Below are 142239 nucleotides of genomic sequence, written 5' to 3'. Positions count from 1 at the left end.
CCAGCATGCACATACTGGATCCCAGTAGCTACTTGTCCCTGGGTACCAGAGTCTTTAGGGCTCTGCCCTTATTTTCTCTCCAGAAGCGCAATGTACAATGCATCGTTACACTGTAACTCAATGCTTTTAGACCAAATACAGTAACCACTGTGAAAGTCTATGGAGTCTGGTTTCATGGCATTGAGGAGCTGGTGAGGCACACCTAGCTGTTTTCTTCCTACGTAATGTCAGAGCTTGACACATGCTGGGCATTAAGATTGGAGATGGAGGGTAACCATGAGTCATGCAAGTGCAGAAGCAAGCTGAAACCTACATGCACGAGCATCGGGCCTCAAGGGCACACAGAGCCCCAAGTGTAAAAATGTGATGTTGGAGCTGTGAGGTGGTGGCCCATGCCTTTCATCCCAGCACTTGGGAGGCAGAGGCAAGAGGATCTCTGAGTTAGAGGCCTAGTCTGCGGAGTAAGTTCCAAGACAGTCAGGGCTACAAGCAGAACCTCTGTCTCAGGAGTGCAGGGGTGGGTTGGGAGAAGATGTGTGATATTGGCATTCAGCTTCTACTTAGGCCTCCTGGAACAGATACTGATAAGCATCTCTTGGGACATTTGCTGTGGATCTAGAACTAGCAAACTTTTGGGTGTGGTACATCTTACCTGGGAAGTGAGTCTATCCATCTCCCCAATCCCTTCCCTGCCTCCTGCCTGGGGGGTCAAACGGCCCGACTGCAGGCTCTTGCTGTGAACCCCCTCCACCCTAAGAAACTACAGAGAGGGTCCTTCCTTTCAGTGGGTTCTCATTCTCTCCAGAGACTCAGCCATGCTGTCTGTCTCTGGTGCTGGGGCCTGAACTCTCCTTGGGGTCATCCCCGCCACCATGCTGTTACCTCTCTGTCTGTAAATAAGTCTTCTAATAAACTTCTCAGTCCCCAGTAATCTGTCATAGTGTCCTTCCTCTTGAACCACCAGCCCCATCCATTGTGCATTATTTCTGCCTCTGATTCTATTGGTGTCCTGGCAGGCCCTTCTTCAAGGGGCTAAGGATGCTCGCCAGGCCAAGGGTCAGAGATGCTCAAGGACCATTCAGGGAACAGTCTAGCAGCCATAGGCCAGGATGCTGCTTCATACTGACTGTCAGCATGTTAGAGCATGGCTGCTACTTCTTCTTTATCCCCCTCCAACAGGTTGGGATAATAGTTCTTGCTGCCTACCCTGAAAGGAAACCACTGAAGAGAGTGTTCTGCCAGGCGCACTGGCCAGATTGCAGAGCTAACCCTAGGCGCAGAAGAACTGCCCCCACTCCAACCTCTTAGAATTGGATGGAGAGCTCACAATATCTGTAGAACCAGTATCACCCAGTGTTGGGATCTATGAACATGGTATGCCTCTGTGGTTATCTAGAGCCTTTTAACTTTCTCTTAGTAACATTTAAAAACAGGATTTACTTATTTTATTTTATGTATATGGGTATTTGCCTGCATGCACAGATATGGGCACCATGTGCATGCTTGGTGCCCATGGATCCCTTGGAACTGGAGTTATAGATAGCTGTGAGCTGCCGTGTGGGTGCTGGGAATTGAACCTGTGTCCTCTTAGGAGAGCAGTCAATGCTCTTAACCACTGAACCATCCATCTCTCCAGCCCCCAAAATCCTTTCAGCCAGTGTTTACATCTTCTTTTGATTTGGGAGCTGGCTGGCCCAAAGAAATGTTCCCCAGGCTTGGCAGCAGGTGGGGTCCTTTGGTCTGTGGAGCCATTTTGCTGGCTTACCTTTTTTGTTTTGTTTTGTTTTTTGTTTTTTGTTTTTCAAGACAGGGTTTCTCTGTGTAGCTTTGTGCCTTTCCTGGATCTTGCTCTGTAGACCTGGCTGGCCTTGAACTCACAGAGATCCGCCTGCTTCTGCCTCCCAAGTGCTGGGATTAAAGGCGTGCGCCACCACCGCCCGACTCACCTCGAATTCTTGATCCTCTTGCTTCCACCTCCCAAGTTCTGGTACTTAGGCATGTGCCTTTACTCCTGGCAACAGTGAATACTTCTATAATACTCAGCATGTGTAGGCCAAGCATTCTTCATATTTAGCTATAAACTCACAAGTCTGCCAGGCCTCGAAGCCAGTCCTGAAAGAGTTCTACTAATGCTCTCCTGTAGCAGGCTTTCTTTGGGCCAGCCAGCTCCCAAATCGTGACACAGAGACTTATTATTAGTTATGAATGCTCAGCCTTATCTTATGCTTGTCCCACTAGCTCTTATAAATCAAACCTGTTTCTCATCATCTGGCCCCGGGTGTCGCCCTCTCTTTCTCCCTCCTTCTCTCTTCTCTCTCATTCTTCCAGCCTAGATTTCTCCTCCACTTATTCTCTCTGCCCGCCGGCCCCACCTATCCCTCTACTGCCTAGCTATTCAGTTTTTTTATTAGACCAATGAATGTATAGATGCTGGGCAGATTCTTCCATTTGCTCCTGGGCAAGGTGGCACACACCCGAGGCAGGAGGGTCTCAAATCCAAAGTCAGCCTAAGCTACAGGTTCAGCTTTTTATTTGGCCAATTGGGTGCCTTAGTCAGATAAGCAAGATAAAACAAATGCAACCCGTCTTTAGATAACTAAACAAATTCAGCATAAACATCTTTGCCTGGTTGAAGTAATTTCCACAACACTCTTACTTATACAGTAGAACGGAATCGCAGAGCTGTGTGACCCACCAATGTCAGGGCCGACATCTATCACCAACTTACCCCCTAGGTAATGCACGTTTCCACAAGTCCAGAAGTGCCAACAGCCGCTCTCTGAGTATCAGCCTTTTACTCAGACTTGAACTAGTTCTCTGAATAGATTCTATGACACAGCGAGGCAGCCACAGAGGAGGGGGTCCATTTCATCTCTAGCCCACAGTCTCATGAGTTTACAAAGATACGTTAACTACACTCAGTTTACATGGTGCTGGGGATCAAACCCAGGGTCTCTTGAACGCCAGGCAAGTGTTCTACCAGTTCAGCCACATCCCCAGCCACTTGGCAATGGGTTCAGGCTGTGAAATAAAAGACAGGTTAGGTAAGCAGATCTGACTTTTGGAAGTTGCCACTAATACAAAACAAAAACCACCACAGAGTAATGTCCAGTGGGGTGGGTATTGTGGACAGGAGGCAATTCGTGCGTGTATGTACACGAAACAATCCAATGGCTTTTCTTGTAATGTTTTGAGGCAGGGTCTCAACTTGTAGCTCAGGCTGATTTTGATTTTGAGATCCTCCTGCCTCAGCCTCGAACTGGAATTCCAGCTGTGTGCTATCTTGCACAGAAGCATATGGAAATATCTACCCAGCAGCTATACATTGATCTATCATTTATATATCATCTGTCTATACTTATTATCTATCATCTACCAATATATACATCACTAATCTATCATCTAGTTATCGCCTATCTATAATCAACTGTTTATTGATCATTCATCGATCATCTATCATTTTATCTACTTATTATTAATCAATCTACAAGGATTTCAGCTTTCAGAGTCATTCCATTGCTGACCACAACGCTCACAGCCGCTTCTCTTGGCCAATAGTATCCGTCTTGCCATATGGGGGTTCTGGGATGCATTCCCGGGAAACAACCTAGCTCGCTAGTTCATTCTCTGCAAGACGCGTGGGGTGCGTGGGACCTGTTTCTCTCTCCCATATCACAGCTCATCCACTGGAAACACCCTCGAGATTGTAGGTTTGCTTGGTCTAGTCTACACGACCCACAGGCCACCCCCCTGATTTTCCTTTGGTTCCGCTGATGGGTCGGCTCCCGCTCCTAGGATAGCGCAGCTGAGGATGCGGCAGCTCCTTTCTCCCTGCAACTGCGCAGTCTCAGGCAGAGACGCCGGGGCGGGTCCTCCTGCCGCCGCCGCTGCCTCTTCAGCCGCCGCCTGCAGGGGGCGCCCGTGCTCAGGGCGCCGCATTCCCAGCCACCACCTTCAAACGCGCCACAATCCTTGGCCCGGGTGGTGCAGACTTGGCGCGGCGCTGTGCACCGCGGAGCTCTCAGCAGCACCTGAGTCTTCGGCATTTTAAACTACTTAGATCATTTGGCCAGCGATGTCTCTGGTGTTAAAAGACTGCGACTGAATAGTTTTGCAACCTACGAATTTATACCTATACCGAAAATATTCCTAATATCCAGTGCGTGGTTGGTAAGGAGCAAACGCAAGGCTGTCTTGAGAAAGGGGAGCGCCGAGACCCCCGCGCGGGAAGGATTGGAAGGACCTGGGCTTGGGATGCAAGAATGCAGGAGCAGGCTGACAGGGAGGGAGCTTGGCACCCTGTTCTGGACCTGCATCTGCACTCAGCAAAGCTGCTGTCAGTGAGCCAGCAACACCTAGGGATGCTGATTGCTCTGGCTCTTAAATCGGCTACATGGAAGTGACGTCACCTATGCTCACATCGCATTGGCCAAAATGAGTCACATGTCCAAGGCGAACCTCAAAGATGGAAAATCTGACTCCATCCTGTACTTTATTAAAAGAGGGAGAGGAGGGGTTCCTGCGAGCAATTCTGAGCTGGCGCTGCTCCCTGCTACCAGGTGCAGTCAGTTTCTCTGAACCTCTGCGCTGATAAATAAGGCAAGGACAAAGGAGGAAACAGCTGCTGTGCGTCCTTGTCCAGGTTACCCTTACTTACATCCTGACCCTAAAGACACGTCCTGGTAAAAGTTAGCATCAGGGTCCTAGCTCAGGTACAAGACTGCCGTCAGCTACCACCGGTTATCCTAGCCCATGAAAATCTTTAGTTAAGAATGGAGGGGGAAAGGTCCGGCCAGGTGGCACGGGCCTTTAATCTGGGCACTAGGTGGTCTGTGAGTTGAGGACAACACACATAGTGAGTTCCAGGTCAGCCAGGGCTAACAGTGAGACCCTGTCTCACAAAATACCAATAGAAGGAAAGAAACTAGAAAACAGAATTCACAGTCTAGAAATCCAGTAAGATTTTTTTCCCCCAAAGAGTTGGTTGCTTTTACACCTGCCTCTACTTCTCTTCACGCAGGCACTCAAACATGTCACAGCACTTAAATAAAAATAAAAAAATAGAGTCTTACTATGTAGCCCTGCTCGGTCTTGAACTCACAGAGATCTGCCGGGCTTCTGCTCCCTCCCACCCAGTACTGGGATTAAAGTTGTCAGCCACTGTGCAAAATAAAATCTTGAAATCTCCCACTTAGAAAGGAACGAGAAAGATTCTCATTAGGGAGAACTGCTTTCAGGATGCTGCTCCTGTTCTGTTTTTGAGTGTGCTTGCTTGACATTATGTTACATTGTATCTCTGACTTAACAGCAGTGAATCACTGTTACCAGAAGGTTCTTTAAAAGTAATAATGAAACGTTGCAGCCTAAGGGTCAAAGAGAGGGCTCAGCAGATAACAGTGCTTGCCGCCAAGCCCATGGATCCACGCTAAGTCTCCAGTACTCACGTGATTGAAGAAAACTGATTTCCACAAGATCCCTGATCTCTCTGTATGCATATGGGTGCATGCAGACACACACAACAAATAAACATATAACAAAATAAAAACAACTAATGAGAAAATGCAGCATAGCTGGCCCAGGAGGTTCTGCAAGCGTAATGAGCAAACAGTCCTCCTGAGTGAGTATAAAATTGGAAATGCACGTTCGAAGACACGCAGATCCTTAGGTAATGCTTTTGTATATGCAGCCATGAATCAGCATTGTAAGTCCAAAGAGGGCTAGCGGAACATCTCATTTGCTGGACCACTAATCCATTCTCCCCTAGGTGTGAATATGTGACTTGAGGCACAGTCTGAAGCCATGAAAACTTTTTTTTTTTTCTTCGAGACAGGGTTTCTCTGTAGCTTTGGAGCCTGTCCTGGACTAGCTCTGTAGACCAGGCTGGCCTCGAACTCACAGAGATCCACCTGCCTCTGCCTCCCGAATGCTGGGATTACAGGCGTGCACCACCACCACCCAGCCAATGAAAACATTTTTTTTTTTTTTTAAATTTGAGACAAGTTTTCTCTAGAACTTGCTTTGTAGACCAGGCTGGCCTTGAACTCACAGATATCCATCTGCCTCTGCCCCCCAAGTGCTGGGATTAAAGCATGCATCACGAGGCAATGCCTGGCCTGGATAATGCTTTTGAATACAAGACTGGTTAGTCTCTCTGGGGACGTGGCCCAGTTATTAGTGTCTTGCCTAGCGTGCACGAAGCCTGGGCTTGAGTCCTCGCACTGAATTTAAACTGCGGTGGAGAGGGAGGCGCAGCAGCTGCTTGGCTCGGTTAACAGTTCCAGCTGGCAGCGCCAACGCCCACCGGTTTACTGAACTCCTGCCAAAGCTCTGAAACGCCAACTATGTCGAAGCCTGCACTTGATATCATGGGTGGCACCACCCCCATAAAAGAGGATGCTGGCCGGGAGATGAACTCTCTGGTCTGCTCTAACCTGAGGGTGAACAATGGCAAAGCAGTGGCAGTCCTGCACCATCCTGTGGTCTCTCCTCCAATGGGGCCAAAGCCAGCGGGCTTCGCAGTAGCTCCTCTGGGTCACCAACGCCCAATAGGCTCCCCCCCTACTACCAACCCCCACCTTCAATCCCCAACCATTCCTCACCTAGTGCCCTTAATAGCCAGTATCATGGGATGGCCAATGGGAATGGGGGTGGGGATGGGGAGGCAGAACCCCTGCAAAACTGGGGCTTTGGGGCCCAGGGGGAGGGGCAGGATCATGCTCTCCTGCCTTCAGAGAGCTCTGCTCTCATTGGCTCTGAAGAGAAGGTGTTGATGTTTCCTATGGCAGAGTGGGAAGCTGTGGCTGGGGCAGATTGAATCTGAATCCACTGTAGACTCTCCCTCTGGCTGCTGAGGCCAAGGGTTCCCAAAGGAACAAAGACACCAATTTGGTTGTAAATAAATTTACTTGAGGAAAACAAAACAAGTATGGTGATGCACGCCTGTAAGCCTGGCCCTGGGGAGACAGAGGCAGGCGGATCTCTGTGAGTTCGAAGCCAGCCTGGTCTACAGGGTAAGTTCCAGGCCAGCCAGGGCTATGTTTTTGTGTTTTCGTTTTTAAAAAAGCTGGGTATGGTGGTGCACACCTCTAATCCCAGCACTTGGAAGGCCAGAGGCAGGCAGATCTCTGTGAGTTTGGGGCCAGCCTGGACTACAGAGTAAGTTCCAGAATAGCCAGAGTGTTACACAGAGAAATCGTGTCTCAAAGAGAAAAAGGGGAGAAAAAAAGAAAGAAAAGAAAAGTTCAAGGTTATCCTCAAATACATAGCGAGTTCCAATCCAGCCTGGGCTACAAGAGACCTTGTCTCAAAAACACGAGTCAATTTATCTTGTTCCTACAGGTGCAAGGTGACAGGAGAGAGTCCTCCGTCCCTTGATACCAGTGTCCTCTTAGCAAGCACACAGTCATGTCCTCACCAAGATGTTTACCAACCAGCTGCCAAGACTGGCAGGGCTCTGTGATCAGGTGGGGCTGTTGAACGCTGCTCCAAGTCCTGTTGGGAGTGCACAGAATAGGAAACAGTTGCACACACAAGCAAGTGCACGCAGCTTTTGAGCAAACTGACGACGTTGCTCATGCGCAGTGTGCAGAGCAGCCCTTGGCTCACAGAGGCTCCAGCATGAAGAATGCTGCCTGGCTTGCCATCTTGTTTTTCCTGCCAAAGTTATGATAAGAGGTTTTTCACTTATAGGCGATTTACTTTGTGAGTCACAGGCCAGAAATGGTGCTTTGGGATCTGTGCCAGCATGGAAGCTGCCATAAGCAGGAGGAAGAGCCCTGTTCTAGGAACAAAGGCCTATGTTCCTCTCAAGGCCATATTCACAGGAAAGAGTTAATGGTCACCAGTGACATCTCTGGACCTTGATTCTGGTCAAAGGAAACAAGCCATCATTTAAAAATATGGACAGTGTCTAAAGCTTACCGTGTTCTTCAGCATGCTGTGTAGAAAGGCAGGTAGGGGCAGGTCAGTGTGTGTTCAGTCAGGGGTGACAGGAACCCAATTCTGAGGGGATCAAATAATAAATGGAACTAAGGGAGGCCTCTGTGATGTCAGGGCTCTGGCTCCTGCCAGCTGCAGATGCCTTGGCGCCAGCTCTACCCTCTTTGTGTTGGCTTCTTTTCAGACCAGCTTCTTGCAGTAAGAAACCAGTTGCAGCAGCAGCAGCAGCGGCAGCGGCGGCAGTGGCGACAAGTCCTCCAGCACCATCCAGACCAAGGAAGAGAAGCTGCATCCCAGAATTCCCAGGGGGAAAAGACACAAGTTTGAGATTGACTGGACCAGTATAGGTCATGTGCCCACTTGTGACCCAATCACAGTGTAGCTGAGAGTAGAGTTCACTAGTGTCCACTCTTGTCCAAGGAAGGGAGGAAGGCTTTATAGGTACGAAGCAATTTTTTTTTTTTAATTTTTATTTTTTGGTTTTTTGAGACAGGGTTTCTCTGTATAGCTTTGTGCCTTTCCTGGATCTCACTCTGTAGACCAGGCTGGCCTTGAACTCACAAAGATACACCTGGCTCTGCCTCCAGAGTGCTGGGATTAAAGGCGTGCACCACCATCACCCTGCATGAAGCAACTATTCATGTTCAGAATGATGTTTTAGGGGCTGGAAAGACGACTCGGTGGTTAAGAGCACATACTACATTTGCAGAGGCCCTGAGTTCGATTCCTAGCATCCACAACAATCAGCTCACATTGTTAAGCCCACCAGACAGGAGTAAAAGACCACCAATCCAATGACCAATTTTTTTTTATTTATTTATTACATATACAGTGTTCTGTCTACATGTATGCCTGAGTGCCATTATAGATGGTTGTGAGCCACCATGTGGTTGCTGGGAATTGAACTCAGGTCCTCTGGTAGACCAGCCAGTGCTCTTAACCTCTGAGCCATCTCTCCAGCCCCTGGAGCAAACTTTTTTTGTTGTGCACAGCAGAACAAAACTGGTCCGATGGCCATCTCTCCTAGTGTAGGTTTTAGAGAGTGGCCCTGGACATGGAGAAGATAAGGGTTTTCTAGCTCAGGAGTAGGGGGTTTCTGAATGGGGGGTTTGGTAGGCAAATAAGTAGATTAGATCATAAGCTTTATAAGTTAGTCATAAAAACCTCCTAAAACAAAGGCATGGTTGCAAGATGGTCATAACAGCCTCTTGAAAAGGAGGGATGGCTGTCGTTTCCTGGAACAGGCAGTACAGAATCATTTGTAGTTAAGGTTCAAGGTGGGGCATAGTTTAATCCTTGAAAAACAGAAATTTAACCATAAACAGGAACAAAGCTAGTTTAATTTTGCTCTAAGATGGCTTTCAAGCTCAAGATGGTGCCAGGCTGGTTCATCAACAATCACCTGTAACTCCAGTCCCAGGAGATCCGATGCCCTCTTCTGGCCTCTGTTGGCACTGCACTCATGTACATACACACTCCCCACATAGACATTCAATTTTTTTTTAAATGTGATGCTTTACTTTTTCCCTCCTTCCTTCCTTCTCCTTTCTTTTGACAGTCCCTTTGTGTAGTCCAGACTGGACTTGAACTTATGATCCTTCTCCCTCAGCTTCCTGAATGCTGGGATTCCAGGTGTGTGCCACTGTACATAATCTCTTTCATCTTTTGTTTTGAGACACACAGGGTCTCACTTGTATAGCTCTGATGGGCACGTGACTTGCTCTGTAGACCAGGCTAGCCTCAAAGTCACAAAGATCCACCTGCCTTTGCTTTTATTATTATTATGTATACAGAAGAGGGCGCCAGATCTCTTTACAGATGGTTGTGAACCACCATGTGGTTGCTGGGAATTGAACTCAGGACCTCTGGAAGAGCAGTCAGTGCTCTTAACCTCTGAGCCGTCTCTCCAGTCCAGCCTTTGCTTTTCAAACACTGGAAATTACACCACCACAACTGGACCTCATCTTTTCATTAAGAATCATTACTGGATCTGGGCAGTGGTGGCACACGCCATTAATCCCAGCACCCAGGAGACAGAGGCAGGTGGATCTCTATGAGTTCAAGGCCAGCCTGGTCTACAAATCGAGTTCCAGGAAAGGCTCAAAGCTATACAGAGAAACCCTGTCTCAAAAAACCAAAATAAATAAATAAAAAGAATCATTACTGGAATTCTACTTTGGTGGGGGGTGGGAGGCAATGTTTGATGTAGCTCAGGCAAACCTTGAACTCGCTACATAGCCAAGGAGGTCCTTGAAATTTTGATCCTCCTGCCTCCATTTCCCAAGTGCTGGAATCATAGGCATGCACCACCATGTCTAGCATAATTCTACTCTTTTAAGAAAACCACAGGGGCTGGAGTGCTCAGTAGTTAAGAGCACTGGCTGTTTTTTCAGAGGATCTGGGCTCAATTCCCAGCACCCACATGACAACTCAGACCTGCCTGTAATTCCAGCTTCAGGGGATCCAACACCCTCATACATGGAGACATATACGCAGGCAAAATACCAGTGCACATAAAATAAAACAAACAAATCATTAATTAAAAAAAAGAATCTAGGGGAGTTAAAAATTAAAAAAGAAAACTACAAGATGGTTCAGCAGGTAAAGGAGCTTGCTGCTAAATCTGATGAGCTTTGCTTGACCTCGGAGACACACAAATGAAGGAGGCTACTGACTGTCACAAGTGTCCTCTGCCCTCTGATTACACACTCCCCATGTGCATACAAAATAAATAAGTGTGGCTGGATGGGTGGTACCGCACACCTTTAATCCCAGCATCTGGGAGGCAGAGGCAGGTGATCTCTGTGAGTTCAAGGCCAGCCTGGTCTACAGAGTGAGTTCCAGGATAGACAGGGCTACACAGAGAAACCCTGTGTTAATAAAACAAAACAAAACAAACAAATAAGTGTGATTAAAAAAAAAACAAAACAAAACAACTACAAATGGATGACCTGGGTATGAATGAAATGCCCAAGAAACAGTTGGTGACGAAGCAGTTGGGTGGCAGGAGGGGAAGCTTCCACGCCCGCCTACCGAACTGGCACCCTTGGCAGATGCATGTTTCCCCAAGATGCAAGTATTTAAGCGATCCCGCAAATTACTGTCTCCTGACCCATCTCTCCGTCCTGTGTCTTGCACTGCTCAGTGAGCTTCCAGCTGTGAGCGCCGACTCTCCAGGGGTCAGCTGGCGGTCGTTCTGACTGCCCCCTGCACAGTTGGTTGCCCAGCACCCATAGGGGTTTCCTCAGGAGGTTTTCACGGAGGGAGCTTCTCTGTCTATCCACCTCTGCGTCAGCTTCTCTCTCTCTCTTCAATTCTTTCAGCCTCTCTGGCCCTCAGTCAGTTTTCTCTGCTTGCAGAGAGACTCTGTTCCTGCCCCAGATTGTGTCCTCAACCTCAAGGTTCGGTGACCTTCTAGGTGTCCCCCGGTTGAACTAAGAGGACCAGTGCCACCAACCCCCGAGCATCTCCTCAAGAAGGAATCTGGTGCAGCTTGTGTGGGGTGGGTGGCACCATCATCACTCCACTCAGCACAGGAACACGCGGTGCCCACCAGCGTGGAGAGGCATGTGATTAAGCCAAGGGATGATGGCTCAGTAAATGCTTTAATTAGCACACATCCTTTGAAGGCACCCTCTGAGTGTACGCTGGCTGCACCTCTGATCCTAATGGAAGGCTGGGTTGCTGCCAGGCTGATTCATCCATGACCTGAAGGAAGCTGCCTGCCCTTGGCCTACCAGCACTGCACCTGAGCCGTCCCCTGTTCTTGCCAGATCTGTCACGTCTTTATTGGCTTTCCTAACGACTTCTGTTGTTGGAAGTCATTCATTACGTTTGCTGCCTGAAACCTGATCATGAATGAGGCCCTGAGACAAGGAAGAACCCCCAGGCCCTGCTGGGTTCGAGCCCACCCTCTTCCCTTTCTCTGACCTCGACCCTTGAGCTTCTGGCTCCACACCCCAGTTAAAAACAGATCGTGCCGGTGTGATCCTCTTTCTGACATTTTGACTTCCAGACATGGACCAAGACATTTGTCAGGCCCAGGTCCACTTTCCTCTGTCACAGAAAGCAAGTATCCAGTGACATGTAGGGAGGCAATGATGACCTTGTGACCTGGGTTGGAGCAAGACCTGGGTTGGAGCCTCAGACACACCAAACAGCAACAGGTTCTCACTTACTGGTTCATGTCCATAAGCTCCCTTCTTCCTTCCTTCCTTCCTTCCTTCCTTCCTTCCTTCCTTCCTTCCTTCCTTCCTTCTTTGAAACAGGGGCCATGTATCTCAGGCTAGTTTCAAACTTGTGGAACCACAGGTGACCATGAACTCCTGATCTCTTACCTCCATCCCTGAAGCGCTGGGGTAACAGGCATGCACCCCAAGCCTGGCTTGGACCTGATTCTCTTGTCCACAGAGTCTGGAAGGAGGGTATTGGATCCCTGGGAACTAGAATTACAGACAGTTATGAGCCACCATGTGGATGCTGAGAACTGAACCCATGTCCTCTGCAAGAGTAGCCGGTGCTCTTAACCCTCAAGCCATCTCTCCAGACCTCACTGAACCTGATTCTTGATTGAGAAATCTGTGATAAATCTTCCATAAGGATTAAATAAAGCAAATTCTTGAGACATGGAGGACCATGCTGGCCAGCTTTCCCACCTTCTCCACAGGTAGGAGCAAAGCTAAATCTTTTTCTGAGGACTTAGGGTCTTTGCTTTACACATAATATCTTGTCCACACACCTAACATTCATTGACACTCCTATGTATATACTGGCAGCTAACACTCACTGAACCCCATGTGTATACACTGGTAGGGAACTAAAGAAATCTCACAGAGCCCTGACACTCATGTATTAAGGTCCTGGGTCTCAATCTCTCTCCGTGGCTTCTATTAACCTACCCAAAAGGGAAATTGTGTGGTAGAACCAAGAACTTTCCAAAACCTCTGAGGCCTCGGCAACTGTAAAATTTTGTAATTGGAGGCCAAAAGATAAGCCCCTTCTTCTTCTCTCTCTTTTTAAACAAAATATTTATTTACTTATTTAATGTATATGAGGGACCCATCTCCAGGACACCAGAAGAGGGCACCAGATCCCATTACAGATGGTTGTGAGCATGTGGTTGCTGGGAACTGAACTCAGGACTTCTGGGAGAGCAGCCAGTGCTCTTAACCTCTGAGCCATCTCTCCAGCCCCAGCCCCATCTTCTTCTTCCAGGAAAGGCCTGAGCAGTTTTCTCCAGGATACAGCCTGCTTTTCCATTCTCCCTCTACCTCACTCACTGCATATCTGACTTCTCAATTCTGGATGAGTCCCCTGCCCTAGTGGAAGGGGGGATGATGGGCACAGAGACCCCCAGCTCCTCTCCGGACCATGAACAGCACCAGATACTGCCTCTCAGCAGCTGGCCTGTTCTAACAGCCCAGGGGGCTTTCTGCCTCTGTAGCTAAGCCAGTCGTAGGCAGAGGCCCCAGACCTCGACATTGCACTGTTGAAGGCCCCCACCCCTCTGCTCCGGGCTGGAAAAGGGGCTAAGAACCTGAAATATCCAGAAACACACTCCATTCTAACCCCGAGTAGAGACCGGAGTTCTAAGGATATAAAGGGATTGGAGAGATTTCCCTACAAGCAATTTTAGCCAAGTCGCACAGTGTCCCCTCCAACAAATCTCCCCAAACCAGTCAATGACAATCAGACACAAGAGTTCCCAGGAGGAGCCGGGAGGTGGTGGCGCACGCCTTTAATCTCAGCACTCAGGAGGATCTCAGGGCCAGGAGGATCTCTGTGAGTTCGAGGCCAGCCTGGTCTATAGAGCGAGATCCAGAACAGGCAACAAAACTACACACAGAGAAACCCTGTCTCGGAAAACCAAAAAAAAAAAAAAAAAGAGTTTCCAGGAGAAGTGGCATGTGAGAGAAGGCCAAGGCCAAGCAAGAGGACTGACCCTCTTCCACTGACTTATTTGTAGGGCATACTAGTGTTGACACTGCCTCTTTAGACCCCATTTTTAGGTTTATGCGTGGCCATTTCTGCCTTTGTAGTAAAGAAACATACACATGGATGCATTCTCTTCCTCCCCGTCACTTGGGTGTTCTCAGTCTGCTGTGTCTCCAGTCTGCCTTATCGCCTGTCTCAAACCTCAAGACTCACTTCCTACCCCTGGCTCTGAACTCCACTTTTCCATCCTAGATCCCACTCACCCATGGTCTCTAGGAAAAAGCCCTCTAAGCGTGAGGAACCAGAAAGGATGAAGTCAGGAAGACATGTGGGTAATGCTCTGGCTTAGAAACACATAAGGCATGCTTTGTCCTGTCACCAGAACATGAGTCCAGGAATTCAGGGGTGGAGGTGTCGATGGCCCCCACACTGTGCCTTCGGCCTTCCTCATAATGTTTACCACCCAACTCTGAGTTCTGCAGGTTTAGAAGTCCTGGTTTCTGAGGAAGGAGGTTTCTGCAGACGCACAGAGATTCAGCTCACTGACCCAGAGGCTGGGACTACCACCAACCCTTAGGGCTTTTTTTTTGTCTTTTGTATTAGTCATTTTTTACATGTTGGGACTAAAGATATGACAAGAGAAATTTAAGGAAGAAAGGGTTTATTTGGCTCACAGTTTTCAAGTGCAGCCCATCATGGCGGGGAGAACACAGCAGGAGGAGCAGGAGGCAGCTGATCACATCGTGACCACAGTCAGTGTGGTGGTTTGAAAGAAAGTGGCCCCCATAGGGAGTGGCACTATTAGGAGGTGTGGCTTTGTTGAAATAAGTGTGGCCTTGTTGGAGGAAGCGTGTCACTGTGGGGGTGGGCTTTGAGGTCTCTTTTGCTCAAGCTTTGCTCAGTTTAACAGTCTACTTCCTGTTGCCTGCAAGATGTAGGACTCTCAGCTACTTCTCCAGCACTATGTCTGTCTGCACATTGCCATGTGCCACCATGATAATGGACTGAATCTCTGAACTGCAAGTAAGCCACCCCAGTGAAATGTTTTCCTTTATAAGAGTTGCCGTGGTCATGGTGTCTCTTCACCGCAAAAGAAACCTTAAGACAGCCAGGAAGCAAAAAGATGAACGCTGGTGCTCAGCTTGCCTTCTCCTTTCATTCTGTCTGTGTCTGGGACCAGCTCATAAAATGGTGCCACTCACATTTAGGAGGGATCCTTGATTAACTCAATCTAAACTCCCTCACAGACACGCCCAGAGGTTATCTTCTAGATGATTCCAGATCCTGACAATGTTAACCATCGAACGTTCGAGCCAAGAGAAGAAAGGAGTAACTGGTCTCCATTACAGGGAGAAATGGAATCTCTGCTATGGGGTGAAGCAGTTATGTCTGAAACAGTCCCTGGGAAGGTTCCTTGTACTTCCACGTCCCATCATCAGAACCATGGAAAACTTCAACAACCTTTAGAGGTGGGTGTGGGTGTGTGCATATCAGTCCAGGTGTCCATGGGGCAACGGTGTTGGCCTCCCTAAAGCTGGAGTTATAGGTGGTTGTGAACTACCCAACCTGCCTGCTGGCAACCAAATTCAGATCCTCTGTAAAGAGCCATACATACTCAGAATCACTGAGCCATCTCTCCAGCCCATGAACTCATTTCTTTAGTAAGAAGATTTGTTTATTTTTTGTGTTCAGGTATGTGGCTGCAGAAATTTATATGCACCATGTGGTTGACATATTCTTTGGGCCATCAACCAGCTCCCAAATAAAGACATGGAGACTTATTAATTATGAATGCTCAGCTTTAGCTTAGGCTTGTCCTAATATCTCTTTTAACCTGTTTCTCTTCATCTACATTTTGTCTTGGGGCTTTTTACCTTTCTTTCATTCTGTACATCTTTTTTTTTTCCAGCTTTTAAAATTTTACTTATTTTTATTTTATGTGCATTGGTGTTTTGCCATGGGTGTCGGGTCCCCTGGAACTGGAATTACAGACAGTTGTGAGCTGCCATGTGGGTGCTGGGAATTGAACCCAGGTCCTCTGGAAGAGCAGTCAGTGCTCTTAACCACTGAGCCATCTCTCCAGCCCCCCATTCTGTGTACCTTAGTTTCCTGCTTTATCCAATGTCTGTCTGGTTGGCTCCTGGCCTCTATTTTTCTTTCTTCCCCAAGCCTAAATTCCTCCTACTTATGTTCCCTGACTGAAAGTCCCACCTCTGCCTCCTGCCTCTCTATTGGCCATTCAGCTTTTTATTAGACCAGTCGGGTGCCTTAAGCAGACCAGGTGAAACAGCAACACATCTTTACATAGTTAAACAAATGCAACACATCCTTACATAGTTAAACAAATGCAACACATCTTTACATAGTTAAACAAATGCAACACATCTTTACATAGTTAAACAAATGCAACACATCTTTGGATAGTTAAACAAATATTCTGCAACAGCACCATGTGTGTGCAGGTACCCCTTCTACAGGCCAGAGAGACTGGGAACAAGATGCAGAGTCATTAAAAAAAACTCCCAGACTTCTTTTCTGAGGGATAGAAGTTTCTTTATTTTATTATTCTTTCTGTTCTTGTTCCACTCTGTTCCTTTTTGGTCTGTTCTTCTTCCCTGATGTTTTCCTTCCTCTGCTTTCCTGATGACTTCCTTTTACATCTTTCCTTCTAAATATTTCTTGGTGTTTTCCTTCTCTTTTTTTATTTTTTGCCTTATAAAGCTTACATACCCCAGCAGAATTTTTCAAGCAATATAGAAGTTACAAGCTGGTTTACATCTTGTTTTTTAAGTGAATTATTACAGTGAACGCAGGTTAAAAAAAAAACAACAACATGTTTTTCATACCCCTTACATGATTAAACATTTTACATATTACAGGTGAAAAACAATTTATCTCCAAGAACCCACATACAGTTAAACACTTGTCTTTTAGACTTCTCATAGTCAGGAGCATTTCAGTCATAACCATTTATGTTGGCAATAGTTTTTATAATTGCCAGAAAAATAGGTGACTAGTTTCATTTTTCAGAATTTTGAGTCCTGTCCAGTTACCTTAACTAGCCATCCAATTCTTTGTTTTCTCCCTATATGAGGTCAATTGTTTAAAGCTTTGTTTTAGCTATGATGCACACCGAGACCCGTGGACATTCTGGAGCTGAAGCCCTTGGGGCCTTGCCTATCTGAGATTCACCCGTCAGTCAGTCAGCGCCTTGCATTCTGGTGGGCATATCTCCTGAAGTCATTGCTACCTGCTGTTCCTGACATGGCCACCAGCACGGAGGAGAGCATCAGATCCCCTGGAACTAGAGTTAAAGGCAGGCATGAATGCATGCCTTTTAAAAACAGTCAAGTAGCTTTGCTTAGGCCTTGCACCTTGCAGAGAACTCCTAGGCTGGAGGGGCTTTCAATGATGCAGGTGAATCCGAGTCTTCCCTGCTCCTGTTCGTAAGGCCTCACCTGTAAGAACTGCAATCATCTCATTGTTTCACCCAAACAAACACATGGAAACAATGAGTTGGGAGGAGCCACAAGAAGGCAGAAGATTTGAGACTAAATCCAGACCTTTAACGTCAAAGCAGAGGCCGAGCTTGGTGGTGAACAAAGGCAGTCCCTGTGCCCTGGGTTCCAGGGCGGGAGGCGAGGGGTCAGAGTTCAAGGCCACCTTCTGCTACACAGAAAGCCTGACCCCAGCCTGGGCTCTGTGTGACCTGTCTCAAAACAACAACAAGAACAAATGTCAAAGAATAAACTGAGTGGCCGCTGACAGTTTGTACGCAAGGGACAATCTGTAGGTCTGGAATGAATGGGAAAAAATTTTTTGAAAGATTTGCACTGCTGGCCATAGTGTGCACATCTGTAGGTTTAACTTGGGAGGCTGAAGCAAGAGGATCTTTTGAGGCCAGGGGTTCAAGGCTAGCCTGGGCCACATAGAGATAATCCATCCCACTGACAGTCTTAAAAATTCACTAAGGATGTTCTGAGCTAGACAGAAAAGGAGGTTATCACAGACTGCTGGGATCAGGACAGAGAACACAAAGTCAAGCAAAGATGCTCCTTTTGGACTAAGATGCATTAGTTACTAAGTGCCAAGAAAGATAGAGTGCCACTGTTTTGCAAACCCCATGAAACCATAATCTAACTAATAACCATCAGAGGACGGTGAGCCTATGAAGTGTAGGTTTAATAAGAGGAGATTTATGCAGAGTTAAAGAAGAGGAGGTGGGGTCTTGTGTAATATTAGAGGGACCAGCCTTAATATTACACATCCCAGGGGCTCAGGAGAAAGAACTACTAACGGCGAGGACTATTTTTAGGAAATAGAATCTCAGCATACCAAGTTCCATGGTCCACTTGCTTTATTTAATTTCTCTGGCATAACATCCTATTTACACAGCTTCAGTTCTGTTCTGGTGCCTAGCTCCTTTCTTGCCTGATTTCTCTCTTTGTTTATCTACTGCTCCCTCTAAGTTCTATCTTAATTCTCTCGTCTTAATTCTCTCGTCTTAATTCTGCCTCATCTAGATCCTTTTCATCTTGTTCTTACCCTGCTAGTACTTCCCCATCTGACTCTTCCTCATCTTCCATCTTGTCCACATGTACTCTGTGGTCAAAATCCTCCTTATCCTTCTCTGTTCTCCATCTCTAAGTTCTCCACGTCTCTCAGGAGTCCTGTTATAAACCTAAGCAATAGCAATCCCCTGGTTGAGCAAGGTCACCAGGCTTCAATTCCACGGGGTCATAAAGGTAGGTAAGAATTTTCCTCAGGCAGTGACCACCAGGCTTCCAAGGTCAAACAGAGGGGTGATAAGAATCCCATAGAGGGGCAGTAATTGTTAATTATCATTTGCAACCCAAAAGGCAAGTGACCAATGGGGAATGAATTAACTAAAGGCTAAATCCACGTAATATCTAAGAAGAGGGATCCTATGTGTTCTATTACAGTCTTAAACATGATTGGTAGAAAATGTTAAGAATCTATCAGTTGCTAGGTCAACAGGAGAAAATAAAACTGTCTTCTTGTTTCCTGTGGCTCCTATCTGTCCAAGCTATCTGCCGTTTTTTCTGCAGGGTGGGGGAAAGTGTGCTCAGTCGCTAGGCAACCTGTGTACAGCTAGATGCCTCTGGTGATAGTTAGAGGGAGATCTGGAACTAGAGGTAAGATTTGGGAAAGGAGGAAGTTAAGCTTAATTGGCACATCCGCCAGGCCTTCTCAAATGGGTAGTCTGGATGCTTAAGTCTGTTCCTAGAGAGTACAGAGATATCTCTGATAAGGTACTTTCCTCCAGCTGGGGATGGACCTGGCCGGATGCTGCCAATGACGATAATTACAGAGAGGCTTGAACTGGGGTTCTGACTGTGCATAGCTGTCAGCGCAGAAGGTCATCTAAATATTCCTTTACTAGAGGGGAAATGGTGCCCCATAAATGATGGAGAAGCTGCAATAGCACACGAGAAACTCATAGCAGGAAAGGGCTGATAATCAAAAGCCAAATATCATCAAAACTCCTTGAGTGTCAGCTTGACCTCTGGAAGGCCCTTGGCTTCTTCCAGGTATTAGCTTTGTCACAGTCAGCTGAAATCCTACTTTGTATATTTTTGCAGCTTGCAGCCAAGGGGAAGAAGGGAGGGGGAAGGGGTCTTTGGATCTCCATTGTGTCTGAGCTTGGTGACACATACCTGTAATCTCAGTACTTGGAAAGCTGAGGCAGGATGATGGAGTATTCTAGGCCAACCTGGGCTATACGATGAGAATCTGTCTAAAAAAAATAGGGTGGTGGTGGTGGTGGTGGTGGCAGTGGCGGCGGAGGTGGCAGCGTCGGCAGTGCATGCCTTTAATCTCAGCACTTGGGAGGCAGAGCCAGGCAGATCTTTGTGAGTTTGAGGCCAGCCTGGTCTACAGAGTGAGATCCAGGAAAGGCGCAAAGCTACAAAGAGAAACCCTGTCTCAAAAAACCAATAATAATAATAATAATAATAATAATAATAATAATAATAATGTAGAGCCTGAAGAGCTAGCTCAGTGGCTACTTGCTGTTTTTGCAGAAGACCAGAGTTTGGGTCCCAGCACCATATGGCAGCTCACAACTGTCTGTAATTCCAGTTACAGGGAATCTGATGCCCTCTTCTGGCCTCTGCAGACACCAAATATGCATGTGGTGTGAAGACATACATGCAGGTAAAATATTCATACACATAAAATAACTTAAATATCTAAACAATTTAAAGGTTTACTTGTTTGTATATTTTATGTATGAGTGCTCTGTCTGCATGTACACCTGCACACCAGGAAGAGGGCATTGGATCCTATTATAGATGGTTGTGAGTCACCATGTGATTGCTGAGACTAGAACTCAGGACCTCTAGAAGAACAGGCAATTCCCTTAACCACTGGGCTATCTCTCCAGCCCCTATCTAAACAATTTTTTAAAAGGGAAAAAAATACATGAGATGACCACATTGCCTCGTCAAAGCAACCCCCCCCCCCAGCACCTTTGAGAAAAAAGAAAAGGAAAGCCAAGATGTGGCTGTGAGTCCATACTCAAAGAAGACAATCAAAGTAAATAAGAAATGATTAAACTTCCAAATTGATCCTTAAAACGAAAAAGATCTAGCAGAAAAAGCAATTCTTGGACAAAACTGTGTCCAAGATGCCTGTTAGATTTTGACCCAGAATGTCTCCCATAGGCTCAGGGATCTGAAAATGGGGCTCCAGTTGGTGGTACTGTTTGGGGAGGTGTAGGAGGTGTGGCCTTGCTGGAGGACATGTGTCACTGGGGGTGACTCTGAGAGGAAAAAGCCTCATCCTCGGTTCAGTTTACTGTCTCTGCACTGGAAGATGTGAGTTCTCGGCTTCCTGCCCTTGTCACCATGTCTGCTGCCTGCCACCAGGCTTCCCCACCATGACAGACTCTTTTCCCTCTGAAGCCACAGCTCAAATACATTCTTCCTCTGTAAGTGGCTTTGTCATGGTATTTGATCACAGCAATAGAAAATAATTATGTGCCTGTAACACAAATCTTAAAAAGTCTTATTAATAAGATCAAACCTGAAGCCAGATATTGGGGTGAATGCTGGAAGATCAGAGAAGCAGAATAAGCCACAGCTGCTTCACCTTGCCAGTTCCTCAGCTGATCCTGTTTCCTCAGACTGGAAGCCTCTGTGTCCTCATCTGAATGGATGTCAGCTGAACTGCTGCTCAAAAGCCTAAAAGCTTTAACCAGCTCTAGTTCCTGGTTTTTCACCCTATATACCTTTCTGCTTTCTGCCATCACTTCCTGGGATTAAAGGTGTGAGTCACCATGCCTGGCTGTTTCCAATGTGGCTTTGAACTTACAGAGATCCACATGGATCTCTGCCTTCGGAATGCTAGGATTAAAGGCGTGTGTGTCACCATTGCCTAACCTCTATGTTGAATATTGTGGCTGTTCTGTTTTCTGACCCCCAGACAAGTTTATTGGGGTGCACTATATTGGGGAACACAATATCATCACAATGTGCCTAGATTAAAGATTTATTTTTATTTCATATGTGTGCTTACCTGCGTGTATGTATGTGCGCCATGTATGTGCAGGACTCACAGAGGCCAGAAGGAGGACTCAGATCTCTTGGAAATGGAGTTACAGAAGGTTGTGAGCTGCCATGTGGGTGCTGAGAACCAAATTCTGGTCCTCTGTAAGAAGACTCAGCGCTCTTAACTGCTGGGCCATCTCTCCAGCCTTGTAAATGCCTGTATTTAAAGAGAAAGACCTCAATCCGGTGTGGATGGGTGCATGCCTGTAATCCCAGCACTCAGGAGGCAGAGGCAGGTGGATCTCTGAGTTGGAGGCCAGCCTGGTCCACAGAGCAAGTTCCAGGAAACTCTGACTTGAAAAACCAACCAACCAACCAAACAAACAAACAAAAAAGAAAGAAAGGAAGGAAGGAAGGGAGGGAGGGAGGAAGGAAGGAAGGAAGAAAGAAAGAAAGAAAGAAAGAAAGAAAGAAAGAAAGAAAGAAAGAAAGAAAAAGAGAAAGAAAGATGTCAAGTTGCTAAGCTGACTTCGTCTCCGGAGGAATTACAAGAAGAGCAAGCTGCGTCTATGGCCGGCAGCTGGAAGACAAAGTGTAAATGTGCAGTGATTACAGGGTAGAAACTCACAGAGGGCATCTATCTACAAAGTTAGTTCTTTGAAAACAATCAATAAATCTGGCAAACCTTCCTCTAGGCTGATGAAGGAAAGGGAAAGGCAAATAAGTAAATCAGTAATGAAGTGAGCACCGCCGTCCATCCTGACAGCAGAAAGGGTGAGGTAATGGGGATCATTGCACAACAGACCAGACAAGTAGATGTTAGAGGGGAACCAGACTGAGGTCTAGAAACACTGATTGCTAAAATTGGTTTAAGAAGAAACAGGAGGAACTGAGGATGAATGTAGCTCACTGGTAGTGTTTGTCCAGCAGGTCTGAGCCCTGGGTTCAACACCCTGATACCATTCTGTGAGTTCGAGGCCAGCTTAGTCTACAAAGTGAGTTCCAGGAAAGGCGCAAAGCTACACAGAGAAACCCTGTCTCGGAATACCAAAAAAAAAAAAAAAAAAAAAAAAGCAAAGGCAAATATGAAAGAGAGCTGGGTGGTGGTGCACACCCTTAATCCTAGCACTCAGGAGGCAGAGGCAGGTGGATCTCTGTGAGTTCGAGGCCAGCCTGGTCTATAGAGTGAGTTCCAGGACAGGCTCCAAAACTACACAGAGAAAACCTATCTCGAAAAAACAAAAACAAACAAAAAAAGTGATATACAAAAATTAGCTATGTTTTTACTTATCAGCAAGGAACAATCTGAAAACAAAAATAAGGAATAATCCCGGGGACTGGAGAGATAGCTCAGTGGTTACAAGCACTAACTGCTGTAGCAGAGGGCTTGTGGTGGTTAATCTGTCCACTCGGCTCCAGGTGACCCGATGGCTCTTCTCACCTCCACAGGCTCCTGCACACCCATAATCCACATACACGTGGGCATACACACTAAATCACATAAATAAATATTCAAAAGGAAGCCTAGCATGGTGGTGCATGCCTTTAATCCCAACACTCCGGAGGCCAGCCTGTCTACAGAGCCAATTTCAGGACATCCAGGGCTACACAGCGAGTCCCTGCCTTGGAAAAAAGAAAAAGAAAGAAAAACAACTCCATCTACAATAGCATATGTTTTAAAAACCTGGAATACATTTGAGGAAGGAGATGAAATATTTGCACACTGGAAATTACGAGGCATTACTGGAAAAACCTGTGCTATGGGTTGGAATATTTAATATTGTTGACATGGCAACATACCTCGGAGCAAGCTACAAATTCAATGTAGTCTCTATCAGAGCCAACGTCATGAAAATGAACGGGCCGTAGAAAAGCCTGTCACCACATCTTTGTGAAACGCCAGGTTGCTTCAACTAGCTGAAACACACTGAAGGGCTGGGAATGTGCCTCAGTAGGCAGAGCGTCTGTCTAGTACACACCAGACCCCAGGTTCTATCTCTAGCATCACACAAACTGGGTACAATGGTGCACACTTGTCATCCCAACACTTAGAAGTTGAGGCAAAAGAATCAGGAATTTAAGGTCATGTTGCACTCCATATAAAGGTTGAGGCTAGCCTGGGCTACATACACAAGACCCAAAGAACAAAGGATGCACAGTTTCCAGTCTCAAAATGTATGACAAAGCTGCCATGAACACACCGGCTAAACAGTGTGGTGTTGGCATAAGAGCAGGTGGAATACAATTAATTCATCATATGAGCAGACAGAGGAAACCATAGGCCATTGCATTCCGTGTGGAAAATGTCTGACAAAATTCCGTATTTGAACAATGCCTAGCCAGGCCCTGTGGCACAGGTCTGGAGCCTCAGCTATTTAGGAAGCTGAGGTGGGAGTTTGAGGTCAGCATGAGGTGAGATAGCAAGGCCCTGTCCCAGTAATTAAATCAATAAGGCCGGTGATGCAGGTCAGTTGGTAGAGTGCTTGCCTAGCATGCAGAAGGCCCTGGGTTCTAACCCCAGCAGCAAAAATCCAGGTGTGATGGCATATCACCTATGATCCCAGGAGGAGGATCAGAAACTGAAGGCCATTCTTGGCTACCTAGTGAGTTCCAGGCTAGCTTGGACTACATGAGAACTTGATTTCCATCCCATGTGAAAAAGTTGATGTGGTTTGTGTGCATCTGGAATCCCAGCACTCCTGTGATGAGATGGGACAGGAGACTCACCTGGAGCAGGGGTACAACATGCAAACATGAGAGACTGTGTCAGTGAGGTGGAAGGTGAGAACAGACAGAGAGTGCTGGGGTCACACACACACACACACACACACACACACACACACACACACACACACACACACACACACACACGGACACACACACAGACACACACAGACACAGAGACACACAGACACAGACACAGACACACACACACAGGCACACACACACACACAGACACACACACACACACACCACACACACACACAGACACACACACACAGATACACACACACACACCACACACACACACACACACACACACACACACACACTATAAAGATAAAATATTAAAGTGAGCTGGGGGACCGGGTGCTGGAGAGATGACTCAGCAGTTAAGGGGACTGGTTGCTCTTTCAGAGGACCCTGGCTTGGTTCTCAGCACCTACATAGCGGCTCACAGCCTTCGGCAACTCCAGCTCCACGGGACCGGATGTCCTCCTCTTCTAGCCTTTGTGGACAGCAGGCATGTATGAGATATACAGACCTATGTGCTGGCAAACACTCATATGTGTAAAATAAAAATAAACGAATCTTTAAAAAGGCAAGTTACAGTGTCTTTTCAAAGAGTTTCACTAGGAAGATATAAAAATTCTAAGCTAGAACACCAGGCTCCTGTTAAACGTATCTCATAAAACCAGACGGGACCAATGTCAAACTTGGCTGAAGCTGGAAAAAAATAAGTTTTGATTCTAATGTTTTTTGGTATGAAGATTTTATTTGTTTGTTTGTTTTTTGGTTTTTCAAGATGGGGTTTTTCTGTGTAGTTTTGGTGCCTGTCTTGGATCTCCCTCTGTAGATCAGGCTGGCCTCAAACTCAGAGATCCACCTGCCTCTGCCTCCCGGGTGCTGGGACTAAAGGCATGCACCACCACACCTTTATATTTGTTTTCTTTTAGATTTTTCCTGCAGAGCCCAATTTCCTTATGTGTAGATGTGTGCATTTGACTTAACCATTCACATCATTGGCCTAAGGCTGCTCACATTCTCCTATTTTGGGGTTCTTTTCATTCCTTCCCCTGACGACATGTCACATTTAATTTCCAGGAAGTGGCCTTGTTCACTAACTGGCCCTGCCGGTTCTGGTTTGTGTTTTAAAAACATGGGCGTTTGGCTTAGTTTAGTCGTCGGTTCTATGCCGGTCTCCCACTTTTTTCTGCTTTTGTGTTCGTTTCTTCTTTCCTGTGTTCCTAGCGTTTGCCTGGCTGCTCTCTGTCCCACCTCTCTTGTTAAATGTGTGGCTTCCTGGGCAGGGGAGATAGCAAGGTTGGTGAAGGGCTTGCTGTGCATGCAAGAGGACCCGAGTTCATCCTTAGTCGCCATGGGAAGGGATGGGTGTAATGGCCAATGTTTGTAATCCTGGATCTGGGGATGAGACAGATAGATCCTGGCCAGCCAGGATAGCCTGCCTATCATTATTATTATTATTATTATTATTATTATTATTATTATTATTATTATTGAGACAGGGTTTCTCTGTGTAGTCCTGGCTGTCCTGGAACTCACTCTGTAGATCAGGTTGGCTTCACACTCAGAGATCTGCCTGCTTCTGCCTCCCAAGTGTTGGGATTAAGGACATGAGCAATCACCACCCGGCTGTTTGTTTGTTTGTTTGTTTTTCAAGACAGGCTTTCTCTGTGTAGCTTTGTGCCTTTCCTGGAACTCGCTTTGGAGACCAGGCTGGCCTTGAACTCACAAAGATCCTCCTGCCTTTGCCTCCCCCCACCCCCCAGTGCTGGGATTAAAGGCGTGGGACACCAATGCCCGGTGATTCTTTCTTTTTTTAATTCACGAAGTATTTAAAGAGTATATAGTATATGTATATCTATAAAATTATATATATTCTTTTGTTTTTATTTTTGTTTTTTGTTTTTTCGAGATAGGGTTTCTCTGTGTAGCCCTGGCTGTCCTGGAACTCACTTTGTAGACCAGGCTGGCCTTGAACTCACAGAGATCTGCCTGCCTCTACCTTCCAAGTGCTGGGATTAAAGGCATGTACCACCATCACCTGGTTTATATATATTCTTTTTTGTTGTTGTTGTTGTTTTTCCAGACAGGGTTTCTCTGTGTAGTTTTGGTGCCTGTCTTGGATCTCGCTCTGTAGACCAGGCTGGCCTCGAACTCACAGAGATCCACCTGGCCTCTGCCTCCCAAGTGCTGGGATTAAAGGCGTGCGCCACCGTCGCCGGGCTATATTTTTTTTGTTGCTAATTTTTCCTGAAGTTGTAAGAAATGCTGTGGAGTTTTCCTTTGTTCTTGTTTATTGTTGCTCAGTCCAACCTTTTGTTTTATTCTGCTTTGGTTTCTAGAGTCAAGTTCTCACTGTATAACCCATGTTGCCTCAAATTCCAACTTGCAGTAATCCTCCTGTAGATTCAGTCCAACCTTTTGACATGACAGGAGATGACTTTGGTGAGAAAAATGATCAGTTTTTCTAACATTCCTGGTGTAATTGAAAAGAATGTGACGTCTGCAGTTAGTTGGGTGAATGTTCTAGAAGTTGCAGGGAAGGGAGACTCATCCTTCCTTCTTAAGTCTTGTTTTTCTCAAGCCTCACGCCTGGGGGCTGCTTCTCCATTTCTTAGGGAAGACAAAGGAATTGGCTGAACTCAGAGGGCACTGCTGGTTTATATCTGAACTTATGGATTGCTGCTTCATCATCCATGAGCTCATGGTGTGTGTGTGTGTGTGTGTGTGTGTGTGTGTGTGTGTGTGTGTCTGTTGTGTCATATCAGAGGGTGGAACATGCCACAGACCAGTAGCTTTGTCCCTCTGATCCAGTTCTGAAAACAGGGTGTACCCACCAGGGTTCTCTAGAGTAATAGACTTAAAATATGTCTAAAGAGCTTTGAATGTACTTACTATTAACAGCCCACGTGCTGAGGTTGGCTCTGAGAGAGACCCTGTCTCAGAAAACACAATGGAGATACAATGTGCCAGGCTCAGTTCCAAATGTTCTTCATATATTAAGTGCCTCAGTGCTAACAAACCATTGTTTCTCATCAAGAGCCAAGCTATAACTCTACCATCTATCTGTCTATCTATCCGTCTATTCCAAGATGGACTAGGGCAACTTACCTGGCGGGCTATTCTGTGGATGCCAAAGGAATAATGGAGAGCTGTATTTATTGACAGGAGAGAATCGATAGACAGACAGATGGATGGTGGTTGAATGGATGGGAAAATGAATAGTTGGATGAATAGATGGATGATAAAGAAATTGAGAAAAGAAAACATATATGTACACACATATACATACATACATATATATATATACACACATATATGTGTGTGTGTATATATACACACACACACACACACACCACACACACACACATACACACACACACACACACACACACACACACACACACACACACCACACACACACACACACACACACACACACACACACACGCAACATTTATTTGAGACTGGGTCTCTTTACATAGTCCTGGCTGTCCTGGAATTTGTTCTGTAGACCAGGCTCAAACTCACAGAGATCCATCTGCCTCTGCCTCCAGAGAGTGCTAGGATTAAAGGCGTGCGCCCCTATGCCCAGCCTGATATGTTTCTATTTTATGAGGCATTAAAATGCAAACTCCGGTCACTGTTGTGTAAAAGTCACCAGATTTTCATGGGTGGAGGGAAGGATGGATTGAGGAAGCGACGCAGACTCCTGACTGCGACGCTGCAGTCAGAGGCTTCCACATGACAACAGTGTTCGTGTAGGTGTTCATAAGAGGGTCCTTCCATGCCGGCCCTCATGTTCATAAGGAGGTCCTTCCATGCCGGCCCTCATGTGCTGCTCGGCTGCTTCAGGAGGTCTCCACCATTGTGCAAAACGACCAGGCTGTTTAGTGGGTGTGTTCTACACCTCTTCCCCCTCCCAAAGAGTTGAATTAAGTGCAGAAACACAGGAAAGTAAAACACTACAGCATTAACAACTTGTAGTTGTCATCTGATTGTTTTGTGGTTTTTGAGACAAGATTTCTCTGTGTAGCCCTGGCTGGCCTCGAACTCACAGAGATCCGCCTGCCTCTGCCTCCTGAGTGCTGGGATTAAAGGTGTGCGCCACCACCGCCCAGCAATAAGTTTTACTTTTTAAAAGATGTATTTGTTTTTATTTTATGTGTAATTGTGTTTTGCCTGCATGTATGTATGTATATTACATGCGTGGCTGGTGTATGAGGGGCCACAGCAGGGCACTGGATCCCCTGGGACTAGAGTTAAGGACAGTTGTGTGTCCCAGTGTGGATGCTGGGAAGCAAAGGTTGGTCCTCTGCAAAGAGCAGGGAGTTCTCTAACCACTGAACCATTCCTCCAGCCCATAACAACTTTTACTTTAAGGCCTGTTTTCTACTTCATGTCCTTATAAGATTTAAGAGAACTTGATTTATGTTACTGGGGAGATGCTCAGTGGTTATAATGTGCTTGCGGTTGCAAGTCTGAGGACCAAAGTTTGGACTTCGAGCACCCACATAAAAGCCAAGTGGGCATGGCGGCTCTCTGTAATCCCAATGCCCAAGAGTCAGAGATAGCATCCTACAGACAAACTGGCTCCTGTTGTCCAGCTCAAGCTCTGGATTCAGCAAGAGTCCTTGAATCTGAAATAGAGTGAAGAGTGGCCAGGAAAGACACCCAAAGTCAACATGGGGCCTCCACAGGCACACACACACACATGCATCTGCACACAAATGCACAAGAGAACATGCACATTCACACAGACACACACAGACAGATACACACACACACGCACACACACACAAACTGAGCGAGAGAGAACTTGACTTACTGAAATAATATATTATTTCATAGCTCCATTTTTAAAGATATTTACTTATTTTATTTTACATGTATGAATGTTTCACCTGCATGTATGTGTAACATGTGTGTGCCTGGTGTCCATAGAGGTAAGGAGAGGGTAGTGGACCCTCTGGAACAGGAGTTAAAGGATGGTTGTGAGCTACCATGTAGGTACTGAAAATCGAACCTAGGTCCTCTGTAGGAGCAACATGTGATCTAAACCACTGAGCCATCTCTCTAGCCCCTATGGGTCCAATTTTCAACCGTGTAGTTCAGTCACTGACCTGGACTCTCAGGTGCCCAGGTGAACCTCCAATTCTCTGAGCAGCTAAAGATGTTGTTGATGTTAAGTCCCGGGTCTTTTGACCTTTATCTTCCCAGCCCTGGAACTGCAGGCCTGTCCCACCGTGTCCAGTTCACAAAGCACTGGGCCTCAGTCCCGGGACTCATGCATGCAAGTCCTGGAGCAACCACACCACCACCTGAGCCCCTGAGGTTTAGTCCTTCATAAGAAGCCCTGTAAGGGGTTGGGGATTTAGCTCAGTGGTAGAGCACTTGCCTAGCAAGCGCAAGGCCCTGGGTTCGGTCCTTGGGGGAAAGGGAAAGGAAAGGAAGAAGCCTGGTAGTCAGACTTCACATTCACAGTACTTACCAGCTAACTACATTAGATTTATAAGACCTGCTCAACTAGGTGAGGTGACCTGCTAGCACTTAGGGAGCTGAACAAATACAGAATGGACCTACCAGACAGAATGCCTAAAGGAATTAGCATTTATAAACTGGACCAAATTAATCAAAGCCTCCTAAAAGGTAATTACTTGAAAAAATAGTGGTTATTGAAACCCATAATTAAAATAATATGTTTTATATGCTGAATTAAAGACTAAGCTAAATGATAAAGTAGGCTTTTCCTGTGGTGTTTAATTTTAATAAATTGGATATTAATTTTTAAAACCTAAGCAAACCAAGGACTAATCCTTTTCTACACATAAAACCACCTTGGAGGGCATTAGGAAAGCCCACATCAATGGTTGATGTGCCCCTGGGGTTGAGGTTTCTATTTGTGTGGGGCTAAAAAGGCACAAGTCCAGATCCTCTTGAACTCGTGAGGGAAGTGGGCTTCAGCCACAGCTCGTCCTGTTCCACACACAGCTGACAGGCCACAGGTCACACAGGACCCAGGGGACATGTCCCCAACCCATTCAGGGTTTAGGTTGTGACTCACAGTGTCCCATGGGGATGCCCTACTTTGCTGTGGGATACTCTGGGGACTGTGACTGTGGTACACGGGATCACCACAAGGCTCAGCTCACTAACACTGTAGTGCTGTTCCCTTGGGCAAAGGCTAGCAGGCAGTTCAACCAGGCACAGGCCTGCTCTGGGCACATGGGGACTTCTGGAGTAGAGGAAAGACCTCCTTGAGGAATCCCCAATTGGAGGATATACAGGAAGTCAGCAACACATAGCCCCGGAAATACTCTGTGACAGCCCTTGGGGATGGAAATGGGGATGCATAGTGGTGGTAACTGAATGGAGGGGTCAGTGTCCCATAGTAGTGACTACATCACAGCAGTTGTTTCTAAACTGATGTCATGACCAGCTAGGCATGGTCTCTCGTCCTCCGGTTCTGGCCTCCTCAGTTACCTGAGTGCAGCACATGCCTACAGAGTCCTTCCTGGGGACATCCAGGCACGTCCCCAGGCCCATTCCGAGCTTTCCTCCTCTTCTCTTGAGGTTGTGTGTTCAAGAGGCACACTTCACAGTATTCACTATTCTCTTTGGTATAAACTCTAGGGAGTTTCTTTTAAAACTGTCCCTTGGCTAGTGAGATAGCTCAGCAGGTAAAGGTGCTTGCCTCCCAGCCTGACGACCTGAGTTCAATTCCCAGGACCCACACGGTAGAGAAGGAGAATGGATTCCCTCAAGTTGTCCTTTGACCTCCATGCAAATGCACACAAAGAAATAAATGTAATCCAAAACCAAACAAAACGTCCCCAGAGGTAGAGATGTAGCTCAGTGGGTAGAGTGCTTGCTGAGTGTGCATGATGCCCTAGGTTCCATCCTAGCTCTGAAGACACAAGATGTGGTGGCACTCAGCACTCAGAAGGTGGAGGCAGGAGGATCAGAAGTTCCAGGCTATCCTTAGATGAACATAGAGTGAGACCAGCTTGGGCTATCTATCACAAACAAACAAACAAACTACCCCAAAGTTGCTGTCTCCCTAAGAACTGAACCTCCCCATCTGATAAGCCTAGATGTTATCACTCACCCAAAGGGGTCCTAGAGAACCCAGAGAATGAGAAAGGGAAAACAAAGTCCACATGACCCACAGTAGCAGATTATTTATACTCCTGCAGTCAGGTGTCATGGTCCCACCAGGGAGCAGGACCACCAGGATGCTGGCCAGAGCTGGTAGGGAGCACCATGGTGGCAGCAGCAGCCTCTGCAATCCCGTGCCGGGCCCCGAACTAGGGGCTGGGTATGGAATGCTCAGTGGAGTTGTAGATGGAGCCAAGGTGCACCAGTTCCAGCAGCCCCCAACAGCTCCCCCAGCCCCAAGCAACTCCCAACATTCCCCCCAGCAGCTCCCCCAGCACCCAGCAACCCCCAGCAGTCCCCCAGCAGCCCCCAGCAACCTCTGGCTGCCCCCTAGCAGCCCCCAGCAGCCTCCATGGTCCAAGTACTGCCTGGTCTTAATCTGAAATGAAAAGTAATTTGGAGGATCAGCATCCCCCAAACACAGGAAGTGACGGCAGAGGAAGGCTTGCCAGCGAGAGGGAGAGCACAGACAGGACACGTTCACACAGAGTTAGAGGATGAAAGAACAGGCCACAGCAAGCTGCTTCTCACCCGGCCCACATTCTCTGGAGAGACAGGTGGCTGGTGGGGGTAAGGGGCCCACTGGAACCAGAAGCGTCCCTGGATTTTCTCTATAGTGGCCCTGGTGTCGGCTCTTCCGATGGTGGCTTTGAGCTCCTGTCTGCACCCGCCCCCCCGCCTCGGTGGGGGCCTCTGCTTTTCTTGAGCCAGAGTGCATGGAAAAGAGAAAGTATTCTTTAAACCGTGTTGGTGGTGTGGGGTACAGGAGTTCCACCATTGCTTAACTGGCGGAAATTCATTATACACACACACACATGCATGCCCTCTCTCTTCTCTCTCTCTCTCTCTCTCTCTCTCTCTCTCTCTCTCTCACACACACACACACACACACACACACACAGGTTCACATGCACACACACACGTTCACATGCACACACTCACACACACACATCCACACTCACACGCATGCATATGCACACATTTATGAGCACAGCTTGCTGCCCCAGCCTGTGCTTTCTGCGGGAGCTATTTATACTGCCACACTGTCGCCCAGAATACACACCAAGGAGGCCATGTTACAGTAGATGTGATAAGCAACCATGTCTGGCCACTTGGAACCTCACCCGCAGCTCAGGCCTAGCCTGGTACGGAGCTCGCTGGGCCAGCCCCCTCTTGTCCGGGATCTCTCCCAGAGCCTCCTCACTGCAGTCTCACAAGGAACAAGCTCTCCTCCAGGGCCTGAAAGGCTTACTCTCTGACTTCTGCCTCCTGTCCACTCAGCTCCGGCCCCACTGGCTCCCTTGGGCTTGCCTCGGGGCCTTTGCACTCACAATTCTCTGCCTGGCATTCTCTTGCCCAGGTCTCAGCAGCTACATCCTTTCCCTCTCATAGTCTCAGCTCAGATGTGGCTTCTCCAAAGTCCCCTTAACCACCCAGGAAGAAGGTCACAAGCACACACCTTGTCCCACTCACCTCACAAACCCATCACCACACAGCACATGACCGGCCTGTATATCCTGCCCTTGCCTTGTGTGCCCAGTCTCTTTCAGCCACTCCACAAAAATCTAAGCTACTCAAGGGCTGAGATGGTCTGTGTCGACCATGTCCCCAGCGATTGGAATCGCATAAGACACATGTTGCAGCCCAGAAAATATTAGCTGCCTGGGGACCCAGTGTCAATCAAGCATTGTCTGAGGAACTGGGGCTCTGGGGTTTCTGTGTCCAGGGAGCTCATGATTTATAGGAGGTGACGGAACTCCTGGAAGGAACCCTGTAAGTAACTAAAGGGGTGGCGGGGGAGACTGGCCAGCTTCATCTTCAAGGGCCAGATATGGCTTCCTGCCGAGGGTGGCCCCAGAACTGAGTCCTGGGTGGTGTTCCACACTGGTGGTCAGGGTGGCCTTGAGGATCTTATCCAAAGGAGGGAAGGGGGCGGCTGCATAGACCTGACAATATGAGCTTTAGGAGATTGAAGCACAAATGCAGGGGCCACTCGATGCCCTAGGGAATGGGGAGACAGGCTAGGGAAACCTCTGGCTTGTTCTAGAGACACTGACGAGTTACCGGTGGGTTTCCCCGAAGATGATATTTTGGGTTCTTTAACACGAAGACTTTTAAACTGAGAAAGGACACAGAACTACGTACACTTCCAAAAGACCCCTCTGTCTAAATTGGTGTTTCCCATGTCCCTTGTCCAGTTGCGACCATATTCAGGCCTATTGCCAAATAATCCCAGTGCTGGCCTTCTAAAAATAGTCAGCCTTTCTTTAGCAGTACACACTATGGTGGCCAAAATCATTCGGAAGATTCAACGTGTTTCAGACTCTCTGTGACTCACGTCGGTCACCTGGGCTCCCGTTTGTAGTTTCCTTGGTGGAGCTACATCCCCGGGCTGGGCCTGTCAAGGCAGGAGGGGACAGAGGAGTGAGGGTGAGAACAGATGTGGAATGTGAGCGCTGTCCATCCCCAGGTTGGAGCAGAAGCCAGCGCCTTCCGTAGTCACAGGAAGTAGCTCTACTCTTTCCAGGGGTTGTTTTGGGGATTGACTTGGTAAATGCTACATGCAAATCAGGGAGCACTTAGAAGAATCTCTGAAACACTGGGCTGTGAAAGGGTTAACTACAGTATGTTTCATAGGTCTCTAGCGTGGATCCAGTGCACTGACTTTCAGTGTGAGAAAAACGTGCATGTGCAGGGTCAGTTGCTTTTGCAGGCCACGATTCCGGACCTAAACAACTTGCTGTGGGTCACAGCTTCAGATGGTTTTACTCCATCACGATGAGGAAGGCAAAGCCGTAGAGTTTAGATTGTGGTTATGGAAGTGTAAGGTGGAGACTGTATTGGTGAAATTATTAAGGCCACTCCATGTAGTTAAAAGGGAGGTTTATTTTGTGGGGTAACTTACAAATGAAGGGGTAGGTTGCAGGGTCTGGCAAAGGTATAGCACAGTCCGGCAGTGTTCTCTGGAGAACTCTGCTTGGTCTACCTCCAGCGTCCAGCGTCCCCGAACCAAGAGAGAGACCTCCTCTTCATCCTCGGTCTTCCGCTCCCTCCTCTGCCCCGCCTTGTGGGTGTGATCATTACTGAAGGCCAATGCTGGGATGGCTATCCACTACAAGACTGTTCACATCACAGGGAACCAGGAAACAGAGAGCTAAGCCAGAGCCAGACGCCAGCAGGTCACTTTTTATTTATTTATTGGTTTAATTATTTATGTGTGTGTGTGACTTTTTGCCTGTATGTATATCTGTCTACCACATGCATGTCTGGTGTCCACAGAGATCAGGAGAGGATGCTGGATCCCTTGGCACTGGAGTTACAGACAGTTGTAAGCTGCCATGTGGGCGCTAAGAACTGAATTTTGGTCCTCTTGAAGAGCAAGCATAGAGCCAGGTTATAATTTTCAAAGACCTGTCCCTGGTGACTATTTCCAAAAGTGAGGTTCTACATCCTAAGGGTTCCACGGCCTCCCAAAATGGCACCACCAGCTAGGGGGAAAACATGAACATGTGGGGAAATTGATAAATTGAGACCTTGTCAATCAATATAGTGTGTGTGTGTGTGTGTGTGTGTGTGTGTGTGTGTGTTGAAACATGAATGAGCCTAGCACTTAGACACACACTCTTCCAGCATCACAGACCTGCCATGAGCCTGACTGAATTCCAGATGCCTAGAAACCAAATGCTGTATCCTCAACAGTTCTAGGAGACAGGAGAGACTCTCCATGTTACAGAGGAGGGAAACTGAGGCTCTGAGAAGTTGCCAGCTCCAGGCTGCACAGTTGAGTGCACCTTAGTCTCCCACAGCTTTGAGACCTCTTTCCATTTTGTACTTCCAGAGCACAGTGGAGAGAGATAGAGACCGGTGTGTGTGTGTGTGTGTGTGTGTGTGTGTGTGTGTGTGTGTGTGTGTGTTTGCAGCGAGGGCTTGACCAGCTCCTAAAAATCTCCTAGGTGAGATCATCCACACCTCCAACAAATACAAAATGACCACTTGCTGTGTTCAAAGTCCTGGGCTGGCAACAGTGATGGGGGGGGGCAGGCAAAGTCCCTGCCCCCAAGAGCTTGGGGCCTGGTAAAGGAGTTAGATATTAAATGTGGAACGTAGTGTGAAGGGTTAGGAAGAGAGTGTGCTAAGGTAAGGGGACAGAGAATGCCAGGGAGAAGTGAGCTCGCTCCCTTACAGAAGGGGCATTTGGCCTGTGGTTCCTGCACTCCGGCAGCTGAAGCCCGAATTGAAGCAGGAATATTGCTTGGGCCTAGTAGTTTGAGACCAGCCAGAGCAACATAGTAAGACTCCATTAAAGAGAGAAAGAAGAACTTGGAGAATGACTCAGAAGGTGGAGGCTTTGCCATGCAAGCCCCATGACCTGAGTTCACTCCTTGGGACCCACATAAAAAGCTGTTCGGGGGGCATGAATCTGTAACCCCAGTACTTATATAGTGGGATGGGAGGCAGAGACAGGAGCTCTTCTGGAAGCTGGAGAGCCATAGCGACTACACATGGAAACAGAAATAAAAGAGGTCCTGCAAGGTGGGAAGAGAGAGTAGGCTCTCAGAAGTTGACCTCTGACCTCCACAAGGACGCCATGGCATGCACCTGTCCACACAGACACACCCAGAACAGTAATGATAACATTTTAAATAAAGGAAAAAGAAAAAAGAGGTGACACTTGAACAAAGACTAAAAGAATGGAGGAAGCCCGTGAGATTGTACGTCCTAGAACTAGCAGATGCTACACCCATCAAGTCTCACCAACATGGTGGCCCAAAGGTGAGCTGAACAAGGACTACACCAATAAACATGATGATGTGGTGGGGGTGGGGGTGCTCACAAGGCCTCAACCCTAGACAAAGAACTACAGGCCACAAAGAAATGCTGAGTGGGACAGATAGTTTCCCCCAGGGAAGAGCACACCAAATGGTTATCCATTGTCAAATGGTCAGCCCTGAAAACATACATACAAGTAACATTTTCAGACTGAGCAGGGAACACACACACACACACACACACACACACACACACACACAAAATATTAAGAAAAAGAGGTGGGGGGAGGGGGCCTGGAGACATGGCTCAGTGGTTAAGAGCACTGACTGCTCTTCCAGAGGTCCTGAGTTCAATTCCCAGCAACCACATGGTGGCTCACAACCATCTGTAATGAGATCTGGTGCCCTCTTCTGGCCTGCAGTCATACATGCTGTATATATAATAAATAAATAAATCTTAAAAAATAAAATAAAATCGGCTGGGCGGTGGTGGCATATGCCTTTAATCTTAGCCCTTGGGAGGCAGAGCCAGGTGGATCTCTGTGAGTTCAAGGCTAGCCTGGTCTACAGAGCGAAATCCAGGACAGGCACCAAAACTACAGAGAAACTCTTGTCTCAAAAAACAAAAACAAAAACAAAAACAAAAAACCAACAAAAACTAGTTTATTTTATGGGGTTGGGGATTTAGCTCAGTGGTAGAGCGCTTGCCTAGCAAGCACAAAGCCCTGGGTTTGGTCCTCAGCTCTGGAAAAGAAAAAGAAAAAAGAAAAAGAGGAAAGAATTTGAAAAAAAAACAAAAAAAACCAAGGAGAATGTGGGGTGGAGAAAGAGGAAATAATGTAATTATATTATAATCTCAAAGAAAGAATCAAGTCATGCATCCATCTGAAGGAAATGTACATGGTATCTCATCAGCTAATAGAAGGGAATAGCACATGCCAAGGGCCTGGAGTGAGTACCAGTTTGGAATGTGCAGAACCATAAAGATGCACGAGCTGAGATGCTGGAGAGATGACCCAGCGGTTGAGAGCATTGGTTGCTCTTCCAGAGGGCCCAGGTTCAATTCCTAACACCAAATGGCAGCTCACAACCATCTGTAACTCCAATTCCAAAGGATCTAATACCCTCTTCTGGTCTCTGCATACAGCAGGCATACATGTGGTACACAGACATACACGCAGGGAATATATGAAATTATATTTTAAAAGATGCATGGGATGTCTCACTGTTGCACAGGAACATGAATGCTCTGCCCAGATCCCCTGGATCATTTTAACCCCCAACCCCTATGCTGTGTTTCACAGCCCTGTTGCCCTCCTCTCAAGGCCACACCCAAAATAATAAAGCTCACAAAGACAGAAGCAGGAAGTGCCTGGGAGTTAGCATTGCTCTGCTGCACCCCACAGTCTTGAGCCAATGATCAACGTGTGTGAACACTGATGGATAATGCATGTACCAGACCCCTTGGAGGACCAATCAAGGGCTGCTCACTGCTTGGACAGGTACTAGGTGATGCACAGCACTGTGTAGCTAACATGTAAATCAGAAGCATGGCATCTTCCAGCTTTTGGTGAGGGTGATGATGGCTTATGGGCTGAGTTGGCCCACTGGGTCCCATATTGTAGCCCTCTGGACCTGATTTTGAATGTAGGATGAAGACCCACGGCCTGCAGTTCCCAAGCACAAGGCTCTGCTTTCTGTCACGAGGAGGGGACGCCTCATTCAGTGATTAATTTGGAACAAACTTTCCATAGGCCCTGGGGAGCTACAGATCTTCCTTTTTTCTCTTTCTTTCTTTCTTTTTTTTTCTTTTCTTTTCTTCTTTCTTTCTTTCTTTCTTTCTTTCTTTCTTTCTTTCTTTTTTTTTTTGAGACTGGGTTTCTCTGAGTAGCCCTGGCTGTCCTGGAACTCACTCTGTAGATCAACCTGGTCTCAAATTCAGAAATCCACCTGCCTCTACTTCCTGAGTGCTGGGATTTAAAAATATTTATTTACTATATTTTACTTATATTACATGCATGCATGCCAGAAGAGGGCATCAGGTCCTATTATACATGGTTGTGAGCCACTATGTGGTTGCTGGGAATTGAACTCAGGACCTCTGGAAGAGCAGTTGGTGCTCTTAACCACTGAGCCATCTTTTCAGCTACATCTTTTTTTTTTAAATTTTAGTTTTTCTCTTTCTTTCTTTCTTTCTTTCTTTCTCTCTCTCTCTCTCTCTCTCTCTCTCTTTCTTTCTTTTTTTTTTTTTTTGAGACAGGGTTTCTCTGTGTAGCTTTGTGCCTTTCCTGGAACTCACTCGGTAGCCGAGGCTGGCCTGGAACTCACAGTGATCCACCTGGCTTTGCCTCCTTAGTGCTGGGATTAAAGGCGTGTGCCATCACCACCCGGCTCCTCTTTCTGAATTTTTATTTTTTTGTTTTTTGTTTTATTTTATTTTATTTTTATTTATTTATTATGTATACAGAAGAGGGCGCCAGATCTCATTACAGATGGTTGTGAGCCACCATGTGGGTGCTGGGAATTGAACTCAGGACCTCTGGAAGAACAGTCAGTGCTTTTAACCTCTGAGACATCTCTCTAGCCCCTTTCTGAATTTTTAAAACATTTACTTGATTATTTTTCTGTGTGCACGTGGGCCATGCCTCTCATGTGGAGGTCAGAGGACAGTCCATGGAAGTCAGTCCTCTCCTTCCACCATGCAAGTCCTGGGGATCAAATCAGGCTGTTAGGCTTGGCGGTCAGCACTTTAGTGGGATGTTGGCCACAGTTTTACCTGCTGAACCACCCGCAGGCCCCTAGATCGTCTTGCTTTTCTGATTCTGACCTTGCTCAAAGTCAGCGGGTATGAGGGCATCTGCCACTCCTTCCCTGCCCCAGGTGACCCTCCCACCTCCTGCATAGGGATCTGTGCACATCTGTTCCCTCGCTTGTCTACCAGACGTCAAAGCACTCACGTGGGCCAAAGGCTAAGGACACAGCATCTGCAGCTGGAGGTCACAAAGGAAGGGTCCCCCAAATACTGCATTGTAAAAGGAGTCCCCGCCCCCAGAGAGACCTCATCAGTTTTAACATGAGCTATGTCCCAAATTGGGACCTACTTTTGTTATTATTATTATTATTATTATTATTATTATTATTATTATTACTATCTATTTTTGAGACAGAGTTTCTCTGTGTAGCTTTGGAGCCTGTCCTGGAACCCTGTAACCCAGGCTGGCCTTGAACTCACAGATATCCTCCTGCCTCTGTCTCCCGAGTGCTGGGCTTCAAGGCCACCACCAACCGTTACTTTTGTTATTATTATTTATATATTATTTTGTTATTATAATAAGCCCGAGTCCCCATCTTAGCCACTGTTCTATTGCTGTGAGGGAGACTTAGGCCTTGACACCATGACCGAGGGAACTTATCCAAGAAAGCATTTACTAGGGGCTTGCTTGCAGCTTCAGAGGGTGAATCCATGATCCCCACAGCAGGAAGCATGTTGGCAGGCAGGCAGGCAGGCAGGCAGGAATAGTTGAGAGCTCACACCTTATCCACAGAAGGAGGCAGAGAGAGACTAGGTCTGGTGCCAGCTTTTGAAACCTCAGAGCTTCCCCACAATGACACATCTCCTCCAGCAAGGCCACACTTCCTAATCATTCCAACACACGAGTCTATGGAGGGCCGCTCTCATTCAAACTGTATAGGGCCCCTTCACAATGTGACTTTGTGGTTCCTTCCGTCCCGAGGCAGAGTCTATGTTCCCGTCCATGAGTGTGGAAACTTAGTGGTGAAGGCAACCGCAGCTTATTACATCTACACCTACCGGTCGACAAACGAGTCTGTGCTCTGCTCTCCAAGACTGGCGTCAAGGTATCAGCAAGGCTGTGTTCTCATTCAAAAGCTCAGGGGCCTACACCAAGCTCCAGAGATACTGACACATTTCATTGCCTGGGACTATAGGACGGAAGTCCTCCATTTAGGGATTGGAGAGATGTTTCAGTGGTTAAGAGACTGGCTGCTCTTCCAGAGGGCCTAGGTTCAATTCCCAGCACGCACACGACAGTTCACAACTGTCTGTAACTTCAATATCCTCACACAGCAGATATACAGTCAAAACACCAGTGCACATTAAATAAATAAATAAATAAAAAAGAAGTCCTCTGTTTCTAGGAACCATGCCCCATTCCTGGAACCATCTCTCTCTGAAGTGTGGCAGTTTGCTTCTTCCAGGCCAATAGCAATAGCAAAATTGCAGTTATAAAGTAGCAACAAAATAACTTTATGGTTGGAGGTCATCACAACATGAGGATCGGCATTAGGTCGCAGCATTGGAAAGGTTGAGAACCACTGAGGTTAGAGGGGGTGGGGTGGGGGCAGAGACACTGAAGATCTCTGGGGTTTTCAGGCCAGTCAAGCTTCAGATTCAGTTGAGAGACTCTGTCCCAAAATATAAGGTAGAGAATGACCGAGAAAGACTCCTGATGTCAACCTCTGGTTTCCATATGAATGTGTACTCATATGCTTGTATACACACACACACACACACACACACACACACACACACAGAGACATACACGCACCAAGACACAGACACAGACACACACACACATACATTCACATGGAGACACAGACACACACAGACACTTACAGACATACACACACAGACAGACATACACACACCGAGACACAGACACACACACACACAGACAGACATACACACACAGAGACATACACACACCGAGACACAAACATACACACACACACACACACACACACACACACACACACAAATGCAAGGGGAAAAATGTGAAACAGAGAAAACTGAGATGCAGAGAGGGGATGTGGACTGTAGGGGAAGAGATGGTGCTGTGATTGGATTAAGATTGCTTCCCCTGGGAGATTACTTTGGACCAACACAACCACGGAGTCCGTTTTAAGAAGCAGAAGGGTGGTCAGTGGTGGTAACAGGATTAAAGAGTTGAGCAACAAAGCCATGTGCCAAGGAGTGACAGCTGGCTTCTAGAAGCCAGCTGAGGCCAAGCTCCCTCAGCCTTGATGTCAGTGACACTGACTTAGGACTTCCGTCCTCCAGAGTGTGTCGTTTTAGGCGGATACATTTGGGGCTATTTGTTAGAGCATCAACATGAGGCTCATCCACCTCTGTTGTGGAACTATCCGCTTGTGTGGTGGACACCTTCTCACTGGACTGGGCTCTTTTCTGCAGCTTTCACAGGGCAGCGGTGGGGGTGTCACAAAGGCTGCTGAATGATCCAATATGTGGATTGATGGTCACGTTCTCCATCCTGTGGCCTCCTCAGCCTGCACGATTGCACCAACACCCCCACATACAAGCTACCTGTTCATTCACGACACCCTAGGTCAGTTCTCTATTCAGGCAAAGGTCACTTCAGGCTTGCCAGCACGCCAGCACTTTCTCAGTAGCATAAACATCTTGAGGGGGCAGAAGGATTTCAGTCAATCTAATATATATATATATATATATATATATATATATATATATATCTTTAGTGGTGCAGGAATGAAAAAATGAGATTTGGATATGGTGGATTTGCTCCTTCAAGAAATGGTGTTGCAGCAGAGATGTGTACACACCCTTCCTAATAAGCCGATCCCGGAATCAAAAGATAATCCCGACTCTTACAAATACCCATCCCCCACCCAGGCCAGCCTTAAGACATCGAGCGAAGGGGGCAAAATCTGTGTTAGTATCATCAAGGGAGGCAAGCAACTCCAGAACAGTGTAAATAATACAACCCTATGTTGCTTAAACATTTAAATATATAGAATGTATATACCTGTACTCTACGCGTGGGTGATGTGTGCGTGTGTGTGCGCGTGTGTGTGCGTGTGCGTGTGTGTGTGTGTGTGTGTGTGTGTGTGTGTGCATATTCATGCAGGCCTGGGTTTAGGGGAAGAACAGGGCTAGAAGATCCTAATGGTTTTATGCCGGTTATGGACTGTTGACTTCTATATCTGTGTTTAATATTTTTGTTTTGCAAAGAACGAGACCATTGGCCTAATGGAAAATAAGATTAAATAATTTCAAAACAAATGGAATGGAAGGCTTCAAGAGGCGGGTTTCGCAAGGCGGGCTTCTTCCTTGAGGGACAGCTCCAGATCTCGCTTGCGCCTCCCCGGGTTCAATGGCGGGCGTCTGTGGCCTGTAGGTTAGTGGTGTGGCCTGCGGCCTGGAAATCCGAAAACAGATTTGACCACGAGGGCGGGTTCTGCTGAGTGACCCAAAGAAAGCCCTCTTTGGACTCAATCGGGGCTGCAGGGAGGTTCTCTTCCGAGACCTCTTCCTCTTAACACACCGCCCTGGAGGTCAGCTTGCAGGTGCTGCGCAAGACCGCGGTCGCGGCTGACCTGGGTCACCTCCGCCTCCACCACCCCCCCCTTCCCTGCGGTGGCGTTTTTGTTTTAACTCATCTGAACCGGTTACAAAACCACACTCCCACGAATACATAAATAATGGATGGGGTGATGTATTAAAGAAATCCCCACAAGGCCTGGCAAAGCTGCAGCGAATGCATTTCTGCTGTATCATATTTAACTGTTTGCAAACGTCTGCAGGAGGATGCACAGCGCCTGCAGACTCGGGGACTCATCGCACTTCTCTGTCCAGGGCCTGGCAATTCTAGCATGAGGAATTAAAAGGAGGGTAGGAGGTGGCAGGGATCCTGGCCCTTCAGGATGAAGCAGGACAATGTAAAATTGCACTGCACCTCACCCGGCCTGGCACCAGCCAGGCATCCCTCCGTCTCCTGCCAGGACTGCGGCGGAGAGGACAGGCCCCTTTAAGAGCCAGCGCGCGCCCCCGCCCCGCGAGCGCTCTTTTTCCCTAGCAACCGCCCCGGGGGAGGGGGAGGTCCTGGCAACGGAGCTCAGGCCCCGAGCGTCACGTGACGGCCCGCAGCTGGAACGCGAGCACGCGCCCCGCCGAGCGCCCGCCCGCCGGGGGCCTGAGCGCTGGGGCGCGTGCGCGAGCGGTGCAGCACCGGCCGCGGGAGCAGGGAGTATTATGGGCTGTGGGTGCCTCTGAGCAAGATGGAGCTGTCTGCAGTGGGAGAGCGGGTCTTCGCGGCCGAATCCATCATCAAACGCCGGATCCGCAAGGTGAGCTCTCGGCCCGGGCGGCCCTGCGCTCCCCGCGGCCGTGTCGGAGCCCGCGGGCCCTCGGGGCGCAGCGGTCCCGCTAGCCCGGCTCCCTCGGCCACCCCCGCGCCGCCGCCTCCTCGCGTCCCTGCATCCTCCCCACCCCCACCCCCTATTTTTTTTTTTTCCCTTTCTGTTTTCCAGGGACGCATCGAGTACCTGGTGAAATGGAAGGGGTGGGCGATCAAGTGAGTATCGTGGGGTCGGTGGCGTGGGGGGCTCGGGAGGCGGCAAGAAGGCACTTGGGCCTTGGGGGGGGGGGGTTGCGTGCTTGCGTCCTCGAGGTGTGCCTCTGCCCCTTGGGTTTTCATTTTGCTTTTCTGCTCGCGTGACTCGGCAGGTACAGCACTTGGGAGCCGGAGGAGAACATTCTGGATTCGAGGCTCATCGCAGCCTTCGAGCAGAAGTGAGTTGGGGAGGCTGGCCGGCGCGGTGGGGCGCCGTGCAGGGAAGCGGGAAAAGCGGGCTGGGCCGGGGAGTGGGGCCCGGGAAGGGACTCTTAATTTTTGGCGTTTCTTGGCTGCAGGGAAAGGGAACGTGAGCTGTATGGGCCCAAGAAGAGAGGACCCAAACCCAAAACTTTCCTCCTAAAGGTAACCTGGCCCAGCCCCAGCAGCCCCCTCTTGGGCCCCCAGCCAGGGCTCAGCACAGGGCCTGCAAGGGAGGGACAGATCCCGCCGCTGCCTAGGAGGGCAGGCTTTTCCAGAGGGGCCCCAGCTGGGCAGGGGGTGGTTGTGAGTCCCTGACAATTCCCTGGCAGCAGGCCGCAGCCAGCCCAGCCAGAGGGGCCTGGGAGTGGGGTAATCAGGGGTGAAACCCGGGACCGGGGGTGGGGATGGGCTCCAGGAAGCGAGTGGGTGAGGCAGGTCGGGGCATACTCACGGGAGGAGGTGACCAGGAAGCTCTTTCTGCTTTTCATCTCCCCCAGCCTTAAACACACTGGCCTGTACTGTGTGTGTTAGCGCCTTGGAGCTAGTGAGTATAGGCTCAGCTCCTGGCAAGCCACCCACCTTCCTGCCCTGTAGCTGCTCACCTCTCCTAGAGTGTATTCTGTGCCTTTCCCCTAGCACTTGGGGCCCAGTTTGAATTTGACCTTACATAACTTCAATTTGAGTCTGATCATCCAAATCCACCCTGGACTACCAGCTTTCGGGTCCTGAGTCTGTCTACCCCCAATCCTGGTATTTCTGGAGGTCCAGTGAAGATGGGGTGGGGCATGGTGAAACATAGCCTGTTTGCATTGGCGAGGGAGCAAAGAACTTCAGAGGAAGCCATCTTGGAGAGTTAGGGGTGTTTTGTTTTGTTTTTTGATGAGGGAAGAACAGAGCCTGGCACGAGGAAAGCAAGATGACCCCTGTTGTCCACTTAAGGCAAGGAAGGCTGCGGGTGGCCTCGTGAGGCCACCGTAGTTCCCCTAATGGACTAGGGATGCCTCAGATTTTCTTCCCAACAAATTTGGCACCAGAAGAACAGGAAGGGCTCCTTGGAGAAGAGACTGCAAGATGCGAAACCTCGTAATCTCCAGTTTGTCCAAAGCACTCCATGCTCGGTGGGGGCGGGGTGGACCAGTCCCGGTGACTCGGCCCTGCACTCCCAGCCAACGGACTGTGCGTAAGGGTTAGCCTTGGACCAAAAGCAAAAGTGGAAACAAAAATTTTGGTTTCTAAAATTCTATAGTTTTGCACCGCACTCCCCGCCCCCAATGGCGGTGCATCTTCAGGCATTAACGCAGCAACCTTAACCCTGATGCTTGCGGGTGGGGAGGGGTGGGCGGAGCAGCTGGAAGACTGGTGGGCTGTGTTGACAGCTCCTCAGCGCAGCTGGAGCGCCCTCTAGTGGCCAAGGCGGCAATGAGCTTGGGTATCAATTCTCAAAATACCCTTTTCTTAAAAGTTGTAAGTTTCTGGGCTGCCCACGGGCCCAACAGCGCCGAGTCCTCTGCCTGAATCATCTCCTTTAATATCCTCAACATCCCAGTGGAGTTGGGAGTACTGTCCCCATTTCACAGATGGAAATAGTTCTGAGTGAAGTTGAACACACCTACAGGAAAGTGGCTGAGAGGCGCTGGTGCAGGGGGCAGAGGTGCCCACGGTAGCATCTTAATCCAGCATTTAAGAAACAGCAGGACATATTTGTGAAGGGATGTAGAGGTAGCTTGGGCTGGACCTGTTGCTTTGTGATTAGGAGGCAGTTCAACAAAATGCACTTACCATTTTCTGCCAGGAACTATATACTGAGCGACATGGAAGCTGTTTTCAGATTGCCGGTCTATCCCCATTTCACACCCAGGAAAAGAAAACAGGTCAAGAATTTGCCCTCCATCACAGAGAGCTATCGGCAGTGTCCAGATGCTGTCTGTGGTGCATCCCAAACCCTGGGGCCACTTGTCAGGGTGCACTGACTGTGTTCTCTGCAGTGATGTTTGAAATTCACTAGGCAGACCCAGGTCCTGTTGTCAGAACATCTCAGCCTGAGGAAAATACATACCTTTTTCTTTTTTAATATGTGAGGGTTTGCATGTATGTGTGCCGTGTTCATGCCCGGCGCCCATGGAGGCCAGAAGAGGATCCTCAGAATTGGGGTTGCAGGCAGTTGTGAGCTGCCTTGTGGGTTCTGGGAACTGAACCGGGGTCCTCTGGAAGAGCAGCCATTGATCTGAGCCATCTCTCCAGCCCAAGGATTGTATCTTATGCAACACTGTTTAGACTTTGTAAAGTGGGAGCTGTTTCTTATAGACAGTCTGAATGCATACTTTAGGGAAATCTGATTTCTCAGAAGCCTGGCACCTACAGGTAACTGGCTTGTCCCAAGTACTGGCTGCCTCCAGATGTGTGGTCAGCAGGTGCTTTAATGGTCAAGGGGAACATTGTGGCAGGACCCATGTGGAGAGCACAGAAAAAGAGGATGAGGTCAGACCACTGTTTGTACACATCCTCCTACTGTGTGGAGCCTCTGGACTTCTGTAGGACCTAGCAAGTCAGTGTGGGGGCTGGGGAGATGGCTCAGCAGCTCAGTCCATTGCCCTACCAGAGGGGCCGACCCCCAAACACCTGTAATTCCAGCTTCGAGAGATCGGACGACCTTTTCTGGCTAATGTGGGCCTCTGCACATACACATTAAAAACAGAACAGGTCGGGGAGTTGAGGTGAGATGTAGCAAGTGAATGCCGGACCTTCGTTTCTGAAGAGATCCATTAACTCCCCTGGGGATGTGGCTGGGAAGGGGCCTTGTCGAACTCAGCTGGCTGGAGAGGCGCTCCGGGAGCGCTGTTCCTACCTGAGTGCTGCCACCTAGTGTCGGTGAGTGTTGACAGGGAGGCCCCAGCCTGGGTGCAGAGCTGACGGGGACAGTTTAGGCTCGTATACAGGCTATGTCTTTGTGTTGATTGAGCATCCGGTGTGTGGGGACTGGAAATGGGGAGCTCTCCCAAGCACAGATTGCTCCTGGGGGGGCCTGGCAGATCAACCATGAGACTGAATCCCTCCTCTGCCCCAAAAGTCTCCCAACTAGATGAAAGCAGTCACAACCTAACCAGGTGCTTTGCCGGGCTGGAGGCGGAGTATTAAACTCCGAACTCTTCGTCATCCTTCCCTACTCCCATGTTTAGCCACAGCCGTCAGCTCTGCCGCTCTCTGTCCCCAGCCAGTGTCCCACCCTGGCCTCAGGAACTGCTGGGTTTCCGTGTCTGGTGGGGTCTGGTCTCCTGCTGAGCCACCTGTGTCTCTAGAGACAGCAGCAGCTCTGGGAGGGGTGCCATTCAGAGTAGACCTGAGCGGCTGTTCATCCTTCTCAGTGAAGGAAGGGCTGGCCATGGAGAAGTACGTGTCTACTGTCCATTCTAAGTCTTCTGGCAGGGGGTGGGTCAGCGTGGAACCAGAGTTCCAAGAGCCTTTGGAGTGGGGTTCCCATGAGGTAGCTGTTGAACCCTGGGGCTTTTCAGAGCTCACACATAACTCCGCTTGGTTGTCTTGTCTTCACCAAAGGCCTAGGCTGGCTTCTGGGTATAGGATTTAGGATCCCCAGGTATGAGGGCAGGGAGGCAGGCCTAGGGGCTGGGGCAAGGGCCTCTCTAGAGGTGATGGTCATCTGTGGAGTCGGGTGGGGCTGGGAGGTAGGAGGAGAGAGGATTTACTTCTGTCCTCAAGAATTGGCCCTTGGAAGAGTCCCGGGCTTGGCTGGGATCCTTCATGGAGGGTTGGTTCTCTCACAGGGTCCCTGTCATTGTTGCTGAGTTAGCAAAGTGGCCTGGAGCAGCAACCCCCCCCCCCCCATGCACATGTAGTGGTAGTGAAAAAGACCACGCCTTAAGAATTGCCTGGCTCCGGTTGTAGACAAGTTGTGGCTTCCTTTCTTCTTTTTTAAGAGTGCCTTTGGGTTGGGGATTTAGCTCAGTGGTAGAGCACTTGCCTGGAAAGCACAAGGCCCTGGGTTCGGTCCGCATCTAAAAAAAAAAAAAAAGAGTGCCGTGTAACCTAGGCTAGCCTCAAACAGACTGTGTAGCTGAAGATAACCTTGAACTTCTGATCCACCTGCCTCCATTTATGGAGTGCTGCTCCATTATGCCAGGCGACAGGTTTATGTTATGTTGTGCTGGGGAACCGAGGGCCCATGCATGCTAGGCAAGCACTCTTCCATCTGAGCTGCGTCCTCCCTTCCCACCTCCCAGACCTGTGTGTGTGTGTGTGTGTGTGTGTGTGTGTGTGTGTGTGTGTGTGTGTCTGAAGGGTCCTAAGTCACTGATTGTTCTGAGTAGTCTCCTGAATATATGCTGACTGAGCTCAGGGCTATCTGGCTTAGAGGTGTCCAGGGGTTGCTATGAGTCTTGAGGTCCCACCCATGCCCCTCTGCCCGCAGGCCCGGGCCCAGGCGGAGGCCCTCCGCATCAGTGATGTGCATTTCTCTGTCAAGCCAAGCGCCAGCGCCTCCTCGCCCAAGCTGCACTCCAGTGCCGCGGTGCACCGGCTAAAGAAAGACATCCGCCGCTGCCACCGCATGTCCCGCCGTCCCCTGCCACGACCAGACCCACAAGGGGGCAGCCCTGGCCTGCGCCCACCCATCTCGCCCTTTTCTGAGACGGTGCGCATCATCAACCGCAAGGTGAAGCCCCGGGAGCCCAAGCGGAACCGCATCATCCTGAACCTGAAGGTGATTGACAAGGGTCCGGGAGGAGGCAGCCCTGCGCAGGGTGCAGGGGCGCTTGCCCGCCCCAAAGTCCCATCGCGGAACCGGGTCATTGGGAAGAGCAAGAAGTTCAGCGAAAGCATGCTGCGCACCCAGATCCGCCACATGAAGTTTGGCACCTTTGCGCTGTACAAGCCCCCGCCCGCCCCTCTGGCGCCCCCTACCGCGGGCAAGGCTGATGTGGCCTCCTCCGGGCCTGGGCTGCTCATGGCCACCCCAGCAGCTGCCCCTTATGACGCACACAGCTCCAGCTCTTCCGGCTGCCCCTCACCCACACTGCAGTCCTCTGACCCAGACGATGCACCACCCAAGCTACTACCCGAGACCATGAGCCGATCTGCTCCCAACTGGCGAGAGCCGGAGGTGCTCGATCTGTCCATCCCTCCCGAGGCGGCTGCCACTGGCCAGCGGGCGCCTCCCGATGCCACTGCTGCCGCCGGCCAGGCGCTCCACACAGCCCTGGAGCCCACAGGTGCCTGCTCCTCCGAGCCCGAGGCTGGGGACTGGCGCCCCGAGATGTCGCCGTGCTCCAATGTAGTGGTCACAGATGTCACCAGCAACCTCCTGACCGTGACCATCAAGGAATTCTGCAGCCCTGAGGATTTCGAGAAGGTGGCTGCTGGGGTGGCAGGTGCTGCAGCGGGGGGTGGTGGCACCGGGCCAAGCAAGTGAGGGGCTTCCCCAAGGAGGGAGGCTTGGGGGGGTGCCTCCTTCCTGGAGTCATCTTTGTGCTCCCACCCCGTCCCTGCCCTCAGACCCGTTTGCCTGTGCTCTGCTTGCCTCAAATGGCTTGGTGTTGACCTAGGGATGGGGCTGGGTAGTCCTGGACCTGGTTAGGGTTCTGGTAGGGCACAGGAAGGAAGAATTGCTCCCTGGTGTCCCTGGCACTGTCCCTGACTGTGCCGGTAGGGCCCAGTAGGTGGCTTCTGGGGAAGCCCAAGAACTTGGGGTTCAGGTCCCACCCACACCCTACCCTGCCTCTCCTAGCTTGCTTCTTGCTGTGTGTGCAGTGTTCGGCCTTGGTGCTATCTTAGCGGCTTCAGGGCCCCTAGGAGATTCCCACCTAGGGTGGGCACAATCTCTTAGTGCCACCTGGGACTGAGTGAAGGATGAGGCCGGAATGAGGCCCCTCTTCACCACACTATTGAGGGTGGCAGCAGCTGGGCCAGAGGCCCTCTTCCCTGCTTGCCTATATCTGGACCAGGCCCACGCAGATCTTGTGTCCCACACACCCTGTCTCTATCCAAAACCCCCTTTGAAGGTGGAGGGGCTGGCAGACATGGCACCCTGCCGCAGCCTCTGGGCATCTGAAGGCCTCCTCCGTTTTCTACCAAAGGTGCTGGAGGAACCTGCTGTGGAAACTTCTGGCTGTGCATGTGTGTTTACCCTTGGCTTGTTCTCGAGTGGATCCATGTGTGTGCTGGGAGCAGGGTTTCAGGCTTTCCTGCAACACCCCTTACCGGTTCCTCAGAACAGGGTCGCTGAAGGCGTGGCCTCCCTTGCCTTAGCCAGGCCTGGCACAGTCGGGTCTGTGTGGTTTGTCGTGGAAGCCACAGGCCTCTCCTCCAATCCCAGGTTCCTGGGGGACATGGAGCCCTCAGGCCCTTCACACTGTGGCCAGCATGGTGGGACTGTGTTGGGGGAGGGTCCAGATCCAGCCTCCCTCATTGCAGAGGTGTGGAGGAGAGAAGGCCTAGAGACCTTCCAGGGGTCTTTGATTTCTCCCACCCACCTGGCTGGCTTTGAACTGCTGAGCTTCCTGGCCTTCTAGCCTGTTGGAAGACTCTGGGTGCCTTGGGCAGCCTCCGTTGTCCTCTGCTGCTAGGAAACCGAGGCATCCTCGCCAATGGCAGAGACCAAAGCCCCAGTTTCAGGCCAGGTACCAGGAGAGTGGGCGGGCCAGTGGGGAGAGGGAGGACGCCTGTCTCCAGGCGTCACTAGGGACCCCACTGGCCTCCCCTTGGCCTGGGATTCACTTGGATGTTGAGTGGTATGTTCCTGTGTGTAGCCTGAGCTGGCTGGCTCCTGGTGTACATGGCCCTGGTACCTTGCTCAGAGCATGGTGAAAGGCGGAACCAGCTGACCTGAGGACAAGTATTCTGGTCTTAGGAGAAGACGTTCTTCCTTCTCACCCCGCTCCCAGGGTCTGCAGCACAGCCCCAGCCCTCCTTCCCCCAGGGTATGAAACAGGGGTCCTCACAGGGTTTGGGGGCCACAGTCCAGGTCCCGCCTTACCCTGTGTTAACCCCAATACCGTCCAAGTGCCAATTGGCTTTTCCCCCAAATAAGGGCTGGTATTTCACCTCTGTCCCCAGAGGCGATTTCCCCCTCCCCCTTCCCCAGGTGAGCCACCACCTGGGTGCCAGTTACAGGTGTTTGCGGAGACCATAGAAATGTGTTTTCTGAGAGTCTGTGTCATTTGTGACCTTTTTTTGTAAAGAAGTTGTGTTTTCAGAGGTGATTTTATGACAGGAACGTGAAAGAGTTAGTTTTGCAAAAAATGAAAAAAAAAAGAAAAAAATTTTAAAAAGTTAAAAAAAAAAAAAAAGAAAAAAAATATTGTGGGATCCCTAAGAGTGGGGTGGAGGAAGAAAGTTATTTAAAGAGAACATAGGAACACAGCGATTGCACGGGTGAGGTGGCAATGTTAGGGTAAGGTGGAGGCCTGAGCTAGCTGGTGGGTCCCAGGGTGAAGGCACCATAGAGATGGCCATGGCTGCCCTCCATCCTCGGCAGCAGGCATGGTAAGTCTTCTCTGGTGACCTAGGAACAGACTTCCACTCCAGTCCTTGCTTGAGAGGAAGGGGGACAGCCAGTCCCCAGGGAACTAGCAGGAAGCTCAGGGGACAGGCAGGTGTTGGTCGTGGGATGCCTTGGGGACTGGATTCACTGTGCTTTTCCCCAAGGAAGACTCCTCATCCACACGCTTTTACTTTTCACTACCTTGCTGGGTCCTCTGGTTCCCAGTAACTCCACCGTCACCCTAAAGACCCAGAGACACCTTTAAGTTCCCCTGGTTTGAAAAGGGATGCAAGGCTTCAGAAAGCTGCTGATGGGGTTACCCCCTCTGTGGATGCGGGGAAGGCATGGGATTGCCGGTGAGCAGAAACTTTCTTCCCTCTCCTGGTTAGCCTGGAGTGAGAGGCCTCGGCCTCCACACAGACCCCACACAGCCTTGCACCATCAGCCTGCTGCAGGCCCTCCCCACCCTTGCTGCTTTTTGTTTGCCTAATTACCAAGCGGAAGTTGCAGTCCGGTGTGCTTTATTTTTGTATGTGAAATGACCCCCTCTGACGGTCATGCCCTGTAAATGCACCCTTCCCACCCACTTGCCAGGAAATGGGAGTAGGTGAGTAGTCCCCAGGGTCTTGTTGGGTTTTGAGATGGAAGGTTGGGACCCATTCCTGTTGAGTGAGTCCCTCTGGGAGAGGGCTGTACAAAGCAGCAAGACCTCCATACAAAGCACTCTGGGGAGTCCAGCTGCCCACAGCCCCCAAGGGAGCAAAATGAGCCTCCTTCCTCTGGTCAAGTCGCCCTTGCCTCAGTGGGAGGGGGTGGAACGGGAGGCGTGGTCTCTTTCAAAGGAGGCTAAGTCACTTCACTGGGGTGCTGCTGGAGGGCTTAGAGCCCAGACTGCCCTGACCTTGAAAGGGAAAGGTGGGGACTCTGGGGATGGCTATTGCCCAGGCTAGAGACTCAGCCCTGGCAGAAACGAGGTCAGTCTGGGCTTAGGCCAGCCTTTCTGGCCTCTGGGGACCTGAGAGGCCACAGCCCTTCCCCTTACTTTTCTGGTTTGGTTGGTTGGCTTTTTTCCTCCTTTGTTTTGTTTTGCACTTCTATGGATGACGGAACCCAGTCTGGTCAGCTCTGCCCTTGGGTTCCAGTGCACTAGGCCAAGGTGGCCTCTCTGGGGCTTCTGTGGTTCAAGGAATCACTTTGTAAAAGATAAGAGAAAATTTAAGGGTTTTACTTTTGTTCTGTCTGCTTCTCCTCTTGGTTCAGAAAGCCCAGAGAGTGGGGTCTCAACACCCCTTCTGACAGCCACCACCGAGAAGCAAGAGCAGCTGCTTAGGTGGGGGCCAAGGACCCCACTTCCCAGCCTATAGGTCCCTCCGTCCTTAAAGGACTCAGGACTCCACTCCCACTGTATGTAGAGCATCAGTAGGTGATGGAGCCAGAGGGTCTGAAGAGGCCAGGTGGAAGGGGTCCAGTGCTGGGCACCCCTGTGCTGAGGAGCAAAGCAGGCATCTTTTCGTTGGTTTTAACTTAAAGACACAAAGGCCTAAAGAAATATGTATCTTATAAGTTTGTTTTAATTTTTGAGAAGCTCATTTGATGAACCGCACGAATGGATTCTATATATATATATATATAAAATATACATACATAGCTCTATATCTGGGGACGGGCACTGTCTCTCTTCTCTTGAGTTTTAAGAATGACGTGTCTTTCTTTGTCTGTGGTTCAACCATCCAGCGCCCAGCTGGTTAAACTTTGCCTCCAGTGGTTAATGGCGGGAACATGGTAAAGCTAGCGGACCGACGAAGAAGGGGTGGGGGCCCCAGTCTGCCCTACCCCTTGGGAAGGACTTCCGGTGGGGAAGGTGGCTTATTTTGGATGTGGATGTGTTGGGTAGGTTCTGGGCCAGGGGAGGGCGGGCTCGTGCTGATCACTCTGTCTCGTTCGATTTGTTCTGCTGCTCTTCAATATTGTATCGATGCCAGGAAAAGGGGGTGAGACCTCTCTCACCCCCAAATAAATTGTCACATTCCGAAGCTAATCCCAGCCCCCTGGATGGGGTGTGTCTGCCTCATTTCTTCTGGTTCCCATGGCAGTGTTTCTTCTTTTGAAATGGTCTCTAAACCCACACTGGCCTCATACTCGTCTCCTAAACCAGGATTACAGGTGTGAGCCACTGTGCTGGGCCAACAGCAGACCCAGGTCGCCGAGGGGGCACAGCAGGTAAGAGGCGTTTGCTGTGAAACTCTGCAACCCGAGTTCAAGCCCCAGAACCTACATAAAAGGAGAAGGTGAGTAACCAACTCCACAAAGCTCTCTCATCTCCACACTCAGGGCGTGACATGCTTTATTTACCCTTACACGAGCTTCACACGCACACATAAATTAAGGGGCTGGAGATGGCTTAGAGGTTAAGAGCATATAATGCTCTTGCAGAGGACCTAAGTTCGATTCCCAGCACCCATGTAGGGTGGCTCACAGTCATCTGTAATTCCAGCCTCAGGGGTATCAGATGCCTCTGGCCTCCAAGGGCACCCGCACCCACTCATGTACATATACATGCATAGATACTCATACATGTACCTTTTTTTTCTTTTTGTTTTTTTTAAGTAAATCTAAAAACTTACTGAGGGTAGAGAATCATCTATGAGGATAGTGTCAGCACTGGGTCGACCCTCAACCCTTGCAGAGCCCTCCCAACTCCCCAGCCAGCATGAACTGTAGGTCCAAAAGGCACTTGGCCGGGAACACAGGCCTACTGTTCTTGGAAATATGGGTCTTGAGTAGTAGGCACGTGGCGGGAGTGGAGAGCTAGGGGCCAGCACCCAGAAAGGAAGAGGTCCACGACTGTCTTGTCACTCTAGAGCCTTGGGGCACGTAGACCTGAGGGAATCCATGGCTGCCTTGGCTGCTGCTCCCTGCAGTTTGGCACAGTGTGGTCAGAGTGGGGTCTTTTACACTTCTCAATCCCGTGAGCCATCCCTGAGGACATGAACAGACAGCAGCCTCAGACATACTTCAGCACTGCCCTTGGTGAGCTGCAGCACCCCCGCCCCCCAGGCTCCATCCAGCACATTCCATGAACACCTATTGGTTAGGTGTGGCATAGCATCATTCCCCTCACTTCCCACTCCATCCCTATCATATCCATGTCCAGCCTCTTCCATGCCTCCCCGCCTTGCAGCCCCTGTGCTCCTTAGCCTGTAATCCCAGGACGAGGGAGGTAGAGACAGGAGGATCCATAGGGCTGGCTGGGTGGTCTGTCTAGGCTGATTGGTGAGCTCGGGGTTGAATGAGAGACCCTGTCTCAAACATTAAGGTGGACAGTGACAGAGAAACACATCTGGTGTTAACTTACAGCCTCTACAAAGAGGTAAGGAGATATGGCTAGTCTATTCAGTTCGGAACACCTTGAGAGGGAAATTAGGCAGAGAGCCCCAGGGGGATATTTATAAATGGCTTTGAGGCTGAGCCAGTTCCTGCCGACCCAAGCACCACGGGAGAGAGCCTTGAAGTCTGTTCCCAGTGCTCCTCAGTACTGTTATCACCCATCTTGCAGAGACCACCAGGGATTAGATTTTCATTCTAGAGGCTACTACTGGGCAGCTCAAGTGTCAGCCATGGTACCCCTTGTCCCCTTCCCGAGCTCATGCCTTCCATCATTGTGAGCAGCTGAGTAACGTGAGGCACATGAGATGAGGTATTTCGGGGGGTCCCCAAAATTTGTCCAGAGGGTGGATCCCTAGTCTGGGGCACGATGGCTAGAACCTTCTGTAATAATACAAAATATTAGAGACACTAGGTAAAAAGCCACAGGCATCTTTTTAAATACTCAAGTTTCTAAGATATTTTTAAAAGAAAATCCCTGGAGTGTGGTGATGTATTGTGTGTCCTAATAAAATTTGTCTGAAGATCAGAGAACAGAAGAAGCCACTAGATTAAACATAGATGCCAGGCAGTGGTGGCACACATTGTTAATCCTAGCACTCAGGAGGCAGAGATCCGTCTGGATCTCTGTGAGTTCAAAGCCACCCTGGACTACATGAGATTGATTCAGTCTAGGAGAGAAAGAGAGCCAGGCAGTGGTGGCACACACCTTTAACCCCAGCACTAAGAAGGAAGTGATATTGTGGGTGGAGAAAGATATATAAGGCATGAGGAGACAGGAACTAAAGCCTTTTGGCTGAAGCTTTTTCAGGCTGAGGAGTCCTAGAGGTGAGACGTGGCAGTGGCTTGTTCCTTTGTCTCTCTGATCTTTCAGCATTTACCCCAATATATGGCTCCAGGATTTTTATTATAAAACCAATTAGATTACGTACTACATCTGGCGCCTAATGTGGGCCACGAACCCACAACCCTGAGATTAAGAGTCTCATGCTCTAATGACTGAGCTAGCCAGGTTACACTGGAGACCAAAAACAAAGAAAAAACAAAATATCTGAGCAGCAGGTAGATGTGGTCCTGTGGGCAGGCTGTGGGGTGGTGGGGTGGCACTTGTGGGGACAGAACTGAGGCAAGACGTTGGCCTCTGGGGACCTTGGTAGCTAAAGAGCTTGAACTGTGGATTCAACAACCAGGGCCCAAGCCAGGGGTCACCTCTGTGCAGAGGCAGTGCTGGGGGACTCGGCTCATTCCTGACTCTGCCAGAAACACACAAAAAGACTCCTCTCTGGAGAGATAGTAACTCTAAACCTTTGCTGGCATGAAGTTAAAAGTGCGAACTTGTATTTTTCACACAATCCCAGAACTCTCAAATTGAGAAGTTAATATAAAAAACAAACCCGGGGTGGAGGACACCATAGAGCAAGTGGGGATAGCAGAGGAAAGTCTCTTTGGAGCGCTGTGCCCACCGCATAGGCCACATGGGATTCTCTCTGAAGAAAGTGCTGGTACCCATGAGGTCACAAGCCAAATGGCAATACACAGCAAAGGCACAAAGACAGACATAAAGTGGTAAAGGGTTTGGGACCCAGCACTTCTGAGAGTCTGGAAAGTGCCCTATCACTGAGCTATATCCCTGGCCCAGTTTTGACCCAGGGTCTCACTTAGATGCCCAGACCAGCCTTAAACACACTCTGTAATGCTGGTGGGCTTTGAATATGATCTTCCTACCTCCCTACCTGAATTTGAGACTCTAGAACTACTCTGCCAGATCTGCTCCCAACATATTTTTAAGTATTCATTGAGGATTTCAAAAATTAACATGTCTGTACCAAACAGGACATAAAGCAAATCTCAGTAAAATTTTAAGAATTGGCATCACGGATAATATTATTGGATCAAAAGTCAATAGCAGTATCCAGGGCACTGTGGTATAAAGATAGGCTAACGGGACAGGGAGCAGAGGGCCCAGACAGAAATGTTCATTTATAAGGTCAAGTGATTTGTTTACATGTGTGTATTTGTTGTGTGCCACGGGTGCATGTAGAGGTCAGAGGACAACTTTTGGGAGTTGGTTCTTTCCTACCTTGTGGGTCCTGGGGAACAAACAGTTCCTCAGACTTGCATGGCAAGCACCTGTACTTTCTGAGCTGCAGGTTAATCCTAGTCAAATGACTTCTTACAAAGGTACCCAGCCTAGTCAACGGCAGAAGAGCTTTCTTATCTCCTTTTAGACAGGCTGTACTGAATTTGCGGTGTAGCCAACAATGACTTTGAATTCCTGTACCACCACATCTGGTTTATGTGGTGCTGGGCATGGAACCCAAAGCCTTGTGCATGCAAGGCAAGTGCTCTACCTACTGAGCCACATCCCCAGACCATTTGTCTGTTCAATGAATGAAACCATCTATTTGCAAAAGAATGAAATTGGATCTTTAAGAGGTAGACACACAAGGCAGCTGGAAAACTTTGAGGGAGCCCCAGTGGTATAGTCATCTAGTACACAGTATTTAGATGAACTATGTAAAATCCTGGGAGCTAGAGAAATGGATCAACTGTTAAAAGTACTGGCTGCTTTTGCAGAGGACCCAGGTTCGGTTTCTACTACCTACATGGTGGATCACAACCATCCAGAGCCCCAGTTCCAGAGGATCTGGCGCCCTCTTCTGGTCTCTCAGGGCACTGCATACACATGGTGCACAGACATATATGAAAGCTAAACACTTTAACACCCAGGTCTAAAAAAATTTTAAATACCGTTGACAGTAAAATATCAACCCTCAAAGGGGCCAAAAAAGGCAATCAAATATCTGATAAAAAGTCAATACCCAGAACACACAGAAGCTTTTTAAAAATAATTTATTTTTATTTTATGTGTTTTTGTGTTTTGCCTACATACATGTATGTCTGTGTGAGGGTGCCATCTCCTGGAAGTGGAGTGTAACTTACAGTTGTGAGCTGCCATGTGGGTGCTGGGAATTGAACCCAAGTCCTCTGGAAGAGCAGCCAGTGCTCTTAACCTCTGAGCCATCTCTCCAGCCCCCAGAAAATTCTTAAAACTTAATGATAAAATAATAACAAAAATGAATAAATCCTGAATAACAACTGTTCCAGGCATGGCAGAGCACACCTATAATCTCAGTATTCCAGAGGCTGAGGCAGGAGACTGAGACTCCCAGGCCAGCCTGGGCTACTTAGATACATTGTCTCAACAAAATAAAAACAGATGAACAACAAAATGGACAAAGGACTTGGACAGACAGTTCTCCAAAGAGGGAAGAATATGCAGAAGTCCAGGAGGCCCAGCATGGTCTGCATCAGTGACCATTAGGGGGATGCCAGTACAACTGTAGTGAGGGCTGGGCTGTGTCGCTCAGTGGGTAGAGTGCTTTCCCAGAACGAACAGGCCCTGGGGTTGATCCCAGCACTGCATCAACCTGGCGTGGTGGTCATGCCTGGTGTGGTGGTGCATGCCTGTTGCGGTGGTGCATGTCTGGTGTGGTGGTGCATGCCTGGTGTGGTGGTGCATGCCTGGTGTAGTGGTGTATGCCTGGTGTGGTCATGCCTGGTGCAGTGGTGTATGCATGGTGCAGGCCTGCGACCCCAGCACTCAGGAGATGGAAGCAGGAGGATCAGAAGTTTCAGATCATCCTGGGTTACATATCAAGTTCCAGGCCAATCCTGGGCTACACAACACTCTGTCGAAAAGGGGGAGGGGGGACCTCCCAACTACTTTAGAAAACAGCGTGGAAGATGCTTAAAAAGTTAAAACTAGCCTGGTGGCGGTGGCACACACCTTTAATCCCAGCACTTGAGAGGCAGAGACAGACGGATCTCTGTGAGTTCAAGACCAACCTGGTCTACAGAGTGAGTTCCAGGACAGCCCGGGCTACTTAGATACATTGTCTCAACAAAATAAAAACAGATGAACTACATAGTGAAACCCTGTCTTGAAAAACAAAACAAAACAAAAATTAAAGCGAATCACCATAGGATCTGCAGTCTTTCTTCTGATGAACTCTAAAGCAAGATCTTCAAGTGGTAAGTGTTTCCTCAGACCAAGAATGGCACAAATAGCAACACGAAAATGTAGAAGTAACCCAGGGGCCATCAGTGGTGAGTGAGGATGTAGAATGTGATATCTACTACAGTAGGACACTCTTCAGCCTTGATAAGGAAGGTAAGTCTGCTACAAGCTACAACAGGGAAGGCCCTTGAGGACTGGATGGTAGGCAAAGCAAGCCAGCTGCAGCAGGACAAAGTCTGTGTGACTCCGCTTGTACTGAGATACTTTTGTAGAATGGGATGGGGGGGGGGGGGCACTTTGGGCAGGGGAAGAGCTCTAAAGGTGGTGGTAATATGGCATTATAAAAGCAGCTGAGTGTGGTGGCTCATGCCTAGAATCCCAGCACTTGGGAGGTAGAGGCAGGAGTATCAGGATTTCAAGGTCAACCTTGGCTACATAGAGAGTTCAAGGACAGCCTGAGCTACTAAGGCCTTGCCTCAAAAATAAACAAGAGGCCTCAGGAGGTGGCATAGACAGTAATGTAATTGCCATTTGAGCTTGAGAATCTGTTTCCATCCTTAGCAGCCAGGGCAGAGCAGAATGCATTGAGGAGCACTTGTGAGCCCAGCTCTGGGGAGTTGGAGACAGGTGGGTCCCTGGAGCTCACTCGGAGCCAGACTGACTAAATCAAAGAGCTCCAGGTTCAGTGGGAGACCTGTCTCAAAAGATGAGGTAGAGAACACGGCTGGAGAGATGACCCAGTAACATCTCTTCCTGCTCTTCCAGAGGACCTGAGTTTGGTTCCCAGCACCCACATCAAGCGGCTAACAACCACCTGTGACTCCAGCTCCAGAGGATTCAACATCCTCTTCTGGTCTCCACAGGTACCTACACACTTGTGACATACAGACGTACACATAATAAAAGAAATCTTTAAAAAATCATATAAGGCGAAGGGCCAGTGAGCTGGCTCAGAAGGTAAGGCTCTTGCCAGGCAAACCTGACCTCTTCTGAACCATGTAAAGCGGAAGGAGGGGAGCAATTCCATAAAGTTGCTTTCTGATCTCCATTCTCCACCATGGTGTTCATGGCCTATGGACTACATACACACATAATACACACATACACACATCATACGTACATACATCATACACACATACACAACATGAGTGAAATATAGTGCTTTAAAAATAAGGTAGTGGGCCAAGTGGTGGTGGCCTTTAATCCCAGCACTTGGGAGGCAGAGGCAGGTGGATCTCTGTGAGTTTGAGGACAGCCTGGGCTACAGAGTGAGTTCCGGGATAGCCAGGGCTGTTACACATAGAAACCCTATCTCAAAAACAAAACAAAACAAAACAAAACAAAAACAAAAAAAAACCCAAAAAACAGCAACAAAAGGTAGCGAGTCATGGAGGAAGATGCCTGGTGTCAACCTCTGGCCTCCACACATACACGCTCTTCATCATGTGTACACACATATAAGAACACAGAAAGCGGACAAACAGCACAAAAGCATTTAATACGGCTGAATGACATTAACACGGCGGCCACCTTCAATTTCATGCTTTGTGCTTTCCATTGGAAACAAAATCAGTTCCCAAGAAGAGGACTGAGAAGCACAGCTTCATCCATGCACCAAGTGTGTCGCTGCTGTTGTTCACCAGCTCCAGCTGCCTCCCGGATGTCTGTCATCTCTGTGGGACTGAGATCTGAGGGCAGCGTGACAAAGTCTAACAAAAGGCCGTCACTCAAGAGCCCCACATCTGATCTGAGAGTTAAAGCTAGATGGGACCAGGTCCCCTCTTGTCCCTCAGCTGGGATGGAGCCTTCATTAGAGAAACTTGGGACCAAAGTCTTTTCTGCCCCTTCCAAAGGCTTTGTGAGCTCAGAGAATGGCAAAGGCCTGTGATGGTTGGCTGTGGCCTTTATGAGTAAGTGGGCCTGGGGAGTGATCTACAGAGCAGAGAGCTGATGGAAGCAGGACAGGCTGGGTGGCAGGGGTTCTGTGCTCTGGGAAATAATGACACCCCCTGCCACGGCCTCTGCTCATTCTCGCTTTGTGGTCTACGATGGGGTCATGAGCAATAGTGGCTTTGGTGTCCCAGGCATTCTCTGTCACAGCAGAGGCTCCTGGCTGTTTGCAAAGAGCCAAGATGCACTCTGGGAAAGGCAAGCATGCCCCTGTCCCCGATGGGGGGTCACAAGCACAGTTGTCATTTCCCTGGCTCCCTTGGAGACCTCGGCTACCTCCTGGAGCTCATCACCTCCTGCTTCTCAAACTCAGGTGCCGTGAAGGGCCTCGTCCAAAACTCACGTGGCCTAGTGGGAACCTGCTGGTCATCTCTCACCAGACCTCAGTGTTCCTTTACTGTGGAGGAAAACAGGTTGCCTGGCAAGCTGGGTTGTCTGGGAGTGTGGAAGGAGATGGTAACTAAGAAGACAGGTCTTCCAGGTCTGTGGTCAGATAGGACTGCTCCTGGCATCTGGCTCGATGTCCCAGCTGCTTGGGAGCAGCTAACACTGCCCAGTGCCACCACAAACAGCTTGAAGACAGCAAAAAAGACAGACTGGGGTCTCTGCCCTCTGTGACCTCAGCCAGGTCAGTTACCCAGACTGTGCTTCCTTCTTTATCTGGCAAATGGGGACAGGGCTTCCTCTCATTAAAGAGAGAACATGCGCAGCGTGGGATGTGTCAGGGTTGGCTCACTATGAACTACCCGGCACACAGTCCCTTTAATGCCCAGAGAAGTCCCAGGCCCTGTCAGGCAGGTTTCTGAGAGATAGCCCCAAGCTTGGGCCCCTAGCAGTCCTGCTGAACATTCACACCATCCCGATAACAAGATTGCTGGAGCCAGACTGTCTAGCAGTGTAGAACCCATGGCTCATCTCTTGCCTGTTCGGTGCCTTGGATTCCTTATCTATAAAATGCAGAAAGGGTCTGGGGCGATAGTTCAGTCTATAAAGTGCCTGCCTCGAAAGTACGTTTTCAAAAAGTAAAGTGGATCAAGCTCCCCCAGTTTGTCCTTTGACTATGCATACCTGAACATACACAAATAAATAGATGTAATTTGTAAACAAATATAGAAGTGGAGAAAGGTTGAGGAGACACCGGCTGATGATGTTTGGTCTCTGCACAATTACACTTACCTGCACACGTGTACACACCCACACTAACAAGTATACACCTCCATCCCCACAAAAAACAAACAAACAAACAAAAACCCAGGAAAGGACAGTGAGGTCCCATTCTTCATGGGGTTGCTGAGTGCCAGGCTCTGATAATGCGTTTGAGTCTTCCATTAATCCCCATGGTGCAGCCATTGAAGCTGGAGACAGGTTGCCCCGTTGAAGCCAAAAAACGCTTGACCTCGGGGTCCTTGCTCTCAAATATCCTGTGCTACCTCAGTGTGAACCCCTTAGGTCCCACATTCAAAACATAGCTCCCGACCACATGTGGCCTCCTGAGGCTATCTGACTCATCCCCTTTCCCTGGGAAGCCCAAACCATATTCCTCCTGCCTGTGAGTCATTCCTTCCCAGCCAGCCACCAGCATCTGTGACTAAGTGACCCCTGTGTGGAAACGTCACTCTGAGCTATCACTTCCTCTGCAACCTGCTGTCCCCCTCCAGTCCAGACCTCCAGTGGATGCCTTGTGCCCACTTCAAAGTGTGGACTTGCACAGTAGGGCAAAATGTGCTTTCTTCCTATCCCTTGACCTCACGTGGCCACAGAGCTAGGGAGCCATCTATGAGGTGGGAGGTCTAGAGGGCTGGGGTCTTCTTAGGGACAACTAATGCCACTGTTTCCCAAACCCTCTCACTTATCCCTGGAAGTGAGGAAGCTGGGAACAGAACTCAGGATCTGTCCCTTTTCTGAAACGGCCCATGAAGCAGGGATGGGCTTCTTTGGGCTCAACCTAGACTCCCAGTGTTTGGGGGTCAGTAGGGAACATGTTTTTTTCAGGTCCCAGGATGAACTTTGGAGAATGTGGCTGGTTTGAGAGCTATTTTTTTTTTTAAAGAAATATTAGAGGCTGGAGAGATGGCTCAGTGGTTAAGAGGTTTACTGCTCCTGCAGAGGACCTGAGTTCAGTTCCCAGCACCCACACGGTGGCTCACAATGGTCTGTAGCTCCCATTCCAGAGCATCTGATTCCCTCTTCTGGTCTCCAAGGACACTACTGAATGCTTGTAGTTCACATAAATTCATATAGGCACACATGTATATATAAATTAAGAAATTAACAGCTTTTAAATTGGTTTATTATTACTGTGTGTATGTGTCATTGAAGGCTTGTGCATCCATGGACACATGTGGATGGAGGTCCGAGGCCAACTTTGTGGCGTCAATTCTCTCCTTCACTGTGAGTTCTGGGGACCCAGCTCAGGTCCTCAGGCCTGCGTGGCAAAGCACTTTTACCTACTGAGCTACCTCTCCAGCGGTAAGAGCTATTTTGAAGTATGATCTGACCTGGCTGCTCCAGAGGGTTGGGGGCACCAGGAAAGGGGCACATGTTCCTATCCACGGAGCTTAAATTAGACGGATCCACGCACACATGCACCCCTCTGGAGATAAGTTGTGATGGGAACTCACTGTAATCAAGCAGCCAGCCAGAAGAGGCTTTGCCCAGCGGGAATGCTGGCAATTTCCTCTCTGAAGAGTGTACAGAAGCACCACAACGAGCAGCCACCTTCTGGCACCTTCCAGGACTTCTAAACTCTGGAGAACCAAGCCAGGTGGAATTCCCCATCTACCCTCCCCCGAACACCGAATGCCCATGCCTGAGAATGCAGAGGTATCTGGTGAAGGGAAGATCCGGTTGTGCTCTTTGTGTTTGTTTTGCTTTGTTTTTTCAAAACAGGATTTCTCTGAGTAGCCTTGGCTGTCCTGGAACCTTTTCTGTAGACCTGAGCCCACAAAAGACTCTCTCTCTCTCTCTCTCTGGATCTCTAGCCCACGCTGGTCTCAAATTCACTATATAGGCAAGGATGACCTAACCTGATACTCCTGCTTCAACCTCTCAAGTGGCTTACAGCCACGCACCAGCATGCCCGGCTCATTCAGTGCTGGAGACCAAACCCAGGTCCTCATGCATGCTAGGCGAGCGCTCTACCAAATGAGCTACTCAGCCTGTTTCAGCACCTGAAGATTCTGGTAAAGGAGGCTGCAGAGACAACTCAGTTGGTAAAGTGCCTGCCACACAAGCCTGAAGGCCTGAGTTTGGATCCCCAGCATCCATGTAAAAACCTAGGTGTAGTGGCACCTGCCAGTCACTCCATTGTTAGGGGTGGAGGGGGGTTGGGCAGAGACAGGCAGATCTCTGAAGCTCATTGGCTAACAAGCCCAGCCAAATCTACTAGTTTCCCTAGTCAGTGAGAACCCACCTCAAAAGAACATGGAGATCGACAGAGGAAGACACTTTACAATCGACGTCCGGCCTTTCTTGTAGATACATGGATGTACACGTGCACTGCACACATGAGAGAATCTAGTAAAACCCAGAGGCGACTGAACACATTGAGATAGCACCAGAGGTCGGAAAGATGGGCGAATTGACTGGCCTAAAGAGGCAGCCATTGGGCAAGAGGGAGGTCATTGCTGCCAACAGCGTGCCCAACACAGCCCTTCCTGAGTGTCTATGCACACTCTTCTGTTTTGGTTTTTAGAGACAAGGTCTCACTAATGTAGCCCTGGCTCCTGGAACTCACTCTGTAGACCAGGCTGGCCTCAAACTCACAGAGATTTGTCTGCCTCTGCCTCCCACGTGCTGGGATTGAAGGTGTGAGCCACTATGCCAAGCTTCTGTGGATATGCTTAGCAGGCCCTTCAGCCATGTCCTCAGATCCTGCTCCAGGCACTGGACTTTTTGCCGGCGGGATGAGACACAGTGTTTCCCCACAGCCTGAGTCTCAATGTGTGGATTTGAGCGTCGGCTCCTCGAATTAGCCATTGAGTGACCTGAAACCGCTTGCTTACCCGCGCTGTGCTTCAGGATCACCGTCTGCAGCATAGGCATGTTGGCAGCAGCACGGGGTTTCCTTGGGGTTTTGTGAGGCTTTAGTACAGCACTTTGGAGCAGTACCTACAGTGCCTTCTCATGAGATCCCCCCTCCTTGTCACATGCCTCTTCCTGTTAATCCTGCAAAAAGGTATCCCTCCATGCCTCCTGTTTTCAAATTTGAAAAATAGCATGTGGGTACCATCGGCTAGTGGCGCAGTTATGGCGGGAGGTAGGCGGGCTTTAGACAGGAGAGACCCAAGGCTGGAGTCACCTGAGACTAGCCCAGGGACAGAAGCAAGAAGGGCCTGGCTCACAGGGCTTCCCACCTGCCCTGACCTCCTGTGCTGTTCCATTTTCCAGCCAGAGAGCTTCCCTAGCCTGGCCCCCATTTTTAGATTCACCCTGGGTACAGGAAGAACCAGATGGCATTGAGAGTTGCTGCCAGGCACCTATGAAGGGCCACACAGGCAAGGTCCTGGGGCCTTCCCTTGCTGTAGCCAAATCAGGGCTCTTCAGACCCATTTCACAGACAAGAAGGGATGTTTCCCAGGCTCTAAAGGCAGTATCTGCAGAACCCCAGGGCCCCTCCATCAAAGCCCCCTTTGTGTAGAAAGCAGACGCACCTGGCCCTGCTCAAGGACAAAAGACCCATATGTGGGAACCAGCTCCTGGACCTCACAAGTACATGCAGGGCTCAGTGGGTAAAGGTGCCTGCTGTGAAGAGCGATGGTCTGAATTCAATCCCCAAGACCCTCATGGTGGGGAGAGCTGACTCTTGCAATTTATCCTTGACCCCCACATGTGTACACATTTCTATCTCCATCACCCAAAATAAATGTAGAAAAAATGTAACCATCCACACAAACCATAGATTATCGCGAGAGACACTGGCGAGGGGCCACTGGGCAGGAAGGGAGGGGCCGTGTGGCCACCAGGGCTCAGGGGACTGTGCAGGAAGAGGCCATTTGTCAGGACATTCACATAGGACAGGAATGACAGGTGGTAGTGGGAGATAGTGATTGACAGCTGCCCATTAGACCCCAGGACAAACACTGAGCCTGAGTTCAGCTTCCCCAGGTGGGGACTAAACACTGGGAAGCGTGTAGCTGCAGCCTGGCCATGGTCAAACCCCATAAGGCAAGACTCAGGAGGAGGAAGAGCCAGTGTCTAGGGGCTGCAGGGAACCCAGCCTATCCCTCAGAGCAACAGAGGGCAGTCTTGCTGGCCCTGGTCCCACTGGCCTTTCTTCTCTGGGCCTGGCCTGGATTCTGCACAACTCCAATGGCCCTGCCAGCACAATACACTCTTCCTCCCGCGTTGGGGCCCCTCCAGAGCCTGCAGGAACAGATGTCCCCTTTCTGTCCAAGCCTATGGCTGGGTTGGCTTTCTAGCTGCTTCCAGGAAGCGGAGCGTCTGGGTGGAAATCTCTTGGCTTCCTCAGGAGGCATGCTGTCACCCCCTGGCTTCCATTCTCTTCCCTTTTGATCTGGGCTCCTCATCCCAGCATCCACTACAAATGTGCAAACAGTTTTGGGCCCCAGCAGGGCCTTGCTTCCCTCCGAAGAAGCTGAAGTGTATGGAGTCAGACTTATAAATGAGTCCCAGACCTCGAGTCATAAAGGAGGCAAGAGGGTACCAAAAGAGGAAAGTAACACTGGGCACCTAATCCATGCTTAGGAACACACAAGGAAGCAGGTAGCATTTACCAGTCATCTTCTGAATGCCAGGCACTGTCCTGTGCCCTGGAAATACAAAGCAGTGTGGTAAGAAATGGAGCCTGGGGCCCAGAAGATGCCTCAGTGGTTAGACGTGCTTGCCACCAAGCCTGATTTGAGTTCAATACCCAGGACCCATATGGTAGAGGAAAAAGAAAACAAACCCCTGAAAATTGTTCTCTGATCTCCATACATGTATGTGTGCATGCATATATACTTGAGATAGATAGATAGATAGATGATTGATAGATGATAGATAGATGATAGATAGGTAGATAGATAGATGATAGATAGATGATTGGTAGATGATAGATAGATGATTGATAGATAGATGATAGATAGATAGATAGATAGATGATAGATAGATAGATAGATAGATAGATGATAGATAGATGATTGGTAGATAGATAGATGATAGATAGGTAGATAGATAGATGATAGATAGGTAGATAGATAGATAGATGATAGATAGATGATTGATAGATAGATAGATGATAGATAGATAGGTAGATAGATAGATAGATAGATGATAGGTAGGTAGATAGATAGATAGATAGATGATAGATAGATAGATAGATAGGTAGATAGATAGATGATAGATAGGTAGATAGATAGATAGATAGATAGATAGATGATAGATAGGTAGATAGATAGATAGATAGATGATAGATAGGTAGATAGATAGATAGATGATAGATAGGTAGATAGATAGATAGATAGATAGATAGATGATAGATAGGTAGATAGATAGATAGATAGATAGATAGATACGGAATAAAACAGTAAAGGGAAAAGATATGGTCCCTGCATCTGACCCTCTGAAGGAAAGTTCTATGCAACATCTTTCCTTACTCCTCATGACATCCTGTCAGTAGGTACCACTAATTCCACAGCTCTGATGGGGGAGGTGAGACAGCCCCTGCCAGAGACCAGACCTCATGGAGACTATAATGCATGGTCCTTACAAGGGAGAGGTGGCCTTCTTCCCCATGGGAGGAAGGGGTTGCTTTGCTCACAGGCACACCCTCGAGGGGGACATCAGCTCCAGTCACTGGGAGTGTGAGCCTCCCCATGCAGCAGCCCTGGAGACAGGAGATGGAGCTGTGACAGCTGGTCCCAGCCAGCATGCAGACTGAAGGCAAAATTCCCTCAACCTAATGGAATGGAAATGAAGAAGTAAAAAATGAGGCTTTCTGGGGGTGTGTCCCGGTATACAGCTCCTGTCTTAACATGCGCAGGGTTCTGTGACCACAACTAGAAGAAGAGAAAACAAGAGATGCAAGACTTGTGATGGAAATGGGGGAACTATTAGAGTCTTAGGGAAGGTTCCCCTGACCATCCCTGCAGGAATTCTTTGTTAGGAGAATGGCGATGCATTCCCAGAGGAGATGGGTCCAGCCTCAGCACTCTGCCCAGAGTAGTGGCTCTGCCTGTGGGGAAGCTACCTCAGTGAGTATTCTCTAAGAAGCAACTGGGGATTGGGGAAGGGGGGATGTGCTGAGTGCTAGGGCTAGAGAGGAATGCTGTAGGCTGCCATGGACCAGTGCAGAGATGGGAGGTATTGTGGTGCCTGGGACATTAGCAGTTTGAGATTGCTGCAGGCACAAGGATGGAAAGTCGAGTTATGCTCAGATTAGCAACTCTCCATCTGTCTGTCTGACTCTCTCTCAACAGGCTCTCATGAAGTTCATGATGACCTGGAACTCTTGATCCTCCTGTCTCCACCTCCCGATTACAGGCATGTACCACAATTACAGGCATGTACCACACCCTGGCTTTATGTGGTACTTACTGGGGATTCATGCCTGCCCGCCAAGCACTCTCCCAGCTGAATTACCTCACCAGCCCAGACAGAAGCCTTTGTGTACTCTCACTATCCCTCAATTTACAAAGGAGAGACCCAGAGGATGTCAAGATGGCTTGAGATTCACCTCACCTGCAAACTGACAAGTTAGGGCCAGGTTTGATGGTGAACATCTTTAGTCCCCAGCTCTCTGAAGTAGAGGCAGGGGGATCGCTATATGTTTGAGGCCAACCTGATCTACATAGAAAGTTCCAAGCTAGTGAAGGCTACATAGAAAGACCTTGTCTCAAAAACAAACAAACAAAACAAACCAGCAAGCTAGCAGGTGTCATGGATGCTGGGGAAGAGTCTTCACTCACATCACGGAAGTAGCATTTACTGCACATAGGCAATAGCCCCCTCCCTGTACCTTCCCAGAGCAATGCAGGCAGCCTAGATGGGCACACACAGTAGGTCTGCAGTACAGCAATACACTGTGAGCTAAGACAGCCTTAGTCATCTTTTGATGGGCCACAAGCTGACCCACCCCACTGTGCTCCCGGAAATGTGAACTGTACTCTGATCAGCAAGCAAATCTGCTCTCTGAAGGCAACATTCACTGTTTTCCTAGGCCATTTACCATATAGACATCCCTGAAAAAGATAGTCCCCGACAAGAGCTGGGATGCCACTGGCAGGTGTTTAAGCAGAAGGGTGACTCATACCATTGGCTTAATAGTCATGCTAAGCCATTAATAGACCAGTTTAAACAAGATTCAACTCCAGCCCCTGTACTCATCTGTTCTGCTGTCTCCAAACTCTTGGGGTGGCTGATATAATCACATCACAGTTAAGGGTGCTGCTCTTCATAGCGCTTCCTCTTGGCCTCTCCCAGCCTTCCTTGCATCTCAAAGAACATTTTCCCATGGGGATTTTGTCTGCCTGTCTGTCTGCAGGGACACATTAGAATCGGCTGGGGTGCTGGTGTCTTCTTTACCCCCTAAGGCTTTAGGGGCCTCAGTGCTTGACATGACCTCCAAAGATCCGAGGCTAGCTCTCCAGTTGAAGATGCTTCCTCTGAGCCATGCTGCCTGGGCTGGTTTTTACTAGCTCCCATCCACTCATACCGGCTCTGGGTGCTCATGATGAGCAGATCCTACATTGGCTGGATTCCTCTGCTACTTACCACTCAGATCTGGACAACTAACCTTGACTTTGGAGGTGAGTGAGCAGAGGGGACATATCCCCATGAGTGTGGAGGGGAGCAGATTGGAACACACGCCCATGGGACACTATGGGGTGTCAGTGGCCCGGTAGGGTCCCCCAGATTCCTGGGGCCTAATACCCCCTCAGGAATGTCCTTGCCTCCCTTCCAATCATGTCCACACTGGCATCTGTGGAGGTCAGAGAGTTTGAGATGGCCTTTGATTCAGGTCAAGGCTTGGCTCAGAACTTAGTGAACAATTCCCATGAGCCACAGGCTGCAGTAAGAACCGTCATGGCTTCCCAGAGTTCTTTCAGCCCAAGAATCCACCCCAGGCAGAGACAACCCACAGAACGATTGGGGCTGGGGCTGGACTGGACTGGAAAGGGTGGCAAGTTTTTTAAAATATTTAATTGCGAAGTTAATTTTCAATAGACTATATATAGACATTTTAGACACGATAAAGTAACACCCCCCCCCCCCACACACACACAGCCCACTCCTGCCTGGTCCTGGCAGCACCAGCTTGCTTCCCACCTGTCACTCTGATGGGGGCTGCAGTGAGCTAGGGGGTTCTCCTCTGGGAACCTTGATGCTTGCAGGCCCAAGGACTCGGAAGGGGGTGCTTCTGATAGTCCCTGCCATCCTAGGAGTGAACCCTGTTCTGCTAGGAAGTTTGAAGGTGGCAGGTGACACTCAGGTGATCCCAGCAGAAACAGGTTAGGTTAAATCACCTCCTCACCCTCGGGTGCTGTCTCTTCTTTTCTCCCCAACTCCCACCCTACTAGTGCTGTCCAGGCAAATGCTGCTCCAAATGCATACCAGCTGCGTGACCTTGGGTTGCCACTTGGCCTCCTTGGGTATCAGTTTCCTCTTTGTATCAAGAGCATGCTCACGTTGAGGCTTAACTACAACCGAGCCTGCATCATGCGGAGCCCAGAGCCCTCAGTTTCCTCATTTGTATCATGAGCATGCTCACACAGAGTGTTAACTGCAACCGAGTCTGCAGCATGCTGAGCCCAGAGCCCTGCAGGGGCTCAGCTGTCCACATTCCGGGGGGACCCGGAGAGGACCAGAGCCCAGAGAACAGGGTCGCCCTGGAACCCAGCCGCGGCGTAGCCATCCAGTCACCGCCCTCCTTGTGAGATGAAGTCCTGGGCGTGGCGCACGCACCCGGCCTCCCGGCACGGAACGGGTGCGGGGCTGGGCCTCCGCCGGCCCCGGGGGAGCGAGTGGGGCGGGGCCGCCGCGCCCGCCTTCTCCTCCTCCCGCGGCGCGGGCTCAGAGCGGCGGCAGCAGCGGCCGCGGCGACATCTCCGGCTCCCGCTCCGGCTCCCGCGCTCCCGGGCCCCGCGCCCCGACCCCGCCGCCGCTCCTGCCGGGGGCCTCGCGCGCCCCCTCCGCGCTTCACGCTGAAGTTCCTGGCCGTGCTGCTGGCCGCGGGCATGCTGGCGTTTCTCGGTGCCGTCATCTGCATCATCGCCAGCGTGCCCCTGGCGGCCAGCCCCGCGCGCGCGCTGCCCGGCGGCACCGACAACGTCTCGGCCGCCGGCGCCCCGGGCCCGCAGCGCAGCCTGAGCGCCCTGCACGGCGCTGGCGGCTCGGCCGGGCCCTCGGCGTTGCCCGGGGAGCCTGCTGCCAGCGTCTTCCCGCCGCCGACCGGGCCCCTGCTCAGCCGCTTCCTCTGCACGCCGCTGGCCGCCGCCTGCCCGTCGGGGGCCGAGCAGGGGGACGCGGCGGGCGAGCGCGCAGAGCTGCTGCTGCTGCAGAGCACGGCGGAGCAGCTGCGCCAGACGGCGCTGCAGCAGGAGGCGCGCATCCGCGCAGACCGGGACACCATCCGCGAGCTCACGGGCAAGCTGGGCCGCTGCGAGAGCGGCCTGCCGCGCGGCCTCCAGGACGCCGGGCCGCGCCGCGACACCATGGCCGACGGCGCCTGGGACTCACCGGCGCTGCTCCTGGAGCTGGAGGACGCGGTGCGCGCGCTGCGGGACCGCATTGAGCGCATCGAGGTGAGCAGCGCGCCGTCGGGGGACACAAGGTGTGGGAGGGGGCACTGCCCTAACTGCGACGCGCGGGTCTTGGATCTCCCCTGCTGCCGTCCGGTCACCCGGAGCACGTGGCTGGCACCACGGGAGCGTCCTGGTCCGGATCCCGGCTGGGATCCTGGCACGATGACCGAGGCACTCGAGTGGGAGGATGGTGACCACTTGTAGTGGAAATTGATTAAGAGGCAGGTGTGGGGATGTTTGGCACGTACGAGGCTCTCCTTAGATGTCCTTCTACCAGAACCAGAGCAGCACCCGCCCCACACTCACTGCAGTTAGGAAGTACTCCTCTCATGCCCAAGGGTGCCCCATTAACACCAACCTACGCTCCCCGCACCACCTCCCACCCTCCCGCCACGCCCAGCTTTATATACCTGAAGCTCTGGACTCTTGGGGAGTCAGCGGCTGACTCTCCAATAGGGACCCACTTAGCTCTCTCCTCGTCCTTTTCCAGGTCAGATTCAGGAAGCCCGGGCAGTAGGGACCCTACTCTGGGTTGTATGTGATGCTAAGCCCATTGATTGATTATACCTATGGTTCCCTTTCTCCCTGTTACAAATTCCCAGTCCGGGGAGACAAATAGATTGGGCAGGACAAACAGCCAGGAAGCTTCGGCCATTCCCAGGCGTAGACTGATTTCCAGACACAGTTAGATTGGCGGCAGAGAGGAGAGATATGGCGAATGCTTTGGCCCCTGCTCTCTCCCCGAGGCTGAAGCTGGACGGAGGTGAGAAGAGAGCCTGAGAGAACTAAATGGGGAGAGAAAGTATGCATATCGCTTCAAACTCAATCTGGGGGTGCAGGAGGGGATATCCATGACCCTAGCCCAGAAGACCACCAGGAAGTCAGCTGCTCACACCCCTACCTTCAAGGTGTTGGGCCACAGCCTTCCCTCACCATCCCCAAGGCTTCTCTACTCCCTTTATGGAAGTGAGAAAATCCAGCTCCAACCTCCTGAGCTGAGCCCATGGGGGGGCCAGCCAGGCCAGCACCCCTCTCCCCTGCCCAGGGGTAAAGTTCCAAAAAGCAAGAACAGGAAAAAGACCAAATAAAAAGCTCATAGTCTGCAGGGAAGGGCAGCCTCAGTCTCCTCACCTATACAATGGGCATCGTGACACTCTGTCACACCAGACAATCCAATCCCAAAGACACAAACATAATTGTGAGCAAACACTCCCTTTAAGAAGATTGTATTAAAATGCTGGGTGGTGGTGACGCACGCCTTTAATCCCAGCACTTGGGAGGCAGAGGCAGGTGGATCTTTGTGAGTTCGAGGCCAGCCTGGTCTCCAAAGCAAGTTCTAGGAAAGGCGCAAAGCTACACAGAAAAACCCTGTCTCAAAAAACAAAAAAAAAAAAAAAAAATATACTAATGTGAACATCATTGGATCCCCCCCCCCCCAGCTTTCTCTTCTGCCCTGGCCCTGGCACCATAGATGGCACAGGTGGCCCCTCCCACGTCTGTGACTGGTAGAGCTGGGCTGACCCTGGCCCTGCTCCCTGGCACTTGGCTATTGGCAGGGTGGGCCTGCTGAGGTGGAGGGATCCTGGCACCTGGATTTTGGCATCGGGTCAGCTTCCCAGGCTTGGGGAGCCCCGGCTTCCCCACATTCTCCTCCTTGTGTTTGCTGAGTGCAGTGGACATGGAGCTACCAGGTCTGGTTTCTGAGCTTGGCAGCAGCCAGAGTCGATCTCCTGGGGTCACGCTGCCACTCTCAGTGGGGACTCACACACCTCTAGGCCACTGACATATTTCTCCCTTCTCTTCTCATCCATTATGGACAAAAGCCCCAGATTTACAGGGTCTGCTGTCACTGATGCTGTTCCCCTGAATCCACTCTTGCTAGTGTCCCCAGAGGTCATGACCCAAAGGGGTTTCCAATCTCTGCCTTGCTGGCTCCTTTCAGACATCTGACCCCTTTCCCATACCACATATCTCTCCCCTCCTCGGCTTCTAGATGCATCTCCCTGCCCCCTCTCACTGCACCCCAGCATCTCTGTCTGCTTCTAGGTCCTTCTTGGCTCTCCTCTCGGGTCCCCTGGGTGGGCAGAACCACACCTGGAGACTTCCAATGCTCACTCCACATGACCCACAGATCCTGCCCACATCTGTATGTGCACTCCCAGCTGCCTCTTGGCTGGTTCCCTTGCCTCCAGGCACACCTGGGGGTGTTCCTACCCTGGGTTCCTTCGTGGGGGCACACTCCCCAGCCTGAATCCAGCCATCTGCTTGAATCTGATCTGGTTCCTCAGCCTTATCTCTCAGGTCTCTCCCGTCTTCTCTTGGGTCAGTCCAATTCCCCTACACACACACACACACACACACAAAACAAACAAACAAACAAAAACCCCACACCTGCTCTAGACTCCTTCCTCCCAAAGGCTTTCCCTGGCCTGACCACTCCTCACCACCCACCTGTGTACCTCTGGGTCACCCCTGCCGCTTCCAGCCAGACCTGACTCCAATAGGGGGAGACACCAGACTGTCCTCCTCATACCCTCCTCAGGTGGGAGCCACGTTTGAAGACTTCCGAGAAAGCATTGGGGTTTTTGTTTTTAATTTTCATTGTTCACTGAAACTAGTCAACAGGTTTGGGAAGAAATGTCTCAATCCCACTATTCCCTCCCCTTTTGCAGCCCCCCGATACTAGTCCACCAGCAGGCCTGGTAACGGAGCAGGGCAGAGTTAACCATTTTTCCCATTATCACTAGCCTCTGTGGCTGGGGATGAGCGCAAGGTGCCTCTGATTCTTCCCTTCTGCACGCTGCGGCAGAGTTGTTTCCTCTTTAGTCTGTTGAATGGAGCCTTTAGCTGAAGTCCCTGGAGTGCCATTCCCAGGTCAGAGGATGTCGGCTTCTCCTGACTGTGGCCAAGAACCACTTTCCAAAGGAGCTGGTCCACTTCCGTGGCATCCGGCCATGCCGGCGTGTCCCGGAGTTCCATTTTTGTGCTAATGTGTGGATAGGGTGAAGACTCAGGATTGGTTTAGACAGAATTTCTTTGACATCACCCCTGTCCTCCATTGCCCTGGCCCCATTCTGGAGCAGAGCCACGGTGAAGAGCATCCTGATGGGAATCCCCAGCGGGTGCTGGGTTCAGGGAAGCCACGCTTTCTGATATTCTAACAATGATCGTCTGTATTACTAAGCACTTACCGTACATCAGGACCTTCACATCATCTCATTTAATCCTCCCTTCACTCTGTGGAGGAGAAACTGTTCGTCTTGTGCAAGCAAACCAGACTCAGAGAGGTTAAAACACTGGCCCCAGGTTACCCAGCATCAGAGCCTGGGCTTGACCTATCGGTGGCTAGCTCCAGGGTCCTGTCAGGTTCTTCAGGTTGATTCTACACTCAGGAATCAGACATTCCCACCTACAAGACAGTGATCGAATCCAAGTGATTCGCCTTCATCTTTGGGTGCTAAGGGCGAGCATGGGGCTGGCCAGGTCTTGGCGGCTCCCCTGGGGCTGCCAGGAGCAGCTTGCCCTTTTTAGGTATGTATTATACATTGGCTCCTTCAGTCTCTGTCATGTGAAATAGGCCATGCACGCTTCTGTCTTGGGGAAAAGGGACCTGAAGACTCAGAGGGATGAAACACAGGCCGACCTCTGCCCCTTGCCCCTGTCAGGGTTCCCCTTTGTAAAGACTCTTCAGGGAGGGGCTGGCGTGGAGTTCCATTGGTAGAGCGCTCGCCGAGCATGCGCAAGGCCCCGAGTCCAACCCCCAGCACAGAATAAACGGGGCATTATGGTACACACCTGTAATCCTAACTCTACGGAGGTAGAGGGCCAAAGGGTGAGACTAAGAGTTGTTTGTGTGTGTGTGTGTGTTTTCTTGATTTTTCGAGACAGGGTTTCTCTGCGTAGTTCTGGAACTCGCTTTGTAGACCAGGCTGGCCTCAAACTTGGGGATCCACCTGGCTCTGCCTCCCTAGTGCTGGGATTAAAGGCGTGTGCCACCATGCCCGACCTATTAATGGGATTTGCTTGTATTGGAACCTTGAGTGGCTTTTGTGCCTGTGCCACGGAGTCAGGTGTCTGTGGCAGCGGCCACTTGTCACTGTGCAGAGGCACCATTCCCCGCTAGCCTGTTCTGAGGACGGACCTTCAGATTCTGCCTAATTCTGGCTTGAAGCTGCTGTGAACACTGTGTGGTCTCTTCGGGTGGCCATCAGCCCTCCTTTCTGCTGGCCCTGTCCCCACAGTGGGATGCCTGGGTGCCAGCAGGAACATATATTTAGCATCTGTAGGTACTGTGACACATTTTCCCAAAGTGGCTGCAAGTCTCCACGCCCACCCAAGAGCCAGCCTCGCCCACCAGGCCTGGTCATTCGCGAGCTTCCCTGAGCCGGTGGGTGTAAAGCACTCGGGCCTCGCGTGGTTTAAATGTGTATGGTTCTGCTAATTCATGATGGCAGGCGCTGTGCCACTCTAGAAGTCTTTCTCCATGGTGGGATGAGGTCAAAGGTTAAGCTGCTCACAAAGGAATGAACTTGACAGGGTGACTCCAGGAGGGTTTGGGTGTCTTATCCCGGTTGAACTCTGAGGACAACGTTGAGCCTATGTGTCTGCCATAGTTCTTCTACCTATGGGGAACAGGATCAGAGAGGCCAAGGGACTTGTCCAAGGCCCACAGCACGGTGGGGCTGAGCCAAAACTATTGCCTCGATTTCTGAGTCAAATGATCTGGGATGGGGGTTCCTGTCTTTGCTGAGGACACCAGGGGAGGCTCAGTCTCCTCAGGATTGTGCACAGGTGCCTCGGGTGGCTTTCTGATCAAGCCACTCAGCTCCGACATCTCCCTTTTCCCTTAGTAAAGATAATAGTAATGGTAACAACTGCTCGAGGGCCATCTCTGGTCCTGCCTTCCATCTCACCACTTACGAGCCAAATGTAGGAAGTATTAAAAACACGGCCTGACTTTCACAGACCACGGCCGTGAGGGTTAGAGTGGTCAAGCAGCTTCCTCCAGTGAGAAATCCAACAGCAGTGCAGACCGCTCGGCTGAGTTCATGACTGTTGCACACACCGTGGCTGGGTGAACGCGCAGATGAGGGCTCAGAAGCCCTGAAGGAGCTTGGAACCCCGTTCTCTTCTTGGAGCATCTTGGCTGGGGCTTGAGAGAAGCTGCCATCTGGGAGAGCAGGAGCTCTCTCGGCGAGGATGGGGTGGGGCAGAAGAGTATTCCTGGCAGAAGGAACAGCATGTGCTGAAGCCTCAGGGTGAGACGGATTTGGGGTGTCGGGGCACGGGCACCTCATTCTGAATCAACCATCTCACCCCTGCCTTCTGCCTGAGCCCCCCCCCCCTCAGTCACCTGGCATCTGACGGTGCCGACGGCTGACCGTCCTGTGCCTAGCTTTTCTCCTGATGTAATAATTTGACAGATGGTTTCGGGGCTGGATATGGGAAAATGTGTTTCAAGATATTTATTTACTTATTTTTGAGATGGGGTCTCATGTAACCCAGGCTGGCCTTGAACTCCATGTATAGTCAAGGAAACCTTAAGCTTCTGACCCTCCTGACTTCACCTCCGGAGAACCGGGGTCCCAGGGTGTGTACCACCGCAAACGGTATGTGTGGTGCTGGGGCCCTCTGCTAACTGAGCTGAGTCTCCAGCCCCTTTAAGGCATCGTGTTGGTGGCAGTGACAATACCCAGCTCTCCACCCAGCTCCCAGACCTGCTCCCCCGTGGGCTTGGAAATAATATTGCTCTTGTGCTGAGAGAGAAACTGAGGCACAGCATCTTTTAGTAACCAGCCACTCAGCTGGAGTCAGGGTGTGAGCTGGATATATGGGCACAGTTGGGCGGAGAGGCCTGTACTGCTGTCCCCAGAACCTGGGCTGGGCAGGCACCCTGAAGTCAGGCCCTCCCTCTACGCCTGTCCCAGAAGAAGCAGCCGCTTGCATGGAGCCAAGGCAGCTGGCTTGCCTGCTTCTTTCCGCACCTCAGCCGTGCCACACTGGCAGGATTCTCCTATGGGGCCCTCTCTGAGACTGCCCACAGTGTGACACAGCCTGCCTTTCCTGGCTTTCTCATGGCCACTGAGACCATCCCTTTAGGTTTTCCTAGCAGCCGGGGCAATGCTACATACCCACTTTGCAGAAGAACAAACTGAGACTCAGAATGTGAGGGTTGGTACAAGGAGTGGGCACGGGACTGCTGTGTGACATTAGGCAGACAGCCCACCCTCTCTGAGCCTCAACACCCTGGTCTCTAACTTTAGTCCTCAGGAGGTAGGAGCAGCTGAGAAGTGTTTGTCCCATGTCTGGTGTCAGCAATGCTGCTGCTCTTGGCGTTGGGTACTAAGGAGCCTCCCACTCCCACCGCCCCTCCCCATTAGCTCGTGATGGCTGAGCTGGGCCTAGAACCCTGGGATTTGGCTCAAGGCCCAGATATAATAAGCCCTACCACCGACTCTCAACAGCCCACCTGGAGTCCAGCCCTCCCTTCCTGCTCTATCAGGCACTGAGTGGGGGACAGTGTGACATCATCTCCGCTGTCCCCCTACCATCTCAGGCTGGGGCCCACTTGGCACAAGGCCCAGAGCCCACGCCACACAGCCTGCGCCTCTGGCAGATGGAAGGGAGGTGGGGGCGTAATGTTTCTCTGATTCACATGCTGGGGTGGGGGAGATGCTGCAGCCCAGCCTCGGAGCCCCCTCCTCCCTGGCCTCCTGGTTCCACCAAACAGGAGCTTCCACAAAGGACAGCTTTGTCCACTGTCCCTGGCCACCTGTGGGTCTGTCCCCTTGAAAGAAGTGGCCACACCCTGCAGTGTCCTGGTCACTGCTGGAGGGAAGGGGGAGGGAGGGAGGACCCCCAGCTGGAGACAGGACTTGAGCCTCAAGGCACTGGCTCTGCCCCTGAGGACAACTTAGCGACGCTTTCAACCTAGGTGACCTAGCCCTGGCCTTGCTGGTCATTTTGCTTGGTGACACTGGACATGCTTCTTCACCTTTTCTGTGCTAAGGAGACAAGTGTGTCCCTTGTGTTGATGGACTCTGGCACAAGAGCTGCTGTGGTATCCAGTGATGTGGCCTCCAGCTGCGGAGGGGCAGGGCCTCACCCTTAGCGCTGCTACTGTCCCTCATGAGCAGGGTAGTTCTGTCCCCGTAACACCCCATGTGAGAACTGTGGTCAGGACTGTGATGCACAGGGAGAGAGGCCCATAGCCTGGCTGGGGTGTGGGTCAGCCACAGGGTTTTGGGTGCATGGGTTGTGTTGAAAGTCGGCAGCAGGGTGCAAGCCACACCCACCCTCTGGATCTCTCACGGCAGGGAAGCTCAGTGGGAGTCACAGGGAGCCTGCAGTCACTAAGGGCTCAAACAGCTCTCCTTCCAGCTCACCAGCAGCAGCCACATGCTCCTCTCAGCTCCCTGGGGATCCCTGCACCCTCCCTATCCCATCTGTCCCCAGCTCTGCTCATTTGTCTCCCACATGAGATGGGAGGTTTTCTCAAAGGACTGGAGGTCTTGGGCTAGTTGAAACTTAGCCCTCGCCTCTGCTCAGAGAGTCCTCCCAATTCGTTCATTGACCAATCATGAATGAGCACCTGCTATGTGCCACAAGCACCTACTATGTTCAGGAACACCAACTGGGATGTAGTCACCAGAGAACGTCCTGTCCAGAACCTGTGGCCTTGCCTGGCTGCCTGCCTCAATTCTGCCTACTAGGATTTAAGACAGGATGAAGAGGGACTATGGACACTGTCTTCATCCTGGGCTGGATAGCGTCAGAGCCTGCCTTGGGACGCCCTGAATGAGATAGACTTTGGTGCCAGCAGGCTCTGTTTATTGGTATTTGCCACATAACCCTCCCCAGAACAGTTCCAAGATGACAGTACAATTGTCTCATGAGGAAATACGTTCAGAATAGTCTACGGGTTTTCCCAGCATCACACAGGTGGTTGGTTCCCAAGCTGAGTTTAAGTCCTTAGCTGTCACTTGAGTCCGGGATCGTTACCACAATCCCATGATAATGATACCAGAGTCCCATCCAGAAGGCTCTGCAGCAGGCATGTCCTAGGAGGTCACAAATGCATCATAGCAGGCCCTGCCCCCCCTCAACTATGTTCCAGCCCTTAGAGAGGGATTTGTGTCATGGGGCCCAGCCATAGAAGGCTCTAGAAGCCTCCAGTGTGATGCTTTTCCACTCCGAAGCTGTGCTTGCGTGAGTTCTTACTCCCTCTGCCTTCCGGCTCTGCGCCAGCTGCCCGCCTTTGCTCCGCTTATCGCAGCTTCGCCTACCGGAAGCCAGGCTCACAGTGGTGGCCGGCAGAGTGGTGGCATCTCCATGTGACATCACCACCATCCTTCCTTTTCCTCTGGAGCAGCAGGAGCTCCCGGCCCGCGGGAACTTCTCGGCACCAGCCCCAGCTGTGCCCACCGCCCTGCACTCCAAGATGGACGAGCTAGAAGGCCAGCTGCTCGCGAAGGTGCTGGCCCTGGAGAAGGAACGTGCTGCCCTCAGTCATGGCAGCCACCAGCAGCGACAGGAAGTGGAGAAGGAGCTGAGTGCCCTGCAGGGTCGCGTGACAGAGCTGGAGCATGGTAGGTCCCAGGGTGCAGATGGCTGAGCTGCCAGGCCCTGATCTCTGGCTGCAACTTCCAGAGGCTGTTGAACGTGAGAGAAGGAGCCTACTGGGGGATTGCTGTCACTGTCAAAGCTGCTGACAGTTCATTGTCATTTTCTGGTTCTGCTGTGTCCGGAAGCTGGCTGTGCGATGACAGGCTGGCTGATTTAATCTTCACTAACGGCAGGCTTTTTCACAGGTAATGAGAATGAGTTGGAGAGAGGTCAAGTGACTTGTCAAAGGTCACACAACCAGGGAGTAGAGGGTCTAGACTGTAATGGCTATCTGTTGTGTCTATGACCTTGAAGCACAACCCCTAGAGATACTGCAGGTAATTGTCCTACCTACCTATGACCTTGAAGTACCTGACCCTGGGTTGTGGCCCTGGGGCTACCCTCAAGACATGAGATGCACATGCGCAGCGTTTTTCTCTTCCTCGGGATAGGGACGACCCAGGCAGATTTCTCGAATTACTTGACCTATGACCAGATCCTTCAGACTCATGGCCTTGCATTTAGCTATTTTTCTAATTTATTTTTCTATTTAGCACCTTTTTCTAATCTGCCAGCCTGAGGTCATTTAATTAACCCCCCATGCCTGGCACTGCCAGGGGTCAGAGAATCACAATGGACAGTGTGTAGGTACATGTATCAGGACTCCTGGGTTCCAAGTCTGTCACAGACTTGCTCTGTGACCTTGAAATGTCATTTCCTTTCCTCAGGCCACACTGTCTTCACCTGAGAGATGGGGAGCGGGATTAGGGACATATGAGTTCTGATGGGCCCCTGTGAGGGCAAGTTGGGGAGACCAGGGAAGCTAGGTGTGGCTCAGGTGTCTTCCAGAAAGAGGGATCTTAAGCCAGCTCTGGAGAGCAGAAGCAGAAAGTACCTGTGGGAGCTAAGGGGCCATGCTGGGTTTCAGCTGTCGGGGAGCAGTGGACCTGGGGAGCTCCAGGGAGGCACCAAGTTGAGTACTTGAACTGTGGCAGCCAGCGGCCTTCCTCCCCACTCAGTCCAGCTACTCCCCACCACACACATACCAAGAGCCCTGAGGACCAGGAGAAGTACCTCTTAACTGCCTGCAGGACAGAGGAGGGAGGTCGTGGTAGCCCCCCCTCCCCTATCACCTCCCATCCTGGGGCCCCATGCCTGTCTCTATACTGAGTTGAGTCTTTGACTCTGCTCAAATCCCAGCCCTGCCACTTACTTTCTCTGTGACCTTGAGAAAATAACCTCTGTGGGCCCAGGTGTACCTGAAGAATGAGGATACCTTTTGAGCTTGTGAGGAAGTGACATACAGAAGGTCCTTAGAACCAGAGCACCACAGAATGCTTCTTAAGTCGGTGAACAACGTAAATAGTCATGCCTATAACTAGTATTTGATGAGCCTACCAACCCTCACAGTGTGGAATGGAGGACGTGTCATTAGCCCGTTTTACTGAAGAAATGGACGCCCAAGGAAGTTGCCTTTATCTCATTGAGACTCACAGATCAGAAAATAGTAATGGCAAGATTTGAACTCAGGACATCTGAAGTCCAGAGTCCCTGGACCTCATCTAATCACACCTCAGCCCAGAGGCAAAAGTAGATGAGGTGAAATCACTTGGCACTCCCACCCTCCCCACCTCCCGCATGCGCCCCAGTGGACTGGAGCCATTAGCCCTCATTGCTCAGTGTCCACTGACCCTGCCCTGTCCCCTCCAGGGTCCTCAGCCTACAGTCCCCCAGATGCCTTCAAGGTCAGCATCCCCATCCGCAACAACTACATGTATGCCCGCGTTCGCAAGGCGCTGCCTGAACTCTATGCCTTCACCGCCTGCATGTGGCTGCGCTCCAGGTCGGGTGGCTCCGGCCAGGGCACCCCGTTCTCCTACTCAGTGCCCGGGCAGGCCAATGAGATCGTGCTGCTGGAGGCAGGCCCTGAGCCAATGGAACTGCTGATCAACGACAAGGTGGGTGGAGTCTAGGACACTGGGCGGGGCTTGGGGCCCAGGGGCCGGAACCGGTGGGCTCTGCATCCCAAAGCACAGTGCCCCGAACTACCTTGGGGCTGAATGTGGGTTGACACTATTCTCCTGTTCACCATATTCAGCATACATTAAAGACCTACTGTATGCTGAGTTCGGTTCTGGGAATATAGACAATCGACAATCCTGATGCAGGGCTGGCTGAAGTAGGGGAAACAGGCTGACTTCCAGGTCACATGGCTAGAGGCAGGCCTGCCTACAGGCATCGGGAGCCCTGTGCAGTTTCCTGAGTAGGGGAGGAGGGGCGGGGAAGGGGGGGATGAAGAACTACTAAAGGGCTTGTCTGGAGAGAGGCGGGCTGCTGGTGATCCCCAAAGCAGATACTACAGGTCACACTCTCCTGGGACCAGCCCACAAGCTATACATCTGGGAGCCCCACTTGGTGTCCAAGAGACAGGAGGCAGTGGCCCAGGGGGTCATTGTGTTGCCTTGGGGTCCCAAGATCACAGGGGTGACCAGGCTCCATGTGAGAAGGCTGTCCTGACCCCTTCATCTTGGCCTACCTCCGCCACCTGGCAGAGGGCAGCGCTAGGCTCTCGAGATGGAGAATTCAGCACCCTGGACAGGGTACTGCGCAGTCCCCTTTGTTCCTGCCGGCGGCCCTTCCCCGCTCCTTCCTCTGTGCCTTTGCTCGGCTGGAAGCACCAGCTTTGCTGTCCCAAAGCTAATTCCATGTCCTTGCAGGGGGCTTCTGTCAGCAGGTTCTCCCCCCGACCCCGCCGGCGTCCCCTGCAGCCTCTTAGCTCGGACATCTCACGACTGTGATAAAATGCCTGGCCCACAGTTCCAGGCGCAGTCCATCGTGGGAAGGCAGGGCGGCAGGAGCAGCTGTAGCTGTGAGGGCCAGAGTGTGAGGAAGCTGATCACATTGCATCCACAGTCGGGAAGCAGAGATGGATGCGGGCTCTCAGCCGGCTTCTTCCTTTTTATTCAGTCTGAGAACTGCAGCCCATCAGCCACATTTGGAGGAGGCCTTCTTCCTACTAGATCTCTCTAGAAACTCCCTCATAAACAGTAATGCCCAGAAGTAAGTCTTCTGGGTGATTCCAAATCCAGTCAAGCTGAGAGTGGAGATGAACAGTCACAGGCAAGGTTGTCCCTGAAGCCCTGCTCTCACATGCAGGCACAATTCATTCAAGGCCATGTCCAGATCCACCCTCTGAGTCTGGAATGGGGCCTGGCACCCAGCAGGCATCAGAGAATGCCTTATGAAGTCGTGATCTCAGAGAACTTGTGAGATAAAGGAGCCCTTTAAAGCCACAGACAAGTGGCTTTCACCTCACAGACCAACGCCAAGCCATCAACAGGCTTCTGGAGCACCACGGAGCAAGAGTCCCAGGTTGCTGCTAGGCTCGTGATTGATTAGCCGTATCTGCCTTGGATGCAGGAAAAGGCCGTGACTGTGTATGCTCTCTCCCACTTTGCAGATGAGGCCCTGAAAGAAAAGAACAGCCTCCCCAAAGTCACATAAGGGATGGTGGCAGATCCAAGGCCAGACACTGGGACCCAGCCTCTGAGTCCAAGGCTCATTCTGTCCCAGTGAATGAGCACCCCCCCCCCCTTGTGTGCTGGGCACTGTTTTAGATGTGTAAGGGAAATGGGTTTGTGGACCCTGTCCCTACCATGGGTGACCTTGAAGCCCTGAAAACCAAAAAGATAGTCCCTGTGACCCGAAGGGAGGTGCTTGGTGGGGTCATGTGAAAAGAGGGAGAGCAGGGACAAGGAAGACCATGGATGGAATGCAAGTCAGGCCTCGGAGTCTGTCCCCAGAGGAAAGCTGTAAGGCCGGCTGCAGAGCCATCCCACTTCTCCAGCTTTGGGCCTCTCACCTGGGTTTGCGTCCTGTGTCCAGGTGGCCCAGCTGCCTCTGAGCCTGAAGGACAACAATTGGCACCATATCTGCATTGTCTGGACGACCAGGGATGGGCTGTGGTCTGCCTACCAGGACGGTGAGCTGCGGGGCTCTGGAGAGAACCTGGCAGCCTGGCACCCCATCAAGCCACATGGCATCCTTATCCTGGGCCAAGAACAGGTAAGGCTCAGGTAGCGTGCACCCCCGAGTCATTACCCCCCTCCTTCTGGGTCCCCTGACAAGGAAACGAGAGGAATTGAAAACAGCAGCGAGCATCCTGTTTAAGCCACCAGTTTGCAGACGGGTAGCAGAGAGCTAAGGAGGTGCCATGGAGTGGTGCTGGCACAGGGCATGAACCTTGGGAGTGAGGCTAGAGCCTTGAGAGGGAGCATCCTTGGGTGGGGCTAGAACCTCGGGAATCTGGCTTTGGCAGGTGCAGACCTGGCAGGATTGCCTCTTTCCTTGTCCCCTCATTCCTGTCTCTCTCCTTTCTTTGTTGCTCTCCCGGCCCAGGATACCCTGGGGGGCCGGTTTGATGCCACCCAGGCCTTCGTCGGTGACATTGCACAGTTCAACCTGTGGGACCATGTCCTGACACCTGTCCAGGTCCTGGGCATGGCCAACTGCACTGGGCCACTGATGGGCAATGTCCTCCCCTGGGAAGATAAGCTGGTGGAGGCCTTCGGAGGTGCAAAGAAGGCCACTTTCGACGTCTGCAAGGGGAGGGCTAAGGCATGAGGGGCCACCTCGTTCAGGGCCCTTCCCTTGCCTGTCACTTCGGGGACCTTTGAAGGGGCATTTCCCTCCTCAGCCTGTCCATGTGCTGGTCTTCCCTCCTACCACACTCCTGGCCGTACCTTCCACTTCCCATCACAGGTACCCACACCTCCAGAATACCCTGCTCTGGATGGATGTCTCCTCAGCCACCTGGGTAGGGACCAGTATCTCAAGTCAATTGGTCCAACCTAGGGGAATTGAGGCAGTTCCGCTTCCTGGCAATGTGTTGGCTTGATCTCTCCCCTCACACACTCTGACCTCCCACCAGTTACAGAAGACCCCACTAATTCCAACAACATCCCCTGAGGAGTTATGGGTATAGGTGGCCTTTGACCCTCTCATTCCTTATGCTTCAGGCCTACATCAGGCCGTAGAAGGGATGCCAGAGATGTATGAGATCAGATCCTCCTTGTCTGTCTTCCTCAGTTGCCCACAGGGCCTACAGGATTATTGCTCTCACTGCCCCCCCCCCCCCCCCCCCCATCCCCCCCACCCCCACCCCCGCACCAGTTTCTTTGTGTGTTGTGGTTTGGATGTTGGTTTGATTTCAGTTCAAGGCTCACCTCAGTTTCCAGGATGTCCCCTTCCCAGCTCCCACCTAACAGCTAGGGACCAAGACCTCAGAGGCCAAAGGGCTCTAATCACCCCCTGTACCCACTGGGCAACGTTGCCCACCAGCATGTTTGACCATCCACCCCCATGCCCAAGATAGGACCTGGGTCACTCTAGCCTAGGCTGAGAGCATCCAAAGCAGAGCTACTGTGACCCAGGAGACATTTTCTTGCCAGAGCCTGGTGGCTTAGCCACCATATCAGTTTCTTCTGCATGGTTCTGGAAAGGCTGGAGGATACTGAGGGAGAGAGAGGACCTCATGTTTCATAGTCAGTCCTGCTGCTGACTTCCTGTGTGGCCTTCTATAAAAACCTGCCCTTTCTGGACCTGGCTTTCCTCCTTTGTGAGTTGAGGCCATAGTGTTTGTTGGTCGCTTCTGAGAGCGCCACATTTAGAACATGATACCTGGCAGACAGAGCAGGCAAGGACAGCACTGAAGGCCCGGTGGCTTAGCACAGAAGGTTCTGGAACTGGATAGCAGATGGGATCAGGCTAGGCAAGGGTTAGGGTCACAGCTGGCTCAAAGGTCAGGATCAAGAACAAGGTTCACGGCAGACCAGATACACATAAGCATTAGCTCCTATTGGACTTCACCCTTGCTTTTCTGAGAGTGTCTCAGCTAGTGGCTTCCTGGTTCCTGTCTGTGAGTCCTTACCACCTACCCCAGGAGCATAGAAGAATGTCAGTGCTGAGAAAGGCCGCCCATCGTAAGCTCTTGCTTGTAGTAGATGGGGAAGAGCAGAGAGAGGGTAACACACTTGTCCATGACCACACAGCACAACATGGCAGGCCCAGGGCTTCTGAATCCCTCCTCAGTGCTCCTCCCTGTGTATCATACTGCCTGTCCTTGAGGATCTTGAGCCCAGCTTATACCTGTGCAGGGAGGCAATTGAGAGGGCACAATGCTTTCCAACAGAGCACTAGAACATCTTTATGGGACATCCAGCCTCAGAGGTGAGGGTAAGAGCCAGGACAGATAGATGACCGAGGATGCAGTACCCTCTTGGTCCTCTCCTAAGTACTGGAGCAATGGCTGAATCAGTGGGCACTGGTGCCCCCCCTCTACCCCCACCAGCTTTTGTCCCTGCCTGTGCTCCTCATGGCCATTCAGCCTGGGACATGACGCAGGAGTGGGAGGTTGCAGCCCATGCCAGGGAAGCGTGTCCAAGACTTGCGTCTGGCCTGCAGATCTCTGTTTCCATTTTGAGAGCAGCTACATGGCTCGGCACCTCCATCCCTGTCCCCTGAAGACAGTTTCAGTGGCTTCACCCAGACCTGCTGAGATCCCTGTTGCCCAGTAACAGCCAATGACATCAGCCCCAGGGCTGGGTCAAGTGTCTGTCATTCAGGTTGTTGCTGGGTGACAGACAGCTGGATTCAGAACTTAGACCTCAGGGACTCTGAACCTCATCAGGCTTTTGCTATTGTTCCAGAAGAGGTTGCTTTAGAGGAGGCCTCAGAGGGCAGAGTCTTAGGAAGGATGTGGCAGAAACTGCCGGGTCATTTGAGCCCACCAGACACACCATCCTGATCCTTTCTGCTTTGTCACAGTGGTAATGAGAAATGACACCTCAGCCGCATTCCCGTGCCAGGTCACCCTGGTTAAGCTCCTACCACCTCCCATCCCCCGGAGAAAGAAATGGAGACATTGGGGCCTGTCTCTGAGTGTGGATCACTAGGGAAAGGGCTGGCTCTCTATTTCTCAAGTCCCCACCTGTTCTATTGTGCTATGAATATTCCCTGAGTACGTGGACCCCTGTTTGGATGCCTCTGCTGCTCCCAACAAGACATCTGTGACCCCGAGCTGCCCCTGGGTCTGACTTGAAGATGGAGCTGGGCTTTTTAGGCAGCCCTAGACACTGCAACTGCAGAGGGCTCCATTTGCACCATCTGGTTGTCCTTACAGCACAGTAACAAGGTAGGACTGTTCTCAGCCTGTGATGCAGGAGAAAAGGATGGGGCTCTGAGAGGGTAAAGTAACTTGCCTGTTATGAATTAGCCAACTGGTAACAGTGCAGTTTCTATTTGGAGGCAGGTTCCATGCCCAGAGGATGGTGCCACCTCCTTCAGAGTGCAGAAGGAGCAGAGATGAGGTGTGGGGCTCAGGGTCAGTGAAGAGTTTCTCACATATGCTCAAGCCTCAGCCTCTATCTGGGCTGCAGTTTGCAGGGCAGGAAAGGAATGTCTCTGGAGTGGAGGCAGGAAGGCAGGCGGAGGTGGCTCCTCCTCAGCTTCCTGTTCTGGACAAGGCCTATGCCAGGTGCTCTGAGCTGATCTCTGCCAGCTTCCCCATCTCTGAGGCATGAAGTGGCCTCTCCCACGTCCCAAGGCATCATCTCACTACAGTTACACATGAACGGGGACCACAGACAGGAGCATGAGGATCTGTGGGAGGGAACTCAACCCTTGGCTTACAGATGGGGAAGCTGAGGCCTGGCCAGGGAGCTCACATGACCCTTGAGACCCCTCTACTGTACTTCATTGTCTCCGGTTCCCCCAAAACTGGGCCTCACCTACCTGTAAGTCCCAGCACCTTTGGCCTGAGGAAACTGGGGAAGTGTCTTCTCCCAGATAAGGGCCTCCTCTCCTCACCCCTTAATTCCAGCTGCCTGCCACCCCAGATCCCACTTCTCACCCTATCCCCTGCCCCTGCTGGGTGGGGAACTGGCTCCTTCCCAGACTGAGCAGCCAGCGAGAGAGAGCATGTGAAGTTATCGCCATCGGACACTGTGAAATGAGTGCCCTCCACTGCCCTCCTCCCTCCTCCCTCTGCTCTATTTTGTATATAAGTGACATGAGATACTTTGTGTGTGTGAGTGTGTGTGTGTGTGTGATCCGTGTCATGGTTTTGTTACCATTTTTGTTTTTGTAAATTTGAATGTTCAAAATAAACATGTGGTTTACTCGGAGGAGGCTCTTCTTTAACCTGGGAGCTGGGGGGCGGGGGACACCCTGACCCCCACAGAGCAACATCTGCCCCTAACCTGCCCCAAAGCCTCAACCATCCATACATGCCCCACACATGGCCTTGCCAATTCCACTGAGCTGGACTCAGACGTACAATTGCCCAGGGTTTCCGAGGAAGGCTGCATAGAACCAAGTCCCACGTGGAAAGTGCCCCAGTTCTAACTCGGCTTTGGCCTCATTCCCAACACCCCTTCCCCACCTGTGCCCCAGTTCCAGGATCCGGGTCTCTGGTGCTGCTTAGGACCCAATCTTCCTGAGTCACATGCCCAGATCCCAAGAGAGCTGCATCCCTTGGGGGCCTTGGGAGGTGGTATAAAAAGAGAAAGACTATGGTCTCACGGCCCCTCTGCTTCTCCATTTTCCCTTTCCTTCCCTCACCAAGTTTTGTCTAGGCTCATCTGGTGCCCCTGACCTCTAGACTGCACTCAGACCGGCACCAAGGTCCACGCCATCGTAGGGGGAACTTACCAGCCTGGAACTAGTCCCTGCTGAACTTGACCTCAAGTGGTGACCTTTGGAAAACCAGGGCAGAGGGGCAGAGTTGGGAGATTGTGCATGCACTCAGACAGAGCTTCCCAAACTCCCAAGAGTGGATTTAGCCCTGGAAGAAACACACATCACACAGGAAAGCCATGTTTGACGCTGCTGAGGCCTCTGAGCATCTGTGAGATTCCAGGTTTGTATTAAAATACAACCCAGGGAGCCGTAGGCAGATACACCTGGAAAACTGAGCTGCCGGCCAACATGCCTTGTTTACCCCATCTTTCACCACGTTCCTGGCAAACACCCTGTCTGCCTTTGTCCCACTGAGCTGGCAATGTCCCACCACCCAGGGAAATCCCCTTCCACCTGCTCCACACCTGTGCTGGCAAAAGCAGCAGGCAAACCCGGGGCTCTGTAAGCATTAACTACACAAATCCAAAAATGGCCCAGGAGCAGCCATCCCCTCCTGCCTCTGTTCAAGGTCTTGCTGTCCTGAACAGCAACACCATACCATTTTGGTGCTCAGTCTACAACCCTCTTCCTCAGTCCTGCAGGCTGGAGGGTGATCTTTTTCTCCCAGCCCATCAAAGGGCCAGGTTGATGGGCCAGTCCTCAATACCATCCCCAGGCCTGACGATGAATTATACCAGCCTTGTTCTCGGCTCCTTCCTGCCACACGAAACTATGTCTGCTTCTCTCAGAGGCAATAAGAACTGGATCCACCAGTTTGACCTTCCCAAGAACCTGTGTCCTGAACCCTCAACTCCTTCCTCCTAGTCGGCTCTGTCATTCCTGTAGGCATGCAGGTGACCAAGTGTCTCCTTCCTTAAACAGGCCTTGTTTGAGCTTATACTTGCTGAGGTTTCAAATCCATGGGCAGCTGGCTCTGTCATTTCTGGGTGGTAGTTGAAGCGGAGCATCATGGTAGAAGGGTGTGAAGGAACAAAACTGTTCCCTCTTGGTGGCCAGGAAGCATGCTTGGGATTGGGGGCAATACACCATTCAAAAAAGCATGTCCTGCCGGGCAGTGGTGGCGCACACCTTTAATCCCAGCACTTGGGAGGCAGAGGCAGGCAGATCTCTGTGAGTTTGAGGCCAGGCTGGGCTACAGAGTGAGTTCCAGGAAAGGCGCAAAGCTACAGAGAAACTCTGTCTCGATAAACCAAACAAAACAAACAAAAAAGCATGTCCCGGGGCTGGAGAGATGGCTCAGAGGTTAAGAGCACCGACTGCTCTTCTAGAGGTCCTGAGTTCAATTCTCAGCAACCACATGGTGGCTCACAACCATCTGTAATGAGATCTGGGCCCTCTTCTGGCCTGCAGTCATACATGCTGTATACATAATAAAATAAATAAATAAATAAATAAATAAATAAATGAATGAATGAATAAATAAATAAATAAATAAAAATGTCCCAATGACTGACTTTTCCAATCAGGCCCCACCCTGAAATAGCCCAATAGTCATAAGTGCAGGAAATGATGGGAGTCAGTACCTTCTGAGCCAATCACCTCTCAAGAACATCACCAGCTAGGGACCACCATGAATCTCTCAGAATACTTTAGACAACCACAGCATCCCCTTGAGCCAATACCCTCTTCTAACCTCATGTCTTTGTTTCTTTTGTTATAAAACTTCATGGAAAAGCAGGCCTGTTGTTGGTCTGGGAGCTCACTAGAGTGCCTGCCTAGCACTTACAAAGACCCGGGTTCCATCCCCAGTATAAACCAAGGGTGGTGGCAGATCTGCAAGTTCTGGAGGAGTAGGGAGCTGGCCCCAGCTGTAGAGCATCATCTGTGGGACCCAGGTACGCAACAGGTGTTGGGGGGCACTGGCCCCAGCTGTAGGAGCATCATCTGTGGGACCCAGGTATGCAGCAGGTGTTGGGGAGCACTGGTCCCAGCTGTAGGAGCATCATCTGTGCGACCCAGGTACTCAGCAGGTATTGGGGGGCACTGGCCCCAGCTGTAGGAGCATCATCTGTGGGACCCAGGTACTCAGCAGGTGTTGGGGGGCACTGGTCCCAGCTGTAGGAGCATCATCTGTGGGACCCAGGTACTCAGCAGATGTTGGGGGGCACTGGCCCCAGCTGTAGGAGCATCATCTGTGGGACCCAGGTACTCAGCAGGTGTTGGGGGGTACTGGCCCCAGCTGTAGGAGCATCATCTGTGGGACCCAGGTACTCAGCAGGTATTGGGGAGCACTGGTCCCAGATGTCAGCTTCCAGTCAACAGGACTGGTTCAGCCAGCTCAACTAATCCCAGGATGCAGGGCACCCCCCACCTCCCCCATCAGCCTCAGAGCTGTAGTGGTGCAGGGCTGGGCAGGCCTCTTCTGAGAAGCCTGGGACAGAAACTTGACACCTGAGCTTCCATTTCTCACCTGTGGGACAGAACACCCGCCATGCTGCAGGAAAGGGGCAGAAGGCAGAGCTGGAGATGTGGAGGCTTTAGAGGTGTCTGTCTCGGCACGGTCTCCAGGATGCCATACATACACATGCTGTGGTGATGCTGAAGGTGATGTGTATGTATGTGTTGAGGGTGGGGGGATTGTTTTGTTTTAGACAGGGTCTCTCTACATAGCCATGGCTGTCCTGGAACTCATTTTATAGACCAGGCTAGCCTTCAACTCACAGAGATTCACCAGCCTCTGCCTCCCAAGTGCTGGGATTAAAATCATGTGTCACCACCACCTGGCATGTGTTCCTTTTTAAGACTCGGTTTCACTATGTAATTCTGGCTTAAACGTGTTATGATTAAAGGCACGTTCCTTGGTGCCCAGCCCCCTCCCCCAGTATATTTAGCATGAAATCCAGACCTCCCCCATCAGCCCAGCCCAGCCACTTCTCAGCCCTCACTCAGCCACTCTGGACATGCTGGGCATCCTGCTGCTCCCCGACAACGTGTGCCAGACAGAGGGAATTTGCACATGCATCTCCTTGGGTCTGGACTGTTCCTTCTCCTCAGTTTCCAGCAGACTCCCTTTCACTTGTGACTTAAGTTTAGTTTTGTTACACATCGCTCACAGAAATTTTGCTGCCCACTTGGGCTAATTGGCTCCTTGGTCATTCTGTCATTTGCCCTACCTTTTTCATGTATCAGATCTAGGAACTGAACGGACGCACATTTCTTTTCACAGCATTCACCTCTCCTTGTAAACACCTTGTTTGCTTTTATTGTGGGCCACCCAGAGCGCCCTACTGAATGTACATCGCCTCCATAGCAGAAGAAACTGGATTTACTTTCTTCATTGTTAAATATACACCTCACTTGGTGCAGACTAGGTGCTTACTTAACACTAGTGACTGATAGACACCGAGTGCTTGCTCTGTGCCGGGTACTGGCTGTTCTCAGCACTTGGCGTCTTCTTAGCTTATTCAACCCAGCAAGGGCAGTAACATGAGAGAACTGAGACCCAGGAAGAGGCTTTGCCAGATCACAGGCCTGGGAAATGATAGCACCAGTATGTTTATGTAGCCTAATTCCAGAAGGAACAAGCCCTCTAGTCAATCTCTGTCCCTGGAATTAGCCCCTAAGAAAGGGTTTGTTTTGCCTCACGGAAGTTCTAGTCCATGGATGGACTCCATTATTTGGAGCCCAGGGAGACATATGATGGTAGGAATGTGTGAAACCACTCACCTCATGGCCAGGAAGGAAGAGGAGGACATACCCACAATTCCCTTTAAGGGCATGTCACCAATGACCTAAGGTCCCCACCAATCAAAAGTTCCACAGCCTTGACTAGGAGCTGGGCCAGAGCCATGCAACGCTGCACAGACTTGACAAAGATCACCACCTGGTTAAACTCTAGGACGTCAAGAAGGCCAAAGAGCTTCTGGTTCATCTCACTGTCCTTGAGCTTGACTTAGTACTGCTGTAGCCTGTGTAGTGTGAGCTTGGTCTCGTCATCCATAAACACCTTCATGGGATCCTGCATGAACTTCCTGCAGAAGGGCCACATCTCCTTCCTCAGGGTGGCACCGAACATCATGCATTGCTTCTCACAGGGTGTCACATAATAGAGCTCTTGCATGTCCCCGTGCATGTCCAGATGTCCCGGCATCTTATCACATTTGTCTAGCACAAAGTGCCTCACGTTCCTCAGGTCAAGGCTCCTGCTGCGGACCAGTGCCAGGATCCAGTCTGGGGTCCCCATCACAACATGGGGACAGTTCTTCTTCAATGCATCTTCGCCCTTCTTAATGGAGAGGCCCCCAAAGAACACACAGATACCTTGACGCTGGTAGAGAAGCGCTCATACTCCTTGCTGGTCTGGAAGGCCAGCTCCCTTGTGTGGCACATGACCAGTACTGATACCTGGCCATTGATGGGCTTGATCTGCTGCAAGGTGGCCATCACAAACAGCTGTCTTGTCCATCCCAGACTTGGCCTGGCACAGTACATCCACACCCAGAACTGCCTGGGGAAGACACTCATGCCAGACCTCTGAAGGATGCTCAAAGCCACAGTCCACTATGGCTTTCAGGAGCTCCAGCTTCAGCAGAAAGTCCCGGAAACCAGAACTGTGAATGGAGGCATAAGATCCTTTGACATCTTTCTTCTGGGGAGCTGGAGTGCTCTCCTGGGGTGCTTGGGGCCCTTCATCTTCATCATAATCCAAAAGCTCATTTTCCACATCCTGTTCTGCCATGGTATTGTCACCCAGTTCACCTCCGAGAGCTGCAAGAGAGCCTCCCGTCTGGTTGTAGGTCACACTCCTGGACGTGAGCTGCAACACTTCCTGCCTGGAGCCCAACTTGGGTCTTGCTCACTGGGCTGTTGGCTTATCACTTACCATGTTGGGCGCCAGATGTTACAGATCTTCTAAAGGTCTTATAATAAAAAACACAGAGCCAGATATTGGGGTAACTGCTGAAAGATCAGAGAGGCAAAGGAACAAGCCATTAGAGAAACGTCTCACCTCACCAACTCTACAAATCCTCTGACTGAAAGCCTCTGGATCCTCAGCCGAAACAGCTCCACCCAAAAAAGCCTCCAGCTGAAAAGAGTGAGTTCCGGTCTCCTCACGCCTTATCTGCCTTTCTCTACCCAGCCACATCACTTCCTTCCTAGTGCTGGGACTAAAGGTGTGTGACTTCCCGGCTCTGTTTCTCTCCTAGACTGAATCAATCTCATGTAGTCCGGGGTGGCTTTGAACTCACAGAGATCCAGACAGATCTCTGCCTCCTGATTAAAGGTGTGTGCCACCACTGCCTGGCCTCTATGTTTACTCTAGTGGCTTGTTCTGTCCTCTGATCTTCAGGCAAATTTTATTAGAGTACACGATGTATCACCACAGCTCTATTTTTTAATGTTATTTTTATTTTTTATTTATGTATATTTGGGGGTGTGGAGAGATGTGGAGGGATATGTGCATGCTCATTTCTCCCTGGAGTTGAAGTTCCAGGCAGTTGTGAGCCACCATGTGGGTGCTGGGAACTGAATTTGGGTCCTCTGGGAGAGCAGCCATCTTTCCAGCAGTACTTTTCTATGTTTTTGCTTGTTTGCTTGTTTGTTTGTTTGTTTCCGAGACAGGATTTCTCTGTGTATAGCCCTGGCTGTCTTGGAGCTCACTTTGTAGACCAGGCTTGCTTCAAACTGGAAGAAATCCACCTGTCTCTGTCTCCTGAGTACTGGGATTAAAGGCGTGAGCCGCCGCCGCCGCCACCACCACCTGGCATGCTATTTTTTCTTTTTTACAACTGATGGAGAAAAGGAAAGGAAACAACCTCCTGAGACCCAAAAGGAACGTGGCCCTAGGGACACCTTTATTTTAATCCCGTGAGACTCATCTCACATCACCTCCAGAGCCAGCTATGATAAATGTGTGCTCTCAAGTCACTGAACTTGCCGTAGTCTGTTATGGAAGCAGTAGAAAAGTAGTTAATATACTAATTCATAATACGTTTGAACAAAAAGCCAGTCTAAAAACATTCCAGAAAATCATACTGAGAATGAAAGTAGAGATTTGTAACAAAAGTGGAATAATTACAAATGCTTGTAAATGATTCGGTACACTTATCTTATTTGTATTTTTTATTAATATATTTATTTATTAAAATACACTTCTTTATTTTTGAGTCAGGGTCTTACTTTGTAGCCACTTCTGCCTCCCTCTGCCTCCTAAGTGCTGGAATTAAAGGCCTGCACCTTGCAGTAGCTCCCTTTCTGCGCATACTCTGACTGCTCAAGGTTCAGCCAGTTGTTTACTGTCTGGGACCCGTCACCAACTTAGAGCTACGTGCATGGGTCAATGTGAACATGCAAGGCCAGCCAGCCCCTGTGGCAGCTCAAGGACAAAGCCTGGGACTTGTCTAGGTCTGCCCCAAAATGATAAGTGTAACCCCCGACCAGTAAATTAAAAGGTTACACACCCTCACCCAATCATATGACACCAAGGCTAGAACCACCATGCTTGCAATTTTTCCCTTTAAAAACCCCTCCCCCTGAGAGCTCAGGGCCGTCATCCTCCATACGCTGTGTCAGTGTTGAACATGGACCAAGCCCGAGCTTGCTTGTTATCAATAAACTCCTGTGTGTTTTGCATCAGATATTGGCTCTGTGGTGGTTTTGCTGGGGCGTCTTGTGCCACGGCCACAATACAACCATCTGTAATTCCAGTTCCAGGGGATCTGACTTCTGGAGTTCACAGGCACCAGACACAGGCATGGTACACTAACATATGTGTAAGCAAATCACCCATACACATAAAAATTAACTAATTAATTAAAATAAATAAATCATTTTTGAAAGAGGAAAATAACATATTATTGATAGACTCAATAAATTCCACGGCAAGTATTTTGAATCCCTGGTATTAGGTTTCTCCGCCAACGCAGTAAGACAAATCTAGCCCAATTAAAAGGTAAAGGACCAGTTTTGATCTGAGCAAAGCACTCCCGGGTGATCTGTGGGGAGGAAGGAGGAGAAATCCCATGGCAGGTCTATGAACCTGAGCTTAAATAATACCCTGTAGGCTCGGTCTTGAGCAGCTCTGGGCGAGGAGCTGCTGCTTGGCCAGCTTTCTGAAGGGCAGGATTTGGGGGAGGGAGCTGAGGCAGAGCTTCCAATGGAATACTCCACAATTGGTTCATTTTGTTTGTTTGTTTGTTTTCTCTGGGTAGTTTGGAGCCTATCCTGGATCTTGCTCTGTAAACCAGGCTGGCCTCAAACTCAGAGATCTACCTGCCTCTGCCTCCCGAGTGCTGGGATTAAAGGCGTGCGCCATCACTGCTGGCTTCACAATTGGTTCTTTCTGAAGCAAGGTGTCAGGGCCAGGCAGGTTGGCACACGGCAGTCGTTTTAGTACTTGGGAAGCCAAACAAGAGAAGTAACAGTTAGAGGTTAGCTTGGCTTACATCACAAGACTTTACAGAGAGAGAGGGGGGGGGGAAGAGAGACTCAGAATGGTTAATTTCAGTGAAGAGAGTATAAGAACAAAGATGGGCTCCTTGGAAAGATTGTCAAAGTTGGTTTAAAACCAGCTGTGCTCCAGAAGAGGGGACAGGAGAGGAGACCTGGTTCTTTGTTTTCCTTCTTTCATAGCCAAGCACACACATGTCTGATTTCTTCCTTGATCCTGTGGCAGGCCTCAGAACTGAGACACCGCTCTACCATCTGGCCCTCTGGGCCAAGCATGAAGGGGCCTCAAAGCACCTGCTCCCTATTAGGACCTTGGCCTGGAGCTCACGGAAGGTGAGAAAAATCTAGCCGTGGGACACACAGGAGGTATCAGCCACAGGACCTTGCACAGAATGAGATGGGAACTCAAGGGACTCGTGTTTGCCTAGGATCCTGATCCCAGGAGCTTACAAGTAAGAGAATAATGAGCTGAAGGAGAACACAGGAGTCTGGGAGCAAAGACAAGTCAGGGAGGAGCAGCCTGAAGAGTTGGGTTCTCCCTGCTATGAACAGATAGGAGCAGGAGGAAGGAGGAAGGACCCCTGACTGCCCACTGGGGACAGTCACTTGATCCTATGTGGCACTATGGGGCCGGAAGGAGCTGCTACACAGTTTGGGAAGGACCACACTGACTGGAATGGAGAATTAGAGATGAGCAAGAGAAGGTGGCAGCCTGGGGAGGAAGTAGCTGATACAACAATGGTTCCCAACTGTATTGCTGTGCAGGGATGAGGCCATGTGAGGAGACAGGACTCAGGAGTAGCAGACTAGTCACTGGCTGTTAGGTAGGTTATGGTTGAGAAAGTGTAAAGGTTGACACCTTGGTGTTGGGGGATATTTGATCACACTGGGAACCCTGAGTTTGCATTTCTGTTAATTAAGTAAAATTAACCTTGGGTCAGGAGGCTGCATTAGCAACTATTTGACAGAAAGTAATCACAGCGCATCAGAGGGCATCCAGGAGAGCTAGAGAGACACAGGAAGTAGTAGGGTGGGGTTTGGAGTGGCACAGCTTTTTCTGGTGTGGCTAAGTGGAAGGACAGGTCTTTCAGAGACACCAGCAAGGATGGAAAGTTAGCTAATTGCATCCCAACCTCTCTGAGCTAGCAGGTTTTCACCCCAGCCTTTGAATCTCAAGTCTTATTCGTAAATAGAATGATAGAGATTTAGTTAAAGCCACCTTTAGCCGCAGAAGTAGGGCGGATGCCTGTGGGAACAGAATTCCCACCAGGCTGCAGCCTGAGTGGCCAGGTCATTGCTAGAGAAGCAGGCTGGTAACTGCAGGGTTGCAATTCCTGGCTGAAATAGCAATAGATTAAGGCACAGCCACTGTGTCGAAGTTAAAACAACACCTTGGTGTCTGATGGAGTCTACTAGGTGGCAAGGGCGGCCATTTTCTATTGCCAGGGACCAGCCTCCAGTAGCACAGGGCTCAAAGGGACATCCACAGAGTCGGTGTGTACTAGACGTTTTTATCTGAGGGGATTAAGGAAAGACACTCACACTCTTCCTTGATGATTTCCCTCTTTATTCTCTATTCTTTTACAGTATAATTTTTCTCTACAGCTTATACACCCCAACAAAATTTTTCAAGCAATAAAGGAATTACAATGTAGTTACATTCTACTTTTCAAGTAAATGATTATAATGAATACACATAAAAACATGTTTTTCATCTCCCTTACACAATTAAAACAAAGTCACCCCAATAACCCATATACATTTACATCTAAGTAACTTGTTATAGATTAACAGAATATGGGCAAACAGCCAATTCTTTTGCTGGCAGGCTGCATATTGCAGTTACAAAGAAAGAATCTATCACTTTGTTATTTATCTTGAAAGGTAATCTTATAAGGAGTCTTAAAGGAATCACAAACCTAAGCTTTTATACATAAAAAACAGTCAGTCCTACTTTAAATCTTTGAGGTGCATACACACTCACCAATAGTTTATTATATCAGGAGATTGAGGGCAGAAATGGATACAAGGAACTAATCATCACCTTTGTTCATCAACCAACCTTAGCAAGAAAGTAAGTCAGCTAGCAATAATTGGGCTGCCTTGTATTTTTTACCTCAGCTATGTGTCCTTGTGAGCTTTAGATTGTTTTCTGGGTGGTTTTTTTTTTTTTTTTTCATATCAAAGCTAGACAGTCCAAATATTATCAAAATATTTGCTCTAACCTGAAGTTATTTTAAGGCTTTGTTTCAAATGCACACTGAAACCTGTGACTGCATCTTTCAACATTAAGATTAAAGGAATTCCAGCCAGCCTAGCTCCTGGGACTCAATGGTTTTTCTATTTTTTTCTTTTCTTTCTTTCTTTTTTTTTTTTTTTTTAAGATTTATTTGTTTATTATGTATACAACATTCTGCCTCCATGTAACCTTGCACACCAGAAGAGGGCACCAGATTTCATTTTTGATGGCTGTGAGCCATGGGTGCTGGGAATTGAACTCAGGACCTCTGGAAGAACAGTCAGTGCTCTTAACCTCTGAGCCATCTCTCTAGCCCCTCAATTGTTTTTCTTAATCATTAACTTGAACTGCATTCTATGCAGCACTTTAAGTGAAACTCATAGGCCCTAGCTGTGAAACATTTCCTTGTATTTATCTTTATTCATCAAAACTCAGTATAAACTATTATTATCAATGGGAAATATGGGGAGAGCTAGCTAGAGAATCCACTCAGTTTGAGACATGCTACTCGTGGCCATCCTGGTAAAGGCAGCCAGGATTCTGCTGGAGATCTGGGCCAGGTGCACAAGAGAGGTCTGGGAAGTAAAAGATAAGAGCAATCAGGATCTCAAGGGATGAGGATAAAGGGAACTGTGGCCGTGGCTAAGAGCCCCAGGGACAGTCCTAAAAGATCACTTCTCAACAAGGCTCACATCGGGAGCACTGCTCCCTGGAAGACAGGACATTTCCAGGGTACACACCTCCCACCTACAATTTCAGTAAGTATTGGAACTCTACTTGATGAGGAAGCAAGCAGTTAGAGAGCACTGATGCACTTGTCAGTGTGACAAAAATACTTAGGAGAAGCAATTGAAGGAAGGAAGTGTAGCCCAGCATGATGGTGCATGTCTTTAATCCCAGCACTCAAGGCAGGTGGATCTCTGAGTCTGAGGCCAGCTTGGTCTACAGAGTGAAATCCAGGACATCAGGGCCACACAGAGAAACCCTATCTCAAAAATTAATTAATTAATTAGGAAAAAAGAAAAAGAGGTGTCTCTTCTGGTTCATAATCTGGTGTAGTCCATTGATAGGGAAAGCATGAAGATGAGGACATGGCTCCTTTACATCTTGATGGCTCCAGTAGCAGAGAGGACTGGAAGCAGGGCAGTGCTATAACCCTCAAGGCCTGCTCCCCAGCTGCCTGCCAGCTAGGTCTGATGTCCCAAATATTCTACAACCTGTCCAAACAGCGCCACTAGCTGGAGATCAAACACAGAAAACATAAGCCCCTGGGTGACATTTCACATCCAAACCATAACCACCTGTCAGAAAAAAAAAAAAACAAAACCACACACACACACACACACACACACACACACATTCAGGTTAAGGAGCAAAGCAAGAGTCCAAGATGGGAGCCAAATGAATTAGAGATCTGGGGGAAAGACCCATGTTCCTGCCTCTCCCCGTTCTGTTGCAGGAGACCCTGGAGTCTGCATTGCAAAGAGATCTAGAGATTCTACCTCTGCAATGGAGAATTGTGGGAAGACTCTTGTGCTTGGTGCTGCCTGCAGGGGAGATGAGTCGCTGGGAAATAAAAACTAAGAAGGTCTATCAGTTTCTGCTTCTCAGCGGGTCACTGGTAACCTTGAGAGAGGAAATTTCAGTGGCATTGTGGGAGGGGAAGCCAGATTGCGGTGGGCAGAAGAATGAATGGGAGGTGAGAAAGAGAGATGGCAAACATGGACCCCTTTCGGGAGACGTTTGTATAAGATACAGAAGTGAGAGCATCATCCCCCTCAAAGGCTGCCCTTCGTCTCCAGATTAAGGAAATCTGGAGGCTGAGTAAGACTTTCCACAGACCCTCAGAACTTTTCAGGAAGACAAGCTGGGGGCTGGCAACAGTGGCAGAATTCACACTGCTGAGTCAAACCAAGCGCCGCCGTGTGTCTGCACTCAGTCCACACACTCAGGCTAGGGTTAGTCCTCTGTCCTAGATCAGAACTTGTTATTGCTTCCCAGAAGCTCTCCTGCAACAACTGTGCTCCATTCTCACCTCACACCAGGAGGTATTCATGCTTCAAACCCCTCCATCTACTCCCCTACTTCCTCCTGTGTCTTCTCTCCTACCTACACTACACTGGCCCTGCACCCAGGTCTCCTGGAGCCGCTAACTACTCCCCGGGCAACTTACTGTTCCGTTCTCCTTAGCCTTCTGGTCATCTTGGGCTCCACCCACTTAGGTGCCACATCTAGAAGAGACAGTACCCTGCCCAGCCTCTGCTATAGAAGCGTGTGGAATAATAGATTCTGTACCCATTTCTCCTCATGGCTCTTTTCCTGCTGGACTGTGGCTTCCCTGGAATCACCAGCATCAAGCCAGGGCTGAGACTCCTGTAGATGCCAGGAAACCGGCTAGTGGAACTTCACTAATGAGTACATGTTAAGCATACAGAAAATGTTTAAATTATGGGGTATCCTAGTGACCCTTTGATCCATTCTTCTTCCTCTTCACCTTCCCCTCACCCAGCTGCACTAACGCTCTTTGATCATTTCCTCCCAAGAAGAATCAAAAGCAGATTTTTCACAGCTGCATCTCATGGTACAGGTGTCTTCCAGCCTCAAGGGCAAGGTGACTCTGGAGGGTGTGCGCAAGGAAAAGAGGAATCGGGTTCCTTCTCCAGGGCTATTCCTTGATTCTCTCCTTCCGTCTCTCAAGTTCTACACATCGGTTCAGACAGGATTACGGATGTTGCTACTTGAAACTACTGTGTTGAGAATCAATGAGACAGTTCCTCTAAAGCATTACATAAATTACATCAGGTTCTTGAGGTCCTTGTAAAACAGAAGATCAGCGTCAGCGTCACGACACCAACGAACTGCATTTGTCATTTCCAATGACGAAAACTCACAGAGCAATACAGCTTCGCGAAGTTTGTTGTTTCTCTCCAGAGACAACTACAGCTTGCGGGTGGATGCTCTGGCATACTTAAGACAACTATAAGCGAAGCCCCGCCTCCCCGGTCTCTAAGCCACGCCCCTCGCGTGAGGGCCGGCCTCCTAGACACCTCCGGAATGAATTGGCACTCCTCTCCACCAATAATAAGTGAAATTGCTGTCAACGTCCGGCGAGGGGACGGGACTTCCGGGATGGTTGCTAAGACACTCTTGTTCGCTCCTTAACAACCCTGGCGGGGGTGCGCTGGCAGCGGCCTAGGCTCTGGCCCCCGCGGGAGCAGGTGAGGCCGCAGGGCAGCGTGGCGGGGTGGGCTGGCCCGGAGGGAGGGCGGGCGGGAGGACGCGCAGGGCGGACGAGGCCTGGCCCCGCGTGAGGCCGCACCTTGATCCCCAGTCTGCGGTTCCCGGCCCAGGACCTCCCCTTGTCCCAGGTAGAGGACCGCGGAGCTCGACCGTGACATTGTGCCTGCCCACTCCCACTGTGCAGGCCGCTCCTCCTCACCCACCCAGGGCCCTGTCTAGCACCGTGCCCTCGCATCCTCCCTGTTCTGACTCCCGCAACGCCTTGTCCCCGCGCCACCCCGCTGCCTCGTCCCAGACCACTTGGTTTGGAAATTTGGCGACTGGGGTCCTGGGACTCTGGGCTGACTATTGCCCGTTGTGTGTGTGTGTGGGGGGGGGGGACTCAGTTTCCCCATCTATAAAGGCGAAATTGGATTGAACGGTCGCAAAGGGCGTTTGGACTCGGACGTCCTAGGATGTTGTTCTTGGACTCAACTGTTAGCTCCCCGGAGGATGGGTTCTCTCTCTTCCCTCCATTTACGTGCTGCAAAGAACTTGGCAAACCTAAATTGGATTCCCACTTGTAAGAATCCTGGCAAGTTAGCTGAGATCTCTCTGGGCACCAGTCGGTGCACCTGTAAAGCCAGTATTCCGAAGCCCATCTCCTTTGGCAATTGAAGTAGGAAGGGTCGCCCAGTCCAGTGTAGATTCAGTACTTGCCAGCTTTCTTTTTTCTCTGTGTATATATGTTCCTGTGTATACAGGTTCATGTGGAGGCCAGAGGCCAACTTTTGGTGTCTTAATCACTGTCCACCGTATTTTTTTTCTCTTTCTTTTTTCTTTTTCTTTCTTTCTTTCTTTTTTTTTTTTAAATTTCGTTTGTTTTCAAGACAGGGTTTCTCTGTGTAACAGCTCTGGCTGCCCTGGAACTTGCTTTGTAGACCAGGCTGGCCTCGAACTCACAGAAATCTGCCTGCCTCTGCCTCCCCAATACTGGGATTAAAGGTGTGCGCCACCACTGCCCATCTCTCTTCACCTTATTTTTTTTGAGACAGGGTCTCTTGTTGATGCTAGGAACTTGCTATTGGGCTAGATGGCCAATGATCTCCAAGGATCCTTCCAGCTGCCTCTCCAGTGCATGGCTGCCACACCCAGCTTTTAGACAGATAAAGTGACCCATTTCTCCAACCCCCTAATTTCCTTTCTTTGTCTCTTAGCACCTCACACTTTCCCTCCTGGGAGGGACCCAGAGATTTCCCGTGGAACCCACTTAGTACCCACTCTCTGCAGAAGAACCTCACAGCTGCTGTCTGGCTTTGGTCTTTCCCTGTGCTTTGTGGTTAGGTATTGTGGGCAGGGGATGAGAAGAGGTTGGTATGGTGGTGCGGGCTGGGCTCATGGCTTCCTTTTTCCAGCCATCCACAATTGCATCATCTTGTACTCCTGACCAGATGTCTCCATTCGAGTCTTGCCAGCTGCCAAAATCAAGCTGGCCTCCTTCTCCACCTGCCCATCTGTTCTACCGGGCTTTCTCCATGGTCTGCCTGGCCCATTCCACTAAGGACTGAGTTATCAAATTATCTTGATTCTGTCTCCATGGGGATATCACATCCTTTCCATTCCTGAGGCCGCCATCCTAGTCCAGGCTGTTAATGCCTGTCATGGGGGTTATTGCTGTATTTCTAACTGTTGTCCCTATCAACAACCCAAGTTACCAGCCACTGTGCTACCAGCCTCCAAGAAGCTAGGCACAGTGGTGCATGCTTGCAGTCCTAGTACTTAGGAACAGTATCAGGTTTATCCTCGGTTGCTCAGTGAGTTCAAGGCCAGCCTGTGGTGTGTGAAAGCCTATCTCAAAAAACAAAATCCACAGTTTTTATGCCTGAGTTTTAGGGCCCTTGCACAACCCAACTCCAGCCCTCTCTTTGCCCTTCTCAACTGTGTTCGGTCAGCAGTCCCAGGAACCTGTGAGCTTCCCCTGTCTGGACAGTCTACTCCAGTGCCGGATGCTCACCCACTAGTACTGACTCCTGTGCTGCCCTTCATGCTGAGCTTCTCTTGACATCCTCCCACCCCCTCCCAGTCTCTTCCTTCTCTGTCATGTCTTTCTGCCATGGATCATAACTCCCGGGACCGTTTTCATATATGCTGGGAGCCCCACGATGGCAGCGCTGCTTCTTGCTTGGTTAGAGTGGAGTTGTCGAAAGCATAGTCTTGAAGTCATGTGTGCTGGGGTGGGATCTGGCCCTCCCTTTCTCAGCTGGATGGAAAGTGGGAAAGTCACTTTGCTTTGCTCGGGCTATGTGCTCATCAGTAATGGCTCATGGGGGGTGGGGAGGGAGTGTCAATTTTTTGCAGGGTGGTGAATTTTTGAGAGCCTGAATGTAGAATTCTTCTCCTGATTTCTGGCTGAAGATTAGTATTAAGTAAATATATGTTTAAAAACTTTGTGTGTATACATGTTCCTCTTTAGGAGTGCCTGTTTGTACATGAATATGGAGGCCAGAGATGGATGACGGATATTTTTCTCAATCGTGCCCCACCTTTTTTTTTTTAAACAAGATCTCTCTTTAAATCTATAGCTCACTTATTGGCTATACCGGCTGGCCAGCAAGCCCCGGGATTCCTCTGTCCCTGCCTGTCCAGCACCAGGATTACAGGCGTAGAGCATAGCATCCAGCCACCTCTGGGTGTGTGTACTTATGTGTGAGGGAAAGAGAGGGTGTAAGCATGTAATGTACCCCCCAAGGTGCATGTGGAGGTCAAAGGGCAACTTTGGGGCACTGTCTCTCTCCACATGGGTTCTGGGGACTGAACTCAGGTGACCAGGCTCTGCACCCCGCTTTTCCTGTGGGTGCTGGGGTCTGATCTCAAGTCTTCATGCTTGTGCAACAAACCACACTGAGCCATCCCAGCTCCAGTGTTTAGTTTATTATTGGATGGCTTTGAATGGACCTCTCCCCTCTCAGGAGACAATTGAAATAGAATTTCATTACATTTTGGATATCCTTTGGACTTCCGCATGTGCCTGACACTGGATTGCGCATTCTGGAACAGTGAAAGAGACTGAAGTCCCTGAGCTCCAGGGTGTCAGGACTCACGACACGTGGTGAAGTCGTGATCACTTGTAAGGTGTGATTGCTGATTAGCAATTGTCAGTGGTTTCCTGGGAAATAGATCAGTGCTGCGTGCAGTTCAAGCCTGTGATAATGTCACTTTTAATTCCTCCCGTTCAAATCCGTTGTGAGTGTGGAAGAAGTGGGGCGGGAGGCTGCGTAACCGAGCTGTAGGTAGCCGCTCTCATGCCGACGAGCCTGTGGCTACCATGCTTATGACTCTTTCTTACTTGTCTCTTAACGAAAATGTTTGGGATCTCATCCAAATTCGGGTGTGTCCGTGGGAGTGTACTGTGTGAGTCACTGTCGTTTAGCATGTGGTGTTGGACAAAGCAAATGTTGATCCCCTAGCTCAGTGAGTCAACAGATGTCTCTTCTAATCCCCCCCTCCCCTCCCTTCTCTTCCCTTTCCCCTCCCTCTCCATGACCAAAGCTTAACGAAGTTTGCACTGGGCCTCAGTGTAATTGAGAAAAAGCAAAGGCCTTTTCAAACCAAACGAGACAGCTTGTATATGTGTAAAAGGTCCCTTTCTTTTTAGGGACTCAGTTATCCCTCCTTACTGTCAACTGGTCTCCTGCTCACAGCAGATGATGGCCTACTCCCCCGCTCCCTCCTTCCTTTATTTTTCCTTAAAAGAATATTTCTTGGGTTGGAGATTTAGCCCAGTGGTAGAGCACTTGCCTAGCAAGCGCAAGGCCCTGGGTTCGATCCTCAGCTCAAAAAAAAAAAAGAATATTTCTTTTTTTGGGGGAGCTGAGGACCGAACCCAGGGCCTTAGGCCTAGCAAGCGCTCTACCATTGAGCTAAATCCCCAACCCTGAATGTTTCTTATTCTTATTTCTGTTTCTTTCTTTTTTTTTTTTTAAGATTTATTTATTTATTATGTATACAATGTTCTGCCTACATGCATTTTTGCAGGCCAGAAGAGGGCACCAGATCTCATTACAGATGGTTGTGAGCCACCATGTGGTTGCTGGGAATTGAACTCAGGACCTCTGGAAGAGCAGTCAGTGCTCTTAACCTCTGAGCCATCTCTCCAGCCCTTATTTCTGTTTCTTATTCAGGGTGTCATGCCACCCAGTGGTGGTGTCAGTGGCAGCACACACCTTTAATCCTAGGAGGTAGAGGCAGGTGGATCTCTATGAGTTTACAGCCTGCCTGGTCTACAGAGTGAGTTCCAGAACAGCCAGAGCTACAGAGAAACCCTGTCTTGGAAAAACCAAGGGGGTGGAGGGCGAGGATAGACAGGGTCTCACTCTATTGCCTTGTTTGGCCTGAAACCCATTATGTAGGCCAGCCTGGCTTCTGAGTGCCACTGCACCCAACAAGATGGTGGATTGCCAATGCCCTTCCAGTAAAATTGGAGAACAGCCACCCTGGGTTTGTATTTCACTGTGCCATGACCTGGGTACCCCAGGCCTTTGGGGAACCAGTCGTCACCTGACCTCGCTGCTAGTGTGCCTGGATCCTTCTCCTCTTTGTTGTCATCTGTTTGCTAGAGGCAGAGGGTGGACATGTCAGAAAAAGCAGTGATGTGATGACCAAGGCACACATGCATGGCCCTGCTGTGGCTCTGTGGGGTTACAGAAGAGAGCTGTGTAGATATTTGTTGCTCAAGCATAATCTTGGGTGCCAATGATTTAAAGCATGGGTTGCTTTAATGTGTCAGATCTTCTCACACTATCGATGCTCAAATTAATGATCTGCATAAAGAGATCATCAAAATCTCAGGGGACCTATGAATGGCCACCATGGTTAAGATGGCTTCCCCCTTTCCTTGGTCCTCTGTTAGCTATTCTTGAAGTTCTCTTATGCTTGCTCTAATAGACTAGCCATGCAGGCAGTGCATTCAACCTTGGCTTCTAGTACAGACACAATTTTCTCCTTAAAACCTAAAAAAGAAGGAGGTGTGGGAGGCAGAGAGGTCTTTGTGCTCACAGGTAAGCACAAGGGACCTAGAATTTTAAACACACAGTTGCTTCTTCAAAGCATCCCACCTGAAAGGCTGGGGACAGATGTGGCTAATAGACTTGGACTTTTGTGCTATCTGTGTGGCTGAGAGCACACTGGATCCTCCCCCAGACCTTTATCATGAGCTTGTCAATCTATAGAACCTCTCTTTATGGAAGACATCACATGTATTTTACCAAGAGTTTTGATGTAGTCATAATCTTTTTTAATTTATTTACTTTTGTTTTATGTGAATTTGTGTTCTGCCTGCATGTATGTCTGTGTGAAGGTGTCAGATCCCCTGGAACTGGAGTTACAGACAGTAGTGAGCTATCATGTGGTTGCTGGGAATTGAACCTGAGTCCTCTGGAAGAACAGTCAGTACTGAGACATCTCTCCAACCCCGATGTAGTCATATCTTAAGCTTTATTGTGCACATAGGATTGAGTTAATTATCACCAGAAAAAATTTCACCAAACTATGCTGTTGTTAAATATACCTAAAATAAACTACTCCAGGTCAGACTCTAGAAGTTTGAACCAACACCCATTACTGAGTCATATTGAACCAAACCACTTTCCTGTCTCCCAGAGATCATTACTCTGCTGGCTGTGGTGGGCGCAAAGACCCCTGAATGTGTAGATATAGGAGGCAGGCACAGATAGGTGGTTGAGCTGGAAGATGCCAATATTGATGTTACTTCTTCCAAAGTGGGGGAAAAAGCATGATGAAGTCAGGAGGTTGGATCTGGGCTCAGATCCTGGCTCTGCCAATGCTGGCTGTACACTCTCAGGCCAGCAACCAAACCTCTCTGGGCACTGGGCGCCTGATTCTCCTCCTTCCCTAAGGCCCTCCGAAGAGTTGGAAGCCCATTCACTGGGGAGCTCAAGTGTTGAAATGTAGCAATGAATACGAAGGTGAAGGTAGGATGTGGCCATGCCACCGCCACCATTGGCCCAACCCAGACTTCGACTCTCTTCCTTTGGTGCTAAGCCCAGGCTGACCCACAGTGGGATGGGGAAGTGATAGTGTGCTGGCCCAAATGCTTAAATACGTGGTTGGCTCCTATGAAGAGAGATGGCAAAGTTCCTCTTCCTGACACTCCAGAAGCAGGTGCTGGTCCTTACTGTGAGGTAGAGCTTGCTCAGCCCACTTCCAGATTCAAAGTCGAGGCTTAGGGGCAGGAGTACTTATCAGGATCAGAGGAGATGTGAATTCAGACCCACCTGCAGAGCCAGTCTTTGGAAACACCATGACATGTTCCAAAAGGGTCCTGCAGTCTCTTGGTTATATAGTGGGTTATCAGCCTAAGAGCCAAGAATGTTCCAGGTTAATAAGCATATAGCTTCATAAGCACATGGACATACACACAGGTCATGCATGCATGTGTACTCATGAACACACACAAACACACACATAGGCATGCGCACACACAGTTGATAGATGCTTTTGGCTTTACTTTCAAGAGACCAAATATTTCCCCCAAACCTGCACACTCTAACCCTCTTAAAGATTCTCCTCAAATACTTCAGAAGCAAAATAACAAATAGTGACTGAAGGTCAGTGTCACAAAGAGCAAGGACCCTCCAGACAGGGACACTGGCTTTGACAAGGCAATGGGGCAGCCCTGTGTGTACCTCTTGGATGAGGCTATGCAGAGCATTAACAGAGTCCTGAGGGAAGAGCAAGTTCATGCCGGCTTCAAGTACCACTAAGGGCCAGATGGCATCGGGTTGACCTTTGGTACCCTGACTGTGGCACACTTGCATTATTCAAAAGTGTGGCTTGTTCTGATGGAACCTCTTGGGCATGTGCTCATTCTCATGGGAGATTGATAAGGTTATTAAAGCCCCAGTTGTGCTATTTTAGGTAGCATCCATTCAGCAGGGTGCGTTAATCATGACTGAGAGACCAGAGCTGCACCAGAATGATACAGGAGCATAAAACTGTCTTCCCTTTCTGTGTGGAAGCCTGCCATCTGTAACAATTCCTCTGCTCTGTAAGTCTTACCTGTTTTGGATTGCCAGGAGTATATGCAGTGGTTAGGAAGGCTGTTGTGTTCATGAATCATGGTCCATGGCGTATCTGGTTGACTAATGTTGGCTGAGGCTGGCTGGAGGGATGATGTTCCTAGAGAGCAGAGAATCGGGGACCACAGGGCACTGGGGTTCCCACCTCTCAGACAACACTTGTGTCGGCCTCCCAAGAATAAGAAAGCCAAGGAAGTAGGCAGAACTCCATTCTCTTATGGAACCGGCATCTAGACCTCAGTGCTTCATGGTTTGTTGACTTATATGTCCATTTTTTAGCTTTAGGGCTCGAACTCAAGGCCTTGCACCTGCTAAGTAAGTGCTTTGTCTCTTAGCCACACTTGTGGCCCCTAGACATCAATGTTCGGACTTGGCATCCTCCACTCCATGCTGCTGCTCCCTGGAACTATCCTAGGGACTTCCCTACTTGGTTCCTGAAGAGTGGACTCTGGTAGCACCCAGGAAGTCCTGTGACCTCCCACAGATTCTGTTTTGCGGCTAAGATAGATAGGACTGCCTTGAGGTTGGTGTGCACCACGGGTTCTTTGTTCCCTCCTGTCCCCTGCCTGGAAGCCTTTCTTAGCTCTGAGGATAAATCCACTTGAACTGAAACACTTAAGTAGAAGATGCTGGAGCAGCTGCTCCCATACTTTAAGTCATTCCCACTTGGGATTCTCAGAGGTAAACAAAGTGGAAAGCCCTGGCACCCCTACCATACCACCCTGACGAAGGTGGCTGAGGAGGCAATAACATGGTGTTACTAAAGCTAGGAGCGTAGGATGGGCTGGGAGACAGGCTTTAACACCAGTGAGCAGAGATGAATGGCCCTTTGAATTTTGTGGAACAAGAAACCTGACCAGAAAGTGCAGTAAGATTGTGCTTGGTAAACAGCCAAAACGCATATGTAGAGACAAACAAAACCTGCTAAAACCCAAGTTGTACAAATGCCCAGAGTTAGAAGATAAGTGGAGCCATCTGTCCCCCGGGAAATCAGAAAACACCATGTCGTGGAATGATGGAGTCCCTGCCAAGCTTTGAGCCTTACTTGATGATGCCCTCCAATGGTGTGGCACCGAGGGTGGCTGTGACATCAGAGAGGTGTGAATTAAGAGCATAGTGCAGCCTGGAAAGAGTACCTAGAAAGCTCAGTGCTCAGGCAAGCCAGATCGCAGACACCCTAGGACCACAGACACTGGGAGGGAGGTGGAGCACTCCCATTACTGCCAGGTCATCTGAGCCACACTTGCGGTCAAGTGTGCAGAAAGGGCCCTTGTGTATGTGCGCTCGTGCGTGCGTGTGTGTGTGTGTGTGTGTGTGTGTGTGTGTGTGTGTGTGTGTGCATGAGCGTGAAGTGAGGGAGTGGCCCTAGGGCAATGCTGTGGCCAATAGCTCTCCTCACTCCTGGGCTGAGTGATCTCAAGCCAGAGGTGGCAGCTCTCCTGCCTCCACTCCCAGGCTCTAACTTCTGCAGCAGTCACCATGGAGTTCTGCATAAAGACGGAGTCCTGGGAACCTGGGCTAGTGCATGGCTGGTGGGGACAGCTAATCCACATCACCTCCTCTTACCGCCTGTTAGCCAGGCCCAGCTCTTTGCACACTGAAGCAGGAGGATCATTTGAGTCCAGAAGTTCCAAACCAGCCTGAAAAAAAACACTGTCTCAAAATATATGTGTGTCTCAAAATATACATACCTCTTGGTTACTATGCTGACTGTCTTGGAGTTCAGTGGCTCTGCAGTGAAATTAAGAAATGTGAATAAGCCGGGCAGTGGTGGTGCACACCTTTGATCCCAGCTCTCAGGAGGCAGAGGCAAGCCAATCTTTGAGTTCAAGGTCAGCCTGATCTACAAAGTGAGTTCCAGGACAGCCAGAGCTGTTACACAGAGAAATCCTATATTGAAAAACAAAAAGTAAAAAACAAACAAACAAAAGCAATAACAACAACAAAAATTGCTGCCCTGGTATGTGGCCTCCTTTGTCTGAGTGAATTTCTAGAAAGGTTCACCATAACAGTGATTAGATCCATCATGTTAGTTCCTCTGAGAGAGGAAGCCCTTTGATTTCATTCTAGGGTACATGAAACTGGGATGTAGAAGCATCCTGACTTCTGCAGGGCTGGTGGTCATTTAGGCTGCAGTATATCTGTTCATGAAAAGCTCTGCCCAGATCTACTGCATTTAAGAGTCTAGAAAGCCTGTCTTTAAAAAAAAAAAAAAAAGGCCTAGACCTACTACTATACCCTCATTGAGTGCCCTGTGAGCCAGAGGAAGGGGAGACAGCCACTGGTCAAGTGATACCCACATTCCGGGCACTGTGTGCTGCTCCACATGCCTAGCTAGTCTCATTAAGTCCCCTGCCATGGATATAGCCCCAGTCACTGAAGAGAACTCCTTTGCTGTGCTGCTGGTTATTGACTGAACTGGTACCAGCACCTGGGCTTTTCAGCTCCTAGACCAGCTAGTGGCTCTGGGAGAGAAGGCAGGGACCATCAAGGCACCCAGTATGCCAAGAAAGCCACCACACAACACTGTTCCTAGTCTGCAGAGCAGGGTCCTGCAGAAGGGACCTTGGTAACAAATTGTCAGTGGTCACCTGTGCCTGTGGCTTCCTCAGTACCAGACAGACTGTCATCGGCACTCAGAAACTATCCTTGCTAATTGGTAGCTCGGGACTCCATCCTTGGCGTGGCCCACAGTCAGTATCTGTCTTGACAATGACAGTGTGTTCTTGCAGCATCTCAGGTTGACTCACCCTCCGTCTGCAGACTTGCTGGCCATTTGGGAAAGGAGGCAGAGGCGTTGAGATGGGGAGGTGTCAGATCGTCACTGAGACATTTCTAATTTGTGATGTGTGGTTTTGAAGCCAACTCTTCCCTCCTGCTTTTCCTGTTCTTTGCAGCACCCCTCGGGGAAAGACATTTTCTGCTCCCGCCAAGTTGGCAAGGCCTGCTTCCCGAGCCTCCTGGGCGCTGTGACTGCTGGGCCCAGCGCCTCCTGAAAGTTCCACTCTCCTCCTGAGGGCACGCTGGGAGGATCATGGGAGAGACAGAAGGGAAGAAAGAAGAGGCTGACTATAAGCGGCTGCAGACCTTCCCCTTGGTCAGGGTAAGCCTAGGGAGGGAGGAGAGTGGCCAGCAGGCCCCACAGCCTGCAGGTGGGTGGGGCTTGCAGTGAGAGGAAAGGATCTGCTGGCTCCAACCCAAACATCTAACAGTCTCAGTGACTCATTCTTTCATCCATTCCTTCATTCACCAAGTTATGTTCAGGCCGCCCGCTCTAGGCCAGGCGTGGTCTAGGCACTGTGGAGATGGTGGCAAACAAGGCAGGTGATGATGATCTGGCCTGTGCAAAGGACACAGTGGCAGGTGATATGTGCTGTACAGAAGAGCTGAGCTGGTGCAGAGGCCCTCATCTAGTTAGGTGACAGACCTTGAAAGAACCCGAGGAAGCCTCTGCCCCTCAAAGAAGCAGCAGGCACTGGAGGCTGAGTGGAGGCGAGTTTGGCGTCAACATGGCTGGCTGGAGCCCTTAAGGAGTGGCAGATGGGAGGGTCAGAGCGATGGGGGTTAGTCTGTGCAGGCCTGGCCGGCAGCCACGTGAGGAACACAGTGAGGAATGTGGGTTCTGTCTGGAGGTCCAAGGAGCAGTGAGGGGCAGAAGTTGTAGGTGACGTTGTCTCGAGTCGTTAGAAGAGCCGGGTAGTGATGATGCATGCCTTTAATCTCAGTACTCAGGAGGTGGAGCCAGGCAGATCTCTTGAGTTCGAAGCCAGCCTGGTCTGCAGAGTTAGTTCCAGGACAGGCACCGAAACTACACAGAGAAACCCTGTCTCAGAAAAAAAAAAAAGAAAGAAAGAAAGGAAGGAAGGAAGGAAGGAGGAAGGAAGGAAGGAAGGAAGAAAAGAAAAGAAAAGAAGAAGAAAAGAGAAGGAAAGAAAAGAAAAAAGAAAAGAAAAGAAAGCAAAGCACTCTTGCTGTAGTTAGGAGAGTGGTCAGTGGTCAAGCCCTGGCTGTGGTCAAGCCCTGGAGTGGAGGTGTGAGGTTGGCTCCAACTAAGCTGTTCACTGGGTGGGATCTGGATGCCAGGGGAAGACAGTCAAGGATGGGCCAAAGTTAAGGAAAAGTCCTTGTTCCCAAGAAAGTGAAACTGTAACCAGAGTAGGTTTGAGGGGAAACTGGGAGGTATTTGAGATAGTCGAGTGAGGCTCACCTGGGCAGTGGGACATGGAAGTCTAGAACCCAAGGATGGCATGAAGACATGGGACCCGCCCCTGTGGAAGGCACAGCTCTGTGGAAGGAGTTGACTGCAGAGGGAGAGGATGAAGACAGGCCCTGGCCTCCATCCGGGAGGAGAACCTGGCAAACCGCCCGAGAAAGGAGCCAAGGAGCAGGAGGGAGCGGGGCCCCAGGGAATGGCCAGGCTCCCTCCCACACATGGTCCTCGGTGGGAACATGGACCCTTGCAGAGGGGCATGGGCCCTAGAACATGTAGTACATTACCATCACATGCCCCCCCAGCTGTAGGCCCCAGTCAGGGAGAAGTCACTTGCCCAGGACTGGGCCAGGGAAGCCACCTAGTGTCCGTGCCTTAAGCTGAAGACCGAGAGGCTGGCCAGGAGGGCTAGGTCACGGGCTAAGCCTCTCTCTGTTTGTCACCCTGCCCTGTCTCTAGCACTCGGACATGCCAGAGGAGATGCGAGTGGAGACCATGGAGCTTTGTGTCACAGCCTGTGAGAAATTCTCCAACAACAACGAGGTATTGCCATCAGTGCAGGCGACCCCTCGTGTCTCTGGTGATCCTGTGTGTGATCGTAGGGTGGCTCCAAAGCCCTGTAGCCAGCTCCAGAGTCCTGCCAGACAAAGCTAGAGCCATGCTTGGGAGTGGTCACTGTTGTGAAGGCCAGTGAAAGACGAGGTCGGCTCTAGCCAGGGTACCAAGGGCCACATCCAGCCCCAGAGGGAGGGAAGCCAGCAGGGTCTCCATACCACCTCTGCCCCCAAACTCCTCAAGTGAATTATTGGCTAGGGCATCTTTCTGGGCTCCATCTCAGCTATGAGCAGAGGCCTGCCAGGCATTCATCCATGAATTCATCCATCCATTCAGAAAGGGTGGAGTCCCAGCTCGGCCACAGGTATCAGCCCAGCAGTGCCATTCATGAGGCTGTGGTGAGAAAGGGTGGTAGTGTGGCCACATCCCATCTGCAACCCTCCCTCACTGTGTCCTCAAGACAAGCCATTTCTCAGCTCTGAACCCAGAGCCCTAGTCTGGAGGCTAGGGGTGGTGGTACCTCTTTCCTGAGCCACTGAGGTAATGGGGACACGTGCTCAGTGTCCCTAAACCTCTTCATGCTGAGGGAAGCTTTGGAAAGAGCCGACATGGGAAGTGGGGTGCCATTGCTGTGACTGGGGTCTTTCTGGAACCTGCCACACTTGCTGGTAACAAGCGGCCCCTCAGGGTACCCGCAGGGCCCACGTTGTGCCCTCGCACTGAGCATCCTCACTCCTTTACTTCCTCTTTGTGTTCCTGGTCCACAGCTGAGGATGTTGGTGCTGCTCTGGAACCCAGAGTGAGAGAGCCGACAACCTTCAGCCTAGGCTCTCTCACACCTCCGTCTCTGCTGCTGTCACCAGGTCCTTCCTGATGAGGGCCAGGTGCTGGTCCCACAACCCTGCAGGAGGTGCTGTGCAGAGCATAGCCCTGCAAGAGGTGCTGTGCAGAGCCATCTGTGGTGATCTTGCAGGCAGACTGAAGGCAGGCTGGGCAGCAGCCATTTTCTACCTAGCGTTCAGTGCCCGGCTTCTCCTTCCTGGTGTGGGAACTGTCTTGTACCTGTCACTGCCCCTGACTGGCACCTTCTCCCTTCCAGAGTGCCGCAAAGATGATCAAAGAGACAATGGACAAGAAGTTCGGCTCTTCCTGGCATGTGGTGATCGGCGAGGGCTTTGGGTTCGAGATCACCCATGAGGTGAAGAACCTCCTCTACCTGTACTTCGGGGGAACCCTGGCTGTGTGTGTGTGGAAGTGCTCCTGACACCACCCTGCAGCTCTCCCACTTCTCCTCTGGGCTGGGGGGCAGCCCTAGGCAGAGCCTGGCTCTTTTGTGGGGGTTCAGTCTTTTCCTTTGTTCTTGTGTACCGGTTTCCTGAGCCACACCCAATGTGTGAGTTAGTAACATCGCCTCTCCCAGGCTCTCCACTGTCTCCCTCGGAGTCCTGAGCTGTGTGTACCTGAGGAGTGGGATTGTGTGACAGGTGAAGGGGTGAGGTCATGGGATTTTTCTCCTTGGAATGGACTGGTCCCACCTTTCATCCCAGAAGCCCCAAAGTCCTTCTGCCCCCAGGACTGCTGGGAAATATCTGCTGCCCTTGTCATTAATGACTATGTGGCAGCAACCTAAGAAAGGGCCTCGCCTCTCATAAGACACAGAACATTTCTCTCCTTGTCACTGGGGAAAGGTCCCCTCTCCCCTTCCCCAGCCTAACCCAGGGCTGAATAGACAACCATCTTACTGGACCAGCAGTTCACAGTTCTGGCTTTGGCATGAGGATCACACAGTCTTCCCGTCCCCTTCTCCCAGCCCGGGCCACCCAAACCTTTCATACCACCTCCATCAGATCAGCTGCATGGCTGAGAGCTAGGGCCACGGTGTAGAGCAAGTTCTCAAGATGTTGCTGAACTCTGGTGAGATGCCTGGGCCAGGAGTGCTCTCACCGTGAGGCCCCGTTAGCAGGGAAACCTGGCCTGCCAGGAACTTTATCAGGGACCGCATGCTGTTTGTACTTCTTACCTTGCTGGCTTTTTTAGATTCTTTTTGAGTGTGGGGAAGGGTTTTAGTAGAAGGGTGAATCATATTTTACACAGCGGTCTTATTTATATAAACGTCTTGGTTTTTACAATTAAAATGACTAAAAACTAAACAGTCTATGGTGTATTGAACTTTCCTGGAACAAGGACTCTGTTCTGCTCCACTCGGCCTCCGTGTCCACTTGTAGCAGATTTCCATCGGATCCACTGGACAGTGATGGAACAGACCAGTGCTCCTGGAGGGGGCTGAGTGTGCTTGTGCACATAGACAGGCCTAGAGAAGCGTCACCCAAGCCATCTGGGCACATGTGAGGAGCAGGAACTAGCCCTCCTGAACTGCGTGGGAGAGCTTGCTGCCAGAGAGATGGGCAGCCCGGTGCGTGGGACTGGCAGGGTGACCAGGTGGGGTGGTGCAGGAGGCGGTGAGGGGGCACCAGCCTGGAATAGCTGTGGCTGTTCAACGCCCGCCTTGCACCTGTTCTTCCCTTCATCTGCCGCATGTGGGTGCTGGCCAGTGAGGCTGGCTTAGCAGCAGCCAGCGTGGAGCAGTGGCTGGGATCCGGTCCTTCTGTTATGTTCTAGGCCTCAGCAGCTTTGTCTGTAAGGGGGCATGACCCTTGCCTCCAGAGGTTGTGTGGCCACCGTCGGGCAGGTAGGTGATAGGACACCATAGCAGGGTACTTCTCTGGGCAGTCCTCCCTCCCCTCCTTCTCCCTCCTCCTCTTCCTCCTCTTCCTCTTTTTCTTCACAGTATGTGGAAACATAATTGTAGTTTAAGGGTAAAAGCTGAAAAGATGTTGCTATAGCTGGAAATCAAGTGCCCCCTCCCTGTGTCCCGCACATAAAATCATGGTTTACTGCTCGAGGACACCTGTGACGGTCAGCTTTCATTGTCAACATAACCTGGGGGAAGGGGCTCAGTGAGGGACTGTCTGCCTTGCGATGACCTGTGGCTTGTCTGTGGGAGGCTGTCTCAAGTTAGTTGATGTGGGACGACCCAGCCCACTGTGGGGGACCCCAGTCTAGGAAAGGGGTCCCAAACTGTGATAGACTGGGGGAACCGAGCAAAGCTCAAGTGGGCGAGCATGTCTGCTCTTGACTGTGGGCGTCCTGTGACTGGCTGCTTCGCGCTCACTGTGACCTCCCCAGAGTGACTAGAACCTGGAATTCAGACCTAAAATAAACCTTCTTGGTGTTTTTCTGTTGGCTTAGTGGCTGCACATGAATCTACTAATATTTTAATTGTCATCTGTGGCCCCAGGGCCACTCAGGCTTCAGCCTGGAGGGTCTTCTGGTCTACATTCCTCTGCTGCTGCTGCTGCTGTAGGTTTAAACTAAGTATCGTTCTATTCACCAACAAAGACTCAGAAGTCAGGTGTCCGCGGAGAAACCTGCTAGATCAGAGAAGAGGAAAAGCGCCAGCTGACCTTGCTTTTTGGCTGGAGACCCACCAAGAGATATGTCTCTTCACTTGTCCCCAAACCAAAAAGACCAGCCAAACCCTAGTCCCTGCCCTTTCCTTCCTGTGCATCATTATCCAAACTGCTGGCTTCTCTATGGCCAATTCCAGTCACCTAGTTGCCGACTCCACCTCCTGATTCAAGGTAAACTTTATTGGTAGTCTTGGAGTGCCACGGTATGATCAAAATACTCTGCAACACTTTGTCCCCTAAATTTTTTACAGGATATTTTATCACGGCAACAGAAATGAAACTAAGACCCAACCTTAGCTTTTGTTCAGTACAAGACAGGCACTGGATGCACAGAAAAGATTTAAGTATTTCTGCACACAAAGGAAGCATTATCATTGCTTCCACGGCTCAGCTAACATGCAACACACATGACTCCAAGTTGCAAAACCTCCTCTTAAAATATACAGGGCAAGCAGCGTGGGAGGTGGTGTAGTGGATAGCCATCCCAGCCTTGGCCTGGAAGTTCCAACCCCCATTGAGGCTTTGGTAATGGTCATGCCCACAAGGCGGGGCAGGGGAAGGAAGCAGAAGACCCAGGATCAAGGGGAGGTCTCTCTTGGTTCTGGGACCCTGGACGTTGGAGGTAGACCGAGCAGAGTTCTCCAGAGAACACCGCCGGACTGCGCCATACCTTTACCAGACCCTGCAACCTACCCCTTCATTTGTAAGTTACCCCACAAAATAAACCTCCCTTTTAATTACGTGGAGTGGCCTTAATAATTTCACCAATAAGGTGGCTCAGTCAAGTGCTTGCTGCAGAAGCCTGAGGACCTGGTGGGAGCTCCAGAACCTGTGTAAAAGGAGGACCCTTGGCTCTCTCTGGCCACCCAGTCTAGCCATATTAGCAAATTTCAGGGACCCAAATCTGCATTGTCCCAAACAATAAGGTAGGTTCAATGGCTGAGTGTGTAGAGTGGCCTGCAGCCAAGCCTGATGACCTGAGCTCAATCTGTAGGACCCACATGGTGGTAAGAGACAATCTCTTACATTGTCCTTGACCTCTGTACAGACTCTGTGGCATGCACCCAGAATAAATTAGCAAAACTGTAATAAGGTGGAGAGCAAGTGAGGGAGACACACAATGGCAGCCTCAGGCACACACACACACACACACACACACACACACACACACACACACACACTGTACATCATGATCATGTTTGCTTCTCAGTCAGATACCCCAGTTCACCTCAGCACAAAAACAATTACTAGATGCCAGTTTGAAGGGAGCATAGATAAATCACCAAAAGAGCTGTTTCTCGACAGCTGGATATGGTCATTGCAATTGGATTTGTGTTTACCTTCAGCTGAACACTTCTGTACAACATCAGCACCTAACAAGGTCCACCAGGCTCCAAGGACTGTATCAGGTCGAATGGGATGCAGCATTTGGAAAAGGAACCAGTTACATCAGCAGAAGTCAGAACCCCAAATCTAAAGAAGGATGAATGTCAAACCTTTATATTTGTAACTGTAGAAGTGTGATCCAATTGTGTCTGCCACTAACTTTTCCAGAAGAAATTTCTGTCACTGAGGAAGCTGCCTCTCCTCACAGGTTATTGAAAGCTGTTGGGGTCCAGCCCCTCAATAGCCTTCACCCCAGAGTTCTAGAAAAGAAGCTACCGGTGGTGGATTAATCTGAGGGGTTACTAGTAAATCTATGTACATGAAACTCTTTAGTCCATACATTGTATTCTTCCGAGTCAGTTCTCTCTCTCCACAGCTTCTATTCTGCTCTCATGCCTAGTCTCTGTCCCTTTCCTCCTGTCCGGTCCTAGTTCTAACTAAGCTCTCTTTGCCTCGTCCTCATCCTCATCTTCATTTCTCTCCATCTTGGACCCTTCCTGTTCCTCTCCCAGCACCCATCTACCACCTTGCATTAGTAACTCTCCTCCAATCCAAATGCAAGGCTTCCAGGGTCCCTACAAGAGCAGTGAGTCAGCTTCATTTGCAACCCAAAAAGGGGAGTGAAGAGAGGAGGTGGGGTCAGATAAGGCCTGGAATAAGTCAGAAAGGGAATTTATGTGCTCAAAATATATTCTTATAAGTGGTGGTGGCGCACGCCTTTAATCCTAGCACTCGGGAGGCAGAGGCAGGCGGATCTCTGTGAGTTCGAGGCCAGCCTGGTCTACAGAGTAGATCCAGGACAGGCACCAAAACTACCCAGAGAAACCCTGTCTGGAAAAACCAAAAAAAAAAAAAAAAAAAAAAAAAAAGTGGTTAGGTGAAAGGTTATGAGTCTATCATAAATGTGCTTAAACTACAATCTTACAGGTAGTTAGGTAAAAGAGTCTGTAAGTCATTAAAATGTAACTGCCTCTGTATTTCTATGTCACCCTATGTCTGCTCGGAGCTAGGAAACCTGTCTCATAGCTACATTGCACCTGGTGTGCAAAAAATCCTTTTGTTCTGAGTCAGTTGCTCTGGAATGCCACTTGGGCTGTGAGAGAAAGGAAGGCCTGAGCTTTATTTACACAAGAAACAAAACTATGCATCTAACTCCTAGTCCTAGGGGACAGGCGGTGTCTCTGTAAGGGTGTTTACATTTATCAGCAGTTAGTCATAAAAGCTTGTTCTGTCTGCTCTTTTGGCCTAGGATGCTTGAGAGGTATTTCAGATAAATACATTGACAGTATAAGAGCACACATGAAATTCATAGCAGGAAACAGCTGATATATTAAAAGTCAAATAACACCAAATATGCCTTGAGATTTTTTTTCCTCTGGGAGAATTCCTTGATTCTTCCAGGTATAGCTTTACCATATACAGCTGAATTTCTAGTACATTCCCGTGGCTCACGGCAGTAGGTGCCTGGACTACCCAGGTGTCTCTTCTGGCTTTCTTACAGACTGTTCATACACTTACATGGCATGGTGTTGAGTCATTTTAGTTTTTGCCCACGCCCATTGTACTTCTGGTTCATGATGATGTATCGTTAGGTCGCAGGGGCCTCTTTTTCTTTTTTAGTTTTTATTTTATGTACATTGGTGTTCTGTCTGCTTTGCATGTCTGTGTGAGGGCATCAGATCCCCTACAATTGGAGTTATAGACTGTACCAGGAATTTGCTTTGGGGCCACCAACCAGCTCCCAAATCATGACACAGAGGTATTATTAGTTTTGAATGCTCAGCCTTATAAGAGGTCACGTACAATGGCAGGAAGCACCACATCCTTTGGGCCATAGAGCCCCAGCAAATGCCACTACATGGCTTAGCTTAGGCTCGTTTCTGGCTAGCTCTTTTAACTTAAATTAACCTGATTGTCTTTATCTACCTTTTGCCTCAGGGCTTATTTATTATCTTTCTTACTTCTGTACGTCTGACTTTCACTTCTTCTCCATGTCTGTCTGTCTGGCACAAGCCTAGCTTCTTGCTATGAGTGTGTCCCTTGTTCTCTCCTCCTTCTCACATTCTTTCCTATCTTCTCTTGAGCCTAGGGCCCTGGCCCCCGTTTTGGGTAACTGTTGCCTTGCTTGCTGATCTTGATCTTGATATCCTCCCTATGCTAATTCCCTGTGAGATTCCATCCTCTTGAATGCTTAAGGGAAGCTCCTTGTCTGTGTATCCTGCATATTGGGCGTTAACAGCTTAGATGCAAGATTGTAAAACATCAGAATCGAACTTCTGCCCTATGGGGTTCTCCCATTGTGCTGTAAGCCTACCTCCTTCAATAAACGGCATTTGGCATTCAAAAAAAAAAAAACAAAAAAAAACAAAAAAAAAAAAAACAAAGAAAGAAATTGAAGACAGAGATGTTCTAAAACAGGAAGTGGTGATGGTGTCATGGGCCTATGAGAGTGCTGGACTAAAGTTTATCAAATTGTGCAAACAGGAAAATTATATACTATGTGAATTATCTGTCAATAAAGATCTTATAAAAAATAAATAAATAAAACAAATGTAACACATCTTTGCATAGTTAAAATTATATTCCACAACAACAGACAGTTGTGAGCTGCCATGTGGGTGCTGAGAATTAAACCTGGATGCTTTGGAAAGGCAGCCAGTGCTCTTAACCACTGAGCCATCTCTCCAGCCCCACAGGGTCCTTTTAAAAATGTATTTTATGTTTAATTATGTGCACATAAGAAGGTCTGTGTGGAGAAACCCTGTCTTGAAAAACAAAAAACAAAACAAAAAATTCTGTGCCATGGGAGGAGTGTAACTCAACCAGATGCTGTTTTTACACACCATTTTCACTTGAAACACTGTAATCACAGGGAGTGAGGTATTGGCAGATGTTATCTATGTAAATAAAGAGAGCTTGTTGTCTCAAAAAAAAAATTCTGTGTGTGGGTATATGCATGTGTGAGTGCAGGTGCAGCCAAGTCCAGAAGAGGGCGTCAGCTCCCCTGCAGCTGAGATTACAGGTGGTTATGGGCTGCCTGATATAGATGGGAAAAAGCAACCTTGGGAGAGCAGCAAATGCTTTTAACTACTGAGCCATCTCCCTAAACCTTTCCAATGGCATGAACATCAATGTCATGTTCCCTGCCCAGCTTCCCAGTTTGACCTTGACATTAGCAGTCTTCAGACACACTCCGTTAGCATTCTCATCTTCCTTTCCATCGCTGCTAGGTTTTCCTCTGCTTCCTTCACCCATTCAGTGTGTATGTGTGTGTGCAGCATGTGTGTGCATGTGTGTGTATGTGGGAGGGGAGTGAGGAGTGCCCGAGTGTGGCATTCAGAGAACAACTCCTGGAAGTCAGTTCTGTGTGGTGATCTATTGTGTACCTTAAGAAAATTCCCCTGAAGATCAGAGAACAGAAGAAGCCACTAGATTAAACATAGAGGCCAACAGTGGTGACACACACCTTTAATCCTAGCACTCAGGAGGCAGAGACCCGTCTGGGTCTCTCTGAGTTCAAAGCCACCCTGGACTACATGAGATTGGATTCAGTCTAGGAGAGAAACAGCCAAGGCGTGGTGGTGTAGCAAAATCTTAAAGAGTCTTATTAATAAAATCAAACCTGAGGCCAGTTATTGGGGTGAACGCTGGAAGATCAGAGACACAGAACAAGCCACATCTTCCTCACTTTGCCAGTTCCTCAGCTGGTCTTGTTTCCTCAGACTGGAAGCTTCTGAGTCCTCATCGAAATGAAACTCAGCTGAACTGCTGCTCAAAAGCCTGAATGCTTAACCAGCCGAATGCTGAACCAGCCAAATGCTTCTAGTTTCTGGTCTTCACGCCTTATATAATCTTTCTCTTTCTGCCCCCACTCCCTGGGATTAAAGGCGTGAGTCACCATGCCTGGCTGTTTCCAGTGTGGCCTTGAACTCACAGAGATCCGCCTGCCTCTGCCTCCCAAGTGCTGGGATTAAAGGTGTGCACCACCACCACCCAGCTTCTGCTATGGCTTGCTCTGACCCATTTTCTAGCCACCATTTTTGGCTCTGTATCTAGTGGCTGTCTGTTCTCTGACCCCAGATAAGTTTATTAGGGTGCACAATATTTTGGGGAACACAATACCACCACATGGTGGCACACACCTTTAATCAATCCCAGCACTAGGAAGGTTGAGACAAGAAATGACGTGGCTGGGCAGAGAAAGGTATATAAGGCGTGAGGAGACAGGAACTAAAGGCTTTTCAGCTAGAAGCTCTTTCGACTGGAGCTCTTTCAGGCTGAAGAGTTGGTGAGGTCAGACGTGGTAGCTGTGGCTTGCTCTGCTTCTCTGGTCTTTCAGCTGTCACCCCAATATCTAACAGATTTAAGAATCTTAGACCGATTTAAGATTCAAGCAGCAGAAGGTGGTTTAACCCCAACCTTTCACCCCAAACTCACAGAGATCTGCCTGCTTCTGCCTTCTGAGTGCTGGGATTAAAGATGTGTGCCACCACCACCCTGCTCAGGTCTATTTCTTTTATTTATTTATTTATTTTTTTATTTTTGGTTTTTCGAGACAGGGTTTCTCTGTAGCTTTGCACCTGTCCTGGAACTCGCTTTGGAGACCAGGCTGGCCTCGAACTCACAGAGATCTGCCTGCCTCTGCCTCCCAAGTGCTGGAATTAAAGGCGTGTGCCACCACCTGGCCTCAGGTCTATTTCTTAAAGGCCTGTTTTGTCCAGCAGACCATAACCTCCTCTGCTAAAGGTCTGTGCCATAAATCTCCAGGGTTTGTCCCCAGGGGGTTCTTTTCTTGATCACAGGAACTTCTGCATCTGAGGTCCATGCCATCGCCATCACGGTCACCCCAGCCTTCCCCTTGGGGTGGCTGCCAGCTGAAGAAGAGAGTGTCATAATCACAAAGAGCACATGGCTTTGCTGGCCCGTGGCCAGGCAAGTGGACTATAGACCTGGGAACTAGGACCAGCACATGGAGGTGGTCTTCAGCCAGGAGGAGAAGGTGGGGCTTAGGGAATCTTAACAGCTCACTGCCTCCAGGAGGCTGGAGGGAAGCTGGAGAGAAGCTGGGGCTGGCTCCCTGCAGAGGCTGCAGCCTACCGGCCTTAGCATTTTCTGGGGGAGTGTTCTTTCTCTGTGAAAGTCCCCCACTTGACAGCCCCTGGGCTTCCTCCCTTGCATGACCTGCCATGTAATCCTCAGCAGACCTTTGAGGCAGGAATCGCCGTCATTTACAAGTAGAGAAACTAAGAGTTGGAGAATGAATAGTTAGCCCACGATCTAGCCAGGAAGCAACTGTTCAATTAGGGGTTCCACCTCAGCCCCGGCACCCCGGCACCCACACACCCAGAGTCTGGAAGGTCCTGGTGGAAGCCCCACCTCTCTGCCCACACCCTGCCCCTCAGAATGTCCTGCCAAACATGGCTCCTTCCCCCCAGAGATGCTCAAGATCACTCCCCTAGGGTATTGAAAGTGCACCCCAGAAAACAGACTCGTGGTTTTTCGGCCTCTTGTCCCCGTCTCCTCTCTGAGGGGGTGTGACTGGAGGATCACCGGGGAATGCTTTATCCATTAAACCCAGGCTTTTTCTAATTCGATCTGATTTGGTCAGATTTGGATTGCTGTGTCAGTGGAGAGGCTTATTGGGGTGCAAAAACTTTTCAGCAACTCCAGCCAGGATCAGGCCTAGGCTGCCAGGCTGGTTGGCATCCTGGCATCTGCTTCCTCCTGGGCCCTCCTTTTTACCACTTCCCTGCTAAGGGGCTCCACATTCCAGGTATGGCCTTGGCTCACCTATTGCCTAGCTACTTCCGCCCTCAGAGGAGGCACATCCACCTGCATCGTGGCTCCCTACTGCCATCTGTAGTACAGAGAACACCTGACCCCCCCAGCATGAGTCTGAGTTTTCAAGGAAAAATGAATAGCTTTCTCACACACAGTTGGAAGCCAAGTGCCAATACTTTGCCTGGAAGAGTGAGTGATGAGTGGTCCCAACCAGCTCAGAGAATGGCATCTAGTGCCCGTGGGACACCACAAAGACCAAGAACCACAGGCTCCAAGAGTGGAGGGCATTAAGGAACTGGCCTAAAGAGGTGGAGGGTATAGAGGGTATGGGCTCCATGGCAACCAAGGAGAGTGGACAGCTGTAGGGGCACAGCCTTTGAAGTTCATGGGACCTACAGAGAATCTTCTAATGAATATTTCATGTTGAAAAGGGGGAGAGAAACCCCAGGACCTCACTTACCTACTTCCTGCTTTCCAGAGGCCAACCGTACAGCCAGGCAGGAATTGTCTCCTCCGGTGATGGAGTGCTGGTCCAAACCAAGATTGTCCCATTGTCCTATCCCAGCAAGGATCACACAGGCTGCTTTGGCTGGTTGGTGACTGGACCCTAGATTCCCTCCCCCAAGTTTGGTGGGGGATGGTTGGTGTAGCCACTACCCACCTCCTCCTTCTATTTTCCCTTTGTTCTCCTCATCTCATATTTAAAGCAACCACCTCCCACCGCCAGCTGCTGTCTTCAGTCCTTAGAAAGACGCTGGGGGTTGGGGGGAGCAAGCCACCAAAGGCTGGCGGTTTATATTATTAATAAGACCTCTAGACTCTTGCGTACACAGATGTGCTGGGCTTTGTGTGGAGCGTGCTGTCCACTGGGGCATGTTTGACTCTTCTGTCCATTCTGGGTTGCTGCTGCTGCTGGCTTTCTCACAGGTGAAGACCCCTTCACAAGAGAAGACCCTCTCACAGGTGAAGGCCCTCTCACAGGTGAAAGGCCCTCTCACAGGTGAAGACCCCTTCACAGGTAAAGGCCCTCTCACAGGTGAAGACCCCTTCACAGGTGAAGACCCTTTCACAGGTGAAGACCCCTTCACAGGTGAAGGCCCTCTCACAGGTGAAGACCCCTCTCACAGGAGAAGACCCTCTCACAGGTGAAGACCCCTCTCACAGGTGAAGACCCTCTCATAGGTGAAGACCCCTTCACAGGTGAAGACCCTCTCACAGGTGAAGACCCCTCTCACAGGTGAAGACCCTTTCACAGGTGAAGACCCCTCTCACAGGTGACAGCCCTCTCACAGGTGAAGACCCCTTCATAGGTGAAGACCCCTTACAGGTGAAGGCCCCTCTCACAGGTGAAGACCTCTCACAGGTGAAGGCCCTCTCACAGGTGAAGACCCCTTCATAGGTGAAGACCCCTTACAGGTGAAGACCCTCTCACAGGTGAAGACCCTCTCACAGGTGAAGACCCTCTCACAGGTGAAGACCTCTCTCACAAGTGAAGACCCCTTCACAGGTGAAGGCCCTCTCACAGGTGAAGACCCCTTCACAGGTAAAGGCCCTCTCACAGGTGAAGACCCCTTCACAGGAGAAGACCCTCTCACAGGTGAAGACCCCTTCACAGGTGAAGGCCCTCTCACAGGTGAAGGCCCTCTCACAGGTGAAGACCCTCTCACAGGTGAAGACCCTCTCACAGGTGACGGCCCTCTCACAGGTGAAGGCCCTCTCACAGGTGAAGACCCTCTCACAGGTGAAGACCCTCTCACAGGTGAAGACCCTCTCACAGGTGAAGACCCTCTCACAGGTGAAGACCCTCTCACAGGTGACGGCCCTCTCACAGGTGAAGGCCCTCTCACAGGTGAAGACCCTCTCACAGGTGAAGGCCCTCTCACAGGTGAAGGCCCTCTCACAGGTGAAGGCCCTCTCACAGGTGAAGGCCCTCTCACAGGTGAAGACCCTCTCACAGGTGAAGGCCCTCTCACAGGTGAAGGCCCTCTCACAGGTGAAGACCCTCTCACAGGTGAAAGTCAGGCCCAGTGATTACAGGGCAGAGCACCATTCATGTAGGCAGCTGTGACCCTAGAGTCCAGCTCAAAAGTGCTCAGGTAGCTGCTGCCAGCTGGAACAATCTCCTCTCATCTCTGTGTCCTCATCTGCAGGATAAGGATCTCCCTCCTGCACTGAGTGAACGGTGAGGCCCAGGAAGCAGTGGCCATAAATCTTCAATGTGGATTGCTAGGGTTCATGGATTTGGGTCAGGGCTGGTGTGGAGCTTAGGGCTCCATTCCTACACAAAGCCTGGGGGCGGTCTAGAAGGCTGGGCTGAGTCGGGCAAAGTGGGCACTATCTCCACCCCTCTCTTAGCACCTAAGCTCTGCAAAGCTAAGTCAGGGAAGGCAGGGTGACCAGTGACAGAGGCCACACACAGCTGGGACTAGACCCTGACCTTTCATCTTGAGCTGAGGCAGACTCCTACAACATGTGCACCCATGTGGGGACCTTGCTACTGACCAAGCGGCATCCCTGCGGTGTGTCCTTCCAGCCTCGAAATAGCGCGGTGAAGCAGGCCAGGAAGACTGAATAAGAACTTTAGCATCATGGAGAAAATAACTCACAGAAGACATCTCGTGACACACCAGAGTGGAGCAGGCTCAGGGTGAGGGGCTCACTGTATGCTAGAGCTCAGGAATACAGCAAGAGTGGTATAGACTCTACCTTCCTCCTGTGGTGTTGACATCTCTCCAGTCATTCTGTGCCCCCCCCCCCCCCCGTGCCTTGTCTTCCACCATGGCGTCTGCACCTGCTGCATCTTAGTTACTCCACAACTGAGGCATGCTGGGACTGTGCGCTCCGTGCATTCCCAGTGCCTGGCACAGGGCTTCACATACATCACAGTGCACATGCGAGCCACGTGTGGTTCTTCACACATGTAATCCCAGCCCTTGGGAAGCTTATGTGGGAGAGGGCATTTAGAAGGCCCCAGGGAAGTCAGGAGCATCCCAACTTTTCAGTCAAAGATGCTGTGATTAGGGAGTGGGCAGAGTCGTGATGGGCTGGGTGATACTCATATGCCATGGGCAGGAGGAAGGAGCCTGGAGCAGTGGGCGGTGTGTCTTAGAAGGCAGCAAGGCCACAAAGTAGGGACTGGGGAACGTGGGCCTCTTCTCCCAGCTTTGAGGGTCTGAGGGGGGGACACAAGAGAGCCAGGCTAGTAGGAACCTGCCCTGCTAGCCAAAAGTGGATCTGAGCTGCAAGCCGTGCTGCAGGCATGGGAGAGCAGCGGCCTCTTCACTCATACACTGAGCCTGCTCAGCGGGGTTGAAACCCCAGACCCAAAGTCCCCCATTGCCCTGGATAACAGCAGCTTTCCACCCTGGCTCACAGGACCCAGCATAGCTTGGTCCCTTCATTTCTCCCTAGGGCTTCCACCTTCACATCATCCAGGGTGGACTGGACCCAGCTGGGCCTGCTGTGACTGAAGAGAAGCTCATGTTGTCAAGACCCACTTTGCATCCCTCAGGAGCCCTGTAGGTAAATTCTTCAGCCCCGCCCCAGCCATCCTGCTCTTTCCTTGCGAAGTCTCCTTACTGCTCAGCTTTCTGCTGCTGGTGGTGCAGGGCGACCTCTTGTGGCCATACATGGGCACAACATGGCTAGCCGTGCCTGCTGGCCAATCCTGGGAGGAGTGGGGTGCCAGGCACTAGCCACCTACCTCTTCAGGCCAAAAAAGAAAAAAAGGGCATAGTGGTTTGGGGTTTGTTTATTTGTTGGTTGACTGTTTTTTTTGAGACAAGGTTTATTTGTGTAACAGCTTTGGCTGTCCTAGAACTGGTTTTGGAGGACCAGTCTGGCCTGGAACTCAGAGATCCACCTGCTTCTGCCTTCTGAGTGCTGGGATTAAAGGTGGGCACAGTCACTGCCAGGCTGATATAGTGATTTTGAGTCAGCCAGAACATGACTTCTGCTCTTCATTCACATTTTTTGTTTGTTTGTTTTGTGGTTTTTTTTGTTTTTTGTTTTTTGTTTTTTGTTTTTTTTTTCGAGACAGGGTTTCTCTGTGTAGTTTTGGTGCCTGTCCTGGATCTCGCTCTGTAGACCAAGCTGACCTTGGACTCACAGAGATCCACCTGCCTCTACCTCCCAAGTGCTGGGATTAAAGGTGTACACCACCGCCGCCGCCTGGCTCTTCATTCACATCTATTGAGCACTTCCTGTATGCTCTACTGACATAAGTACTGAGGCATAAGCAGCCTAGTAGATCGGCCCCAAGCTCCCTGGAGCTACAGGCCAGCCAGGCCCCAGAACCTCCACTTCGTGCTCAGAGGCTACAGGGCCAGTTCGGCCCCTTCAGAGGCACACTCCAGTGGGAATCCAGTGACATGGCAGGCCTAGCACCAGCCACCTCCTTCTACCCACTCGGGCATCACACCCTCCCTTCTTCTTGGGGGTCATTCCAAGGGCCACCAAACCCAGTCCATCAGCCCCTTCCTCCAGGGTCAACCCTAAGAGGCCATTTGAGTGACAAAGTGATGGTGTCTGGTTGGGAAGCTTCTGGTGGTACAAGGGCCCACCCCCATGTTCACTGGGTTCTTTGCTTGGCTTTTCCTAGAATGGGGCCATTCTGGGCTGTCCAGGCAAATGCTGCTTTCACAAACCTGACAGGTCACATGGGTATGAGTGCCTTGGCTGGGGACTTCAGGCAGGTCTCAGCCCCCAACTCCCAGTCCTCCTAAAAAAGCAAGAGACACCTTGGGCTCTTCTCCGTCTTGTGGTTGGGGTTTCACCTCCCAGGCATCCCCCCCACCCCCAATCTACGATTCTCCTGGGAAATGACTAGACTGTTTGGTTTCTGTTTGTGTTCTCGTTTTTCAAGACAGGGTTTCTCTGTGTAGCCCTGGCTGTCCTGAAACTCGATCAGTGCTGGGATTAAAAGTATGAGCCACCACTGCCCGGCTTAGTTTGTTGTTTTTTACATTTATTTTTATTTTATGTGTATGGGTGTCTTGCCTGCATGTATGTATGTGCATCACATGCATGCCTGGTGACTGTGGAGGCCAGAGAAGGCATCAAATCCCCTAGAACAGGCAGTTGTGAGCCACCACGTTGGTGCTGGAAATGGAACCTCCAAGTCCTCTATAAGAACAGTGTTTTAAGCACCAAGCTGTCTCTCTAGCCCCTGGCTTGGTTAGTTTTAACCGTCAACAAATCTAAAATCACCTGGGGAAAGTTCATTAAAATGTTGTTATTTATTTTATTTTATAATATTTTATTATTTTATAATAATCATTTTATTACTATCATATTATTTTGACTGTGCATGTGACAGTCAGTGGGCAACTTGCAGGAGTTGGTTCTTATCTTCCACCATGTGGGCTCGGGGGACCCAACTCAAATAGTCAATCTTGGTGACAAGCACCTTTACCTGCTAAGCCATCTTGGAAGACAGTCTTATTTTCCCCAAGATAGGTCTCATTATGTAGCTCTGACTGTCCTGGAACTCATTATGTAGACTAGGCTGTTGTGTAATATTATTTTAACTAGGCAAAGGCATGTTACATTTGTTTATGCTGCAGAGTATTACTTTAACCATGTAAAGGTCTGTTACTTTTGTTTATGCTGCATTTGTTTGATGATCTAAGGATTTGTGTTTAATTATGTAGCAATGTGTTGCAAATGTTTCAACTTGCCTGCCTAAGGCACCTGATTGGTCTAATAAAAAGCTGAATGGCCAATAGCTAGGCAGGAGAGGGATAGGCAGGGCTGTGTGGCAGAGAATAAACAAAAGGAGAAATCTAGACTTGGGAGGAAAGAACAAGAGAGGGAGGAGAGAAGGAGGGAGACACCGGGGCCAGAAGGCAGGCAGCCACCAGCCAGCAGACACAGAGTAAAACATACATACAGAAAGTAAGAAAAAGTAAAAAGGCTGGAGGCAAAAGGTAGATAAAGAGAAACAGGTTAAGTGAAAAGAGCTAGCTAGACATGAACTAAGCTAAGGCCAAGCATTCAAAACTAATAGTAAGTCTCCTGTCATGATTTGGGAGCTGGTTGGTGGCCCAAAAGAAAAAGCCTGGTGTACTAGGCTGGTCTCCAGCTCTCTTCAGAGCCTCTGCTGGGGGTAAAGGTGTGAGTTCCCATCGCCAGGCTATGACAGGGCATTTCTAACTCGGTAACTACAGGAATTGTCCCGCCCCTTCCTGGTTCTTGCCCAAACTGCCCAGCCGGTGTCTTCACTGGCCAGGCATTCTCAGCCCCTGCCCAGCAGGATCTGGCATGGGCCAAGGTCTACCTCATAAACAGGAGCCTCCTCTGCTCCCTTACAACTAATGGGAAAGGCTTAGCATCAAAGGAGACACCAGGTGTGGAGAGGGTCAGCCCTCAAGACAAGCATTTACAAAGGAAATTAGATCTATTAATAATTTTTTTGGGTGGGGGGGCGTGTTTCGAGACAGAGTTTCCCTGTGTAGCTTTGCACCTTTTCTGGATCTTGCTCTGTAGACCAGGCTGGCCTTGAACTCACAGAGATCCGCCTGCCTCTGCCTCTCGAGTGCTGGGATTAAAGGCGTGTGCCACCACCGCTCGGCTAGATCTATTAATTTTTTTTTTTTTACTTTTTTAAAATTAATTTCTTTTCATTGGTGTTTTGCCATGAGTGTTGATCCTCTGGAAATGGAGTTGCAGACAGTTGTGAGCTACCATGTGGGTTCTGGGAATTGAACCCAGGTCCTCTGGAAGAGCAGTTAGAGCTCTTAACCTCTGAGCCATCTCTCCAGCCCCGATCTATTAATTTTATGTGTATGAGTGTTTTGCCTGCATGTATGTATGTGTACCCTGTGTGTGCCTAGTACCTACAGAGGTCAGAGGATCCCCTGGAACTGGAGTTACTGATGACTCTGAGAGGTGAGCATTTAACCAAGAAATGCCCACTGCAGGTATAGATTATAAGCTTCCCATTGGACTAACCTGGGTCTGAGCACTCGCGGCCCTTCCTGGAACACTAACTGGCCGAGTTCAGCAGGCTCTGCTAGCTCCTTGGAGCTTGGCCCCCCCCCAACCCTCTATCCTACACACACACCCCAGACAAGCCCACCTCCCCTCTGATATTTTCTTCTAGACCAGTTTGTCCGTCACTCTACAAATCTGTTATCATCCTCACCCGCCTGCAGCAGCTGAGCCACCCCGATCCTTGCCAGAAGACTCAAGACTGAGGGAAGAGACATTCCTGAGACCTCCTCTGCGATCCCCGTTACAACTTATAAACGGGTCTGTCCAAGTTTGCACAAGTTTTCAAGGCCTTGCTCTGGCTCTGCTTCAGGAGGCCCCTGTCAACAGCAGAGTGTCCCGTCAGCCCCTGCCAACAGCAGAGTGTCCCGTCAGCCCCTGGCCGGAGCACAGGACGGGAGGGCTGCAGGCCTGGTGAAGGCAGAGGGCGGGCAGCATTGTCCGGGGCTTGCCAAGCAGGCACGGAGAATGTGATATTAGTTTAGAAAGAGGAAACTTTGACCACTCAGGTTCCACACCCACCAGGAAGGCTCTTGGGGCTCAGTGTAAAGTGATACTCACTCACTGAGGTGATACCTTACAGTGAGGGCACAGTTAGCACAGGTCTAGGGCACAAAGGAACCGAGGCACGGCTTCCTGGCATCTTCTCGTCACCCAGCACACACATCACTCTTGCAGAAACCAGCTATGACAACCCAGATGCTGACTGCCGGGGCAATCAGTGGACTGACTTGCCCTGGGTTTGTACTGAGGGTTGGTCATGGGGTTACCCTCTGCCTCACACACCAAAGTTCCCAGTTGACAGGAGGGCAGTCTGTGTGCCTAGCACAGTGTTTGAGCAGACAGGCTGGCCATAGGAAGCTGGTCTTCTCATAACATGATGGGAATCTTACCCAGATCCAGCTGCCTGAAAGCTAGCTAGGGCGAAACTCACCAGATCCCAGAAAGGAGGGGGGACTATGAGAGTGAATGGGGTACAGGGGACCTTCTAAGTCACAGGCTTGATCCCAGATGATAAGGAGTTGTGTGTGTGTGTGTGTGTGTGTGTGTGTGTGTGTGTGTGTGTGTGGTGGGGGTGATGACTAGATGAAGTCTATGCTCAAGGAAGATCCCTTGAGGGCATGGTGATGGCTGGTGGAGACAGGAAGGAGGGACTTTAGGGAGCTGCAGAAATGCCCCCAGAGTGTCGGGGAAAAGAACAGCATAATAATGAGGCCCTTGGGCTAAAGAGTTGGCTGAGTGGTTAAGAGTACTTATTCTGCAACCATGAGGACCTGTGATTGGGTCCCAGCACCCCCATAAGAGCTGTTGGCTCTGCAGTTAAGAGCACTGGCTGCTCTTCCAGAGGTCCTGAGTTCAATTCCCAGCAACTGCATGGTGGCTCACAACCGGCTGTGATGGGATCTGGTGCCCTCTTCTGGTGTGTGTGAAGACAGGTCACTTATACACAGTGCACAATAAATAAGAGTTGGCCATAGTTTAGGGGTGGGCCAGTAACCCCAGCACTGTAGGGGCGATTGCTGGGGTTGGCTGGCTGCCAGGCTAGCTGAAAAGCACAAGCTCTAGTGTCGGGGGAGACCCTGCCTCAAAGGAACAAGGTGGAGAGTGGGAAGAGGAAGGCAATGCCCTCATTTGATCTCACCATGGAACTGTTTTGAGTCTGGGGAGGGATGCAGAAGGGAGTCCAGGATCTAAGGAACAGGGCAGGACCTTCCTGATGAATAACCACAGCCACCCTGGCCCCAGAGCAAAGCTGCTTGGACTCCGAAGAAGAGGCTAAGGGGTGGGGGTGGGGGAGTGGAGAGGGGACAGAAAAGGGAAGAAAGGAGTCTGGAGTGTTGTGGACTAACAGGAGAGGGGTAACTCTTGGGACCTGCATGGCTGGATCTTGTCAATCAGTGGGAAAGACAGATGGCACGTAGACTGACATATGTTCAGCCCCGCACCCTCCAACAGTGGCAAGCTCTCCCTCTCCAGTTGGTAGCTCCTGGCCACTGAGCCCCAAAGCCTGGAGTCTCCGGCCACCTGCAGGTCTTGTATGGCTACTATGAGCTGTGCTGCCTACAGTGCCCTGGGCATGCTTGAGTAGATGGTGTTAGCAGAGAGGACTGACTGGCTGAACATATGGCCACACTGGCTTCTGCAGCCCTGCTATGTGGTATTCTGTGACAGAGAGGCCAGCCACCCAGCCTCCCCACACCTAGAGGACTTGGGCTAGCAGGAAGTACCATCTCTGAGGCAACAGGGACCGTGTGAGGATGTGATGGGCACAAATTTTCTGGGGTCCCAGATCAGAATGCCCTCATCATAAACAGGAGACCTCTGGCCCTTTGTGCTTTCTGGGGAACACTCTAGGGGCTTAGTATAGAATGTTCCTCCTGTGTTGGATGCTGGGGAGGCAGGGCTCTCACATGCTCATCCTTGCTCAGGGAAGCAGGTTGAACATGCATATAATAACACTGCTAAGATAAGCCAGAACCCCCTGAGCCCCCATGGATCTCTCTCCCCAAGCCATTGAGGACCTTCACATTGCCACTCTGTCTCCATAGCCACCTGTGAGGAAAAGGAGGGGAGTGGGATGCTATCCCCATTCTGTTGGTAGAAAAACTGAGGCCAAGTAGCTGCAGCCTGGAGGGTGGGGGATGGAAATTTGCTGGGGCTTAGGGGATTAGCTTATGCTGGGACCTTCCAGGTCACCAAAGGGACAAAGAAACAAAGTGGAGGTCTCAGCAGCAGGGCCAGAATAGGGCTGAGGGATCTTCTGCAAGCTGTCTTCAGGGGGCTTGCTCCTTCCCCAACTGTCCATAACTGAGCTGTCCCCTATGGCATGTAAAATGTCTTAATAACTTAGGCTTTTCTTAACATGAGACATGTCTGCTCCTGGTGGCACTGATCTACTTCAGAGAAGATCATGGGCATCAAAAAACCATATGGAGTTTGTTTTCTTTTTCTTTTTTCTTTTCTTTTATTTTTTTTAAGATTTATTTATTATGTATACAATGTTCTGCCTGCATGTATACCTTCAGGCCAGAAGAGGGCACCAGATCTCATTACAGATGGTTGTGAGCCACCATGTGGTCGCTGGGAATTGAACTCAGGACCACTGGGAGAGCAGGCAGTACTCTTAACTCCTGAACCATCTCTCCAGCCCGGAGTTTGTTTTCTTATGGAAAAAGCTAGCCATGTGGGCAAAGAAACTGCTCTTGCATCATTTGCTGACAGATACTGTCCAAACTGGACCATCAGGACACAAAAGAGAGGTGACTGCCTATCAGGGCCTGCGGTGGTCCAGCCCCTTGATAGCCCTCTCCCAGGATCCAGGGAGAATCTACAACCAGCTGATAATCCAATTTTTGACAATATTAAATGAGTCTATGTTCGTGAAACTCTTTAGTTCATACTCTTTATTTTTCTGAATCAGTTTTCTCTTTACACAGCTTCTTTTCTGTTCTTTTTTTTTTTTTTTTTTTTTTAGACAGGGTTTCTCTGTGTAGCTTTGGAGCCTGTCCTGGATCTTGCTCTGTAGACCAGGCTGGCCTCAAACTCACAGAGATCCACCTGCCTCTTCCATCTCTATCCTCATCTTCAACCTCACCAGTCTCCATTGTGGTTCCTTCCCCTTCCTCTCCTGGAACTGGTCTTACCAGCAGCCTGACTCTTACAATACAATGCCAAGCTTCCAAGCTGCCTACAAGAGCAGTGAGTCAGCTTCATTTGCAACCCAAAGGGGAGTGAATAGAAGAGGTGGGGTCAGATAAGGCCTGGAGTAAGTCAGAAAGGGAATTTACGCGCTCAAAATAATATTTTTTGTTTTGTTTTGTTTTTTTGTTTTTTTGTTTTTCGAGACAGGGTTTCTCTGTGTAGCTTTGTGCCTTTCCTGGAACTCACTTGGTATCCCAGGCTGGCCTCGAACTCACAGAGATCCGCCTGGCTCTGCCTCCCGAGTGCTGGGATTAAAGGCATGCGCCACCACTGCCTGGCTCAAAATATATTCTTATAAGTGGTTAGGCGAAACATTATGAGTCTATCATAAATGTGCTCAAACTACAATCTGACAGATGGTGAGGTAAAAGAGTCTATAAGTCACTAAAATAAAACTGCCTCTGTTTTCCTATGCTGCCATGTAGTGGCTGGGCTGGATAACCCTGCTCAGAGCTAGGAAACCTGTCTCAAAGCTACCTTGCACCTGGTGTGTAAAATACCCTTTTCTTCTGAGTCAAGTGCTCTGGGATGCCATTTGGGCTATGAGAGAAAGGAGGGTCTGTACTTCATTTGTACAAGAAACAAAGCTATGGGCTGTCTTGTAGGCTGTGTCTCCAGAAAGTTGTTTACCTTAATTCAGGAGACTGTTTGACATTTTGGCCTAGGATGCTAGGTAGAATACATCATTATAAGTTCTTGGGGATGTTATGAGTGCACATGAAATTCATAGCAGAAGACAGCTGATATATTAATAAAGCTGAATAACACCAAATACTCCTTGACATTTGGGTTCCTCCAGAAGAATGCCTTGAATTTTCCAGGTATAGCTTTATCATATTCAGCTAATTCTTACTACATTCCTGTAGCTCTTAACAATTGCCAAACTTTGCCAAGACAAGGTAGGACAGTCCTTCAAAATTCCCTGCTTCTCAGAACTGTCTGTCAGATATACTAGACCTGTAGGCCAGAGTTGGATGCCCCAATGTTGCAGAAGAACCTAAGGTTGACTGTCCAGGTGGCCTGATGTCCCCTCATTAGGTAACATTTCATCCTTCTGGGGGTCTTTACTGGAGTTGAAGACTAAATAGTTATAATTATAGTTTTCCTTAATTATGATAAAAAGGTAAATTAGATGTAAAACTTTAGACTCACCAAGATAAGATAGATAATATTTTCTCTAATTTTGCCAAATACAAATGGACTGGATATTGTAACTAATTCTTACTTGATTATTGTTTTGTTGTATATAATTTGACTATGTTAAAGTTAAAACCTTCCTTTTTAATTAGACAAAATGTTGTGGAACAATCTTTTTGCATACTATGAATATGGATTACTCTCATTGGCTAATAAGGAAGCTGACTGGCCAATAGCTGAACAGAATAAGGTTAGGCAGCAGAGCCAGACTAGGAAATACTGGGAGGAAAAAGGGCAGAGTCTGGAGTTACTAGCCAGATGCAGAGGGAGCTGAACATGTCACGCTAATAAAGGTACCATCACATGGCAAAGTGTAAAGGAATATGGATTAAATTAAAATGTAAGAGCTAGTTAGTAAAAAGCCTGAGCTATTGGCCGAGCATTTATAATTAATATTAAGCCTCTGTATCAGATATTTGGGAACTTTCGGGCAGGACAGAAACTTCCACCTACTGTCCCCTCTTGTCCTTCCTTCCTTGGCCACTCCTCCCACATTTGGGGACCTCTTCAGGAAGCTCCTTTGATCCTTCAAGTGTGGGTAGGCCATTGTGCCAGAACCCATGAAGTTTTAGAGGTCTGTGGAAACAACAACTTATTATTATTATTATTATCATCATCATCATCATCATCAGACAGAAGAAATGGATGTAATCAAGTTTGGAGTATGTTTGCCTTTATGTTGATTGTAAATTATACTTTTAGTGTTTTGGCTTTTTTTTTTTTTTTTTTTTTTTTTTCGAGACAGGGTTTTTCTGTGTAGCTTTGTGCCTTTCCTGGAACTCACTTGGTAGCCCAGGCTGACCTTGAACTCACAGAGATCCACCTGCTTCTGCCTCCCAAGTGCTGGGATTAAAGGCGTGCGCCACCACCACACAGCTTTTTTTTTTTTTTTTTTTTTTTTGGTTTTTACTTTTAGTATTTTTATGGAGGGGAAAATATGTGTGTGTGTGCACATGTGTGTGTTGTGGAATATTAGTTTAAGATGCGCTATATTTGTTTATGCTGTGGAATATTTGTTTTTTATTTTTTTGGTTTTTTGAGACAGGGTTTTTCTGTGTAGCTTTGCACCTTAGCTGGATCTCGCTCTGTAGACCAGGCTGGCCTCAAACTCACAGAGATCCACCTGCCTCTGCCTCCCGAGTGCTGGGATTAAAGGCGTATGCCACCACCACCGGGAGGAATATTTGTTTAATGATGCAAGATATGTTGCATTTGCTTAACTCTGAAAAGCTGGGTTACTAATATATATATATATAATTGGTCTAATAAAGAGCTGAATGGCCAACAGCAAGGGCAGAGGATAGGCAGGGCTGCCAGGCAGAGAGAATAAGTAGGAGAAATCTAGGAGAGGGGCAAGAAAGGGAGGAGAGGAGGACACTGGGGCCAGCCACCCAGCCACTCCAGCCAACCACGGAGTTAGAAGGAAAAAAAGATATATAGAATAAAGAAAGGTAAAAAGCCTAGAGACAAAATGTAGTTAAAGAGAAACAGAAAAATTTAAGTTAGAAAAACTGGCTAGAAACAAGTCCGGCGAAAGCTGAGCATTCATAAGTAAGAATAAGTCTCTATTTATTTGGGAGCTGGATGGTGGGCTCCCAAACAGTATAAACAAACAAACCAATAAAACAAAACAAAAAACAACTCTGTGTGTGTGTGTGTGTGTGTGTGTGTGTGTGTGTGTGTCTCGTACCCACTCATGTACATGCACGCTCATAAGCACTTTGGTGTACATACCTGCGGAGGCCTGAGGTTGACATTAGATGTCTCCCTTTATCACTCTTCACTTTTTTCTTTTAAATACTGGGTCTCACCATGTGGCCCTGACTGGCCTAGAACTCACTAAGTAGACCTGGTTGGCCACAAACTCACAGAGATCTTTCTTCCTTTGCCTCCTGAATGCTGGGATTAAAAGTGTACACCACCATGCCCTGCTCTACCTTATCTTTTGAGACAGTCTCTCAGTGAGCATGGAGCCCATGGATTTAGTTCGACTGGCTGAGCAGCAAATCCCAGGGGTTCTCTCTGCCTCCCTAGTAATGGACTATCAACAGGTTTACGTGGGTGCTGAAGATTTGAACTTGGGTCCTCATACTTGCAAAGCAAGTTCTTTACCGACTGAGCCAACTTCCTAGCCCTGGAGGGAGAACTTTAATATATATATATTCATACACACACACACACACACACACACACACACACACACACACGCTATTGAAGTTGTACTAAGGCTTGGTTATGGGGCTCCTTGGTTAGGGCCTGGGACCCACCTGGGACTTACGTCTTGTGGGAATGCACTGATCTGGCCACTAGACTGTCTCTACAGGCTAGTGCCCTGTCCTGTTTGACACTGCCAGACACTACAGTGAGGGCTGCTGAATAAGTAGGAGCTCCTTAAAAATGAACACAAATGCCATCACTGATGAGCTTTCCTGGGCATCCTACACTGTACTAAATTCATCCACACATCATGGATATGCCCATTGTTCAGATGGGGACACTGAGGCTGACAAAGTTAAATAATATGCCCACATTCTTCTTCAAGAGTGTCTGAGTCTCAGGCCTGCTTTCTAGCCCACTAGCCCAGTAATATCATTGTGGCAGCTGGCACAGCTGGTGTTTATGTCAGAGGGATGGATGACCTCCTGTACATATGGAGCACAACCCGAGTTCTGGCCTATCAAGGACCGTAGACCTGCCCCTGCCTTCTTTCTGGGTGCTCAGTCCATCCAGGCCACTCCTCTAGGGCCCACCCCAGAACAGAGAGCAAGGGGCCCAGGGATTGCAGAATGTGGGAGCAAGCATGGAAGGCTTTGCCTGGCAATTTGAGTTGGGGAAGTGTCAGGGAAGATACCTAGGAACCTGTTGCCGAATGATTGGCAAGATCTCATCAACAGTGAAAACGTTAAAGGACAAGCCAGGCCCCAGCCCAGCCCAAGCAAGAGCCTGGCCTTAGCAGAGGCCATGGGCAAGGCTCTGGGAGTGGAACTGAGGCCCACAGGGGCTCCACATCCAAGGTCATCTGAAGGCTGAGCCAGGGAGTCAGGTGATTGAAGGTCTAGAAGCTGTGTTTAGTGAGCACTTATTAGAAGCCAGGCACTATAATAGGCGTCAGGTCAGAGATGATGAAGACATGGTCATTCCAAAGAGTCTAGGCCAACTGCTGTGTGCCTGGGTGCATTCACCTCAGTCTGAGACCCACATCCCTGACCTATTGTGACATGGATATGGTGCTTTCTCTCCTTGGACCAGGCTCCTTCCATAAAACAGCTTTACTGGGCTGGCCCCTGCCAACTGACTCTTGGAATTGTTGGATGAAAGAGGCTGTAGGTGCCTGGAGCCCCATGGCAGGGCTGGGCGGGGTGCAGCAGTATCCCACATCAGATCCCAAGGAGGCAGAGAAACAGCCTCCGGGACTTGGGGGCACCAGGTTTCTCAGGAGTTCCCACCCTCTGATACCTGCCAAACGTGTTCCTGCAGCTAGGAAGCTTGACATGAAAGTCCCCACCCTGCCAGGTTGGCCTGTGTTGGTTAAATGATGGACGCCAGCACCCTGACTGCCGTAGGATGCTCATTCTCACGTTGGCAGTGAGAAGGGGAGGTGGCCTTGGCTGCATGGAAGTGACAGAGCCTCCCACAAGAGTACTGAGCACTTGTCACTAGCCATGGGGTAGGCAGAGCCACATAGCTCATTGCACTACCAGGTGGGGTGTAACAAGGGAAGCCCCCAACCTTGGCTGTCAGTCAAAGACAAACTGAGGGCCCTGGGCTGTCCCCACAATGCCTGTGCCTTGAAGTCTTTACCTGTCCTTACTTGGTTTGACCTCACAGGGGAGTCAACAGTGTCCAGAAAGCCTCATTAACTTCTCTAAGGCCACAAAGTCACTTGGTGTAGCTAACAGAATGATTGTTATTATTTATGTTTTATAAAAAGATAAAAATGGTTCAGAGAAGTTAAGTGATTTGCCTTGAGTCACAGTGAGCCAGCAGGACTTGGCCTCGGTCAGAGGAGCAGAGTCCTTATCCTTGTCCCACCAAACTCCACAGCAGTGGGCCTTCTCTTACTCACCTGGACAAGGAGGGGGTCAGGAGCCTGGGGCTGTCCTGTGGTCCTGTGTTGGGGGTGCAATCTTTGGCTCACACCACTGAGCTCTCTGATTCTGTTTCTAGTGCAGGTGACTTCATCAAGTGCACTGGTTAGTATTTGTCAATTTGACACAAACCTAAACCGTACTTGGCAAGAGGGAACATCAATGGAGAAATTGCCTCCATCAGATTGGCCTGTAGGCAAGTCTGTGGGGTCATTTTCTTGATTGATAATTGATGTAAGAGGGCTCACTGTGTGGTGCTGTCTCTAGCCTGGCTGGTATAAGAATGCAAATAATGGGCTGGAGAGATGGCTTAGTGGTTAAGAGCACTGGCTATTCTTCCAGAGGACCCAAGTTCAATTCCCAGCACCCACATGGCAGCTCACAACTGTCTATAACTCCAGTTCCAGGGAATCTGACACCTTCACACAGACACACATGCAGGCAAAACACCAATGCATATAAAATAAAAATAAATCAATTAAAAAAATGCAAATAAGCAGCAGTCCTTCAGGGTACCTCCTCTGACTTCCTCAGTCATGGACTAAGATAAGGCTTTTGAGCCAAAGAAGGCCTTTGCTTCTCTGAGCTGCTTTTGGCCAGTGTTTTACTGACAATCAAACTAGGACATCAAGTACGTGTTGATTTCTTTCTTTCTTTCTTTCTTTTTTTTCCGCCAGAGCTGAGGATCGAACCCAGGGCCTTGTGCTTGCTAGGTAAGCGCGCTACCACTGACCTAAATCCCCAACCCGTGTTGATTTCTTATAAATCAAGAAAACTATGACTCATAATAATGGAGTATGGCCTTTATACCCACAGGTGTAGAAACCTAACTTTATCTTTCTAGATCTGGAGACGGAACCCAGGCCCTCGTGCATGCTGCCCCTGCATGTGCTCCACCCTGGAGCTTAGAGGAGGGCATGTGTCGCCAGAGGCAAAACATGCAGGACAAATGTCAGAATGGGGTTCCTCTCTAGCCGTCAGCCTCTGTGACCCTGTCCAACTTGGGGCGAACCCATGTCCCTGCCCCTCAACACTGCAAGGAAGAGAGAAAAGACAAAGGCGTGGGGGGACCCGGGATGGCAGGGAGAGGGCTGCCTTATGAATGACAGAGCTCTCCAGAAGGGACAGAGGAGTGGCGAAAGGCAGGAATGATGCAGACACTAACTTGACGGTCTGATAGGGGTGTCAGGACAATGGTCAGAAACAGCAAAGGTCCCAGGACAGCCATGAGAGTTTCCCAAGACCTGGCACTGATTTCCTATGGTTGCTATGACAAATGGCTGCAAACGGTGGCAAAAAGCAACAGAAATCTATTTCCCCCCACAGATCCGGAGACTTGAAATCTGTGATCTGTCACTAGGCCATCCACAGTCAAGGTGTGTGGCAGGGCCACATTGTCGTCTTTGCTCTACGAAGAGTCCATTGCTTGTCCTTTCCAGGTTCTGGTGACAGCATTCCTCCACTCTCTGGGACTCATCACTTGATCTCTGCCTCAGAGGTCACACGCCCCCTCTCCCCTACCCCTGCCCTTTCCTGAAAAGAATTCTTGTCACAGGCCCCTGATAATCCTGGATCATCTCACTCCAAAATCCCTAATCACTTCTGAAAAACCCTTTCATTGAAGTTCCAATCACAGAACCCAGGATTAGCACCCAATAACGTGTGGAGGCCTAGCCCACGTGGAGAGATTGCCTGCAGCCAGTCACGGACATGCACAAACCCCGCACCTGGGATCAGAGGAAACAGCCTCTGCATGGGAGGTGAAGACTATCAGAGTGAGCCAGCACTGAAGAGGGAGTTGAGAGAGTCCTTCCTCTGCTTAGGGGCTGCTTCTAGCCAGTGTCTTCTCTTCCAGTCAACATTCACGCGGGAGTCAGTTCCCAGCAAGCTCAAGATGTTCAGAAGTAACACTAGTGAGCACAGTTGTCCTAAAATATTGTAAGGGCAGGCAGCATCCCATTTCTAGATGGGACAGTGAAAAGTCTAGAAAGGGGGTCTGGTTTTATCTGGAGGCAGAACCCATACAGCATGATCGGTTTTGTGTCTTTAGTCTCCTACTGGCTTCTCATACCAGCTTTTTTTTTTTTTTTTTTCCTTGTATGTGCATTGGTGATGGGTGTGAGGATCAGATCTCCTGAACTGGAGTTACAGACAGTTGTGAGCTGCCATGTGGTTGCTGGGAATTGAACCCAGGTCCTCTGGAAGAGCAGTCAGTGCCCTTAACCACTGAGGCATCTCTCCAGCCCCTTATATCGGCTTTTGTTACCATTTCTTGTCCCGTACCCCCCTCCCCCTGCTCTTGGCTCTTTAAAGTCATGGGCACTGGATCTCATCTTCCTTAGAAGAGATTGCACCAGAAGTGTTTTGTCCCCAGCC

The 142239-nt window shown here is 50.0% G+C and overlaps 3 protein-coding genes and 1 pseudogene across 3 annotated transcripts; 3 read left to right on the top strand and 1 right to left on the bottom strand.

Annotated features, from left to right (window-relative positions):
- Positions 1 to 42937: 42937 nt before the first annotated feature.
- Cbx6 (chromobox 6) lies at positions 42938 to 53180 on the top strand. Its single transcript, XM_036208588.1, has 5 exons — positions 42938 to 43180; positions 43364 to 43407; positions 43560 to 43625; positions 43746 to 43812; positions 48074 to 53180. Exons 1-5 carry the CDS (start codon positions 43112 to 43114, stop codon positions 49070 to 49072), a joined length of 1245 nt encoding a protein of 414 aa, XP_036064481.1. The 5' UTR covers positions 42938 to 43111; the 3' UTR covers positions 49073 to 53180.
- On the top strand, positions 51107 to 88026 carry Nptxr (neuronal pentraxin receptor). The gene is made up of 7 exons (XM_036207596.1): positions 51107 to 51144; positions 53298 to 53362; positions 70374 to 71239; positions 79611 to 79827; positions 81554 to 81801; positions 83729 to 83908; positions 84242 to 88026. Exons 1-7 carry the CDS (start codon positions 51107 to 51109, stop codon positions 84464 to 84466), a joined length of 1839 nt encoding a protein of 612 aa, XP_036063489.1. The 3' UTR covers positions 84467 to 88026.
- A 2601-nt stretch (positions 88027 to 90627) lies between these two features.
- On the bottom strand, positions 90628 to 93218 carry LOC118596715 (annotated as a pseudogene).
- Positions 93219 to 101277: 8059 nt separating this feature from the next.
- On the top strand, positions 101278 to 115400 carry Dnal4 (dynein axonemal light chain 4). The gene is made up of 4 exons (XM_036208273.1): positions 101278 to 101386; positions 111382 to 111587; positions 113154 to 113237; positions 114349 to 115400. The coding sequence occupies exons 2-4, from the start codon at positions 111519 to 111521 to the stop codon at positions 114511 to 114513; spliced, it is 318 nt and encodes a 105-aa protein (XP_036064166.1). The 5' UTR covers positions 101278 to 101386; positions 111382 to 111518; the 3' UTR covers positions 114514 to 115400.
- The last annotated feature ends 26839 nt before the right edge of the window (positions 115401 to 142239 follow it).

The sequence above is a fragment of the Onychomys torridus genome, chromosome 16 (genome assembly GCF_903995425.1).
Source record: "Onychomys torridus chromosome 16, mOncTor1.1, whole genome shotgun sequence".
Taxonomy (NCBI): Eukaryota; Metazoa; Chordata; class Mammalia; order Rodentia; family Cricetidae; genus Onychomys; species Onychomys torridus.
This window is presented reverse-complemented; position numbering and strand designations above follow the sequence as displayed.

What these genes read in the sequence shown, in the direction of transcription:
- Cbx6 (XM_036208588.1), top strand. Translation starts at nt 43,112, where the DNA reads ATGGAGCTGTCTGCAGTGGGAGAGCGGGTCTTCGCGGCCGAATCCATC. An exon ending in TGGAAGGGGTGGGCGATCAA is followed by an intron (nt 43,408 to 43,559) that starts GTGAGTATCGTG and finishes GTGACTCGGCAG; the next exon opens with GTACAGCACTTGGGAGCCGG. An exon ending in CCAAAACTTTCCTCCTAAAG is followed by an intron (nt 43,813 to 48,073) that starts GTAACCTGGCCC and finishes CTCTGCCCGCAG; the next exon opens with GCCCGGGCCCAGGCGGAGGC.
- Nptxr (XM_036207596.1), top strand. Translation starts at nt 51,107, where the DNA reads ATGGCCATGGCTGCCCTCCATCCTCGGCAGCAGGCATG. An exon ending in AACTGCTGATCAACGACAAG is followed by an intron (nt 81,802 to 83,728) that starts GTGGGTGGAGTC and finishes TCCTGTGTCCAG; the next exon opens with GTGGCCCAGCTGCCTCTGAG. An exon ending in TTATCCTGGGCCAAGAACAG is followed by an intron (nt 83,909 to 84,241) that starts GTAAGGCTCAGG and finishes CTCCCGGCCCAG; the next exon opens with GATACCCTGGGGGGCCGGTT.
- Dnal4 (XM_036208273.1), top strand. Translation starts at nt 111,519, where the DNA reads ATGGGAGAGACAGAAGGGAAGAAAGAAGAGGCTGACTATAAGCGGCTG. An exon ending in AGACCTTCCCCTTGGTCAGG is followed by an intron (nt 111,588 to 113,153) that starts GTAAGCCTAGGG and finishes CCCTGTCTCTAG; the next exon opens with CACTCGGACATGCCAGAGGA. An exon ending in AATTCTCCAACAACAACGAG is followed by an intron (nt 113,238 to 114,348) that starts GTATTGCCATCA and finishes TCTCCCTTCCAG; the next exon opens with AGTGCCGCAAAGATGATCAA.